This window comes from Molothrus ater, chromosome Z, assembly GCF_012460135.2.
Source record: "Molothrus ater isolate BHLD 08-10-18 breed brown headed cowbird chromosome Z, BPBGC_Mater_1.1, whole genome shotgun sequence".
In the NCBI taxonomy this organism is placed as follows: Eukaryota; Metazoa; Chordata; class Aves; order Passeriformes; family Icteridae; genus Molothrus; species Molothrus ater.
The window spans coordinates 23541790-23663685 of NC_050511.2; the positions used below are offsets into that span (position 1 = coordinate 23541790).

Consider the following 121896-nt stretch of genomic DNA (forward strand, 5'->3'; position numbering starts at 1 on the left):
TGCTGTGCTCCAAATCAGAACTTTCCTCTGGTATTCACTCTTACAATTTGCTGAATTAAGGCTACTCCTGTGGCTACAGCTCTTCAGGATGATATGCAGAAGTTGGCCAGCAAAAGGAGGACCACAGGCCTAGCCTTACACATATAGGAAAAATTTATATAAATATTATCGATGACATTTACATTCCCATGCCAGTTCTACTCCTGGAGAATAAAGTGTTGCAATAAGTCCGGAGATGGGTAGTGATGCAATCATTCTCCCAGTTTCTTGCTATTAATATATGTCTCTTACTCATTTTTAAAGATAGAGTAAATGAGAGTACTGAATATAAATGGCCTTTGTAAGTCATTGAGGTCAGTGAAGCATGTCATTGTTTGCAACTTGAATTCCATGAAAGCACTGGCTAGCTGAGAGGCACACTATATCCTTTTTTTTCCCTCATAAATAAAACCCACAAACAATATTCAGTATGTTTAATGATAATTATAAAATAATACTGTGTACAATGAGTTTCCAAAGCCAGAACTAGTTGTGAGTGCTTAATAATGTGACCTTATAGTGTCATCTTTAGCGTACGTGATGCCTATATGCCAGCAATGTATAAATTATTTCTCTGGCTGTACGTTAGCAAACATTTGATTATGATTTATTTTGGGGTTCTCTGAAAGATGAAGTAAGTTCTTTAATATTAGCATTACTAATGATTTTAATGAGGCATTAAAATGTTGCAGTATTGTAGGAACATTTTTCTTTTTTAATATTATTTCATTAATAGTTTACATGAATGTTAATGTTAAATTGATTATGGAACCTGAAAGAATAATCCACAAAATGTCAAAGTGCCATTAGCACAGTGAAAGAGCCCTCCAAAGGCAGGGATCTAGTAAGAGCTAATGAGATATCTCTGTACCACATAACACTGAAGCAGCTTTTTCTAAAATTAAGTCTGAAAATTAGGTTTTAATATCCTTCACTTTGGGACTCTCCAGACATTTGAGCGACTGAGTGTTCAGCCTCATGCACACAAAAAGACAGATCAGGATTGGGCCCAGAAACTCCCTGAGAATTTGGTCTTATGCATGTAAGACCCAGTTAAAAATTTCAAAAATTCAATGGTGAAAATATTAAGAAGAAGAAAAAGGTGTTTCACAGGATGCGATGACTGCATTATCCATCTATTGACAGCTCTGCAGAGAGGATCGTCCATAGGAACCTAGGGTTCACATGCATTATATACTGTACCTGTCAGTACATAATGTTAATTTGTTGTAAATTGTTAATTTGGACAAGAAAGAGCATATTGAACTCTTTCTGTAAGTTTTGCAAAACAAGTTTTTAGATAATACCCAATTTTCTCAAAATACCAGAGGGCAGGTGTATTCAGAGAAACACTTGGAAATATGCTGCATTAGTAAGCCTAAATGGCAGTAGGGAAGAAAGAGGGCTGGTAAAGGCTCTGACACACACATGTGAGATTCTCTACTGATTCACAAATTTAGGAGGTAAGAATATTTCAGGAGTCTTGTTCCACAGCAGCTCTGCCTTAAACAACTGGCACTTATGCAGCAGATGAACCAAGGTCTCACTGACCTTCACAGCTTTATAGGAAAAAGTTAATGTAAAGGTGAAGCATTCTCAAATAATGTCATTTACATGTTAGGTAAATCCACGCTCTCACATGCTGTGGATATAGGTCTTGAATTTCCAATGATAGTTTTATTGTGGCTGGGGCAAAAAGCATTTACATCTTAGATCTGTTATCTTCTTATATTATAAGAAGTGAAAAGGTGAACTGAGTAATTTCATTGTTCTCCCCTAACTTAGTTCCATGCTAGGGAATATATGAGTATCTAGGGATATTAATTTGTGTAAAACCATCATGTGCACAGCAAAGCAAATATTGTCTTTTAAGTATGACCATCAATACACATGCCTGCCTGCAGTCTCCCATCAGCCTGTCAGCAGCTATGATATTCCACCCCAGATCTTGACTACTGATGTCCAAGCCTTTCTTGCAGCAGCATTTCCAGAATCCCAATTTTACCACCAGGACAAGCCTTGTCCCAGCACCGTTTAAAGAGACATGTCCAGAAATTTGGGTGTCGGGTTCTTGGGACGATGGGGACAGCCCCAGGGCAAGGTGCAAGGTGCAGGGGAGGTGGCACTTGTGTCTTCGCAACTGAGATCCAGACTTTGGCCTGGACACAACACAACAGCGCACTTCAATGTACTTGAACTGCATCCTAAGCCCTCCACTCATGTCAGACAAGACTGTATTGAGGTACTGAACTTTTTGGGTGTCTGAGTTTCTGCAGAGGGAGGAATGCAGTGGTGTGGGGTTGCCAGACACTGGCTCCCTTACGGGTGGTGGAGGGAGCTGTGTGCTGAGCTGCAATCTGGATGTAGGCAGGGGGCCAGCCTGGCAGCTCTGGGCAGTGTATGATTTGACAGCTCCAGGTGTCCCTCTCAAGGTCTTCCAAACCACCACAGTGCTCAAATGAATCCCAGGCAACAGCAGGTGCTGGAGGGGGAGCCCTGTTCTCCACAGCCTAGAACTGTATACTGTGTCACCCACGTCCCTCCAAGTCACCTCCCTCTGAGCCAAGGCTCAGGCTGAAGACCAAGAAAGAGTTCAGCCCTAGGTGGGACTGCTAGCCTCCCACTCTTGTCTGGGTAAGGCTTTTTTGTGGTCTGATAATGGCAATTAATTAGCCCAAAAAGACCTTTACAAATAGAATTTCTCAGTCACAGATGAGGAAACTGAGGCTCGGTAGCCTATAGCCTGATCCTTCTTGGTGTCTGACTGTCAAAACCAGTGAAAGTACATTCATGGGCTAAATGAGAGGATTGTGGGTCCTCTCCTATGGGTCTTCCCCTATAGAAAAAACTCACAGAGTACTCATTACTGCTGGAAAAAAAGAAGGGCTTGGAGAAAATTATAATAAATTCCTGTATAACAAAATTCTAGAGTGGATGTTGCTCCCTCTACTTTTCCCATAAAAACTCCCTGGTTGATTTAATAATTTATATACTCATAATACATTAATTCAATATCATAGCTTTGCTTGGTTTTTGGGGTTTTTTTTTTTCATAAGCAAGGAAAATGGTTTGAAAAATTACCTGAATAATTTTGTTTTGCTATGGCATTTTTTTACCCCTTTGGCCAGAAAATTGTTTTAATGGTTTTACCCAGGACATATACTGAAGTCAGCAAAGCTTGTCCTGAGCATCATTCCACAGTCAAAGTGCTCCCAGGTTACAATTACCCCTTGCTACTCCATGGGGCAATGGGCAGCAAAAGGCTGTTTTGAGTAGTCTTGAGAATACCCTTAGCTGTCAAGGGGAGGAACAGGGAAGCAGTGGCCTCTTCCTTTCATCTCCCACCTTATAAATTAGTGATGGCAACCTTACTGATTAAACCAACAACTTTAAAAAGCAGTTAAGTAGTTAAAACCTAGATAATTTTCCAATTATAAGGAGAGAGGTGATCAGCTGAGAGAGAGAGACAGTTCTGGCTTGTAAGCAGAATTCCTCATTCCACCTAAAGTCCATGCATCGCTCTTAATTTTGATTTCACTCAGGATTCCTTTGCAGAATCTTATGGTATGATCTTGTTCATTATACTTAAGAGGGCATGCATTTATTATTCCATTTGTTTATGTTATCTGAATATTCTAGCTTGTATCCAGTATGTGGAAACTACAGTGGAGCTCCCCAGGAAGTCCTGAGTAAGAAGAACATTTTTCCTGTTAAGACCTATTTTGTTAAAAATAAACTATAAGATTAATATGAGACTAAGTGAGTAAGTAAGTAAGTAAATAAATAAATTAATAAAATTATGAGACTTGCATTATTCCTTATAAGGGGGATGATGAAGCAAATCTGATACCCTTTCCCCACACTCATAGTCAAAGAAGCCTCCATCAGTAGGAGATTTTTCCTATGTGGATAGCATTGCCTTGGCCCTTCATCAATTCCTAACTTCAGTGAATTAGCAAAGAGTTAACCTGGAATCCTTTGCCATTTGCAATCCAGTGTGCTGGTTTCCTGAGAGGGAGAGCTCAGGGTGAATTCATTTTCAGCTGAATATGTCATTAAGGAACAGGATTTATTAATGACTTATTAATGCAGACAGAGTCAAACTGAACTCTGGTACAAATCCTCTGGTATTCAAAGGAAATAATTGCTCATGAGGATATGGGCTGTATAGAGCTAGTTCCTGTCTTCAGATGTGGATATATAGGCAATATTAAGTATGCTGTTTAATACGGTACACTTATACTCATTACCACTCAGAATAACAAAAACTTCCCATTTTACAGTGACATTTATTTACTGCTGAACATCAGCCCAGGTGAAAGAACTCCCATTCATTCCTGTATATAATCTCAGGTTCTGTCATTCACATGTAGAAAACTCAGCTCTCTATTTAGCACAGTGTTGGTGAAAGATAGACATTTACAGGGCCCCTCTGCCCTTGAGCTGTTCCATTAGTGCATGGAAAGCACCTTGCAGCCTGTGACAAGCGCAGCAGATCGGCACTAAATCAAAAATCAGTGCCAGCCAGGGATCTAAGCCACCATGAAGGTCACAGCCATCAGCTGCATGCCATCTCAATCCAAACAAAACACACTGGATACAGGGGGATTTTCACTACTCACAATAGGAGACAAACACATCATGTTAGAGTAATCTCCTGATAGCAGCAAAATGGGTAACTGACCTTTTAAATACTTTTGAGTATTTAATAAAAGTTTGAAGACAGGGAAAAGAAGTATTGGTAATTTTTTGGGTGCTTTTTGTAGTGTAACTGAAACATTGGCTCTGTGCCACAGCAACCCAAAATATTAACAAAGAATTTCTTTCCCAGAGCTGGGAGAGCTCATATGTATTAACAAGCTCATGAATTAATACCCTCTATTATTTTACCCCTAAATAGATTCTCCCTATTCTAGTTAATGTAAAGAAACTTATTCAAGTAACCTTAAACAGTGGATTAATCTGAAAGAGATTTAAGTGAGGATAGAATTGTACACAGCATCTTTGCTGAAATTGTGACCTAAATGTCCAGAACTGCATACTCTAACAGCAGCACAAAGCTAAATGAACAGAAATTAGAGGGATTGTACATTAAGGCGTTTAAATAGGGCAGTCAAGACATGATCTACTGACAAAGTTGAAAGGAGATGAGGGGACAGTAGGGTATAAACTGGCCAAGCCGTGTGCCATCTCTCAGCCACATTGGGTGTCTAGCCATGCTACCTACGAGCACCCGAACTATGGGTGTGTACAGGCTCATCTTCCTGCTGGGCTCTGTGCAGGAGATGCCTGTGTCACACACAGCTCTCCTTCCCTTCACAGAAAGTGGAGGTGTTGAAAATAAGTTCCCACTACAAGAGTCCTTAGGATCAAAAAGCCAGAGAGGGAGGAACAGAAGTGAAAGATAAAAAAAGACATAGTTTCTTCCCCTATGTCCACCAGTGGCTGATCTCCCTGCCCAGCCCCAGACCTGGAGTTAGGAGTGTTCTCTCATCTCACAGACACCTGATTGCAGGGGTACTGGGTTGACTCACAGAGGACTGAGCACACAGGCTCCTTCTGCTAGTTTCCCCTGGGTTCATTGAGAACTCGGAAAAAAATGAGAATTTGGGAGTTTAATTCCAGCATCAGTACAATCAGTCCCAGGTGATTTTGCACCTTCTCTTGGGACAAATTTTGGAGTAGACCCCCCGAGGTGAACCTTAGATAAAATTGCCTTCCATTTCCTAGGTCTCTTCCCTCAGACTTTGCTCAAGAGGAGCCATTCTTACTCCCCCAAGATCATGATGTGCTCTGATTCATGGAGTGCAATGATTCATGATTCATTTTCCCAGCTCTAGAGTGACTAATGTTCTCCATCCAGAAAGAAAAGAATTCAACTGAGCCCGTGAGTTTGTATTTGTGTGGAGGACAGAATGTCCTCCTTCCCTTTCTTCACTATACTAAACGGCAAAGGCCACGTGCAACTGCATGAGAGGAAAACAAGGCTCATTGGAAATAAAATAACCTGAAGGGGGAAGGTAAAACTGCTTCCCTTTGGAGATCTCCACCTCCTGCTTTGAGAAGGACCATTCCTGTTAGAGATATAAGACAAAAGGAAGGGCTCTGAATGGGTAGTATAGAAATAACATTTATGTAATCTACCTGAAAAGATCTATTGAAGTGTCAAAGCTTATTTTAGCTATGGTATCCAGGCTCTGTCAGACTAATTGGCTGCATCATTAATTATACAGAAAGCTTATTTAAATAAGATACAAACCAATGCACTGGGTCAGGCTATGGGTTAATCAGTGCCCAGCAGTGGATACATTTTCTTATAAGAGTGTAAGAAGCAGGGCACATACAGAAGTAATCCCCTCCATACCACACTTCCATGGCTCATGAACTGTCATGTTTTAATACCACCAACAGACCTACCTTTCAATGACACTGCCTATTCCTTTCTTGACTATTGTAATGTATATTCCTAAATAAAGATGAAAGACTTGCCAACTTGTTTTTGGGACATGAAGTTTTTCTTTGAGGAGAATATTTGTAAACATGAATAGCAGGTTTACAATTTTTTTTTTTTGTATTGCTGTTCTAAATACTCATTTTGCTATTAAAAAACCATGCATATCCTTGCACATGTGACTGCTTCATAGAAAATTTTATACAGTTTATGTGCATCTTGGTTTTGTGCTAAAATTACACCTGTATACTTGCACACACAAACACAAGAGCACCACAACATATTGCAGGGTATTCCTACTATCAGGTGCCAACTGAAGGCAGTATTTGAAAGCCAGGTGCTAAGAGGCCCTTGCGAAGAGAAGGAAACCCGACAGAGCTTTCTCCCAGCCGGAGAAGTTTTCCGCGAACGCTGAAAGAAAAAAAAAGCAAAACCCCAGCCCTAAAGATGCCTTGGAAATGTGCGTTGTGGGCGGCTGCCATCTACTGGCACCGGGGACGAGCCCGCGGTGGGGGACTAGCCCTCGCCTCCGTTTCCCTCCTTTCAGCAGACACCCAGGTTCAGAATTTTGTCTTCCTTGTGCCCGAGCTTTCTGTATATCCATGGACACATCTAAGTGGCCTTATTTTATTTAAATTCCCCTTAATGGCAGTTTTGTATACTCTTAAGTAAGGGAAGTGCTTGAAAAGGACTCAGCATCAAGTGTCCTTTCTCCTTTTCCCTTTTTTTTCTTTTTCTTTTTCTTTTTCTTTTTCTTTTTCTTTTTCTTTTTCTTTTTCTTTTTCTTTTTCTTTTTCTTTTTCTTTTTCTTTTTCTTTTTCTTTTTCTTTTTCTTTTTCTTTCTTTTAGTTAATAAAGTTTTTGTATTCATCAATCATCAGGAGTCAGCCTGGGAGTGTGCTCTGTTTAAATGCTCTGGCTTTTCACTTAATGTATCCCATCTGTTTCTGAAATAAATTGCAATAATCCGTGTTTAATGTTAATCAATGTATTACTAAATATGCAAATTATATTAAAAGACGTGGTTTGAAAAAGCTTTCATTTGTAAATATGGTAGCTGAAAACAGGAAGCATATCTAAAAGCCATTTAGATACAGTAGCCTAACTCTAACAGTGTGGCTGATTTATAAAGCGGTTTGCAAGTTGATCTTTCTCCCACAAGGGGATATGTAAAACTGTTGCATATCAGATTTTGTTAACATCTGATGGGTTACTGCTAACAGTGTAAAGGCCTAATATTCACAACCATGTCTCTTATTTAAATTAAAGCAATCTTATTCCAGCTTTCTAATTTTTGTGCTCATCCTAACATATGAATTTACATGAAGAGTTTATGAATCACAGTGAAAGCAATTTGAACAAGCTTTTCAATCAGTGTTACATCTTACTGCCTGATTTAGATAATTCATTGTCTAAGGGGCTCTTCTGGCCTCTCATTCTCCGTTCCAGGGGGCTCAGTCTATGAAGCTGGCTGTCCCTGTTGGTGTGGCCACAGTCCCTCCCCTCCAGTGCACCACTTTGCAGGAGGGTCCTGTGCAGGGAGGACCCTTGTGGTGCTGCTCCCATCAGCAGTGTGGCTCTGCACCCCAGCTCACAGAGGTCCTGTGGCATTTCTTGTGCCACTGTGTTAGTAGACATGGAGGGTCATTTATACTTGTTGACTTTCCATGGAGCAGTGGAAAAGCATGTGCAAAAACACTATAAGCAGGACATGACTCCTGAATCATGGCACTGATCAGGAAAGAAAGTACTAGTGAGCAGTGTTGGAGAGAATATCCATCTAGGAAGATAAAAGCTGAGACATTCTGCAAACAGAGGTGGCTCTTTGTGTTCTCAACCCAAGGTTATCCACTGCCCCTCTTGCCTCTTCTTTACTTTGTTTTTTTGTTCACACTCCTGCTACCCTCTGGATGGATTGCATGATGTAACCAACTCCTATGCATGATGGAGCAGCCCTACCTGGAGGACCCAGGTACCACGGGCAAGGGTGGGTAGAAGAGGAAGCTGTGACAACTGCAGCAGTTGCTCATGATGAAGTGGAGGGGAAGCCCAGGTGGTGAAGAAAATGCAAACTATCTTTTGAGATAGGGTGCCTTGGCTGACAGTGTTTTCTCAAGTGTGTGTTTAGCTTGACAACACCCCTTTCTTTTCCCATGCTGGGTTATGGAATATCCTTGATGCTTCAGGATGTAAAGCAAGCTCTAAACAGAATTATTTCAAAGAAAGTTTACCCCTTGCCCTGGAGAAGGTCAAGGTGGTTTGTGGTTTGCTTGACAGGTGGTTAGTGGTTTGTTTTTCTTTTATATTCTTCTTTTATTTCTTTTTCCTATTGCAGCTTCCTGTGAAGCATCCAGTGAAATTTACTGAAATGTACCAGAGTAGAAGGATCAGGAAACTAACCTATGACTAAACTTATCTGGGCTCAATGGGGATTTCTTGGGTCCTTACATATTTGCTCTAATTTACACACCTTTGGAAAATGGGCCAAAATTTTAGAATAAAAAAGACCAAATATGGGACAGTTTTGACTGTGCCTCTTTCAAGTGACCATTTGATTACATATTAAACCAGATGGCTTTGCCACCGTTTCCATGAGAAGTTGAACTAAGTTTTACTCTAACATCTTGGATATCCTGAAACTCAGACCTGGTCTATATGTGTGAGCAAACCTCCCAAGAGCTAAAAGTGGGAGCAAGGTTAGTAGCAGGGAGCTACCCTGTAAACTGAAACTGCTGAATTCCTCATGGGTCTATTTGTGATCAGTGCCAGAGTTCAATAGCCCTGGAATACCACCTATCAGCCAAAGTGGGGGAGAAAGTGTGAACACTACTGAGGCACTATCATGCATTTACATTCAAACATATGCAAACATTTCCTTTTTTGCCATATAAACTTAATAAAACTGTTTAGTGAATTCAAAATGTGAAAAAGAAATAAAACTCCCTCTTTTACCCTGGAGATGAGATAGGAGGGACAAGGTTACAAGCAACGTTTCATGAAGATGTAAGACTGTAACAGCTATTGTTAAGTACTATACTTGTCTTCATAGCATGGATCTCTGAGGGAAGGCTAAGTTGATGAACTAATTGAGATTCTCCTGTTGGTTCCTCGTGTGTGGTGCTTGGGGGATTGCTAACACAGGTCTAGGTACTCCCAAAGGCACCGTGGGTAAGGTGATACAGCACCCTTCAGCACCCTCCAGCCTCCTCTTGATGGCTGGAGGCTCTGTGTGAGCTTATCCCAGGAGGCATTTTTCACTGCCACAACCCCTGGAATTGAGTCCCCACTTGAGGATCTGACGTAGCAGCTTGGTTTGACTTCTCCTTTGCAAAGTCATGCTCTTCCCTCATGTCACAAAGCCCTAGTTTTGCCCTCAGCATTCTGGGGTTTTTGGTGATGGCACTGTGTTTGGTGACTGAGATTGCCCTTATGAAATGTTTTTAATCTCATCTAGTCAAATCAAAAAGTGAAAGTAGCAACAAGGTCTGGAGTGAAGATTCTGATTCATAGAGGATTTATTGACAGTACCTTTGAAAGTGCTGTTTAATATGCAAGGTAAACAAATTTAAAATCCCAGCTTGTGGTACAAGGGCATTCACAAATTAGAAATGACCCCGTGCCTGCCATGAGAGTGCTAATGATGTGAAAGCTGAAAGGAAGTGAATCCTCTTGGGAGAAGAGAGTGGGTCAGAGGGGCTTTTGTAATCTACCAATCTGTTTGGCTTTGACAGGCTCTTTGTCTAACATGGGAGATGACGAGAGGAGCTGAGGCACCTGGCAAAGATGGGAATGTCTGCCTACAAGCATTATGTGTTTTTCATTTTGTCTTCACTCAGTTTTTGGTATCTCTTGGCTGCCTGAGTCCAGGGAAAACACTTCCCCTTGCCGGCAGCTAAGGGGAGAAAGCAGCGGGAGCCTCAGTCACTGTCAGGGAGTATGACACAATGTGAGGCTCAAATCACAGACTCAGTAACTTTGTTCTGTTTCACACCTGTTCTCAGCCCAAGGTTACCCACTTGGGTAACCTTGGGCTGAGAAAATCACAAAAATTGTCTCTAATCCAGACTGAGAAAGCAAAAAGGTATCCACTATACCCACTATACCCCGAGGCCACATCTCACTCACAGGCTGAGTGGACACTGGAGTGCAGGTGGCAGCAGTGCTGGTATCAGCTGCAGCGCTGGTATCAGCTGCAGCAACTCATGGGTGTGGTCTGAAGGCAGAGTTGATCTCCACAACGACCATGGCTAGGAACCAGTCTTTTCTGCACACACTGACCCTTAGGAGCTCTAGAATCTTGCATAAGGAAGCAGAGCTCTGTCTCCAAGGCTGTATACACAATTTTCCTTGACTCTATGAAGATTCTGAGTGAAGTTTGAGGCCCACTAAAATGAAAACAACAACAACAACAAAACCCCAACCAAACAAAAAACCCTAAAACAAACAAACAAACAAACAAAATCCATGTCATCTCCTTCAGATAATCCTAAAATGGATATCCGGCTGCATACACAGGAGGATATGCACGGAAATCCAGATGGGTATCTTTGGCTATGAAGAAAAAAAAACCTTTTCTGTTGAGAGATATCTTTTCTTCAGCTTAAATAAGTGATTTTTGAACAGAATGCGTCACTCAGAATTATAATAATGTGTGATTTAATCTGCTGTTTGCTTGGCTCTAGTTGCTCAGTATGAGCAGCTGGATTTACTTCAGCCCTGAGCTGTAAGCTGTGAACTTCCACCCAGATATGTTGGAACAGAGTTGGTTTGCTTGCTAGCTGGTACAGTGTTGTGTTTTACCTTTAGTTAGGGAAGAATATTAATAACACACTGATGTTTAGCTGTTGCAAAGTGGTTTTTGTCCCTAAGTCTAGGCCTTTTTTCATTCCTATGTCCTGACTGATTAGTGCACAAGAAACACAAACCAGAAGACAAGGAGGCTGCAGGCATCAGCTGAATCTACAGTTCAACATGATAAGAGCAGTAACAGCCTGACTATGGGGAGACAGAGAAAGAATCCAATAAGGTGTTAGAAGATCCCAGCCCAAAAATCACCATTGGACTTGAAATCACATGAAGAGTGCGTGAGGGCAGGTGCATAAATCATGGGGGTCTAATTGCCCAGAGGTTTTTTGCTTCTGGGTCAGCTTAAGCTGATCTCTTGCTGTATCACTCTATTAAAATATAGATTTTTATAAATCTGACACCTTAGATTCTGCTGCAGAAAACCCAAGACAGACCCTGAAGAAGGAAGTGCACCTGAGAATGAGTGTATGTGCAAGCATTTGGAAGGGAGCCCATCAGCCCCACTGAGAACAGACTCCAGTCCTAGCCAGGAAGGCCTGAGTGGTGTGTGTGACGCTCCTTGAATGGTGAGAGAATTCTTGGGCTGTGGCTTCTCCTTTAATAATCTCATCCTTTTCCTTTACATCTCTTGAATTCTCACTTGAGTCCAGAATTGATGATACAGTACCATTTGGATATAATCACAGCTACAAGGAAAAAGGGGGTGGTGGTTCCAAGCCCATATTCACAAAAAAGCACTTGCAGAAATGGTCATGCTATTTATTCAACAGTCAAGTCTGTTTTTAAAAGCCGGTGCCGGGGAAGACCTGAATGGCAGTGTAGCAAGCTGCCTGATTAGTGGCACAGCTGCTTCAGCTGCTTTGGAAGTTTACACATTTCAAAAGCTGTTCCTCATTTTTGGCTGTTTAGAACCCCTTGAGTTGTGTTTCCCAGAGGCAGTGAGCACTGGCAGATGTAGGAAGCCTTCCTTTGGTGACCAGCACTCAGCACTTCTGAAAATGGACCTTAATCCTGGCACTCCATACCAAAAGACCCCAAAGTGTGGTCATTCAGATGAAAAGTATGAGATTTATTCTTCAAAGGTCCTCTGGCATTTAGACCCTAGGTAGTTCTTGATGGGAAATGTGTTTAATGTGTCTCCAGATGAGAAGAGCAAGAGACCAAAGATTTCCCTTTTTCAACTCTTGACAGAGTGAGTCCTTGCCAATTTTGTCTCATCTCCACCGTTGCCCAGTTCTTACTCAGGAGGTTATCCTTGAGCCTGCCATTCTCAACACTGCTGGGTCATGGCACCGCAACATTTTTATCTATTCAAGAGCACTGGCTCCTTCTCCATCATTTTTGAAAGTACTCAGGGACAGGAGAGGAGCAATGGATGTAGTGTTTCCCCATTCCCTCACATAAGGCAGGAGCTGTTAATCCCTGGGCAGAAACATATATTTTTTGTCCCCTAATTTTTTCAGACATGCTGAGGCTGCCTACCTGGTGGTTTCTTGTAAGAAGCAGCTCTTGCCTGTGAAAAGCAATAACTGGGATTTTTTTCTCTTCAACTGAATGCTGAATGACAAAATGCTAAAACCATCTGTCCTCAAAGTCTACATTTCAGTCATATCAGAAATTTCAGTTTTTACTTATGTAGGTTTCCTCAAGTACAATCCTCTCTCAAAATTACACATGGTCTCTGGTAGAATCCTCTGATTCTTTATTTAATGAAGATGAGTAGTGAGAGAAGGTGAGACTATGCCACAGATTTTGTAGTCTCACAAGTCTGTGAACCAAAGATGAGGCATGAACGGGTTTGCAACCTCACACTAGTATAATAAGGAGGTCAGGAAGGAGACCCCAGATACCGAGGTGGAGAGCAAGATTATGTCTGGGAAGGAAGGAAAAAGAACAGTTCAGAAGCACAGAAAAATACATAGGAATACTTGGATTTTCACTTTGCTGACTTGTCTGGGAATGAACAGATTACCTATTGAAATCTGGCATAAAAATACATACCATGATCCTTGTCTTTGGATGAGAGAGTCAGAAAAAAATTCAAGATGTTTTTAAACATTTTTAAACAGTGAGGTGAATCAAGCCCTGAAGTGGCTGGACAACATGTGTGCCAGATTCAGTCGTGTGAAATCCCTACACGGAGAACATCTGCCTTTATGAAGATATGCTGCAGCTTGTGTGGAAGCTTCCCATAGAAATGGTTGGGTGAAGTGTTTTGATTTGTGTTACATGGAAGATATGACTTACCAAACAAAGTACGTAGCTTTTTCTGGCTTATTTATTTCTGAAGTCACTGACTTGTTTGGAAGAATGCCTGGGAGAAAAGAAGAGAAAATGTTTAGAAAGGTCTGAAAGCTTATTAAAATGCCTCTCAAGCCAGGATACAGCAGAGACAATGCACTACTCAAGAAAGCCATATTGAAAAAGAAGAGATAACCTTGCCAAATGTTGGTATCAACACAGCCTCTCCTATTCTAAGAGGAGGAGGAGACAGGAAGTGTAGTGTAATTTTGAGTCAGAGAATTGTTAAGTCAGAGAATCCAATTCTCCTGAAATTCATGTTGCTTTTACACCAGCTTGTTCTGTTGACAAAGGTTCCCACTATCATTAGTCACCCATTTGAACAGCTTTTGTGCCCCTTTTTTACCCTTTTTGTAATGAAAAGTATAAGAGAACAGGCTCTTGTGAATCATTTACACACTTAACGGAAGATTGCAGGTCTCACCTAAATTTTCTTGTAATCTAGATGCAGCATTTGCTTGTACTTGCTCTGGAAAACAACCACAGCAAGTTTCATCAGGAAGGAGGCAAGGACAGCCACACAGCAACAGGACGAATGACACAGCTGGTTAGCTGACAGTCACACACTCAATGCAACATCATCCAGACTCTTCTGTCACAAAATTAGCCCGAGAACAGCATTTCTAAGTTTCCAACTGTACACTGTGCAGGGATTTAAGAGATCAAAGCCAAAGAAAATGGGGACCTCTCCTGACTGAACCTTACACATTACTTCAAGGGGGAATTTGTATGAAAAGGCAGCAAAGAATATGGCCTATAATACCAGTGCCTTCTTGCAGCATTTCAGTAGCTTCATACAGAGAAGGGAGTCAGAATTGGAAAATCATTATACTTATTGACACAGTATAAATTAACATAGTAATCTTTTTTAACCATGGTATGCATAGAAAGGAACTTTTCCTAGCTAATCTTCTAAATCATGATGGCTCATCAATTATAATTTTTGTTTTAACTTATTATGTAAACTTGGATGAGATTTTATTGCAAACTTTGCAGACTGAAATGTGAAAGAAAAAAACCCTCAATATCTGGTGCTCATATTCAGTGTATTTCAGTGTATTTCTTAACTGGAGGCTGGACTTTGCAGTCAGACCATACTTTGTCTTTCATGACTGAGCCTTTACTCCTTCAGATATTTAGTTGCCTAATTCCCAGTAAGTTACTTGGAATAAATTATTAAAATAATATGTGCAAGGATTTGGCTTTATTCTGTTAATCTGAGCAGGAAGATTTCTCTTCAATCACAGAAAGGGCATGAAATCTATTTATCCAGTTATGCGGCCCACAGTGTTCAGGCAACACTTCTACACACAGACTTGCCTTTTAATATTTTGGTGAAAAAATTTAGTGATAATTCAGACAGTGTACATAGCAAATGTGATGGAAAAATTTTGCTAGATTGGATCTTGTTAAATGCATGTTGAAATTTCCCTATTACCACCACGCTCAGTTCAGAGATCAGAGCAAGGTATGGGTATCTTTGATACCCATCTAATTATATGTCCCTGCTAGGTATTTAATGGCCTTCTGCCAGCCTCGTGCATGATGATGGGAACACAGGAAGGGATTTTCCAGGACTTCTGTCCATATAGGGCCTTTCTGAGGCTGCCTGTGTGCCATTGTGCAGCTCCAGAAGAGCTTCTCTGACCTAAACCTTGCTTTGGACTAAAAACCCTTCCCAATTCCCAGCCTCCTCTGCTGTCTCTATGATACACAAAGGAGTGCTGTTGTCCCCTTTTCACTTATGTTTGGTTGAGCTGAATTTCTGGTGTCATATGATATGATGAGCCTTGAGGTTAAGGCGGCTGCTCTGTTCTCGTGCGTGGGCGTGAATTGGTGTTCTCTGAGTGGAGAACCAGACTTCAGCTGACATGGTGCATCAGGTCTTGTCTAGCATCCTGTATGCTGGTCCTTATAAATCTGTACTAGCAGTATCTCACCATTGTAGCAGCAGAGATTAGCTGTACATTTGCATCACACTGCCAGTGTACTCATATGGCCACAAACTAAGTGTCACCCCCAAGAGAATCAAAAAATCAACAGTAGAGGACATTCAACAGCTTCTTCTTTGGCAAGGTAAGAAGTTACCCATCCTCTCATTGTGATTACTTAATGTGCTGTAGGTATTGAAGATATTTTGCTGTAGCTGCCAGAGTATTCACTACAGCTAAGACAGTGAGGCTTCTTCCATTTTGGACCTCTTTGCTACATGTATAAAACTTTACTGTTTAACTTATGTTTCCTTTACTGTATAGCTGTCAGGCTATACTTTATCTCTCAAGAGGAATTTTTTTTTGTAAGGGCAAAGGATTCTCTCAAGCATTTTCTGAATTAGGGAAGAAGAGAATACCCTGTGATAAATTTCAGACTTACTATAAAGGGGACAGGGGGCTAAAATTTTATGTTTATCCATAGTACTTAAGCATATTAATAACTAAATATTGCTAGAAAACTTAGGATGAAAAAATGTGTTTGACGAATGTGAAAATAACTAAACAGAAATGTATAATGTGCATAGTGCAAGACAGCTAGCTCAAAGGGTTACTCATAAGCCTTTGTGAACAAACATACACGACTTTGTTTCAAAATCCATTTAAACTGAAGAAGTTTTACATTTGTCCAGTCCAAAGCCCAGAGATACCACCTGCAAGAGTTTGCTACAAATTAAGGCTTGGTCCTTATACTGAAAAATATACAGGAATGACTTTTCAGAAGGATTGTTGAGAGCTTTAGGACTGAAACACAATAAAGACAGATGAAGTTTGAATTTCAAACATTCCGTCTGTGCCTTCTGGCTACTTAGAGTCTTACAGTGTGGCAGCAATTTGGGTTTTTCTGCTTTAGGAACTGTGATTGATGATACTCTGACTTAGTGACTCCTCCCACTCTGAAAGATATTCAGGGCAGCGTGTAGGTCGATTTTTATTTATGACCTAATACATACCAATATATTTTAAGCAGTAATTTAAATTAGCTCCATTTGCTTTATTAAATATGATTACTGTGTATTTGTGCTCCATATCCCACCGGAATCCTAAAGAGGGACAAAGATTCCTTTTGCCCAAGCGTTGCACAAATACAAGTTAAACTGGTCTGCCTTTCAAAGAGGTTGCAATCCAAATATCAGCAGAGGTTGCAAAGAGCTGCAGGTGGGGCAGCCCATGGTGCACATGACTAGGTGACAGTTTTGGTCAGAGCTGTAAGGACATCTTGCAGCACATCAGCCCTGTGGTTTCTAAGGAAGTTGTGGGTTTTGTTGCAGAGAAAAGTTGGAAGAAAGAATTTTAGGGGTGATTGTGAAGTTTTTTTTGTGGGCACTCCTCCACATGTACCAGACAGTATGGAAGAAAGCACATAAGTATTCACTAGCAGAGTAAGATCTGGGTGTGAGAGAGTTGAAAGGGAATAAATACTGTGAAAGCAACACTAGACCCAGCTTTGAACTGAGAACCTGGTGGGGAAAGAAATGCTTCAGCAGGGAGCAACTCAGCTGAGGAGTTGTGTGAGGTAGTCTAAATAAATCTCTGTGGGAGCCATCCTGCCTGTAGTGAATGAGGGACCTCAAGAAGGACCATCAGCACCCTTGGTACATAAACAGGGTGCCTAAGGTACAAGGTACAAGCCTTTGCCTACTTGGTACTCCTGGAAAGAAATAGAAATCCAACCAGAATCACACTGGGTTCATGCAGTCATAATATTGAATTCTGCCTGGATTTCATTGTAACTCAGCATCAGTTAACATCCATGTGTTGTAAGGTATTAGTCACAATTGGATTTATGATTTTCTCATAAATTTGTTGCAAAGTGTTTTACTGCAATTGTGATTTTCAAAATTCAAATGGTATTTTTTATTGAATAGCTGTTGCAGGACATCATCATGTTACGAACCTTAGTATCTCAAATATAGTATAATTTACATCATTCCATCAAATCAGATTTCAAGCTGGGTTTGAGGCTACTGCATTTGAATCTACAAAACATGTACAAATTGGAAACCTCAAAAAACAACAAAAAAAGGATCAGCTTATGGCTTTAATTTCTTTGTTCAAATCTACCATGAGGGTGAAGAAAATTTCTTTTTAAACAAAAGAATCAGATCCACTCCTTATGAAAACAAATGATTTAGAAAAACAAGGTTAGAATGCCACCTGGGGGCTTATATTGCCATCACACTCCACTTTAGATAAGAGCAGCATGCAATTTGTATTGTGAGATAAAAAAAAAATGTTCACTCCATTTTCTTCACAAAGTACAGTCAGACTTTGAGGAATTCATGCAGGTGTTATTCCATTTTATGGCACTTGCTTCCTTAGACCTTCAGCAAGAGCATAATACAAGAAATAGGCACTGAAGAGGCAAACCAATTTGCTTTGTGAAGAGAAACACAGCATTATGCACTGTAAGAGGTAATCTATTTTTCACAGATAAATGTAAACCAAACGCAAGAAACACAAAAATAAGTTTATTTATTGACAACACATATAAAAGACTAGATTACATCAGATGGAGGCGACAGTTTGTGGAGGCAGAAAAGGGATTGTTCAAGCACAGATAACTGCAACATCAAAGTACTAAAAACGGAAATACACAGACAATAACTTTAATCTGTTAAAATAGTGTTAAAAATAAGACTTTCCTCGACTTTATTTTCATGGATTGGGCCAGAATGATGAAAATGGGAGCTGATAAGAATCTTTGTATCTTTGTCAGAAATTACAACTTAACACAAATGAAGGTTGTCAGTATGTAGCTAGGATAGCATCCCCACACTACTAGGTATTCATCTGCATTTTTGGTGAACTTTTCTCAATCTGACCAGACAGGAGAAATTAATACACATTTCACACACTTAGATGTTAAATCTAAGGCCAAGGGGAGAAAGGAGATTTTCTTAATTATTTAATCAAGTCACCATTTAGTTTTCCCTTGGCCAGAAGCAGTGTGATACCCTTCCTCAATTCTCTCCAGTCTGCTGAAATTCTCCATGAAGGGGTGGACAGGAGCACTGCACAACTTTGGCTTGTATGATGAGCTGCATCACAGTCCTAAGACTCTGAAGCACTCAAGTACCTGTTGATTCCTCCTTCCGTCTAGTGAGCTGTTCTAGGGTCAAGGATTTGGGAACTTGAGTGTCCCTGTGGACCGGGAAGGATGCCGATATTTAGGGGCTGAGTTACTTGCGTTTGGGTCATTGACCCATCATGGGTCATTTGATCAATGGAGAAAAAAGACACCATCCAAAGGTGACCCCATATAATTGGGCAACATGTGAATTTCTGCTGCAGCTTCAAGGGTAGCTGAAGCCATTGACTAGAAGGGGTGACAAAGCCTTTTCTTGCAGCCACAAAAATCTAGAAAAATACAAAACTATTTATTTTAATTACAAAACAAAACTATTTATTCTAATCTGAACCCATACATTTATTTGGCCTGTAAGCAACTCCAGAATTTCATGATGGAAGCAGTTGAATCTTTCGTCAAGGTACAACATTTCTCTCAGACACAACACCATCGCTGGAGCTGCAGAAATCCCCTTAGGATAAATGGGGTCAAGTTAATTACCACCTTTGGTTGGACTTCCATTCCCTCAGAAGTTCCCGGAATTTAGATTCAGGCTCACCTAAATCAAGCTAATGTCCTTAGGCCAGGTCTCGTGCAGCTGGGATTCAGCCAAGAGGAGGAACTCAATGTGTTCAGGTGGTATTGCTGGTTGATCTCCTACCCTTCTCCTAAACCTCTAAATGCTGGTGATTAGTTGGAAGATAGGTAGTCATGTGACAAAATGGATTGAATCCTGCAAGGAATGCCATGAGGGTGCTCTGGTGGCACACTGCCTATCTAAAACAGTGCCCTTGAACTAGCAGGAGACACAAGGTCCATTTTTTCTCAGCACTTTTAATCACCTTCAGTCACAAAGTGAACTGGTTAGACAGCATGACCTTAAGTACCAGAAAAATGCAAATGATACTAATCTGTGTTATCCTCCATCATCCAGGGCCACGCTGCACTTCTAACAGGTGAGCGCAGAATTGAAATGGATAATTTCTCTGTAAGAATAACAGATCTCTGAACTTCTGTATCACTCACCTGAGCTGGGACTGCAAAGTTAGCCGTTTCCTAAGGGGGTGTATTTAACCACCACTGAATACAAGGAACAGCAGCATGGATTTTTAAGACATATATACTGGTTGTGGAGGACTGTAGCGTATGCTGTCCATTGAAATAGCATCTGTTGGCTGCTTCTAACTCTGTTTCTTTAATATGTAAAGTGCTTTGACTGTATTCGATCTTGACAGGGTGTGAAATCTTTGCATGCACTTTTCAACTGATCTATTTATTAGACATAAAGGAAAATACTGTGTGGATTAGGCATGAATTTTGAAACTGAATCACAATTATATCTCAAAGTTATATGGTCTGATTTAAAGAACTCACCTTTAAAATAATGTTTTCTAGTACTTCCTTTGTAAAAATCCCTCCAAGTAATTCTTAGAGTAAGGCTGATTGTAAATTGTTCACCTGTTCCTAGGAACTTTATCCAATGAATAAAATCTACAGAAAAATTTGAACTGTGTAACTTGAGGAAACCGTAATAGGCTTCAGCAGTTTATAAGACACATACAAATAATGTGACATACTGGAAATGTTAGTTAATTGAGCAAGAGATAACCTAGTTACACTTTCTATGCCTAGTCACTACTGCAGAGGCCACTGGAGCAAGTAAAAAGGGAAGCTATTGTACTAGAAGGTGGGAAGAAAAAGTATTCTTCTATTTAGATACTAAGGCCTGGGGACAAGAAATGTCACATTGGTGGAAAGTGTGCTCTTGTAATCACATGTGCTGCACATTTCCTGCAGTGAGCGTTATCCTCCAACACTCCATCATTTTTGCATAGTTTAAGAGCCTGAGCACAATCCTTTGCCAATGGTTGAGAGCAACAAGCCAAAAATTGCAGAAAACACTGCATCTTGGCCTAGCAAATGCAATGCTGTGATCAACTGCACTCTTTACCTAGGCACCACAACAAACACAGCACCTGTACCAACCACACTGGGAAACTGAGAAGTTTCTTCTTCTTCCTGGAAGTGTACAATACATCAAAAGCTTGAAATGGTTACAACAAAACTGTTTTTTTAAGATTGCAAGAAGAATTCAGAAAAGAACTGTACAGAAATTTATACAACATACAAAGGCAGAGAAATGGAAAATGGAGAAAAATTCTGGAAGCAGACAGAATTGTTAGTTTAAGGAAGGAATAAAAAGATGCTCAGAAGCAGAATTCTGAAGTAATTTCTAATTAAAGAGACAAAAAGCACTCTCCTGAAGTCCATCTGCAGTGGGTTGACCCTGGCTGGATGCCAGGTGCCCATCAAGCTGCTTTCTCACTCCCCTTCTCAGCTGGACAGGGGAGAGAAAGTATGACAACAATCTCATGGGTCAGGATAAGGACGTGGAGACATCAGCCACCATACACCATCAAGAGTAAACAGACTTGACTTGGGAAAAATTTAATTTAATTTCTTGTCAATCAAATCAGAGTAAGTAGGATAATTAGAAGTAAGGGAAAAACATTTTAGAACACCTTCTCTCCGTGTCTTCCTTCTTTCTGGGCTCAACTTTACTCAAAAATTGTCTTCCTCCTGCAGATGCACAGGAGGATGGTGGAAGGAGGTTGTGGTCAATTCATCTCAGTGGTCATATAGATCATAAAACTGTAAGTAGTGTCATGCTGCGCAGTCATTCCTTCCAATAAATAAAATGTGACAAAATGACTCAACACTTGCCAGTTTGGAGAATATACCAAATTATTTAGGGACACTGCCAGGGACCAGATTGCTGATGACAAAACTGCTGATTACCATGGAAACCCTGGCAGGTGTATCCACATGCACCAAGTAATTCCACTGGCTGTGCCCTTAGCCTGCAGGAACTGCATCTCTAAGATCGAAGTCAGCATGACTGAACTGAAATGAAAAAGCAGAAGTCTGCTAAAGTTTGTTTGCTAAACAACTACTTTAAGAGTGGTTTATGACTGTTATCAACTTCAGCTGGTTACAAAGCTGCAAGGAGATCACAGCAGTTAACAAATGGCAAAACTCAGGTTACACACCACAGATATTTGTTGAACTTATGTTACTTCTGTATCATTTCATCCTCACATCCCATGCTTTATACACACAGATTGGTCAATAGCAGATGTTCAGGAGGGGTGGAACACCTCTCCTGTGAAGAAAGGCTAAAAATATTGAGATTGTTGAGCCTGGAGAAGAGAAAGCTCTGAGTCAACCCTCTGGTGGCCTTCTAGTTCCTAAAGGGAGCCCGCAAGAAACATGGAGAGGATCTTTTTATAAGGGCATGAAGTGACAGGACCAGAGGGGAATGCCTTTGAATTGATAGAGGGCAGATTTAGATTGGGTATTAGGAAGGAATTCTTTACTGTGAGGTTGCCACAACACAGGTTGCCCAGAGAAGTTGTGGATGCCCCACCCCAGGAGTGTTCAAGGCCAGGCTGGATGGGGATTTGAGCAACCTGGTCTGGTGGAAGATGGTCCTGCCCGTGGTAGAGAAGTTGGAACTAGATGAACCCTAAGGTCCCGTCCAACCCAAACCACTCAATGATTCTGTGATTTAGAAAAGCACCATAATCTCCTTCCCTATGGGAAATCTCAGGCATTGTCTGGAGTTATCTGAAAAAATGTTGGCAAAAAGCCACCAGGGCAAGTGACCTGTGTATATTCAGATGCTGAGAGCGGTGCCTGTTGGACACATCTGTACACCTCCACGGTTTCTTGTGTCTGCTCAAGAACAGGGTTTGTGTGGCCTTTTGGGAAGGGTTTTGTGATTTTGCCACACATTCATCTAAAACTCAAAAGTCTTCCAAGATTAATGCATCACCTCATCAATGCCTATAGCTGTCTAAAGAGTGTGAAGGGGATGGATCCAGGCTCTTCCTAGCGGTGCCAAGCAGTAGAACAAGGGGCAATGGGCAGACACGGATGCCCAGGAAGTTCTGCCTGAACATGAGGAAGAACTTTATTGTGCAGTGACTGAGCACTGGAACAGATTGCCCAGTGACGGTGTAGAGTCTCCCTCCCTGGGGATACTCAAGAGCTGCCTGGACAAAATCCTGTGCCGTGTGCTCTGGGATGACCCTCCTGAGCAGGGAGGTTGGACCAGTGACCGACTCTGGTCCCTTCCAACCCGACCCATCCCGGCGCTCTGGGATTCCGTGAAGGGCAGCAGAGGAGCAGGACAGTGAATAAGGTGAGTTTACACATGTTTGTTTCATTCTGTCAGAAGCATCACATACCTCAGCGAAGGAGGATGGAAACAGCCCCAGCCAAGGGAAATCTGTTACTTAGAAAATATTTTGGCGCTCATTCCGCTTCAAGAAACAGTTTACGACCGTCACAACAAAATGGCAATAAGATAACTGTAATGTGGTAATACGCAATATGGTAATATGGCAAAAGGTAATAGCATAAATCTTCTCTGACGTCGGAAGACAGCGAGGTAAAAGGCCAGTAAATATTTCACTTGCCCGCCGTACGAGGCCGCGCAGTAACACCGGCGCGATCCTCGCGGCGCACCGCTCGGTCATCGACTGCTCCGGCCGCGCCCGGCCCCGCCCGCCGGCGGGCGGGTGTCCGCGCGGAGCTCGATTGAGCAGCCTGTCCCTCAGCTGCCGCCCCGCCGGTGCCGCAGGAGGGCCCGGACGCGGCCCTGGGTCCGGTCTCCATGCTGCGCTGGCTGATCGGCGGCGGCCGGGAGCCGCAGGGCTTGGCCGAGGTGAGACGGCTCCCTGCGGAGCCCTGCGCTTGGGGCTGGTGATGCCGTGAGGTCGGGATGCGCTGGGTTATGGCCTTTCCCGCTGGGTGCGTCTTGGCCCCGGGATGAGCCGTGCTCCGGGCCGGGTCTCGGCCTGCGAGGTAATCGGACTGATAGAACGGATTACGAGCGTCCTCGAAGAGAAACAGGGGAGCTGGGAAAGCACAGAGGCGAACCTCAAGGCCTGCGACTAGGTCTGGGCACTTCAGTTCAAGGAGGACATTGAGGTGCTGGAACGTGTCGGGAGAAGGGGAACAGAGATGGTGCCGGGTTTGGACCACAGGTCCTGTGTGGAGTAGTTGAGGGAGCTCCGTTGGTTTTATCTTGGGGACAAGGAGGCTCAGGGGAGATCTTGTCGCTCTCTCCAGCTACCTGAAAAGAGAGGGTAGCCCTGGGAGTTGGTGTCTTGTCCCAAGCAACCCGTGACAGGATGAGGACACAGTCTCAAGCCGCACAAGGGGAGATCCAGGCTGAGCATCAGAAATAATTTCTTCACAGAAAGAGTGATTGGATGTTGGAATGGAGTGCTCAGGGAGGTAGTGGAATCACCATCCTTCGAGGTGTTTAAAGACTGGACGTGGCACTCAGTGCCGTGGTCTCATTGACAGGGTGGTGTTTATCATAGGCTGGGCTCGTTCTCAGGCGTCTTTTCAAACCTAATTGATTCTGTGAACAGCAGAACAATCGAGCTAAGCTCCTGCTTTGTGGGAGTTTGGTGTGTAGCTTTCGTGCAGTTCTTGCAAGTCCTGCTTTCAGGACTCTGAGGTCGATAATGTAAGTTATAGGCAGTAAGTTGTTATTTATGTGTCACAGTAGTTTGTAGTAGTTTACCAGCATTTGTTCTTAGTACGTCATCCATTAAATATGCTTTGTTGTGGAGTGTACTATACACTGACATCCTTGCTGCTGCTCAGATTAAGAGTAATGTTACTGGATTAGACGGAGAAATTTCTGCAATTTTCGTGTCTCTAAGAGTCTGCTGAAGTTCTCAGCATGGATTTAACAAGAGTTAATTAAAAGTATTGCTGCACTCCATGCACTTAGTGCTTTTGTAATCTAGGCATGTATGAGGAAATAATTGTTTTTCATTTACTGCTCATGAGCAAGTTATGCCAATATTATGCTTGACTTTAAGGGTCAGTACTTAATTTGGGTCTGCACCAGGTTGGAATGATGATGTGTGGAAATACCTCTGACTTTTGTCATCAGTCAAAATGCCAGTTGGATTGCAGTCACATTTGCAGGTTTGCGTGCAGTTGTTTTTAGAAGGAGGATAGGGAAATACGATGCAGTTTTCTAAGATGTGCTAGAAAACCGCATTATTGTGTGTCCCTCTCCAAAGTTTGACTTCAGCTTTGGTTTATATACTGTGATTTAATAAAGCATGAGCATAAATCAAGGTGTGGCCCGCTTCTTCCATTCTGCCATTAATGCCTTGGTTAAATCCAATCCAGGGGACTTTTGTTCTCATTGTTTTGCTCTCACAGAGTTGTGGAACAATAGTACTAATTTTGCTTCTCAGCTGAAAATCTGAAGAACAAGTATTCCTGAGGGTTAGTCCCTAGACTTTTCCACCCTGCATGGTGTAATATTGTTTCATTTAATAATCTTCATCACCATTAATTCTTCAATAGGTAAGAAAGCCCACAGCAGTGTGTGGGCTGTGGACTTAAGGTGCTTGTTTCCTGTGCTGTGACTTCAGGCAGATGTGTTAGAGTGGCGTTGCACTGGGTGAATAGAGGGATCCTCTGGCAAAGCTGTCCTCAGTTTGTGAAATGGAAATTTCTCCTTACTTGTTTCTTTTTTTTTTTTTTTTTTTTATCTGTGGAATCAGAATCTCTTCAGTTGGTGGCCAGCCATGGTGTTATCTTAGTCATGGTGGCTCTGTGGTGGGAGCACTTCAGTGCAGGATCATCGTGGTCTATAGGAGCTAATCTGTCATGCTCTATGATCCATACATCAGTATTCCTGTGTACTCTTGTATCTGTGTTTTTCATGAATAGCTTTTGAAAATCCCACTTTTTAAATGCTTCACATCTTGGGAAGTTTTTAGGTTGAGATGAATTTTTTTTTTCCCTGATTACTGTAATGTTGCTTGCAGGTCATGCATAAAAGTATGCATGTTGGGAATAGATTCCATTAACATCAGTATCCAGATTTTACCTCCAGAAATTTGGTGTTGGTACAGGAGAATCCAGTTAGTAGTTTGTATAATAAAATAGATTTCTTCAGAGAAAGAACATTAATGTAACCCAACACTTGGGTAAATATTAATGAAGATCTGAAGAGAGCACAACTTGTTGTATGACATTTCTGGGGAAAAAGATGTTATTTTGTTCTCATATATAAGTACCTTACCAGCCCTGTACCTTTCAGTATTCACAGGCATTGTTAGAATTAAGATTAGACATATTGTTCAAAAGAAATAACATCATCTTGTATTGAATAGGAAGCAACATCAGACTGTAAAATTGGGATGTTAATGATACAAATTCTGAGTTTTTCAGAATGGTGTTAAAATTGTTTTCTGAATGTATGTTTTCTGATTGTAGTATTGGTATACTGAAATTTCCTTAGGATTTTTAGAACTCTAATTTTTTTAAAGGAGTGGTTTTGATTAGCTTATAATGAATGAACTCCAAGTTATTTAATTTGTTATTACAGCCATGCAGATTCTACTTGCATTATCTTAAAGGGGAGCTGCTGTTCTCATGTGATTGCACAAAATGAGGAACAGTTGCTTCATGAATTGCATCAGGTAGCACAAAAGCAATATAAAATCACAAGAGCTTCATTTAAAAATTAAAAACTCTTCATTTTAAAAATAACAACAGGTTTCTTTCCATCCATATTTATTAACTATGTTGTTCTTAGTTCCTGAGGAATAATATCGTAGTACCAATATCAAAGTAATAGAAAATAATTTATTAATCCTGCAAGAAAAAGTTCAAGTTTCTGAGGATGACATGTTTGTCTTTCATGTGTCATGTGATGGATATTGCACAGTGTTCTGTAGTTGCTGTTTTTACAATGTACATTCTGTTGAAGTTCTCAAAGAAAGGACAATCTTGGAAATAGTATGATGTTGACTGTTGTTTAAAATAAATCTAGAAGGGAGAGAGTCCTGTCACTATTTAGATGGTTAAAGAAAAAGTCTGGCAAGTTGTTTCAGAATGTTTCAGATCTTAATTACAAAAAGGTTGTCTTGAAATAAAATGACGATTGAGATTGGCAGAACTATTCTGCCTTAAAAATGCAGCTCTATGCAGTATTTTATTGACCCTACCTAGTGATCAGCTTGCTCCAAGTGATCGATTGTTCTTTTAATTAATAGTCTAGTTGGGGGTAATTGCAGATGCTGTTCTATAAAATGATTAATCATTCTCTATATTTTTTTAAGCAGTTTGCTGTGGTATTTTGTGAATAGAGTACCAGTGGGTGATTTACGTATTATGCAACAAAACAGCATTTGTTCTTGTTTGTTTTAAATATGTTCTCTTTATATAGGATTTTAACATTGAACAGTAGATGAAAGATATGAGAGGTTCACAGCCATCCCATAAGAGGTGTAATTTAATGACAGACTGAATGTATGGTGAATTGAGTCATGAAGCTGGCTTCACATGACAGCTTATAACTGAGCTGGTTTTCATCTCACTGTATCAGCAATTAAATCGGTACAGAATGTTTTTGTTGAGAAGAAAATGCTATATTGTAATTTAAAATACATTCTATAGAAAGCTATTATTTATATGAAATAACAGGAAATTATATTTTATTATGATTTTCATTAAAGCAAAATGGTATTTCAGAAACTTTACACATGGGTCTGTATGTAGACTGTTAGACATTACAAAGACCTGATGAAAATAATTATGTTAGTACAAAATAAATTTACTTCCTTTTTTATGAATTTTAGAAATCCTCTGTACAGACAATTGGTGAAGAGCAAATACAGAATCCTTACACGGAGCTCCTTGTGTTGAAAGGTCATCAAGATATAGTACGATTTCTAGTGCAAATAGATGATTTCAGGTATGAAATGCCATTTCAAATTGTTTCACAGTGTCCTTGGCAATATGTTTGTAAAAATGTAGTAACATTTTAATCCTGTGTTTTTACTTTTGGGGGTGAGAGCTTGAAAAACTGGTGTTAAGTCAAGGGATGAATACTCCCTTCCTATGTTACTGTATCTTTTGGCTTCTCTTTTAAGTCAAACTTTAATGAGAAAATAATGATCATTATGTTATGTTTCTCAGTACAGATTCATTTGTTGTAAGAATTGCCTTTAGCTAATTCATCTGTTCTTTTTCAGTCTATTCCTGGTCTGAGTGCTGCCTTCTGTACATGCATAGATTCTTACAGAACAATATGCAGTCTGCTGCTGTTCTGACAGGATGCATGTGTCCTGTGTTTCTGAATTGAGGATAGCTGTTGTTTTACCTTCTGGTTCTACGAAAGAATGTAATAGACTCCTACAGATGTGCTGTAGAATTGGACATGACATCTTCAACAATGGGTGTTGCTTTTCCTTTCTTTCTGATCTTTTGTTGCACTTCTTTTGATGCTATAGTGCTAAATTCACTTGAGCTTTGGTTAATGCATTTTTTTTAGCTTTGCAAGATTTAAAGTTTTAGCTACTTTATTCAGAATGACTGCTTAGCAAAAGTCACTGTATGCCCGACCTCTGCGTTACGTGTCTCTTCCAGTTTGATCTGGTTCAACTTGCTATATTTCTTTGAAACTGATAGTTCCTTTGTTTCTCTCCTTCAGGTTTCAGCTATATGCACCTTTCTGTATATTTCCTAACAATCTCTATCTGTAACTTCTGAAGACTGAGTTATCTATCTTCTGAGGACAGAGTTATCTAAAAACTGGAAAACTGGTTAAGAAGATGAAATAATTGTATTTACCTTTGTAACTTAGGAAGTGTGACTGAGAGTATGAATTATGATAGTTGGACATTACAAACTAGTTTCTATTCTAGTTTTTTCTAAATTTACCTTGCATGTTCTTTAATTTAACATAATTCTATGAGAGAAGGATTCATTTTCTGCTTTAAAAGTAAGGTTGCGGAGTCTTAATTCAGTCATAAAATGTAGTGACTCTTAACTGATGTGGAGAATTAAATAGAAAATGTTAGTGACTAAGAACATAAGTAATAGGCAAGATTAGCTCTGTTAAGGAGATGTAGTAATTTATATCTTTTACCGATTAGATATACAGAAGGGAAATTCTAATATAGTCATCAATACACTGCATGAAGTTAACATGGCCTAGAGTTTGTTTTATATCCTATAGGTGTTTTGTGATGGAAGATTCTGAAGATTCTCTTCCTCCCCATGCACATTGATTGGAAGAGACCTTGCTAGTGGTCTCTTCCAGTTCAGAAATGCCCACAGAATCTTATTTTCTAATATTATATATATCTATATATATACATAAATAAAATTTCACAGAAGACTCCATGGAGGATTTTTAGCTTGCCAGTTTTTATTTTTAAATGTTATATATATATATAAATGCATGTAACTTTCCTGAATATATATATATATATAGTCAGGAAAGTTACATGCATTTTTATAACATTTATTTTTCTGTGTAGTAGTCCACCAGAAGATTCATATAAAAATGGAAGAATCTTCTGTGGTTTCTTCAGTCTTTTTTTTCCCCAGACAACTTAGTAAAATAACCCTTTATCAAAGTACGTTTTTCTCAAATGTAAACTGAATATGTGTAATTCATCTTTGTAGAAACACCACAGTATTCTTAGCTTGCACATGCAGTCTTATAAAAAGAAGTCTTTTTCCATTTTGGGCTTTGTTATTTGGTGGCAGGTAAATTACTAAAGCTAAAATAATGATAATCATTGTAAAACTAAAGCCTTAGTGGTGATGTTTAAGATAGGTTGTGAAATAGTATATGGATAATGAGCGAATTGTGTAGCTGGTTAGTATTCTGAGAGTTTGAGGAGTTTAATAGAGTTGTTTCAGTTGTTACTGGCAGTAATTCTAAATTTTATTTATCAAGAATATATTTTCTATATTGTTAAACACATGATAATATTTTTCACTTAATTCTTTTCCGTAAGACTACTATTGTTACTCAAGCTTCTGAAATGTTTTTGTTTAGTTTCTGCAGCTATTCCATTGTGAGCTTTTTGTCAACTATTGTAAGCCAAGTTTCACGCTTCAGGTCTTTAGATAATATCATCTTAGTGAGAATTTTACAGAAGGATTTTCTTGTTTTCTCAGTGGCTCAGCTAAAACCAGTGAGTGGAAAATTTTCTCATATTGGTTTTTGAAGATACTAAATAAATCCTCTATGAATGTAACAGAAAGCTGGTTGGTTTTTTGGGGTTTTTTCTTCTTTGCTCTTGTACTTTTTAAACATGAAGTAAGGCTCATATTGATTGGAAGATCACTAAAGAAGGCTAAGTCTCAGCAAGAGTCTTCCAAAAACTGGACTGAGGTAAAATTGCAAGTAATACTCTAGCCTTTGACACATTAAATTAAACAGAGTTCATAACACATTTTAAGAATAGATTTTTTTTTGATCATTTGACCATTCTTTGCTCCTTCAGGAAACAGACAAGGTTATAGATGATGGTGATCATGACTGAAAAAGACCGAGGTGACCCATGAAGACATTTTATAACACTATTGGAATTCTTAAGTCTTGTTCTTATATTAGGTATATGTTGATAATCACCTATTTAAATACACTATTTCAGTTTAGAAACTGTAATTAGGATTTCAAATACATGTTTTTTCTTTAAAGACTGAATCTGATATATCTTGTAAATATTTTTACTTCTGTAAGTATTTACTGCTTTTCCATTACATTATGCTATAATGAAGTTTTCAGTTTGTTATGGTTCTTTGTTTGGTTTGGTTTTTTTCCAGGTTTGCATCTGCAGGAGATGATGGAATCATATTTCTGTGGAATGCTCAGGTTAGCTGTCTTTTTTAGGGGTGGCTTGTCTGCTCTGGACAGGGTAGATGTTGTAGAGAAGAGGTGGAAATGTCTAGGAGCAAAAAAAGCAGAATAAATAAGGATTGCTGCAGAGCTACTGTTTGAAAATGTTTTTCTGTTTAAAAGCAGAAGTGTGAAGTTGTGATTTTAGTTACTCTTTGAAAGTATGTTCTGTGTTTGCTGTAAATGCTGAAATGCTGACTAGTAACTCAACAAATATGTAGCAAGATCCCAAACTTGCCAGGATTTTTATATACATTTAAGATTTAAATACATTTCAGTGACTCTATTAGTAATTCCTCTTTAGTATGACTGATTAATGGAGAGCTATCACAAAATTGTATTTAAAAGATTCCAAAGTCAGTAGGAATGAAACATTTCACGCCATGCATGAACATGCCCTTAATTGCTTGCTGTGATAAAAAAATCTTCTTACAACTTTTGAAAACCTTAATAAGACATTAGTTTTATCATACAAATAGTGCTCTGTAAGTGTGACACCTGCTGTTTTGCTCTACTGCTCTGTTTCTCTGTATCGTTGACAGCACTGCAGAGACAGTTACTGCAGAGAACCGATGAGCATTAGACCTAGGTTAGGGAAGTCTAGTATATGAGTTACATTGCTTAGCAAGAAGTATGAAGGTTCTGCAATGTATCAGTCATTCAATTGAGGAAGAAAAAATAACAGACTTAAAATATTCTTTTAAATATAAATAAGAATTGTTGCAGAGCTACTAATTCTGAAAAATTTCTGTGACATTTATAATGGTCAGAAGGAGAGACTTGAAACTTTTGAGCAGTTTCTGCTAGTGCTTTGCTGGTTTTGAAAGCTTTTTATAATTCTATAATTTGTAAAAGTAAAGGGATTTTAGTATTAAAACCCACATGTGTGAATTTATATGCACAGTATTCTGAGCAGCTTGTAAACATAAAACTCATTTGGATATCCAGCTTTATGAACTGAGTTCCATTTTCTATTTCTGTGGGAATTCTATTGTGTTTGTTAAAGCAAATCTTTGCACTTTTAATTTAAAACATTAATCCACATTTGTCAAGAAGTTTGCAGTTAAAATTACCCTGTATTTTAGCTGTATTTTTGAAATGCCAATTTGTTTCTGCTTGTTTGTTTGTAGGGTTTTTCCATTTACTTAAAATGTTAGTAGAAATAGCTGTAGTTGTCTAAAGCACCCACTTGAATCTATAGACAATGAGCATAGTAAGTAAATCTGGCAGGAGGTTGGCCATAAATGTATGTCAGGTTTTTCCAATAGTTCAAAAAAAATTCATTTTCAATTAAGGGTTTGTCAACAAATCTGAATTGGTGTAGGATTTATTAAGAAGGATGATTAGCCAATATTTGCCTTAAAAGTAAATGAGTTTAATACAGAATTGTGTTCTTAAGGGCTTTTAGAGGTTTTTTACTCAGAGAATAATTTCCATTATGTACTACTTCTTTAAACTTACTCATAGTGTGTTATTTCATTTAAGATCTTGAACAGTACTGAAGGTAGTAAGTAGAAAATCCTTACATTTCTTAAGAAAGGGCAGTTTTAAACTCACAGTAATTCTTGCTTTAAAAAGTAATTTAATACCTATATTTTCTGCTATTGTAGGCATTTTCCTATTTTAACCTTAGTTTTCCATGATTTTATTTTTCAGACTGGAGAAAAACTTCATGAACTTCATGGCCACACACACAAAATTACAGCTATAGCACCGTTTTCTTCATCAGATGTTGCTGAAGAAAAAACTAACTTGATTATAACAGCATCAGCTGATAGAACAGTTATTGTATCCTTTGATCTGGAGAGAATTTAAAATTCTATGGACTTTTTGTGGCTTTTACTTCTAAAGATAGCACTGACACAGGCTACAGCCCATCTCAAACTTTAAGGCTACCCATACCCACTAGGTGTAATTGGATTACACAGGGGTTTCACTAGTTATTGTTCACATGTAGATACATCCCTTGCCACAAAAAAAATGAATCCATAACAGGCCTTTTATGAATATAAATATTTGGCCTTTATGAATATATAATTTAGGCCAAATACTGAGAAGACTGTCAGGGTTTGGGAGACTGAGTCTGCATACCTCTCTCCTAATCTGTCATTTAGTTACCAAAACAGCATTTTCATTTATGATACATAGAAACCTTTCAGTTTCCTTAATGAATAAAGACAGGTTTGGGACTGCACTAGTGGCAGACAGGTTCAAAAAGTGTCATGTTTCCAGTCCACTGTAAAGGTACTGAAGAATGAATCCCTATGAATGTCCGTTGTTTTGTTTTATACATTAAGCTATTATGTCTGGATCATGGGTCATGTGGGCAGGTTTGTTAGAATGAAAGGCATTGCTTTATTTAAGAATAGGTACATAATGGCTGAGAAGTGGGCATAATTCTTAATTTGGTTTTGGATCTCTTAATACCTCAGTTTTCTTTTTGAGAGGAGGTAGATCAAAGGTAGTGGTGTGACTTGGTTTTATTACTGTGTTGGAAAAGGCAGCCTACAACATTTAAAGTTTTTGCACTGTTGATGAAAAATTTAACATATTAGTGTGTAATGAAATATGTATTTCTCAGAGACCTTGATACTGTATTTCGTAGTACTTACAGATTTATCTAACTAAAGCTCATGATCATTTCACTGAAAAATTCCCTGAAGAACTTTTGCAGGAGACATATATCTGGTTTTTGTTCTGCAGTGTTTGACAGTTCTTCAAAGACTGAATGTATGGTTGTCTGGAGGGAGTGATCTATGTGTTTGGAACCAAAAATTAGATCTCTTGTGTAAGACCAGTCATCTTACTGATGCAGGTAAAAATGGAAATTACTCATTATAGTTGTTAAAGTGCAAGTAAAATTGATCTGTATAATGATGCAAAACCAACTTGGCAAATTCATTTTAATTCTAATGATAACATTATGTATTAGAGCCACTCTTTATTTCTTTAAATGTCAAATTTAATAGTTTCTGAACTAAGACCTCTTTTAATGTTCTGTGCTGTGTGAATTTTAGAATATCTCAGATCTCAGTAACTAGTACAGTACATTGTCTTGAACTACAGGGCTAGAGCTCAGATACTGATTCATGTGTTTGCTGTAACATGTACCAGATCCTTTGACTGGCTTTTTGTCTGATTGAGTGGGAGTTTTATTATATTTCTAGAGTGAAAATTTGTAATAGCAGGACAGTAAAGACTATTTTTTTTATTGTTAAGAATCAATACTTTTGATGTAGAAAATGCATGTTTCGATAGGAATATAATAATCAGAAATCCCTGTCAATCATGCTTTTCTGTTAGTGAACTTCTATATTATCTGTCCATGTGAAGAAAATTTTTCATGTTATTGCTGTACTTTACCAAGATGCTTACGAAGCTGTGAATCACATTCAAAGGTGGAACTGATATTGGCCTTATTTTTGTCATAGAATAAAGTACTGGTAGGCAAAGCCTCCTAAGTCCTTGAGGGTATTAATAGTTCTTTTGGTTCAATGTGAAATATCATGCTAAATACCAGTTGGACTGTGGTGCTTAGTATGGACTACTGTTGAAACTTTGGTACAAGGAATCAACAGAATGTGTGGCATGGGCCCTCTCTTCTGTCCTAATCTCTGACTTCCTTTGTGGGGAAAGAGGTTGCTTATTCCTTGAGGAATTTTCCTCTAATGGTGCTTTGTCAGAGGGTGGGGAAATTTTGTGCAGGATGAAAACAGATGATAGCAAGCTGGGCATTTTATCATATGCTTTATTCTTCTTTGTCTTGCTCTGCACGTTATTTTAGAATTGTGCACACTTGAGATAGTATCAGTATCTGATTTTGGTAGTGCCTGTGTTTAGAGCTGCAATAATTGTCATGGTGTTTTTAATACTGTCCAGGATTAGAACACAAATATCTTAATTGTATGTAAAATAAAAAGATCATTTAATTTCAGCTTCACCACAATTTTGATGTTCAGAATTCTGCTTGATTCAGACCAAAACTCCCGACCTTACCTCTGTTTGAGATAAACTATTCATGTCTGATGTCATTTAACTTAAGTCAGTAGACTTTGGTTTTGATAAGTGGAAAGCAGATTGTTAAGAATTTTATTAATAAATAGCAGTTTGTTGTGTTTTCTTTTCCCCCTTTTTTCAAAGGCATCAGTGCTTTGGTTGAATTGCCCAAAAATTGTGTTGCAGCAGCAGTTGGCAAAGAGCTAAGTGAGTATCTTGCATTTTCCAGTGTTCATGCTCTTCCATAAGAGCTGCTTATCAGAGATATGTTTGAAGACCACTCTGCTGAAATTTTATAGGAAAAGTAAATGGTATTAGGGTGTAGTCAGCAATGTTTTTTCTTTGACCATTGACAAAGAGGACATTATACTAATCTTACTCAAGAATTTTTGGAAATATGCATCATATACAAAACAAAATGTTTCTGTATTTAGAATTATAGAATTACTAAGATTGGGAAAGACCTCCAAGATCATTGAGTCTAAGGTTTGACCAGTTACCACCATGTCAACTACCATAGAACTAAGTACCATCTCCAGTCATTTCTTAGACACCTTCAGGGGTGCTGACTGCTCCACATCCCTGGGCAACCCATTCCAATGTCTAATTATTCTTGCAGTGAAGAGATTCTTCCTGATGTCCAACCTGAACCTCCCCTTGAATAGCTTGAGGCCACTTCCTTTTCTCCTGTGACTTGTGGCCTGTGGGAAGAGGCCAATGCCCACTTTGGCATGACCTCCTCTCAGGTAGTTGTAGGAAGTGGTAAGGCCTCCTTTTACTCCATGCTAAACAACCCAAGCTCTCTTCTCATAAGACTTGTACCCCAGACTCTTCACCAACTCTGTTGGTGTTCTGTGAACAGACTCCAGCACCTCAATATCTTTCTTGACATGAGGGACCCAGAACTGAGCACAGAACTTGAGGTGTCGCCTGAAGTGGTTGTTGTGGCCTCACCAGTGTGGAGTACAAGGGGACAGTTGCTGCCCTGGTCCTGCTGGCCACACTGTTGCTGATGCAGGCCAGGATGCCACTGGCCTTCTTGGCCACCTTGGCACCCACTGGCTCACGTTGGTCAAGCAGGACCTGCCTTTCTTAAACCCATCCTGTCTGAGCCTGATTCCCTGGTTGTCCTGTATGTGCTGTGTGATTACACTCAAGATAATTTGTTTCATCACTTTACCTGGCACTGGCGTTAGGCTGACAGGCCTGTGGTTCCTTCAGTCCTCCTACAACCAGGCATGTAGATGGGCATCACATTAGCCAACCTCTATTTGACTGGGACCTTCCTGATAAATGACAGAGATTGGCTTGGTGAGCTCTTCTGTCAGCTCCCTCAGTGTTAGTGCCACCTGTCCAGATCTGATTATGGCAATTGACATTTGTTCTTCTGGAGAAGGTCTGGAATTGCTTATCTGAGTTGTCAAGATATTCAGATTCTCTAGAGCTTCCTTATCCTGGGATCTGAAGTATGAGGTATTGATGATCTCTAACTATCCAAGGCTATAATGAGTAGCTTTATAGTACCCTTGAGATAGAAAAGAAATTCCAAGACCGATTAAAATAAAGTCTTAATTTCTGACAATATTGGTTGCTTTACTAGAGGATATTAATATTAATTGTTTTTGAATGTTATTGTTTCACATAGATGAGTCCTCAAGAAAACATATTTCACTTGTACTAACTTATCCATAAAGGTGTCTGATACTTTTCACTTCTGGTGTTGACCAATTCTCTGAATTTCAGAGTTACTAGGCTGAAGTGTTTTATCCTATATTTGCTGAGGCCTTAATGGTAACACTGAAGTAAGGGCTTCCTGTTTTTTGATTATAAGTGGCTCTTATATGGTCTCACAATGTTTAATTTGTGTCTCTAAAAATGTTGTTTTATTTAAACATAGCTCCATATTATTCCAAATGAAAAAGCTTATTTAGACAATTTTTCTATCTTTGAAGTTATTTTTAGGCTGAGTGCTTCTAACAATGGGTATGAAGGTTGGAATATTCTTGAAGTAAAGCGCCTTGTTGAACATCAGGATAACATTTCATCATTAGTCAGTGTTAATGGTAAGAATAATTTTATAATATTACTGGTTTTGTTAGTTACCAGTGGGATATTTCACCCATGGAGTTTTTATTTGAACTAAAGTTTTAACTGGAGTGAAACTTAGTAACTAGTGGATGTACCTTTTTGTGTAGCTGCAAAGGTAGTGATGTGACAAAGTACACTTTCTTTATGGATTAACAATTAAATGAAACCAGATGAGTTGTAATGTAGAAGAGTCAATGTCATTGATGGAAATGGAACTCTTGGTCTTTCTATTGTGGAAGTTAAAAATGCTACTTTTTTTGTCTTGTTCCTTCTTATTCTTAAAATGGGATATGCAATGCCATATCCCTTGCAGCTGTAGTCCTAAGGTAACTGGAGATTCTGAGTGTGCAGATGTGAGCCTGCATGTAGAGCCTCTATAGAGAGGGTCTGGAAGCTGATATGATCTATGCTGCTCATTAGGGTAATACTGAAATAATACCTGAAATTCTATCTGCTCTGCTGCAAGCATCAGCCCTTTCTACTCTTCTTCTTCCCTTTTTTTTTTTTTTTTTTTTTTTTTTTTTTTTTTTTTTTGTTTGTTTGTTTGTTTTTTGTTTGGTTTTTTTTTTTTTTTTTTTTTTTTATGGAGCAACCCCACAGCCAGGAAAAGGTATTACTGGTGGGATAGAGAGTGTTTATTTATCCTTGGCTGTATCTCTGTCTGCCTGGCTGGCACAAAGAGGTTGTGTTACAGAGGTAACAACAGGCTGGAAAAAAGAAAACTTGGGTTCTATGGTACATGTTTCTGAGCTTAACTGTTGCCATTATTTTCTTCTTTTTGATTATGAAAGGCAAGCAGTGTTTGGCTTAAAAAGACAAGATGCTACCTGCATTAAGTACTGTTGTAGAAGTTCCTTTCCATGTGTGATAAAGTCATGAGCAGTTACTTCAATATTGCCATTAACTCATTCATTTAATTTGTGGTCAGTATTTCTATTTAGGGCAAAGATGTACTTTGTTGTGTCTGGGGGATGTTGGGGGATGCTTCCCCAAGGAATAGAAGGGCTTTTTATGTAGAAATGAAGTTCAAATATTTGTACACACTTCTGGTGGTGTTCCTTGCCTTTGCAACTCTGTGCTGTGCTCTGTGGCCAGTGAATGTTCTTCTTCCTAATTCTAATTTTACATGAGCACTTGTCTGAGCTATGTTAGGTAATTTGATGAGTATTTACTCAAAGAGAGAGGTTTTTGTCCAGTCAGTTATGCACTGCACAGTGTACATAGCTTTATACATAAATGGGCTGTCTTTCTAGGGTTGTAGCTTTGTGTGAAATTTATTTTTTTAATATCATGTGATTTCTATGTGTGTTTTTTTTCCCCTTCAGATTTGACTTTTGTGACAGGTTCTCATATAGGTGAGTTAATAGTTTGGGATTCGCTTGACTGGACAAAGCAGGCATCTGAGTGCAACTTCTGGGACTCCTCTGTCCATCCAGATGTACAACCAGAAATAAAGTTATCCCAAAGCCCACATGAAACTTCAGTTCAACACTTAACATCTGATGAGGAGGTAAAAAGCTTCAGAGTAAATTGCTTTAAGTAAGCTAGGATGATCTTACCACAGAAGACTGAGTGGTTTATATTTTCAGTTTCCTTGTTATAATATGAGAGACTTTTTTTAAATGTGCACAGCTATTTTTTATGGTCAGTGGTTTTTATATAAAATATTTGCTGTTGACCTATATGAAGGGTTTAATATGTTGATGGTATGGAAACTAACATAATGGACTGTCACAACAGCATTTCTTTTTGACTAATAAAGATTTATTACTTGTTTAAACTACCACTAGAGAAAAGTAAAAATGGGTGTGTGTTTTGATGGCATCATCTTTTGTAGTCCAGCTTCTGGAAATACAGTTTTCCCAGTAATCCACCTGTTTGAGCAGTTACAGCTGAGGTTACTGTGAGAATACTATGGGGTACTATTTAAGAGTAGGCGTATGTCTATGCTTAATAGTAAATCAGTATTCCTCTTTCTGTTCAGGGGGACTATACAGAATTGTATACTCAAATGTTTCCAAGATCCTGTCTACTATAGTCATGCTTTAGAGATAAATTCTTGGTCAGAATACTCAGAACTCAGTTATCATACAGCAAACACTAAAAATACTCAGGTTGATATTTAATTTTGTGAAATGTTACCAACATTTCACAAAATTAAATGTGGCAAAATAAAAGATCTTTCAATGTTGAGGTACTCTGGGATTTTGTTTGGGGCATTGTAGGTCTGTTATTGAGAATGATTAAGAAAGAGATTCTTGGAAATGGATTCAGATATATAAGCTGTAAAAACATAAAAGCTGTGGAAAAGCCTGAATATAGGGTAAGGACCAAACAGTCACCTGACACATTTGCCTCTTTCTGAATAGAACTTTCCTAAAACACTGGAGTGAGAAATACTGTGAGAAGTTGGGGGGCCAAAAAAGATTTGGCTGCCCTTAAAGGTGGGATAAACAGTGTTTTTTTTTGTTAATGCTTATTTCTACAATGAGCCAAAAATGGATTTTATTTAGGACAAGTTCTGTAATTTAGCTTCAGAACACTTAGATTCCATGCTTGAAAGCTACATATGATGTGTTTTAAGGGAGTAGGAAAGAATTTGAGGAAGGACAGAAGTTTTCAAAACATTCAGTGTGGAATCTGGGGCTGCTGTCTTCCATTCATGAGACTGAACTAAATAAATAGGTGTGATTTTTTTTTTTTAAATTGTGAGAGTTTTGAATGATGGGAAGAAAAGGTAGTTCTAGTATTACATACCAGAATAGGAGGTGCTTTTAAGGTAGTGCTGTCTTTATTGTAAAGCTCCTCAAGGAGCTTAAAGTGTGGTGCAGAAATGTATTTGTCTAACATATTATTTTGTAATGTGCTATCTCAAAGCAGACCACTGCTTTTCATGTTAAAAAATAGCATAAAATATATGTTTTCTCTGTCTTCCAGACTTGGTAGTTAGGTAGTTGGAGAAGATACACTTGTCTAGTTTGACACTGGGATTGTAGGCAAAACATGATTCAGAAACAAATGGGATGGTAAAGGTTTTCAAAACTAGGAAACAGTGCTGAGGAGTACATCTGCTGTCCTGGTATGTGTGTTTAGCTTGCCTGTTAATAGAACTGTACAATTTATGCTTTGTATGTTTTATTTTCTTGGATTTTGAGTTGACCAGGATTTTGCCAGGGCTTGTGAAAAAAGAATAGTGCTCCATGAAGAGCATCTTTTGCAAAGCTCTAAGATTGTATGGCTCAAGTTGGAAGAGATATGTGGAAAGCCATTGCATTTGAACCTTATGCAAAACTAAGATAAGGGGCTTAGTGGTTTGTTTTTTGTCTTGATTTCCTATTGGTGGTATCAGAAATCTGTTCAGCTTCAGTGCTCCCACAACAGATACATGTAAGGGGGAAAAAAAAGAATAAAAACCTGAACAAAGAGTTTTGAACAATGTCAAAACATTGATGAATATATACAGGAAACTTTAGTCAAAAGACCCTAGGCTACGAGTTGTACAAAATGTTGACAGACATGTAGTGTGAATTGTATATCAGATATTAATGTTTGGGTTGTGTAAAAGAAGCTGGCTGTTCAGGGAAATGTTCCTGAACACTGTCATCTAAACAAGGCATGTTCAAAACTGCAAATATGTACTGAATGGAAACCTTTTGCACTCTTCTGGTACTGAATACTAATCATGTGTACATACACAGGATTGTACACTTGTCCTTTTTAAGTTCATCAAAAGACATGAAGCAGTCCAGTTCCAAAGATCTGTAAACTGTTTCTGGTGTCTTAGGGTCATGATGGTTATGAGATGGAATGCCTGCAATCTTTTGAAGAAGAGCATTGAATGCAAAATGGAGTATTGTGTAATGCTTTGCTATGAGAGAGTTCCTTTTCTGAATTCATTAGAGTTCAAATGCTTGAGTAAGGTCTCTTTATCCATCTCTGTCTTCAGTTAAGAGTAATAGTAGTTTTTCTTGATAAAACAAGGGCTTTTCAAAACATGGGACAATATTTTACTGTAAGAACATGAGCATTTAATTACAGAAGTGTATTGATTGGTTGGTATCTTTAGTTTCTGCTTAGACTCTGAAGAACAGGATAAAAATACAGACATAAAATTACTGCTTAGAATATAGGATTATATCCCACATTTGCTTTTAAAAAATCCATCTCTTTTTATAACTTGCTAATTTCATATGTTTGGGATAAAGCAATAACATGAGGATAGAAACAAGCTAGGTCATAGTATCATTGGAAATCCATTATATGCAAGGTGATCCTTCAGTATCTGATTCTGTAAGTTGTTCTATTGAATTTTCTTTCCAGTGTGTGTTTGCTGCTGTTGGGAAAGGCATATACGTATATAATCTTCAAATGAAGCGTGTGATTGCCTGCCAGAGAACTGCTCATGACTCCTCTGTGCTGCACATTGAGAAGCTTCCAAACAGGTACAAAAAACATAGTACATTTTGTTAATGCAATAAAGAAAAGCAAAACCTGGAAGAGTGACTAGAGACAGACTGCAAAGCTACATTGGATTTCTAGGGCAGGGACTTGATTTTCAGTTTGAGCTGCTTTTATTAGGTAGAACTTGTTGATCTAATTTTGGAAAATTTGTCATTGTAATTCAGTGGGAAAACCTATATTCCATTATGGCTGGTACACAGGCTGAAAATATCTCAGCTATTTTCAAAATCAGATTTGATGAAGCACTTTTGTTTGTATTGTGAAAATATAGCTTAATGGCATTTTGCTAATAGAAAGCAAAGGCATATAGCATATATTTTTCATTAAATATTTTATAACACTTGAAATGTTTTAACAAAAAATAATAACTTGCAGTTTTTGTTTCTTAGTGCAGTTTCTAGTTTGAACTTTTGACAGCCAACTTGGACAAGTTGCTGCATATATATGTATATGCTGTAATATATTATAGATAATAGTATTAGATCCCATTATGTGCTTGTTCAATGGGGCAAAATCTGCCAGAAGATAAAAACTGAGGCCTTGGTCTTGTAACTGCATGTATGCTAAGCTGTTCTAAATGTGTAATGAAACAGAGTACCTTTCCTTTCATTATTTTTCTGTAAGAAAAATAGGGCTTTGCTTAATGAAAGTAAACTTACAGAAACCAGTTAGAGGAACTGTGTTTGCAGAGTCTAGACTGGTTGTGTTTTGGTTTACATAGTGGCATGGTTTTAATACGGAGTTGAAAAGGTTTATTTTTTTCCACTTATTCTAAATATCTGTTATACTTTGTTCTGCTACTAATGAATTTTATTTTCTGTGGAACATCTGTACACCCTGCTACATTTAAGAGTTCTAGTAAACTTGTATAGAACCTGAGGCACTTACTGTCTCTTTCATAGAGGCATGACAAGGTGATTTGCACAGGTAAGTATCCATGCTAGTGTTGCTTACCAACTGTTTTTACAGGCAGCTGATCTCCTGTTCAGAAGATGGCAGTGTGCGCATTTGGGAACTCAGAGAAAAGCAGCAGCTGCCAGCTGAACCAGTTCCGACAGGTTTGCTAGTAGTGGGGAGTGAAAGGAACATTTAAAAACTCAGTATTCACCATATAGGAATAGAGAGGCTTTCAGGCTTTGTAAAGAGAGATAATGTCTTGTGTTTAACCAACTGATTACAGGTGTGGGAGGGAAACTGAAGAGAGTGTAGGTGTTCAAGTACTCCCAAGATCTGATATGGGATGATAGAAGATCCAGTTGAAGCAATTCTGTGCCATAAAGCTTACTTAAAATTTACAGTTGTATGAGCCAGTTAAAAAAAAAAAAAAAAAGAACTGACAAACCTTGATCCTTTCCTCCTTGTACCAAACAGTATTGAATTCTATACCGTACAAGAGTAGGGAGCTTATGATGAAAGCTTGCAGATAAGCAGCTGGCAGCAAAAAAAAAAGTGTTTTCCACATCTCCTCTTTGAACTTAGAATTATATTGGGACATAGTTTGGAGCTGTATCCAAACTCACATACTGCCTCTGGGCACTGCGGTCCTCAGAGCTAGTTGATTGTGTTACAGGGAGCATTTTCCCCAAGTAAAGACATCCACAGAATCACAGAATGGATAAGGTTGAAAGGTTCTACAGTGAGTCATGTGGTCCAGCCTCCCTACTCAAACAGGGTGATCCTGGAGCACATGGCACAGGATTGTGTCCAGATGGTTTTAGAGTATTCCCAGTGAGGGAGACTCCACAACCTCTGGGCAACCTGTTCCAGTGTTCAGTCATCCACACAGTAAAGAAGTTCTTCCTCTTATTCAGGTGGAACTTCCTGTGCATCAGTGTCTGCCCATTGCCTCTTGTCCTACTACTCAGCGCCTCTGAGAAGAGCCTGGTCCATAGTCTTGTTACCTCTCTTCAGATACTGTTAGACATTGATGAGCCTCTCAAGGCTGATCAAGCTCAGTGTCCTCAGCCTATCCAGATGCTCCAGTCCTCTCATTATTTTTGCAGCCTTCTGCTTGACCTGCTTGCTTGTCCTGAGGAGTCCAGAACTGGACACAGCACTCCTGGGGAGACCTTGCTAGGGCTGAGTACAGGGGCAGGATTATCTTCCATGACCTGCAATGCTCTTCGTAATGCCCCCCAGGATACCATTGGCATTCTTGGTCACAAGGACACACTGCTGGCTCATGGACAGCTTCTTGTCCACCAGGTTCTTCTCCACAGGACCCCCAGGTTCTTTTCCTCAGAGCTGCTCCCCAGCAGGTCAGCCCCAGGTACCTGAGGCTGTTTCTCCCCAGGTGCAGGATCCTTCATTTGCCTTTGTTGACTTTCAGATGGCTCTTCTCTGCCCATCTCTCCAACCTGCCAAAGTCCTTCTGAAGGGCTGCACAGCACTCCAGAGCGCTGGCCATTCCTCCCAGCATTGTGTTCTCAATGAATTTGCTGAGGAGACACATTCCACCTTTTACAAGTCAAGAATGAAGTTCTGTATTAAACAGTTAAACAGTTCTGTATTAAACCTTGGAGGACTCTGCCAGTGACAGGGCTCCAACTGTGCCACTGATTTTGAGCCACTGGGATCTGTTGTTTAGCCAGTTCTTGATCCACATCACTGTCTACTCATCCAGCCCACATCCCTGAGTTTGTCTATGAGGATGTTCTGGGAGACAGTGTTGAAATCCCTGCTGAAGTCAAGTAGACAATATCCACTCCTTTCCCATCATCCATCCAAGTAATTGCTTCATTGTAGAAGGCAAATAGGTCAGTCAAACATGGCTTACCTTTATTGAAACTGCTGCCTGTTCCTGATCACCATCTTGTCATCCATGTAGATAGAGATGGTCTCCAGAATTAAGTGCTCCATCACTTTCCCAGGGATTGAGGTGAGGCTGACAGGCTGGTAGTTTCTCTTTTGAAGACCAGGGTGACATTTGCTTGCTTCCAGTCCTCAGCACCTCTCCCAGTCTCCGTGACCTTTTAAAGATGATCATGAGGAGCCTTGCAGTGGTGTCCACCAGCTCTCTGAGCACTCGTGGATGCATCCACTCAGGGCCCATGGACTTGGAAATGTCAGGTTTGCCTAGATGGCTTCTAACCTAATCCTCCTTGACCAAGGGAAAGTCTTCCTTCCTGGTCTTGTCACTGAAGACTGAAGCGAAGTACAGTACCTGACTTCTCTGCATTCTGGTCTACAGGGTCCCTCCCTCCATTTAGGAACAGGCCTACATTATCCTTAGTTTTCATTTTGTTCTTGATGTATTTGAAGAAGCCCTTGTTGTTGTCTTTGACACCCTTGGCCAGTTTTAATTCCAGATGGGTCTTGGCCTTCCTTGTCTCATTTTTACTTACTCTTACAGCCTCTCTTTTTCAACTTGCCTGACCCTGCTTCCATCTCCTGTGTATTTCCTGCTTATGCTTGAGTAATGACAGTTCCTTTGTAGTACTTGCAACTCTTTGGCCAAGCTCCCCTGCACACTGGCAGTTGGGATCTTCGACAGGTGCTCTGGACAGTATGGTTCGTATCAAGGACTGGGAACAGTAACACAGTTGCTCTTCTGTAGGAATTTTTTGATTCAATATGTGAATAATTTTCCTGGTGTATCTTGTTTACCTAGCTGTTCATCTCTTGTTGGTAACTTTTGAAAATGTATTTTTGCTGCCTAGGTTGATTTAGAAACACATCTTCAGGAATATTCCATCTTCAGCATTGCTGGTGACAGGCTGATCTACATAGTGACAAGGGGTGTTTGGTTTCACATTATAAATTTATAACTTCTATGAATTAAGATGTTTGGAAAAAACCTTAGGGAGATACTGCTATTGATTTGCACTCTTTTTATTTTAGGGATCCCCTGAGAAGCTGTTCATCTCACCAGTTATCTCCCTTGAACCAGGACCATGATTTAGCGCAATTCTAGTTTTATGTGCTGATAGGGCTGAGGGAAGGATTGGGAATAAAGTCTGAACTGTGTTGTCAACAGAACCCAACCTTCTTACTTGTGTCAATACTATTACACAGTTCTGGGGCTGTGGCTGTGTTCTTTTGTGCAATCTAAATGGAACATGTGAAGTACTATCTTTACACTCCACATTTGCTGATAGGTTTTGCTGAAGGAAGGAGGCAATGAGCCAGCACTTAGATGCTGTAGTGCAGAACATACAGAGGAGAGATTGGTGCCTCATTTTTGTGCTCTTTGCACAAGTAAGAATTTAAGTGGGCAGAGCAAAGATAAACACCTGCATAAACTTGTCCTGCACCTACCTTTGCTGTTCAGTTCATTCTTTTAGGAAGTCTTTGTATTTGTTCCTAAATCTGTATATTGTCTCATCCAGGTGTGTAATTCAGCATGTTTTTTAAATTACATTAAGTGGGACAAGTAGCTATGTTTCCTTCTTCCCTCAAGATGAATAATCCAGATGCTAAAGAGCTGCACAGTACAGTGCTTTTGTCTTTGCCATACAGAGTGTTCAGCTTTTAGATTTTATATGGCTTTTGTAGTTCTCTCTTTAGCTAGAAGAAATAAATTGTATTTGTGATTTTTATCAAAATAAGAGATTTTTTTTCCCCTCTCAGGGTTTTTCAACATGTGGGGATTTGGAAGGACAAACAAGCAGGCAAACCAAGCTGCTAAGAAGATGCAGGAGAATACACCTGTGTATTTCTTGGAGCTGGTTGGTGATTTGATTGGTCATTCATCAGCTGTGCAGGTAGGTCAGCTTTAGTAAGAATGAGAAAAAGTGGATGTTAGTAAGTAACATAAATTTGACAGTGTTTTTTGAGCTGTAACTTTTGACTGTCTGGCTCTGGAGGCTAGGAGCACATTTTGTGGTATCTTTAGTGCAGTGTGAAAATACTCAGTATACACACTGACTTAATATTCTAATGACAACTTGCTCACTGATGCCTGAGGACTGTGTTTGCACATAAATGCTAGAGATAATCTCACAGAGTATTTGCTTCATTTAGAGACTGCAGGCAATACAGCTGGGAACGTGTACATGACCCAGACTTCATCTGAAGTTCACAATCTAAAGAAGGGCTTCTACAAAAAAAACTGAAACCAAAACACACAGAGTTATTTCTTAGCCCTCTGTGCTGTGAGCATTAAGGAGGTCTTTTAACTTAAGCAGTACTACCAGTATTGTTCCATGCTTCTGTCTGCCTAAAATAGTGAGTGTTCATTTTAAATGGCATTTTCCCTCCACACTTTCCTGTCACAAGGTATTGAAGTAACAAAGCACTTCGTTACAGTGGACTTTTACGTATGTTCTTGGCAAGAGCAGGGAGAAGGGCAGCCAGAAGGGGATAGCGTGGTTCTGGAGTAGCTTTGCTCACAGGCATTCATGAGGCAGACTGGATTTCAGACTGCTGCTGCTAAAACCTGAAAGCTTTTCTTTAATAGCTAAGGTGAACCTTTCTGCTAAAGGGATTTCTTCAAGGCTCTCTTTCCCTTTCTGCCATCTTTCTTTTGAAAAACTGTTGAAGGGGGGGTCTTAACCACTTGTAAAGTTGCTCTCTAAGCAAGAGGGCATAGTGTGTAATTCAGCAAGAGAAACAAAGAAGGTGAGAGGCATACATTGGGTCTTGGCTGAGATGCAGAGCAAAGGAGTAATGGAGATGATGGTGGATGTGATTTCCTGCAATGTTCTACATATGGAAAATTTTGAATGGATTTTTTAAACTCTGGGAATATGGGAGCTGTTGAGGAAGAAAATGTCGAGTAGTGATGAAATGTGATGGCCAAGATGAGGACTTGGCAGACTGTGTCTGCTGGAACCCTGTAGCTAAGGGAGCTTTCCCAGGGCAGGTAGGTTTTGGCCTGAATGCTTCCCCTAGACAGATCCCTTTTACAAACTGCAGAATTAGGGCATTGTGAGTATGCGATAGTGACATCACTGGTTCCATTGGCTGTCTTGTTGGACTGCAGTTAGTGGTTAATTTTAGGCAGTCTTGTGATGATCTCAGAAGTCAGGGGTTAACTCATGATTTGTTAGCTCCATTGGTCTTGCAAAATCCTTCCTCTGGTGCTGTACTTCCCTCCAGTAATATGTTTCTTGCTTGTTTGACTTCCTCTGTGTGACTAGGCATGTGTCTGTCACAGCTGTTTGTCCTTTGATCTTTCCAGGCCTGCTGCTAACTCTGTGTTGTAGGGGGGAGGGGGGACAGTGTACCCAGTGAACAGAACACTTCTGTTCCCAAGAAACCAGATCAGAGTTTGTGCAAGTCGTTCACTCTTCTACTGCTGACTTGAAACAAGTTTCTTCAGAATTCTGTCCTTTAACTTACCTATCTGTAAGGCTTTTTTTAGATGGAGGTCTTTCAGTATGAAGTGACTAATGAGTTTATTTCTGTGTAGCAGTTTTATGGCATCTCTAACATACAGTATGTAATTTTGTATTCCCATTTAAAAGCAGAGCCATTTCAGATACATATGTTTGTTTAATCCAGCTATACACTAAATAAATAAAGCAGTTGACCATCTTATGCAAGCGTCGTGGTAATAATAGTTGTTTCATTGCAGATGTTCCTGTACTTTGGTGAACTGGGATTGGCTACATGCTCTGCTGACCACCTCATTATTTTGTGGAAGGATGGTGAACGAGAATCTAGCCTCCGCAGTTTAACACTATTTAAAAAATTGGCACAAAACGGTGATTTGCAGCTCAAACTTTAAATTGTTTGAATACAGGCTGTATATATGTAAACTGGATGTGTTTTAAATATGAGTGTAAAGAATCTGGGAGTCTGACTTCTAGTAGGGCTTACACTTAATGTCATGTGTTATATTGGGACTTCTCTTAGTTGCTACTCTTATCAAAGGGGGATGTTGCATTTTGTTATGCTTTGTCAGCAGAAATGGTGTTCTCTTGAAAGACTGAAGGTAATGATGACTCATTAAATATTTTCTAATATTATTCCAAATGTTTAAAATTTTCATGGGTGAATGTCAAAATTAAGACTTGTGAAATACAGTAGATGGATCATAATTAAAGCAGTTGAGGGCATCCACAATGCTATATGCAGGAAGAAGGCACGGGAAGAAATCTGCAGCTTCCTGTTCTAATTTATTTCTAGAAGCTAAACTTTCCTCATTGATGGCTCAGATTTGTGTGTATACAGAAAGCCCTGAAAGAAAGCATTCTCAAATAGAAATTTTGCACTTTTGGTTAATATCCTTGCACCAATGGTAAGAAAAAAAAAAAAAAAGGTAGGTAATGCCAGTTTCTCAGGTTCTAATTTTTGGCAAACTGAGGTACACAGAAGCTGTTTACTAGTAGTAGCTGCAGTTTTACTTGGATTAGCCTATGTTACTGGACTTCATACAGCATTACTATTACACCATTACCAAGTTTAGCATGCAGTGTGAGTAGTTTAGCTTAGTCTTTCCATAGTGCATTCATCAAATTAAATTGTATCTAATAAAAAGCATTTGCCTTACCATGAATTTTCAGAATCCTTTCTTAAGCAGTAGGAGTTGATATTTCAATAGTAGTGAAACTGTGTTTTGCCATATGAATACTAAATTCTCAAGTCTGACTGCTGAGAAACCTGCACCAAGTTTGTAAGGTAAATAGTATTTCAGGGTTAAAAAAATAAGTAGCTAAGTGCACAGATACTAAGAGTCTGTAATAACAGCAGCTAAACAGGAGTAGGGAAAGAAAAGCAAACTAAAACAAAGTTCAAACCCCAGCAACAAAAACACAAAAGCAAAAAAGGAATCAACACACAAACAAGTAAATAATCCCCTCTCCCCCCTCCCCGCCAACAACAACAAAAAACAAACTGAAAAATGAAACAGTTAAACCAGAACTGATACAAAGATGGCATGAGGGAGAACAAGATAATGAGTGGTACATTACCATTTGAACAGAGAAGAGCTAGGGAAAAGGGAAAGTTTGGGAACTTAGTGGTCATAAAACTATGTAGAAGAGGGTGCTACTATCCTCAGGTCTACTCAGGAGATACAGCACTTAAATGGTGTGGGAATAAGTCTTGTGCAACTTTTCAGTGCCATCTCTTCCCTTTGAATCAGTGAGAATTGTTTTCAGTACAGGAGACTACATGTCTGTAATTCCAGACTTCAGATACAGTGGTTGCAGTAACTGCGATTAAGACAAAGGGCTAAGCAGATTCTCGCAAGAGCAAAAGGAGGAAGCTCCTAACTTCCTAGGAGAAACCAAAGAGGCTTTTAGACTTGCTACCCTCAGCAGCAGCGGGCTCTTTCCTTTCTCCTACCACCGAGAAGCCCGCCTTTGCCTCTTGAGTCTTGTTATGAGACTGTAATCTTCTCTGGAATGCAGGGCAGAGGGGCAGCAAGATTTTGAGTTGTAATTTTTCTCTACCTTAGTCAGGCTGTACAGCTAATCTTACTTGAGTATAGACCTCAAAATTACATATTTCAAAACCACAAAACAGATGTAAGAATTGTTAAATTACCATCTCCTTTCAATTCAGGGAGGTTAAATCCTGAATTGTGTTAAAGTTTGAGCTGCATGTTCTTTGCTAAGGCTGGCTATTCTGTTGACTCATGTAGGGAAGGCATTTGGATTACAGCTGAGGATAACATCCCTTTGTGTGTATGGTATTAAACTTGAGAGAGGAAAGCATGTTAAGTTTACATTGCTTCAGCTTGTCTTCTTCAGCAGATGATGCATTTTTGGCTTACCCAGGAGAAGCTGGGGAGATAAAATGTCTCTTTGGATCTTTTTTGTTGTTTTAATTGCAAAATAACTATTTGGTTGTATATAGTGCTTGTGTGTACACACTGTTATGACACCTTTACAGTGAAAGCTTATGAAACGGAGGTTTTTTGGAGAGCCTCCTGTTACCATCAGTTATAACTAGAGAGAAGGAAGGTCATATTTTTATTATGTCTTCTTATAGCATGAGAACAGCTATTTCCTTTTTATTTGACTGCCGTTAAGTGAATACCTGGTAGAGAAACAGACCTTTTTAACTGTACAGTTCTGGTCACAAAATTCGCTATGCATTTTACAGGGATGTAATTCAGCTTTAAATAGTCCTACATGCAGGTATAAATATTTATATTTATCAAAAGTGCCATTGTTCTCAGATACACTCCATTGGCAGTAGATCTCCGAAGGGTCTCTTCTTTTAAAGATGGTTGACTTAAAAGTACTGAGTTCTTTGTTTTACAGATGAACTTTGAGTGTAACAAGAGAATAAATGAGAATTTGTCACCTGCTGTTGGGAGCTGCAGAGAGCAGAATTATGCTGACCTGATGAGACTTTTTACATCTAACTGATGCCCTAAATATTTTTCCATCTTGCAGTAACACTGAACTCCACATGTTCACATCATGGAAGTAAATATCTTTGTCAGACCTACTCTTAATACTTCTACAACTCTGAGGTGGCTGTTTTTACATCTGTGCACTGACAGCAGCATGAAACAAGCAGCTCTTAGTAAACTGGACTAGTCTAGGAGATCTGACACAGCTGGCAGATTATGAGTAATCTGTGCTGACTTATTTTGCTATTAAAGAGGACCGATATCCACACAATTTTTTTCTTTTATTTATTTTTAAAAATTTTTTTCTTTAATCTGACTGTGGGAAGAAACACAAGATCCTGCAACAAATATATTGATTCTGTATTAATGTCTTGGCCTCAGTTCTGGTTCACAAGTAGAACTTTATTTTTTTGATGCCTTCCACTGTTGACATTTTGGTCTGTGTGACAGAAGTTTGACAAAAATTATGAATTAAATGTTTTACATGGATATGGTCTTACAACGTTGCTATATTTAACAAATTAAATTAACAAAGCTTAGATCTTGGGAAATTCTTTCTTCTAATGCAAGCTGCAGTGAATGTTCAGTTCAGAATAGTTAAGGTACAACCACTAAGAGCACTAGTTCTAAATAAAGAAATGGCAAAAGCAAACAGTATACAGTATTAAAAAAGAGGTTCAAGGTCTCTGAATAAAAATCCACTGAAGAATGTTGCCATAGATAATAGGAAAGAATGAATAACCATGCTTCACCAGAAACACCATTCTTCAAATATACACAATGCGGCATTTTAATACACAGCAACCTGCCTTGGCTATGACAAAAGTAAGGATCTGTTACAATTCTAACAAAAATATAGCTTCTATACATTCTTCTGCACATACATTTTATGAATGTTGCCTTTTGTTTCAGAACTTCGTACAAAACATACAAAAAAGGTTGGCACATATGTAAGCTACCTGCAATAAACAGCATTGTCACTATTCTTCCATAGCAATCTATGCTGTTTGCTTTTTTTCCCCTTTTCTTTTACCCAGTTTGATTTTTGATACAGCACAGGGTAGGTGGACTGCTTCTTTAACTGCAGCCACAGCTTTGACAGTCTTGCTTGCAGCCTGGAGTGCACAGTGTTAAAAATCAGCAGTTCTGCCAGTATTTATTTACTGAATAGTCTGAGAATAGTCTAAAATTTAAACTCATGTTCTGCATGTGATTAAAATGAGATGTACAAAAATACACATTTGTGCTTTAAAAGCCTTAGCATAAATTTCATATCTTGGAACTAATGAAGAACTATATTTGATTTCCAACTGATATACATATTTCTTACATCACAAAACCAATCAGCATTTTATTAGGAAGATAAAGCAGTACAAATTATAATGCTTTTATAAATTATAGCCTGGAAACTTCTTTTAAAAAGTGATAGGTTCATCCTAGAAGTAGCACAATAAATGAGCTTGACATAAAATTTAGATCAGTTTAATAAATTGATGACCATGTTTACAAACACCGTTTTTATAAAAAAGTATGGTGATCAAGTGCCACAGTAGTTTTTTGTGTAAAATTTGATGAAAACTTTTGTGATAATATCTGCAAGATGGCAGGGAACCATGTGGATGGCACTGCCTAGACAGAACATGCTTATTTTCCTGTATTATATGATCAGTTTTAGAGAACATTGACTCCTACCAAGATTTTATATAGAAAAGAAAGAACGGGTGGTGCTCTGAGAGAGTCTCTGTATTAAGAAGGTGTTTTAAAAGGTGTCATGTTTGGGTTTTTTATGTATCTAATTTACTAAAATTTACTTGTTTTGCTGTGCATGTTCTCTTTAGAAGTATGGTTCACAGAGCTGAAGAACATTGACAGAATTGGAACAAATTTATGCTAGATAAGTGGCAAGTTTCTGTCCTTATTTGTTAGGCTGTTCTTACTCTCTTGGTGACTAGATTACCCCCCTCTCTGAAAAACAGTTGTGTGAAGTGTTAGTGAATACAGTTGTATCAACTACAAGATTCAGCAAGTGCATATTCAGTATTAGAAACTAGTTTTAGAAGTACATTTTCTGCCACAAAATATTTTTTCTGAAGAGCACTTAGTCATCTGTGGTTTATATAGCCTCTAAAAACATTTTTCTGTAGAATTCATAGAAGCTTAAAAATGAGTAAAATATTTCCTTCTTGTCATGCAGTCTTAATTTCACTGGAAAAGCAACATTAATCCCCTTTGTAGCCAAGAGTTTTTGTAAGTGATTCACAGTGAAACTGGTAGAGCAAGAGGTCTGGTTTTCTTGACTGAGTATCAGTTGTTGTTTTCTGATGGGAGCCTGAGACTCTTGCACTTCAAATCATCCAGTGTTTTCCAGTGTTTGTAGTTATTAGCCAAGTGTTGCATCAAAACTGGCAGATGTGCAAATGCTGAAAGAATAGGAAAAAGAGTTTTACCATGTTTATAGAATGGGTAGAAGAACAGCCCAGCCTGATCTGAAATTTGCATTCTCCTACTCTCTTTTGTTCTTCCAATTCCTTAAAGTAATACTAAGAGGGGAAAGATTTTTTTGTGTGTGTGTGATTCTCTTTCAAGAAAATCCCTTTCCAAATGCATGGTGACTTCATTAAATTATGCTAACATGCAGCCATTGGTGGTCTTAAAATCTGCAACTCAGAAGAAATACAGTGCTAAAGGAAAAAAAACACATAGATTAAAAAAAGCTTAATTATAAGCCATTACTCCTTCTCTACATAGATTGCCTGGTAAGTGCACAGCTTCATTGTGTGCAGTGAAACAGACTTCAGTGTCATGATTGCACAATATCTTGTGTTGTACTGCTTATATATAGGTACAGCCTCTGAAAAAAGTGGATGCAAGGCCACCTTGATATTAGTAATTTTGGACTGTAGGAATCTCTGAATCTCTGTGTCAGAGGAAAGAAGAAAAATCAGTACTTACCATCCCATGCATCAAACATATCTGTTATAAAATAATCAATGAAGGAAATCTGGGACTTGGGGATGCTGCAGGTGTTTCTATCAAATACTGGCATTACAACAGGCAGGCCCTGTCTCTTCTCTTCATCAGTCTAAGAAGACAAAACTCCAGTTAGCAAGTAGAGCTTTGCTGACTTCTGTGCTGGAATAGCAGGGGTCAAGGAATTAGATTAATTGCAATAGGAGATTTGAGACAAGCCTTAGAACCTTAGTTTCATGTGTGTTATTTTGTCTGGAACAGGAACTGAAATCAACATCTCTTCCCTTTCACAAGTACTCTTCTTTACTGCAGTCCTGTGATTGCACTTAGCTCCAACAGGACAGAATGCTGTAATCTGGTGATTAGGGTACACCAGGTAAACATATGGAAAATGGAGCTGTAGAGTCCTTTAGCAGAGAACAGGTTTGATCTCTCATTTTTCCACATCTGCAGTGGGTGTTACAAACCATTTGTCTTTTAAGTAAGAAGAGATTGTTGCTGGTGCTACTTCCTCTGCTTGTATCATGTTATCAGGTGAATGAAAGTATAGGTATGCCCTTTAACTCTGTCCCCAACTGGAAGAGGCCTGGTTTTCTTGCACCCACTGTGGTGGAGGATCAGATCACCTCAGCAGTTTCTTAGAATGTAATTTGGAAAACATCCCCTTTTAAGTAGCACAGGCAACATTTAAAACAGGAATTGGCAGCAGAGCAGTCTCCAAAATTAGCAGAGGTGAATAAACAGGAGAACAACTCTCTCAATCTCACATTGCTGCAAGCAGGCTAGTGCTTAATTTGGGCAATTTAAAACTAATTTATGATACCTTGACTGCTAGGGAGATATAAGTGATCTTTGATCTTTCTTAGGACATGACAAAATTTAGTCACTATGATTAAAATGAAATTCAGACATGTTTCAGGTAGTAGCTACAATTTTCTTTCAGGAGTAACTGTCACACTGTGCGAATATGAAGGGTAGGCCTGCCCACTTTTTTTCCTCTCCACTCATAGCTGTTATTTCCACACCATTACTGGGAAATAAAAGCTAAGATTTTATCAGTTGTTAATTAAAGAGGTAAAAGAGTGTTTCAGGAAGCTGGTTGCATTTCTGGCAGAAAAATTGAATGTGAAGAAAGAAAGATGAGCTTCCAGTACTGTCTGGACACATCCCATGTGATAAGTATTTACACTGCCCACATGCCTGCACTACTTTTCTGCCTACTGTGATAGTAGTTCAGGTTCCACTTTAGAAGAGAAAGGGCAATCCCAATAGTTCAGCTGAGGCATTGATCTTCTGGGAAGGTATTGGGACAAGAAGCTAGAGTGCTGACCATCTTGAATTTCAGCCAATTTACTTGAATAGGACTAATCAAATCATTTTGGTCAGATCGTGAAAGTGTAAAACCTCCTTTCCACCCTTCTGGACAACAAGCTTCATGATAAGCAAACTAGCAAACTGCTTGGAGTGAATTCTTCTGCATGAAATTGAGGGGCCAGTTCTGACTGCAAACAAAAAACATACATCTGGACTTTGTGGTGACACTATAGGCAGATCCTATGTGGAACAGCAGATCAGCCAATGTGCACTTCTTTATATAATGTAATAGTTAAGTCATAAAAATATACATACCTGTGCAAAGTACTCCTCTGAAATCCTACCTGCCCATTCGATACACAGCTCTAGGGGGCGACATGGATTTGCTACATCTGCACATTTAATCATCATGCGCTTGATCAGTGTCTGGTTGTCTGGAAAATTCTTTATGTTGGTTGTGCATTCAGTGTTGCTGCCTTCATTCTGTAAAGGAGAGTTAGTTATAGGGGCCATGCCCTGCTAGCAGGACCGAGGGCATCATTATCAGCTCTACCAGACTTAGGCACTAAGCAGGCACCCAGTCTACTGCCTTACAGTTTCATGCAGAGCACCAAGAACATGGAGAAGAAGGTGATGTCTGAGAACTGCTGCCTTGCTAAGTAAGTAATGATAATCCAAATACATACTACAGTTGTGGTCATTCTCAAAATTAGTATCAAAGTTTGTGAAATAAAGTGCCACAGGCTCTTTATCAGGTAGGATGTTACCTTTGCATTCCAGCCTGGTCCTCTTGGGGATGCATCCCTTGATAGAGGACGCATCTCATGAGAGGGGATGCATTCACCAACTGTAAGCTCACAAACAATCCTCACTTCTGAATGTTTAAATGTAGGGATGGTGATGGTAGGGGACTGCTTCACTTAGGGGAGTTTCTGGAGTTAGATTTTTATTCCTAAATGAGAATACTGAGGCAGGCACAGGGGGCTGAATTAACTGTCACAACTATTTCTTTTACACACAGAAAAGCAGGTCTCTGACATTCAGTTCCAGAATGTTTCCAAGTGGAACTGCTTTCTTTGTCTCAGATTTTGAACCTTCAACCTGGAATAATCTTTGATCTCAGTTCCTGGTGAGGGTGAAATCCTACATAATCTATGAGATTAACAGTAGGAAATCACAGGAGCAGCAGATTGACTGCAGAAATTCTCTGCTTGCTAGACAGTAAAATACCAAACTTCTTACTGACTGCTCTGGAGACCAGGTGGTGGCGACAAGGTATTGTTCCCAGTCTGCTATGGCATCATATTCTGGGTCTTGGGCAGTTTAGAAAGGCACAGGTAAATTATGGACTAATGAAAGGCCTCCACCTCTGCTCACATTAATGCTATTCTCAAAATAATATATTTGTGGGGTTTTGGCCTCCCTTCACTGCTAAATTCAACTCTTGAGTCAAAAACTGAATGTAAGTACTTTTTGCCACCACAACTAAATATCTTTGTGGCTTACGGGGAACTATTTTGCTGTGACTTTTGCCAATTCAGGCATTAATCTTCTAACTTTATGTTTAGCAGTTAATCCTTTTTCAGCATGGGTAGCCCAGCAAAGATCTGTCAAGTATCTGTCAAGTATCAAGATCTGTCTGTATCTTAACTGCTGTTCAAGACCAAAACCAGAAAGAGCCACAGCTAACAGTAAAGAACAGAACAACCTAATACTGAGGGAAAAGAAGAAGTCTGTAGCACAAGTGGTTCTGTCCTTCACGTTTATTGTGAGATAAGTTCAGCAGCAGTGGTTTCCAGCTCATGTTGTGGGAGAGTGGAGCTTAGCAGTCCCTAGAAGCAGGTAATTTCAGATGCCAGAATGCTGTCTTTAAAGTTGTAAACGGTACCCACAACAGTCTACAGTACAAAGTCCTATTTTGGATAGCTAACAAAAGATAGTTCTATTTGGTTTTAGCATTGCTGACCTTCAGTTTTGTCTGACTTTTTTTTTTCATGTTTTGAACAAAGCATTATATTCACTAAGGTGCATTAAGATAGTCTTTCCTCAGCTAACAGATAGTTTCCTCAGATAGTCTTTCTCCAGGTGCCCTGGAGAACCTGGTCAGGTCTTAGGTGCTCAGCCTTGAGAGGCACTAAGGGAAGGTAAGGAGGGGATGGGAAACTCAGAGACAGCTAATTAAATAAACCCTGGTGGAGCATGAGAGTTGTAACTGTTATGCAAAAAGGCCTGGACATCTCTTGGTACAATTTGGAATGGAGAGGTCTCAGGACGTTATTCCTCAGGGCTTGAAGGCTCCAGATTACACAGAGACAAAACTGTTCAGGAGGTTCTTCAGTTACATCCCTAGGCTCAGACAAATCCCACTGTTTGGGGACAGGACCATAGGAACAGGTGCCAACCTGCACAGAATTTTCCATGTGAAACAACATCCACTCATATATTTCCTGAATACAAGATAGCTTTTAACATAAGGCTTATAAAATGAAGTGTTTAAATGAACTAAGAGCAGAAAAGAGAAAAAGCATATTTTTTCACACTTTGCTATGTGAGGCCACAAATCCATTTGTGTCATTTGGGCATTGCCATAATGCAAATTAATGCAAAGTGAATGAAAATGATACTTAAGGTTGTCTGGAAAGAACCTCACTGAAATGCCTGAAGGCATAAAGTCCTGCAAGCACTTACGTGTGGGCTGCTCTCCTCAGATGCCATAGGCTTGTTGATACTGTTCACAAATTTGTTCACATGCTCAAAGTGCTTTGTCATCTCTGTTGCCAAAACCATATCAATAATGACCTGTCGCAATGTCCGGTAGCGATTTCTAGGAAAGAAAAAGAGTTCTTGCTCATGAACTTGCCAGACAGAGCTCTGCCCTTTCCTTATCCCTACCCACATAGTGCTACAAAACACTGCTCAGGGACTCAGCCACAAGCTGGCACCTTCAGAGTTAGGAACAGTCTAAGGATGGAGGAATGTACAAGATCATGCCTCTCCAAGTTCCCCCCTGCTCTGTTATTTTTACCTAATGAAAATCCTGAGAAGTCAGCAACAATTTACATCTCAGTTTCATAATGCTGTAAGACTAAGATAACTTCTCCAGGAATGGCACCAATGTATCCATGTATGTTCTGCTGGATGTTAGTGTTAGCTTGGAACACAAATCTCAGGTTTTTCAATTATCTCTTTGGGGTCAGGCTCTTTCCCTTTCAGAGCTCTTTCTCTCTCACCTTGTCCCTATAAAAGCTGGAGTCATGCAGTGGGAACACCTGGGCTACTTGCATGCCCAGCCAACCACAGGGAGCTTCCAGCTCTCCCAGAGTTTCATGTCCTCTGCCACCACCATTTCAATTCCACATGAATGTAGTAATGCTACTACACAATACTTACACAATAATGCTACAAGGGATGCATAGAACCTTGTGCAGACACAACAAGCAGCATCTAGCTGCTGTTGTGTAAAACATATCCCAAAAAGGTAGTGCCCAGGCTCCTTCAAGGAAAAGGCAGTGAGCAAAGATGCAGCCTTGAGGCTGTTAACTGGACCAAGTTAATGGAATGCATAAAAGATTATTAAACATCTCTCTAAGCTTCCAATAATTACAAGTTGGAAGACAGAGCTGGTGAGGGGGAGATGAAAACCTTTTTATAAATCATGTCTATATAGGATTCCAGAAGAGGTTAAATTTTATTATCTGTATTTAAACTATGCATTCTTGTTTAGAAGGTACACTCTCAATTTGCCCCAAACTGCCAAATAAGCAGTCCACACATGGACACTGCCCTTGTCCAGCAGACACACCTATCAATATTCTTGAAAATGTTGTATTTGCTGTCTTTTGTTGTAAGCTGAAATGCCAGTGCTGTGTGATGACTCTCTAATACAGCTGTGTCATTGTAAAGGACAGCTAATTCACTGCCTGCATTGCACAGGAAAGAGTTGGTCCGTCCAGGATGGTCTACATCATGAATGGTGGCAGCAATTAATGCAGCTACCTCATCTAGATGGTCCAGACTTCCCTATAGGAAGAGAGAAAAATTACAATGTGGCACAAAATTACAATAAATATTTTCTGATAACTTCCAGGTACCCACAATTACACAAATGTAAACTTAAGCACGCAAGCTACCTCCTTGCAGTCATTTTCCATTCACTGTGCCTACAGATTACCTCCCACAAAATTTCCACTCCTACCCTTATCCAAATATGCTTTCTTTAATGAAGCTTTTTACACTGCTGTCACCTGAGCAGTATCTTTGCATAGAACTCTTCACTGGATAGATGACCTAGTGGTTTCCTTCCACTTTGTATGCTTGCCTGAATGTATCTTTATTGACTCTACTTCACACACTTTATGTTTTAGCACAGGATAGGATAGATTGTTTCACTTGGAAGTAACCTACATGATCATTGGCCAAACTGCCTGACCACTTCAGGACTGAACAAAAGTTAAAGCATGTTATTATGGCCATTGTCCAAATGCTGCTTAAGCACTGACAGGTGCGGGGCATTAGCCACCTCTCTGGGAAGCCTGTTCCAGTATTTAACCACTTAGTAAATAAATGTTTCCTAATGTCTACTCTGAACCTCCCCTGGCACAGCCTTGAATCTTTCTCACATGTCCACATGTCCTGTAGCTGAGTACCAGGAAGAATAACTCACACCTTCCTCTCCAAAGCAAAGCTGTTGCAAAGCTTTTGCGAAGCTTTATTAAGAGCTATTACCTACAGCCAGTTAACATGAGAAAGAAAAGAGCCAGGTTCCCTCCCCACCTCCATCATTGCTATTTAAAAATGTAAATTTGTATAAACAGACTTTAGAGAAACTGTGTGGGCCTGCTTGCATCACAGGAAGACTTCAAGGACAGAGAGAGTTTATGAAGCCAGGACCATTATTTAAACATCTGTCTTCTGGATGACACACATAAAATGCCAAACACGCTGAAATCCTAACCCAAAGAACTCCTAGGTGATGGCTCTACCTTAACTCTCTCCTTCCCGAGAAAGAAGGCAGTAGCATGCAGGACATCTGCCGCATGTGTGGAGTTGTGGTATGAGTTGGAGGAATGGTAGTTGGCTTCAATGACCTGCAGCCATGCCCGCAGTGTTGCTTCTGAACAGTTTAAAAACTCAGAGACCCCAAAACGGGCAAAAACTTTTAAGCCCAAATACACTAATGGCCTGAAAAACAAAAGAAGAAAAAAGCACTGCTGTAAAATAGGAACTTGTGGTGTTCTAAAAGTGATGCATTGAACAAAGAAACCAAGACTTTTAAGAGGGGTGGGTAAAGTTTAAGTTTTTAAGTTGCATATCTATCACCTCTAAAAAGCTGGGCCAAGGTTACAAGTGATTGCATCTATCATCCTTTCAGACATTATTTTAATGTTTTGCAGAAATTGTACTATTCCATTAGAGTTTCAAGAATTCCTGTGGCTTCAGAAAAAACATCTTAAAACCCTTTTTTTTTGTGTTTATTTTGTGTATCTGTCAATCAAACAAAATTCCATTAATTTTTTTCCTGAGGAGAAAAAGCAGACTTTGAGCATGAATGACATGAGCACATGCCAAAGGCTAAAAAGTCCTAAGCCAAAAAAGAGGTCAAATTTCAATTGTAAAGTGCTCTGTGGGTGTGGGTATGGGTGTTTGTACAATGCTGGGAATCCCATGTGTGAAACAGTAAACAGAGTACAACCTCTACTCTGTTTGATTCTTAAATCCAAATCCACTCTGGGTTGTCTTTTACTCTGTGTTGCCTGTGAGAGAGTCCTATTCATCAGTTACATTTTTCCCTCCTGCAAGATGTCCTACAGAGCCTGTGAGCTGAGAAAGGCATAACCAAACCCCAACATCTGCAGATTAAAACCAGGCAAATGCAATTTTCCAAAATGGCTATTTTATGCAAAGAGAGTACATAAGAACGGGTAGTCTGTTTGATTCTTTGCATCTTGGAATGAAAGCAACTTTTCTGTCTGGATGACGTGCTTATTTTTGCGGTCTGCATGACCTCAAAACTACTGACGTCTGTTTTCATTATAAGCTTCAAAATCCTAGTTGTTGATCCTATCACTGGTTTATCCTCCATCCCATTTTTTTATCCCTATAATCAAAAGCTGCAGTTGCCTTAGATCTTCCCAAATTGTGGGATGATTTAGGTGAGGAAGGGGAGAGGTTTGCTTTTTCCAGCAGGACCATTTGCACATGAGCAAGAAAAAGGGCCATCTGGAGGGCATCTGGCATGTGGCAACATCAGACTACATTGAACAGTGTCACTGGGACAGAGTGGATCTGTGTCAAGCAAGACAGCTCTCACAGATTTGCTGTGTCTTGCTGCGTTTTTTCCAGAGCTACAGCTCCTCAACAAAATTTCTCTGGGCACCCAGGGAAAGGAGTCCAATACCTTTTATTTGTAACAGCCTCCAACTCAAAAATATTGAAGTCCCAACTTTCCTCGTTATCTAGGAGCTGTGCAATACAGGGTGGAACATCATTGATGGTGTTTGGCACTGGAAGGTGAGTATGGCTCAGGTTCGTATCTGTTGAAATGGAATTTGGGAATTAACACATTTCTAGGTTATTCCCTCTACACTACCACAGCCCCTCTTCAGAATTCCATTTAGAAAGCAACTCTTTTTCAAGAAAAACAACTTTTTTTCCTTACATGAAAAAGTCTGTAAATGCCTATAATAGAAAGGTTTATTACAGAGCATTTGAACATAAACCAGATCAGTGGACATTTCTTTGAGTGACAATTTGGTTTTTTGCTAACATTTTGAAATGCATTATTTTAATTGTTTGAGCCTGTTTCAACACCAAATTTGAGGCAGCCTGGCACTTCTGCTGCAGTCATTTAGACAGCCATTTCCACAGACATATATTCCACTGCAAATTAGCCTGAAGCTGTATGTTAGCAGTACTAACAAAAGAAGTCACACGTGCAAAGGGAAGTTTAAAATGGTGGCTTACTCTTAGAAAACACATACTCATTTCCAGACAGTCTTCTCAAGCCATCCTGAAAAAGAAAGCCAGTTTATCTTAGTTTTTTTGTATCACTAGTTTCAAAAACACCACATGCATTTTAGGTACTATTCCTGGGTACTAAAAGCAGTGCTCTTATTGCAGCACTATAGCATAATCCTGGTTTTAGGGTCTTTCAAAAAAAAACATGAAAGGATCCCTGGAACACTGGTATGAGATCTCCAGAAAAGATATTAAATACACAGTGTATTGCCCACCTTGACCCTCTCATTGGCACCTCCATCATTCAAATCAGTCATTATAATTTATTTTTCATTTTCTTTATATTATTTTGATGGGGATTAGCTCAGTGTCTATTAAAAATGAGTAAATCCATGACAAAATTTTGATAGTTTGTCTCTTCCTGCTGCTGCAGGACCAAAATTAGAGCTTGATTAAAGCAACCTCAATGATACACTGGACTAACTATAGAGCAATCCCTCTAATCCCATATAAGCTTCTAGAGTTTCTATAAAGTATCTCCTTCAGTATCTTCTGAGAGATTGGATATAGTTTCTGGTGGCAAGTCTATTCACCGGTATCTGAGGATGAATGTGCACAGTGGACTGAAATGTGGCCATAGCTTACTACATCTTGCAGTACTGCTAGTAAAGAGGCCAAAATGCTTAACTGAAATGGTGATGAATTACAAGTTCCCTTCCCATTGCTTGGGAAATTTTAGCACAGCGAAGCAGTGAATTGTGATGTAGGACACTGATCCAGCAGTTTTGTCTTTACTAATTTTACTCACGTTCATCAGACCTCCAACAAGATCACTTGTGTGAGGATCTTCATCTTTGGTACCTAACTGAGGGGAATAAAGTTCTGTTGTCCGCAGGATTTCCAGAACTCTGTCCAACGCCTCTGCTACTGTGATCGGGCTGTTTTCCTGGGCAGCGTTAATTATGTTAATAACCTGAAGGCAGATTAAGGAGGCAGGCAAAGAAAAGTGAATGGCACCTTTTTCTTATTACAAAATTTTTATTCTTGTCTCGATTATGCTAATTCTCATCAAATGCAATGTAACTCCCCACAACCCTTGAAGTACAACTCTGAAAATGTAAATTTGTGCTCAGATTTCCTGGTATCCGTCTGCTATTTTTAACTGGCAAACTCCTGGGAAGTGGAAGTAGAACGGTGTGAAATAGTTACCAGTGAGTGGACCAAAAACCAGCAATGTCCTGGTACTTCAGCATATCCAGGTCTGCTCTGAAACAAATTATTCAATCCCTGAAGGAAAATCCAAACAAACTCATGGATGTGACTCGGATATGCTGATATTATACCATGATATTCTTGTAGAAGTCAAAGGCAGAGAGCAGAAGGTACTGGACTGTAGGAGAAGAGGATGGCTCTTTGAAACCCACACTGTGCCTCAGCCACAATCTGGAAATACAGCAGTGACTGCTCCTGGCTCTGCCAAGAATGAAGGGAAGAAAGTCCCAGTGCTGTCTTCTCCAGGAGCCAGAGGCTGCTGCACAGCCACTACAAGCCTCCCGGTGGGCATGACTGAGGATTAGGAAAAGGAAAGAAGCCAGTTGCTCTTACAGTCACAGTGGTGCTGGGAAGAGCAAGCTTGATGATAGCAAGAAAAGATAGGGAGAGAGGAAAAAATTATTTGAAAGTGGAAGATACCTGACACCCTGGTGTGTTACAAGTGACTGTGCAGCTGATTTGTGACAGCCAATTGTGACACACAATTTGTGCAGCAGAGTGAAGAAAGGTTGCAGAAACTGGGGGAGACAGAAGATGGTGCAGATGCTCCCTCTTCTGCAGGGTATCTTATAAATATCAATAGTGAGAGCAAAGGTGAGACTGGAAGAACATCCTCCTACTCACACATGACCCAACAGAGCAGTGTCCCCTTCCTGCCAGAAGCCATGCATGTAGCAGGGCATTCTTCTCTCCTTAATATTCTTCCTTATGACTAGCATTTGGAATGCCATGATGAAATGTAGAAAGTGCTAATAAAAACAAATTACTTATATTACTCTGTTAAATACAAACTGCAGGAAGCCTCTGTCTTTCCAGAAACTACATACTTCCTATGAGTGCAACTCGAAACTCTAGAGTTTGTGGAAAAGTCAGTGCTCAGGACTCACCTTTGTGATAGGAGCTTCTATTGTCATAGAATGAATCCGTGCCATTGAGGAGTAGCGTCGGGTCTGTAAACTTGGAGCTGCCATTAAAGAGCCATAGAGTGTGAATCAGATGACAGCATTTAAAGAGTGCAGAAGGCTGGGGCACAGCACAATGAAATACAGCCTTGTGTTCCATTTCTCCTGTATCTTTCCCGCTGCAAGTTCTTCATTGTTTCATTTCTTGTACTGTTGTCTGCCTCCTTGGCAGCCACCCCTCATTTTTGCTGTCAGATTTTCCATCCATCCTTCACTTCGGAATGGAGTTGTACTTACACTTCCTGCCCTTTGATGCAATGCATCTCTGTCAGACATGGCTTCTCCTTTAAGTCTGTGTGTGTCCCTCATCTTGGTGGTATGGTTGCTCTAAAGAAAACCCTTCCTGCTCCCCACAAGCAGTGCTTCTCTCGCTACACACAGGGGCAGAAAGAAATCCCCTCCACCATTGTTCCACCCCAGTAAGCAGTCACAAATGGGGTCAGAAGTACTGCTCTCAAGTAACCAGCAGCAATAGGCTCCTTCATGTTAAACATGAATAAACCGAAATATGTGTTTAGGAGCACAAACTGCAGTTTTCTAAGAGAGGTGGCATTAATGCTTCACCACACACTCTTTTAATAAGCTGCTTCTGTCCCTTGGCACAGTCACTCCTCCTCCCTGTGAAGGCATCCAGGACTGTCATGCATTGTAAGCAATGCTGGTACTTATGCTGGGATACTGCTTTGCAAATCAGAAAGAAATTTTACAGGAGTTATAAAAAAAATGGAGTAATCTCTGTTTAACCAGCTGTGAATCTGTCTGGTTATTCTTTTGTTCTGCAGTTTTATTGCCCAAGCCAAGTCTGTTCTTTATTTATTTATAAATATATATTCATGTATATTTACAGTATTGTACATACAGTTTGCTTTCTTACCATCACTACTTTGAGATGTTATTGACTTAACATCAACTGAGTCTTTCCTTCTGTTCTTGCACGTGTAAGAACCAGATTCTGTAAGTACAAAACAAAAGCTTTAAAAATGTATCAAGTAAAGCCTCTACAAAATATCCATCTAGAATTTTGGAAATTTAATTAAGTGATTTTAACAATCTCACACAACTGGGGGAAATACTGCAATTTCTGCACATCAGAACAAGGAACTTGGTGTCTATCAATTTAAAGCAACTTGTCTCAAGTCACCTGGCAGGGTCTTTTGCAAGGAAGTCAAGATGCCTTATGGAACAGAAGTCTTGCTTCACCTAACTTTAGCTCCCTAAAAGCAGCAGTCTTGCAGGCTGCCACCATGTAAGGTTTTCAGAGATTCTGCTTCAGGAGAGATGTCTCAGGCAGGTGGGCTGAACCCCTTGTGTGTGTTCTTTTTGCTCTGCTCTGACCACTGAACAAGCCTGAGTTTAACTGCCTAAAACTTTAGCCAATTGAGAAGAGTCTCATCTTACTCTACACTTAAAGCCAAAGCATAGTTCAGACTCCGACAGCTTTTCCTTTTATTTGCAATAAATATTTGCACCCTGTGTTTAAGGAAAATCTAATGTGCTGAAAATTCTTAAACAATCCATTTAGTTCTTCTGAATATTAGTTACGCAATAAACTTATTCTTGAAACGGCTGTTTGCTAAAGCCAGAGAAATTATCACATCCAGTCAAATTCAAAAGCTGGATGAAATGACAGGAAGGAGTTTAAAAAACAATAAATCTGGTAAAATTTCATTTTTCTACAATACATTAAAGTCTGCACTCTCCCTTATGTTTTAAAACAGCAACTATGCTGTTTCCAAGAGTGGAAAGTGGTGATAGTACCTATTCTCAAGGTATCTGAAATGCCACTCAAGGATCAGAGACCCTAGCAGGCCTTCAAAAGCTAATAAAAGCATTTGAAGAGTCAAAAGTATGATTTTGATATTCTTAACATAAAGATGAATTTTCATTATAATGTCACAAGACAGGATGTATGCAGCCTCTCTTTAGCAAAATAAAATGTTAACATACAATTCTCCAGAATTAAAAATTCATCCATCCTAAATTACTGAAATAGTTTCTGTCTTAATTCTTTTTTTCTACCACAGACAGTTTGGGTCTTCTTTGTTGTAGTCTGAACTGGAGAAATGGAAAGCATTTTCCTCTGTTGACACCTAAGAGCAGGGCATAGCTAATGCATGTTAAATAATTTTATTTATTCTTTCACTAACGTTTGGATGACTTTATCATAAGGCACTTCAGTGGGAGCAAGCATTTACACATAAACATAGCTATGAGTGGCTATAGCTGACAAAACAACTCTCCTTGTGTTAAATACCAACTAGCAAGTCAAATACTTTCCTAGTGCCACCCAAAGAGTCACAGGTGCGTAAAAGCTACTCTCTGCCGTACTGTGGTTTCATCTGTAAATATTTAAATGCCTACGTAAAATTTTTTTCTTTACCTGGTGAGCAGAAACTCTTATCATCCAGGTTGTTACAAATTTCACACCACTGCAAACAGCATGATACACACGGATTACTCTTCTATGCTCGTCACATATCGGTATATGCCCATGGCTCTGAAATGTTATTCTTGGAGCACAGCCATGGACTGCAGGGAAGGATAAACTACATCACATGCTCTGAGACTGCCTACTTTCACTGCAATGTTGTCATCAATGTGGTGTCATAGCATGGGGCTTCCCAGTCTTGCTGAAATCTGTCACAATAATGAGCAAACTGAAAACATTAGCAAGCTAATATAAATATGTTAGTAACAAGTGTCCTGCTTAATTAATGGGCTTCCTCACCTTCCTGTTTGCAGGACAGAAACAGCAAGAAGAAAATCTGCTTTTGTTGCAGGGATACAGGAGCAAATGGTCTAATATACTGTGGATCAGTTCTGGCAGCAGTAATGGGAACGAGGACAGCCAATTTAATATTGTCTTTTCTTCCCCCTGCCCATTGCTATTTGGCATCACAAAGCTCTCAGACGTTTGTATGTATTCTTGGGCTCCTTGAAAGAGCATGGGATGTCAAGCAGTCATGTCCCATGCTCTTAATATGTTACATCCTCCTCCCATGTGAAAACCAGAAGCTGCCTGAAACTGAACAGCAACATTGTCTTACCTTTCATAGCAGGAAAGGTGTCAGGTGCCAGAAGGTAACATGGCATGAGAACCTTTTCACTCATAATTATAAGACATGAGTCTGGCTGAGACCACTAGAGTCACAAGCTTAAAACTGGCCTTACGTACTTCCTTCTTCAGGGAAAAGGGGTATTCCAAACCCTACATAGCATTGGAGGAAGGAATTATTCCCTCATGCTCCACACTTCTAGTCAAAACCTCTCTGCAAAACTCAAGGAGGGCTGGAGTGCGCTGTCTGTGAGTAAGTACACCTACCTAAGACACAAGACAAGGGTTGCAGACATCCTGTAGCAACTCTGTGCTGACTGGAACTGAGTTGCTCAGGCCTGGACACCTCAGAGACAACTGTCTTAGCCTGTGCTGGGGCCAAACCAATGGCCTGCTCACAGGTCCTAAACTTGGACACACTGTGGCAGGTGTGCTGGCACAAATCAGCACATTCCACATTTCAAACACAAAGAGGTGCCAAGGTACACCAGCCACAGGATCAAACACTGAACTTCAAATGCACAGCAAGAGGTCTGCACAGGAGACTCATTTATAGATGATTACAAGTCCAATTCATGGTGTAGTATCAGAGGCAGCTGGCATCTGTCCTTGGCCATCAGCTCTGACCACTGACCGGACAGGGGGAAGACACAACAATTCATTCCAGCAGAGAACCCTGACACAGCCCCCAGCACAGAGGAATGTAGAGGTAAAGGGTAATACTCTAACCTGACTGGGAATTGTCTCCAGTGTACTTATCCTCACGGTGACTCTTGGAGAGCTGGAGATAAGAGTAAAATATATATGTAAGAAAAAAGAATACAAAAAACTTTAAACAGGCTGCATTCAACACTGTCCATATTCAGCATTTTCCATTCAGCTATCTAAAAAAATTGTTTGGCAAAAACTCTTCTTCAGGTGTAATTAGATGTAGAGAAATAATATGAAAGCAAACAGATAGGTCCTGCAGAAAATCACAGATACAAGTGCTTTTATGTACTGAATTCCTGTTTCATGCTTGTGTTTACAAGAGAACTGATACTCATTTAGGTAGTGTTTTAAGTGCAAATTGCATATGAACCTGAAAGAATAAAATAAAACCTACAACATTATTTTTTGTCCTTTAAACATATTTTTCTTAAAACTATTGAAGCTAATTTTGAATGCATCCTTTCATGGATAACTGATAAACTGGACTTCAAAAAACTCAGTTTTAAAAACTGTTCTCCAGGAAATAAGGGGTAGAGGTAGTTGTTGTTCATCAGACCTTTATTTTCAAGTAGTTTTTAATCATTCTCATGAATGAATAATTAAGCATGAAATCTTAATTCTTTGTTCTTCTGAAACATTTTAGGTATCTCCAACAGTAGATTTCAAGCTTTCTTAGAATTTAGATAGGATATTTCCATATATTAAAATTTACAGCTATTGCTTGGTCTGCAGTAACACAGATTAAATGTTCCTCTGCTTTTTCATTCTTCTCAAAAACAAAAGTACTGTCCAGTTCATGACAGTTTAATACCTGCTAATCACCTCACCCCTTTCCTTTGTTATGTGATTACAAGAAAGTGTTTTGCTGTTGATAGGAAAGCAGACCAGAAATGGCAGTTCCTCAAGTCTTGAAAATTGGTGTGTGATGTATATAAGTATAGCTAACGGAGTCACAGAGAAAGACTAGAAATAATGCTTACTAGGAATAATGCTTACTTTTTTACTGCAGTCACTAGAGAAGATACACATACCCTCTTACTTCAGATGAATAATTGTCAGTGCTTGACACTGTAATTACAAATTATTCAGTACACATAATATTTAGGAGTCCATTACTATCATATGGTGACTGGTTGCTCTGACCAAATCCACCATCTGCCTGTAGTAAAGCACTAGATTACATGGAAGCATGAAATCCATGGTTGCAACCTGTCAGTTAAAAGGAGAGTATGACAAGGTTGTACTTGTGTGCTTTTACTGGTCTCTATCAGTTTGTGACTGTGCATGCTGCAAGGTCCTCATGGGGATTATTCAGGAAAGAAAGGAAAAGAATGACACAAATTCTCTTTTCTGTAATTCTGTCATTCTTGCACACCTTTGGTTTCTTCCTTTCTGCTGTGGGGGGGAGAGACAGAGGGTGAAAGGAGAAGAGAAGAAAATGGAAATTGCCTTCTTTCAAAATTCAGGCATGGCTTTTTGTAACGAATTTAAAAAAAAAACAAGAAAGGGAAACCCTTTGCTCGTGCTCCATATAATTCTTGTTCAGGGGAGTGTAAGAACTGACTCTTCATCCGAAAAAATTTCAAAAGTTTGAACACCTTTCTTGTAGCCATGTAGAAACTCTCAAGAGAAATAAACTCATCCAAACAGAGTAAGGTTAAGGAAATCTCATCAAATATGGTACAGTGACAAAAGGCATCTGAACTGCTTGTTCTGGCCTCATCCTGGAGCTTCTTTCAAAGGCAATGGATATATCTCTTTCTACTGCACAACTGGCAGAAACATAGGCACAGTCCTCCAAGTGCTTTACTAAAAAAATAAACCACGTTTCTGTCCTGAATACTTCTCTTCCCCTTCTGCAGGCATGTCCTGAAAGAGCCATGTAAGGTAAGTTATGAGGGCAGTTACACAGTTAATCTTGGGTCAATATGTTCTTGAAAGAAACAACACCTCTCTTGTAAATTTATGAATGTGAAAACACTGGACTCTATCCTGCCAGGTCTCAAATTGACAATGGCAGCATTAATAATTACCTAGGCTCAGCACACGGGAATAGTCACATGAAAGTCAATCCTCATTCATAAATCTTCACTGTAAGAATGCTTAATGCTCTTTTAGGTATTTTTTTTCCATGCATAAATTTAACATGCTGAGTGTTTCTGTGTGATAAATCTGGCATGGAAATTGAGAAGGTCTCTGATATCCCTTACAGAGGATGTTGGTAAAAAACACATATACTTTTTAAGGTGGAAATGTGTAATGGTGTAATGATGTAAGGATGTTTTGAAATCAACATATACTGTCTGAATGCTGAGATCAAGATGTTTAAAATTATATTGATTTAGTGAAACATTAGACATTTGACATCAAAATTTTAACTATGACAACTTTTACTGCTCTGTAACTTAAGTATATATTTAATTTGATTTCTTTTTATCCTTCAATAAAGATTTATCTGTAGCTTGAAAAGGAGCCCAATTTTTTTACTCTAAGGAAAAGTTCTACTGCTGCAAATATTAAAGCATGGATATTAGGAAAACTGCATTGTCCAGGATCTCCTACAGGCATGAGATATTTCTGTGACAGAAGTGAAACAACAATTGCATAGTTCTATCAAACACACCTTATTTTTTTCTCAAGGGACCTAAAATCTCCACAGACCATACTTTCTGTTAGGCTGCGGTCTTTAACATTTGTGGCAGACCTCTGTATCTGTGGAGAACCTTTTGAAGGCCATATTCCCTGGGATCACCAAATGTGTAAATCTTCCAGGTCTATAGTGCTTAATTTATTAGTAGCTTCTCATGAACCAGTATTAAAAAGACAGGAATGGATGATACTTTCCAGCAGTACAGGAGAAGATGAATGTTGCTGTGGACACAAGTCCTTGTTTCCTAATTTCCCTTTTTCTCACTAATAAGGAGAGGCTTATGGGGCACATGAAGTTCAAGGGCAGCATGGGCTGCAGCAATCATGAAGGAGTATAAGATCCTCCTCGGGGCATTGATGAGGGCACACAGTAAACTCACTACCATGGACCTCAGGAGAACAGACTTGGGCCTCTTCAGGAACCTGCTTGGTAGAGTGCCATGGAATAAGGCCCTGGAGGGAAGATGGGCCCAAGAAACCTGGTTAATATTCAAGGATCACCTCTTCCAAGTTCAGGAATGATGCTTCACAACAAAGAGAAGTCAGAAAAATGCCAGAAGGCCTGTGTGGATGAACAATGAACTTGCTGACAAACTCAAACAAAAGAAGGATGCCTACAGAGCATGGAAACAAGGACTGGTAGCCTGGGAATAATACAGAGAATTTTTGACGAGCCAGGGATCATGTTAGGAAAGCTAAAGCCTGATAGAATTAAATCTGGCCAGGGACATAAAGGACAGCAAGAAAAGCTTCTATAGGTACCTTGGTGAATTAAAGAAAGATTAGGGAAAATGTGGTCCCTCTCTGGAAGGAAACAGGAGATGTGGTTACTATGGGACACATAGAAGGCTGAGGTACTCTCTGACTCTTTTGCCTTGGTCTTCACTGGCAAGTGTTCCAGCTACATGTATTTCCCTAGTCACAGGAGGTAAAGGCAGGGACTGGGAAAATGAAAACCACCCATTGTAGGAGAGATCAGGTTTGGGAACATCCAAGGAACTTGAAGGTGCACGAGATCACAGGACCTGATCAGCATTGTGAGTCCTGAAGGACTTGGTGGAGGAAGTGGCTAAGCAGCTGTCTATCAGATTTGGGAAGTCATAGCAGTCCAGTGAAGTTTCCAGGAAATGGAGAAATTTACTTAACTGTCATTTCTAAAGATTAGAAAAGAAAAAGGAAAACCAAGGGAATGACAGGCCAGTCTCACCTCTGTGCCCTGCAATCCATGGAGCAGATTCCACTGGAAATTATGCTAAGGCATATGGAAAATAAGAAGATAATTGCTGACAACAAGCACAGCTTCACTAAGGGCAAATCATGCCTGACATATTTGGTGGCCTCCTTCCCTGGGTGGATAAGGGAATGTCATCTAAGTGAACCTGTGCAAAGCATTTGATGCTTCCTTGCATGCCCTTGACTCTACAGTGGAGAGCCCTGGATTTGACAGGTGGGTAAGGAATTGCCTGAATGCTCCTGCTTGAAAGAGTTGTGGCCAGTGGCCAGGAGTCTGGGTGGAGAGGAGTGCCGAGTGGTGCTCCTTGGGGCTCTGCACTAGGGCCAGGGTTACTCACATCTCTGTCAGGGACACAGCCAGTGGGACCAGGTGCACCATCAGCAGGCTGGCTGATGACACCCAGCTTTGCAATGTCACAGCTGCCTGAGGGGCCACAGCACCACTGGAGGGGCCTCCAGCATAAGACATGAACCTGCAGGAGCAGATCCAGAGAAGGGCCACAGAACTGACCAGAGAGCTGTAGCACCTCTCTTATGTGAAAAGGATGAGAGAGTTGGGGTTGTTCCGTTTGCAGAAAAGAAGGTAATGGGAAGTCTCTTAGCACCTTCCAATTACTAAAGGGACCTACAAGAAAATAAAGAAAATTTTACAGGGGTGTATGGTGATAGCACAAGAGGCAATGGTTTTAAACTGAAAGAGAGTAAGTTTCAACTAGCTATCAGGAAGAAATTCTTTACTGAGGGTGGTGAGACACTGGAACATGTTCCCCAGAGGAGCTGTGGATGCCCTGTCCCTGGAAATTCAAGGCCAGCTTGGGTGGGGCTCTGAACAACCTATTCTAGTGGAAGGTGATCCTGCCTGTGACAAGGGGATTGAAACCAGGTGATCTTTAAGGTGCCTTTCCAGTCAAATCAATCTATGATTGCATGATTCTTACTGGTATAAGCAGTGCAATCTACAGGGCAAAGAAGGACAAAAAAAATTACTTTTTTCTTATATTCCTACTGCTATTTTTTACATATGAGTACAAGTTCGTAATACTTATTATCTTGGATTAAGAGTATCATATATACACCTTTCTGTACCAGTCTTTCAGCTGTGTGTATAATATAGAAAAAGCCGTTAGATTATGTCTTACTTGCAAATCAACATCAAAACAGTTATAAATGAAACAACAGTTATGAGGTTTAAACAATGAATTAAAAATATATGCAACTTTATCACTGCTTTTATAAAACTCTGTTGCACTCTAGCCTGAGCATTTTGAAATATCCTGTGACTGTAAATGATATTTTGCTGCTAATACTAAAACACATGTTTTAGTTCAAAGATGAAAGTCAGTATAAAATACTATGAATCTTATTTTTCAATGATAGACATGCAAATTTCTTCCAAGAATTATGCAGAGTTCTCCTTGATTTGTTACTACCTACCTCCACAAAAACTTGTGCAAGGAGGATGGTTTCAACAGTCAAATGCTACCCCCTATGAAATTCTTTTAGAAGTAGTGGTTTTCCAGTAATGTGTTAATATTCAGTATTATTCTATGGAAGAAAGGGCAACTAGACATACTAGTGACTTTCTAAATACTTTTCATGCCTAAGTGTCTTTACCCACATTACAGATAAAAGCACATAAAAAAATTCTAAATAAAACAAGATACATAACCCCTCTCCTAAATGACATGGAAACATATCCTATGTACAGAGCATGTGCTTGGTCTAAAATGTTTCCAGCCACTCTCTGTCTCACCCCTTGAGACCACATGCCAAAGACAGGCTTCATTCCTTTGCTCACAAAACTCTAGACTTCTTTACTCAACATGGCACTTACTAGAGTATTTCTGGAGCAAAGTATGTGATACGATCATTTACCTCAGACACCAACCATCAGAGGGAGGAAGCGAGGAGAAGATGACAGCAAACAGCTCCCCACACCACCAGGTTTCTTGCAGGGGCAGCTGGTGTAGATTTGTGTCTGGACTGCAGAGTCCCAGCTCTGCCACTGCTGCTGGTTTACTGGGGTCGTGGCTTGAGTTGCACCCTTCCACAGCACCTGTTCTGGCAGGTGTGTGAAGCCTCAGGGCCAGCATGAGGGCTGCACTTCATAAAAGTACCACACTTATCAAACCTTGGGGCCACTGAGCACGGATCATTAGTTGGTGTAAGTACAGCAGATCAGACTGGCAAGAGCAGCCCTACAAAACAGGCCCTGAACTCCCTTTGAACTGTAATCTGTATTGCTCCACCGTATCATGGACTCAACTGTCAGGTCCATGCTCCAGAAAATGAAAGATGGTCTTCCTCAGGAGTCCTACAAACAGAGACTAATGCATACAAATGTTGAAATTTTGTTGCTTGCTCCAACAATCAGTGAGAATCTCATTGACAATATAGGTCACATCTTCTTGGAAAAATTTATAAGCCAAAAAATATCAGTTCACTAAAAGCTATGAAAATTATCACATGAAAGAAATACAATACCTGTTTGTTGTTTTCATTGGTACAATGTAGTCTTTTGAGGGACACAAAGTGTCTTATTTTCCTAACAACAGAAATTATCACTTGTTACTCCATCACATCATAAAAGACAGAAGTGAATTGATATGTTACTATTTTCTAAAGGAGAGATCTCTAAGCCCTCAGGAAAACAGATACCAAGCCCAACACCAGCAAGACAACTGGGTGACAAGCAGTCCTTCAGCGTGACATTGAGGTTTTTGTTGCAGGACACCTGATACTTCTGTTGGTCCAGGAATTCTCCTGCAAATCTGGGAGCAGAATTTGGCAACGTGTCTGTTCTAAACTGCGAAGGTGGGAACACGTACAAGCACATACACAAACACGGGGGTTTCCCAGTTGCTAAATACATGGAGGTTCATGTCCAACTTACAGATGCAGAAAGCAGAGAGAAGGCCCTAAAACCCAGAAAGCAATTATGTTCTGGACAAGTTAGTTACCCTCCTTGACCAACCACAGGTGTTATCTTCACGTGCTGCTGGATACTATCTCCTGATTTCCTTCTTGCATAGTAAACTCCTTGCCATTCCTAAAGAAACACACAAAACAAAGACAGCATCTGAGCATACATAGCTGGCAGTCAAATATTTGTTTATTACTGCATAGTTCTTATGTACTAAATAATTATTTTTATTTCATAGTTTTATTTTCTAAAATTGTATAAAATTAATGTACTCTCAAGTATAACAGAGAGAGTGAGCAGCAACTATTCACCCAATGGAGAGCAACATCCTAAACTAACATAAGGAGAGTATAATTGTGTTCCTCTTGGGAGAAGGTATTTTTTACAAGGAACTTTACAATTTTTACAAGGAACTTTAGGTATCATCTACTTAAAGAGGTGACAAACATTTTTGCTAGGTGCCACCATAAGGAGCAGTGACTGCAACACATCCAGACGATATCCTCTGGCACCAGCAGAAATAAGCCCAAACACCATTCAGCTTTGAAGTTGTCAGTTGCCATGCGATATATATACTAAACTTCAAAAATCCTTGATCTAAACATGTCCTTCAACTAACCTCAAAGAGGAAATATCTTAAGGAGGGAACTACCTGGCAGCAGGGTTGGATGAAGCTGGAGAATGGGTAGAAGATACCTTTGAGCAGACAGTGCTAGCTGCAGGGCAGCCCATATAAATGAGGAGGAGCACAGCAGGAGTGGCCTGTAGGTATTGCTAATGAACCAAGGTGGACCTGCAGACAGTGACTCACAAAGCTCAGATCATTGCTGGACGTGACTCAAAGGTTCAAGAACTCCCCAAAGGTCTTGAAGCAGAACGTGAGACAGGGAAGGGCAAGAGGTATTTCTACAACCCAGGGGAGATGGGATAAGAGTGTTGCATGTATTAGGGGAACATATTGCCAGGCCCATCGCCTCAAGGACAGGAGTTCACAGGGCATTGCAGACATTCTAACTGCAGTTATTAGGAAAGCAATTGGCACCCCACTGGGTGCCAATACATTTTGGTGCTTTAAGTATGCAGTCAGCAAGGTTCTGCGGTTTGACAGAAGTTAGACATTTTAGTTGGATGATTCAGCCACCTGAGAGACTGACTGAGGGACAAACTGTTACATTGCATCTAAGAAAAGCTCCATGGGCTCTAAGCAAAACAGAAACACAGAAAACATTCTGATACTGATCTTAAGCAAATCAGCAGGAGTTCAGTCAGATCCTAAAAGCAAAGCTTTTAGTCACTTGTCAGTGGCATGGTCTGTGTTGTGCTTAGACATCTGAGAAACACAATTCTAGTCTTATATGTGTACTCACGAAGAATACATCTAGTGTTCTTAAACCTACAGCAATAAAACCAAATCAGAATAGAACTCTATAGTGATTTCACAAGAGTTTGTCATATTTTCTTACTTTTCCTTTTTTAATAAATGTGTTTATGTTGTCCAAAAGATCTGCAGAGTTTTTATCACTTTTAGGTAGTTCAGTAAGCTCCTTGCCAATAAGTTCTCCCTTGCAGTACCCCATCATCCGTTCAAAGGCTGGATTAACATACTGCCAAAACAAAGGTACGTTAGGACAATATTAAAAAAAAAACTTATTTAAAAACTAGTAAGTTATATATAAGTATCAAAGTGTGAAAAGTTATATGCTAAAGCCACAACCACACATCCCTACAATTCAGTGATTCTCATATAAAAATACTATGTAATGGTGAAACATTTTATTCAAGTCAGAGAAGGCAATATGTAATCTATCAGAAGGCACAGAAAGAGAATTAATGCAGGTTTTACCAGAAACAACATTACCGAAAACTATAATTTCAATGAAGTTACAGAAGGAAAAGTCTTATAAATTCAGCAGGCATCAGTGTGCAGCAATCAGAAATTAAGCAGTTCATTGCACAAGACATTGTAATGGGCAACAAAACTAAAATATTGATATAGAACAGGAACTACTGACCCAAGATGTCTTTGGGGTCCCTCTTTTCAAATTCTATAAAATAGTTAACATTTCCCCCCCTACCTGAATGACATGATCTTCACTGGTTATTTCTACAGCTTCCTGACAATGGTCTAATGCTGTAAACACTGCATTACAAGCCCTGCAAGTAGCAAATGATTAGCACATTAGTTTTACCATTAGAACATTTTGTTCACTATAAATACATGATTAAATTGTACTTATTGATAGATGAACCACAAAATAGCAGTTGTTTTGACTAGACCATGCCACAATCTTTATTATGACTTTTTCAGAACAGCCAGCCTCAGACATCCTTGTTGTTAACGTGCTTTTACTGCAGATTACGTTGTAAATGTGCTCACAGGTGCTGCAGCATCTTAAGAGTATTTTTGTATCTACACACATGCTCTGAACAGCAGGAATGAACAATTAGCAGTAAAAATAATACATTACTATTACATCAGAAAGTTCTGTGATCATTAAAGATTGGAAGCACAAAAATCATGACAGCACATATAGACAAAGTTTTAGTACAGCAAGTAGGTTGGCACTATCAAAGAAACTGTCATACAACACAGTTAAAGGAAACAATTTGACCCATCTCAAAGTTCTAATAAAAAAAATACCAATTTTCCTTCTTCCAAGTAATAATGCAGTGACTTGATTTCCATACATCCTCATCTTTCAGGACCCAGATGATCTTTGTTGCCTATTTTTTTCAGGGCTATCCTTGAACTAATGCAGGAAAACAAAAGCCTTACCTTCTTGGTACAGAATTCAAATTGCTTAAATTATGACTTACACAGGATGGCATTAACATTAATATAGGCTTTTAATACTAGGGAAAAATGTATATCTCATAGAATCATAGGATGATTTGGGTTGGAAGGGACATGAAGATCATGTAGTTCCAAGACCTACCATGGCCCAGAAGAGTGAGAACTGGAAGAAACAACTTAGTCATACTTGCTTTGATAGATGTCAGTGCCTTGTCTTTGATTTGGTCTGAAGACAAACTAATTATCTTCTATATGACTCTCATTTCAGGGAACTAAAATGCACCATGCATAAATATTCCTGTACACAGTTATTACCTAAAAGAAACCTCTTGCTTCCAGGCTGCATAGCAGGGTTTGAATTAGTACAACTGACTAAAGAATTAAGAAATACAGGACATTACTACTTCTGCTTATTGTGGAAGTAACTCAAAACAAAATAGGATACACAAAGAGACATACGCGGAAACACAGACATGCAACCATGTGAATGAAGATTTGTGGGAAAAAAGTATTTTGTGCAGAAGATGACAGAAGTGTTTCTGCTCATATAATAAAAGGAGCTTGGAGTGTAATTTTATATGTGATTTTCTAGCAATTCAAGCTGGTTCCCAAGTGTGATTTTGTGCTGTGTGAAGGAACTAATTTGTCTCAGTGATAGATGCCTGTCTGGTACATCAGCTGCTAAAAATGTAATTACAGAGACTTTCTGTAAGAAAACACACAGATATGTCTGCACTATTCAAGCCTTAGTATTTCCATTTGATCTGACAAGCAAGCCAGCAAAATTACAAGTTTAAATGGCCCATATCCCCTTTAATTAGCACACAGATGTCCAACCAAGTTTCAAACCAGAACCAGCTATGTGGAAAAGGGGAGTCTGTGCTAGGAATGGAAAGCCACTTCTGACCACTGACATGACCTCATTTACTTCTCTCTGGGGCTGGTGCTACTTTTTCATTACATTTCTCTTGTGTCTGAACACATGACATATCCTGAGTTTAATTCTATCAACTAACTTTCTGCATTCTCTTCCCTTTCACTTTTACAAAGCTGTATAGAAGACTCCCAGATCATCAACTAGCAGCACAGATGTGCAGTGCAGCACTCTTTTCCCCCCTTATGAAATGAAAAAAAAGTTATACCTGAATGCCATAACCAGTATCAGTTCTGATGAGTTTTTAATGGCATTTCTCTAATAAGACAGAGGTAAGGGGAAGACATTCTTGCTGAGTTTTAGAAAACAGCTATTAAAATTGTGTAAACCAAAATCCAATTTTTTTCCCTGGAATTCTCTTGTCATTGCAGTTTGTGCGCATGAATATGCAATCACTGAAAATGTAAAGTCACTTTGGTATCAGTTTGCAAAGAAATCTTAGAAAAAATCAACTTGTGAAACAGAGACACTGAAACCTGTAAAAAAGTGATAGTATTTCTGTAGATGGAACTCAAATTAATTTATACCACAGAGAGAACAGCCCTTTCTCTGCATTTCTTTCCTATTGTTTCATATGGTTGCATTGCAAAAATATCTACGTGCATGCAAAAGCACCTATATTAAATACAAAATTAGTCACATTAAGGAAAAAGTGCATGTGGGAATGCACTCAATAACATATAAAACTGTGCTCAGTGACATATAAAACTGTGCTCCTGGCCTGCCAAGTCTTGGCCAAGCAAGAAAATAAAAACTCAGAGCTGAATCAACATTGCATTCAGTTCAAGCCTCCTAATATGAAAGCTCAGACACACGAGATCAAGGATGACTTTATAAAGTTTTACCATCATATAAAATCACAGCTCCCACCTACACTGACCAAGATTTCTCAGGGTACCAGTTACTAAGGCACTGAGTTTGTCCTTTACAAAAACACAGAAGGAAGAAATATAAAAGAATAGCGTATTAGTTAACATACAGATGCAAGGTACACAAATGCTTAGCTGGGAAGAAGCAGAAAGTAACATGATGCAATTGTTTAGACCAAGAAGTTGATGTTTGCAGTTTCTCACACCTCTACATACCGTAATTTGAACTGAGATCGCACTTCCCCACGTTCTATTTGAACCAGTTCATTGTAACAAGCAGTTACGCTGCTGTTCTCCATGAATTGCTGGAAGACAAATCAAGAGTGCATGAAATAGGCTGGAATAGTTTTAAACTGTTATTTCTGTTTCTGCATCTAAAACTTTAACTTTTTAAAGAAAGCTGGCATGAGGCCAGCAAAGGCCCACAAGGGTGATAAAGCACCTCTGCTGTGAGATGGGCCAAGAGAGCTGGGACTTTTCAGCCTGGAAAGGAGAACGCTGAAGTGGAGAATATATCAAGGCATATAAACGTCTGAAGGGAGACTGTAAGAAGACAGAGCCAGCCAGCTTCTTTCCAGTGATGCCCAGTGACAGGACCAGAGGCAATTGGCACAAACAGAAACAAAGGAGTTTCAGGGAGCCTGAACATCAGGCAACACTTTTTTTTTTACTGGGAGGGTGACCTGGGCACAGGTTACCCAGAGAGGTTGCAGAATCTCCATCACTGGAGATGTTGAAAAACTGTGTGGCATGGTCCTAAACTACTTGAGCAGGGAGGTTGGGCAAGATGACCTCTAGAGGTTCCTTCCAACCTCAACCATACTTTCTTTTCTGGTAGAAAAAAGTTTTTATTGTACCTTTTGTGTTGTGAATAATAACCTTTCCCTTGGGAATGAGTTTCTAGTTTTTAAGACTATACAAATATCTAAATACAAAGCAAGTATAAAAATGCTAATTCCTTTGCTAGATTTTCCCGTTTGGTTTTAGCAACCCACCAAATACTCCAAAAAAAACCCCCCCCCACAGTCTCACACAAAACCAGTATTGCCTTGATGTTTTATTTTGAACGTCTATCCTTAATTCAGAATGGAAATGGAAAACCTTAGAGACATAAAACATACATGCTAAAAAAAAAAGAAAGAAAAATATATTTGGCATTTGTTTCCAAGCAAATATTGAAGCTAAAGCTTCCAAAAGTCAAGCAACTTTGCTTCTCAAGTAATCTCACTGAGCTGTCACTGTGAATTCAGGACACAAAGTAAGAAGCATCTGACCGCAGTGAAAAAAACTTTTACTCCAGATAGGAGAGAATGTTCTCTGTTAGGTCTAAAAGGTCTTGTGCTTGGTCCTGCTGAAATCAGAAATTTTATGTTGCTACAAAAGAAGTATATTCTCTGAGTTCAGTTAAAGTTTATTATCAATCACATGCACTGAGTTATCATAGGAAATGCCCTGTGTTGTCACTAGTTCTCACAGCACAGCTGCATGCGCAGTCCAGAGGAGCATGCAAACCACCAAAGAATAGCTTTCAAGAAATCTGTGCTTCTGTCCTGTGTGAAAAACTGTGTTTTGGACACCAGTGGCTCAATTCCAAGTTGTGAGTAAAATATAACAAAAGTAACATTAAAAACAACTGTTGGCATGGGTCTGTTCTACTCTTTAATGTTGACATCTTAAAATATTTCTGTAACTTTTACCTCCCATGCTACAGAACACACGGGAAAACAAAAGGTACCACAAAAAGTTGGCAGAAACAAAGCAAACAATGTTGTGGTTTTGTGTATCAAACAGCCTGCTAACAAACTTCTCTTCTAAAGCAGTGTAGACTAAGATTTTCAGGTTTTGGGTACTCTTTTAAATATTCAAATACATTTGAGCTAAATTTAAAAGAATGAGAACAACTCTCAATAATATAAAATTTATCTACGATGGCAACCTATTTTATGAAATAGACTTACTAGATTATGCTAAGGGTCTTTATAAACTGAATTTTATAGTAGCGTGTTTTACTGAAAAAATTTAAGCACTGCTGTTCAATGACAAAATTCTTGGCACAAATCCTTTGCTAAGAAACAAGAACTGCAGCTTATCAAAGTGCTAACCATGCTCTTAACTGTTGTATAGTCTTCTGCAGATCTAAAGAATCACTTTATCTAAGTTTATAGTGCTGATGCTGGTCATTCGCTGGCTGACTCAAAACTGAGAAATCAACTGAGACATGAAAATAGCAGGAAGCATTTCTTTTTCTAATCTGTACTTCTAATGTGACACAAGAATAAGAAGATTTCTGAACTTGCAGATATTAGAAGACAGACAAAACACTTTATTTTTAAAAAGTTTCATATTTATGCAGTACATTTTAAGTAACATATAGTTTTAAATTATTTCTTACTCCATTATAATGGGATTCCACTGTTGTTCTATGCAGAACTTAGTACAAGCCACAGGAATTATAAACTAGCAGCAATGCATTCTTCTTTTTGCTTAGCAATAAGAATTCATTTTAATATTAAATACTCCTTTTATTCCAATCTAGTAAGTTTTAATAGTATCTGGTCAATGAGAATCAACATTTGTTTAGGAAAAGAGGTTCAAAATACAAGACAAGGTTGTAATTCAGTAACTGCAAACATTAAGATCTCCTGTTTGCTGATTTAAATCATAGCTAAAAATCAGTCAGGAAGCTAAATTGCTTATTCAAATTAGCCCATCCTAAGTAGGCCACCACTATTAGGTTTATGAGGCTGAGAGGAAAAAAAAAAGCATAATTCATGTCCTGGATTAGCAACAGCATTAATACACAAACACAAGAGTTGGTAATGATATAGAGGGAAAATCAGATGTAATAAAATGAACTTTCTTAAGAAGAAGGAGGAAAAACCAGAAATAAGTCAGCATAAAAAAAAATATGATTTAAACAGATTGCAATTTTCCAAAAATAAATTTAATTTTTGCTGGTGAGGAAGAGACAAGACCCTGCAAATACCACCTCTCTGTTTGAAGAGAGGCATTTTTAAATCTTTGTGTGGTAATGCATTTAGTCCCCTGATCCCCATCCAAGCAAAAATAATTCCTATGTCCACCCCACAGCAAAAAAGAAACTGTCACATCAGATGTATTTTAAAATCTTGAAAATAATTCCAATAGGCAATTATTACATTATTCAAGCCCTCTGATAAATGTGGGACAGCAAGAGAGAGTAGCACAGCTGTCAGGTGCAAAAAGATTCTTTTTTCCAAGGCAGAGAGTTTCACTGAGCCATGTCTCACAGCCACAGAGTCTCCTCTGACTTTACTCAGTACTACACCTACAGTTTTAATCTAGCTTACAAAACACATTGCCCTACATTGTGTTCAAATGAAACAGTAGAGCTGAGAAGTAATAAACTTCTCTTTGAAAAATATTTAAGCCAGAGAGAGAGACAGAGAGAGAGAGAGACAGAGAGAGAGAGAGAAACGACATTAATAAAACACTGGCATTCTTGGGCTGACCTTTCTCTCAGACTAATATTTCCAATTTTCAGAGCATCTAAGTGCTTTAGAAATGCTTTGGTCCCACAATACTCTTGCAGTACAGGCAAGATCTTATACCTCTATTTTTGGGAGATCATCTGAAAATGTTAATTCTGGTTCATGTTCTGCTGTATAAACAAACTTAGGCTGAATGTCAATTTGCTAAGACACTGGACTCAGCATGAACATAGGAGAATGAAATTTTTGCCTGGGTTAATTCCATCTCTTCTCCAATTTTCCTTACTACAGTTAATTTTCCTAAATATGTATATTTTAAAGAAAATTTATACAGTTAATTCTAACTAATTCTCCAGATGTGCTTCTTATACCTAAGTACACATCCTTCCTTATGAATGGCTAACTTAAAAAATGCAGCTGGTTTATTTTAGAACAACATAACATTAATATCCAAAGCCACTCACACAAATGTTGGGAGAGGGTAAGCAACCTAGATTTTCAGAGCTGAGAACTCCTGCCTTTCTGCTCTCTCCGACAAAGCTCTTTGAGGAACAGTATGAACAGTTATCTTCCCTTCTGTTTCTGGTACAGGAGTGTCTCTAACTCTGTACTGAGAAAAATTTGTGCAAACCAACATTTCAGACATTACAGGGGGAAAAAATCTTCACAAGCTGGACCAGGTTTGTAGTCCCTTTAGAAGAGAAACCCTAGCAGCCTGAGACACATGGAGGGGTCTGGGTGACGAGTCAGCATGCTGGGATGTGTTAATCAGAGCCTCCCACCCCTGTTTCTTAGTGCAGTCATAAAACACACCCGCTACCCAGCCAGACCACAAGAAGGTAATGTCAGTACAGCTGCTATTCTGAAAGGACTACCTAGATCACAGAGCTTTTTGTTTCATATGCTTCTGGAATACTCCTGAAAGGAAAACTAAATCAACTGCCACTGGTTTCTTATCAATAAATTTCTAACAGAAGAGGATGTGTACTTTTCAATTTGAGGAAGCAGAAGTGTTTGTAATTTATGAAGCTACTATGTTTTCTATATTACATAGGCAATTTATACATACCCTATCAAAGCCTGCATCAAGAAGGGGGAGAACAGAAGTCTCTTCTTGGTCAGCAGATCTACAAAACAAAATCACACAACCACAGAATTATTCAGGTTGGAAATGACTGTTAGATCATCGAGTCCAACCTCTAAACCAGCAGTGCTAAGCACTGAACAGCAGTGAACCACTTCCCAAGTGTCACATCCACACATCTTTTAAATACCTGCAGGCATGGTGATTCCACTGTACTGGGTAGCTTGGGTTGCAATGCTTGCAACCCTTTCAGGGAAGAAAATTTTCCAAATGCCCAATCTAAACTTCTCTTAGCACAACCTGAGGCCATTTCCTATGGTCAGATCCCTTGATACTTTGGAGAAAAAACGGACCCCACCTGGTATGGAGAGTATATCCTCCTTTCAGGTACTTGTAGAGAGAAACAAAGTCTCCCTGAGGCTCCTTTTCTCAAGGCTAGACACCTCCAGCTCCCTCAGTCACTCCACACTCCTCAGGACTCATGCTCCAGATGCTTCACCACCTCCACTGCCTTTCTCTGGACTCACTCCAGCACCTCAACATACTTCCTGTTGTGAGGGGCCCAGAGCTGGACACAAGATTTGAGGTGTTGTCTCAGCAGTGCCCAGCACAGGGGGCCAATCCCTGCCCTGGCCCTGCTGGCCACAGCATTGCTGATCCAGGCCAGGATGCCATTGGCCTTCTTGGCCACCTGGGCACAGCCTGGCTCATGTTCAGCTGCTGTCACCAGCACCCCCAGGTCCTTTCCAGCCACTCTGCCCCAGCCTGTGGAGCTGCCTGGGGTTGTTGTGACCCAAGGGCAGGATCCAGCACTGGGCCTTGTTGAACCTCACACCACTGGCCTGGGCCCATGGTCCAGCCTGTCCAGATCCCTCTGCAGAGCCTTCCTGCCCTCCAGCAGATCAGCACTCCCACCCAGCTTGGTGTCACCTGCAAACTGATTGAGGGTGCACTCAATCCCTTGTCCAGGTCATTGATACAGATATTAAGCAGGGCTGGTATATTATTTACTATAAGGGGACATAACAGTTGAGGATTAGATGGCATGAATCTAACATAGTGCTCTAAACATAATGAACTCAGTGAGAAGAGTTTTTCCTTAAATACATACAAAAAATCTTACTATTATAGAAGCTGGTGCTATAGTCTTCTATTACAGGTATTTGCAGCTTCTATACAACTTGATAATTACTCCTACAGCAAACCTGACTGACAGATTCTCCAGAGAAGTCCCGTATCTCTCTACACACAGAAGGGGATTGCAAGAAAAAGTACAAAGAAGATAAAAAAGACATTCTGTGATATCTTATGAGAAATAATCTAAAAAAATATTATTAACATAAAGGTATTTGCTAAGTTGTAAAATCTTGTTCAGCAGCAAATTTAATTGATTTTCAAATCTTGGTAGTAATAGTTCTCCTTCCACTCTATTTCCTAATATGCTAATTGATTTAGGAAATGAAAATGGTAATGGATTCAGTAGTATGTAGGAGTTCTAACAAGGGTATTTGAAGATATTTGATAAATATATATTTAAGTCAGTAAGAATTCTTCCTAAATGCATGGGTTATGAATTACCAAATAAGGGTTTAAGGACAACATTCTGGTGAATTTAGCATCAGCTGGATTGAAGTTTGCCCCATCACCCAGTTCAATAAACAACAATTTGTTATTTCTCTACTTATTTCCTTTAGAAAGTAATACGCACCTTTCTAGTTTGGATTTGTATTTTCCTTTCCTCTTAGAAATAACACATATCTGTCTGGCTTTCTTACTATAAAACCCATCATGAGGTGACAGGAAAATACTAGTCAGTACTAAAGGAAAGATGTTGAACACTCAAATAAAACATCGAACATCACTAGACCATTTCAGATGAAAAATACTACATTTACTCTGTAAAATTTGCTAGTAAGATACTTTCTGTTATTAAATAACTGTTATAGACTAGGTAACTGTTCTTATAAAGTAAAATTAAAATCTTTCACAAACCAGTAATACTTACGTGCGTGGAACCACAGCAAGTATTACAGTATGCTCTGATATCTCTGTGGCACGAATAGACCTGAGGAAACAAAAATTTCTCAGTTACACTGAATGCTTTCTCAATATTGCTCTGAGTACCTCCACTGAAAATATAAATGAAAGTCAGGACTGAAAGACACCACTGAGGCTAGACAATATGATTGTTCACTGCCAAACTTAACTATCCTCATTTAGACAAACCATTTTCATTTTGGCACCATATTTCTCATTTTGCTCTATGGAGGTAAGAAGGCAAAAGCTCCAAAACCTCAGTGGACAAACATCACTTTTCAGACCTACTCTTATGACCTAGCAAAGGTTTCCCCTGTGTATTCAGCTTATCTGGGGCAGACTGCCCTGAATGCGTGAGTCGAGAAAGGTCAGTACATGCAAAGTATCTTCAACGCCCTTGACTAATTTATACAAGAATCTCTACCCCCTCTCAGATTTACCACTGTCCTTCTAGACATTGCGAAATTTTGTTTAGAGGGTGGGAAGTGCTATCAAGGCATGAAAGTAAGAAAAGTGGGCATAGCAAATTACAAAAGACTACAGTTCATTAAATACTGCATAAACAAAATTTTACCATGTTGCATATTATTGAGAAAACAAAAAAGATATGACCAGCTATCAGAAGAACACTCTGTGTTTTACTGGCTAATGATAAGCTTTTTTTCACTCATATTACACTGCTCTGAATAAACAATCTTTATGTTTATCTGTTGGTCTTTTGGAAGAAAGACCAGCACAAATATTTGAGCATTAAAATGCCCCTTGTCATAAACATGGCAAGTTTCAGCTCATGGCAGACTAGAAGCACAGTATGGTGCAAATGGTATGCTTCAGCTGAAACCACGTATTTTAGCAAAGGATCCCAATACTGAACACTTGTAATCTTAAAGCATCTTAGGTACAACCATGTGGACTAGAAGAGTGATGCAAACTTTTGCGAAGAACTGGCAGTGCCTGACCTTGTGCACAACATTCACACAAACAAACACATTCCTTTGAAGTCTGCAGCTTCAGATTTTGATGCAGCAGTAAGCCAGGAAAGAAGCAGCACCCACAGCAGAGAATGGTTTCACAACAGCTTTGGCTTATGCTCTGATAGAAACCCCATGACTTAAAGATAATTCTACAGTTCAGCTTTGGCATAATGTAGTTTTTATATTGTTGTAGATGTGTGCAAACCTCCTGGCCTCAGTCCCCAAGCTTCCATTCCACTGCAATTTTAGGTGTTCATTTTTTGTTTGTTGTTTTTATTTTTTTCCCTATTTTTTCAAATTAGGAGTTTGGTTTCAATTTAGGAGGTTTGGTTTCATACAATGTATTTCAAAGCTTAAGAGAAGCATAAGGTGCTTTAGGTTACCTGCAGATATCTTCTGCATCAAAATACTTGGAGTTCCTGTGATCTATAACAATTATTTCCTGGTGCTTATCCAGGAAACATTCAAGTGCTGATTCCAGAGTCCAGGCAACATTGCACCTGTATCCTGCTCTGTCACAAGCCCACCAGAAACCATTGCTTTGGTTGTCTTCTTTTGCAAAGATTAGCAAAACCTGCAGAGGATGGAAAACAGCAGCACCACATTAAGCACATAAAGTAGTCTTCTGCATGGAGCAAGTATTGACAAATAATTCTGCCCCTTGGAAGATTTTAAGTCTGCTTTAAAAGTGGGAAGCTTGAACCACAGGTTGTAAAACAAACAATGCAGTACTACACCTTTCTTAACGGATACCACAGTTATCAATAATCAATAGTTAACAACAGTTAACTATATAGTTAATGGTTTTAAACAAGGACTGTTTAAAAGTTTAGGACAAAACTAGCTTGCCACATGATGATTTTTTCCTAGCTCCTGTTCCAATTCAATCAGCAACCAACCATCAAACATCATTGCCACTCTTGTCTCATCCGAGCTACACACACTTTTGATAGTAAGGAACTGTCTGAAATGCAGCTGCCTTAATTACCTCTTATCATCCCTGAAGACATGGGCAAACAATAACAAAGTTTTATCTGTTCTGTCTTCTTTAATCACAAAAAGTGGTGTTAACCAATATTATTTCAAAGCTGAAAAGAGCAACAGGCAAGAAGGTATGTAGAGGAGGAAAAATATTCAAATGTGAGAATTTTTTACCCAATAAATTGTGCCAAACTGTCCCTAAGCTTATAAAGTAGTTTAGACAATTTCAACTGAACACTTAAGGAACTGCTCACACAAGATCAGGTAGGAAGTGTACAGAGGTGCCACTCTGAAGATCAAGGAGATGCTGTAGGAAGCCTGTTTGCAAGCTGAAACACAGAATAGAAGCTGAAAACAGCTGTATTTCTGTGCCTCTCATGTAAAAAGAAGTGTTTTTCAGAAAGAATAAATTTTTCATCCTTGCCCCATAACACACAATTTATCAGTGTCCATTTATTAATCTAAGTCATGCAGACATTCCCCATTACAGTTGCACGTATTTACCATAGCGACTGATAACTATCCGTGCTACCCTGTGTCAGACGAAGAACAGGGCTAATTTAGTGCAAATACGCTGTGAAAAAGAAGGCCTCAAAAAGTCAAAACTTTATCCACAGCTATTAAAATTGCACAAAAAGTCAGCAGCCAGAGATTAGTCATGTATAAAGCAAAATCCTGTTCATTTCACATATAAAAGTCATCCCCTGACTTTACTGAAACAACGTGCTCAAGAAAAATATGCAAAATTTTGCTCCAAATGCCTGTAGGAAAGGCCAATAACCTTTATCCACCTTGCTTTATGCAGCTGTGGTGTCAGCACATGAATTTCAGCACGATCAGTCTAGAAGCTAGAAAAGGTGACAATAGCATTCTTCTTATCTTTAGCTGCCTGGATTGTTGAATTCTAAACAATAAAAAAATCAATCATTGTTACTGTGACAGTCAGAGTTTCATTAAACAATGGAAGAAAATTATATGCTCACAATTTCTGTAAATATTAAGAAGGTAAAAGTTTCAATGTATTGGAAGGTTTTTGATTGCAGTTATCAATAAGCAGATTTGGTTTACTGACACTTAACATCCAAGGTAACTGTTGTCACTCTTTTTAATCCCTGAGGTTTTTTTTCCAGCCATCAAAGAGTTGGAAAGCAGTGACCTGGCCGAGCTGCAGATTTTCTACTTCCTGAGTGAAGTCCCTACTCTGATACAATCTTCTGTTTGGTTCCAACTGCCATTAGTTTTATTTTGTTCCTAGTTTGAAATGTTATGGGGAAAGAAAATTTGAGGGGGGCAGGGGTGGCGCGTTTTTTGATATCTTCCTTCTCTCAGCACTCCCAGTTTGGAAATAAAGGATGGTAAAATGCAATAATTTATCATCTTTAAAATAATGGAGCTTAATTAAACCATACAATCTCTCCCTGGTAACTGATTATCAGTGCACAAATCCTTCTGAGAATATTAATTTTAAAAGTGGTTTAAGGTATTAGTACTACACTTTCTCATTAACATTTGTATGGAGCTTACTATAAATCATCAAAACACAATATAACTGGAAGTATATTTGAACAATGCTGTCAAAGTCAAGGCAAAAATGTAATAATCCATATAAACAACATGATCAAGGAATTCAATCTGTGTTCCATGCCAAAAAAACTTCATGTAGTTTTTTTTTTGTTGCATGATTTGCAATGTTACTGTAAAAAGATAACTTTACTCATTGTTGCCCTAATTTAGGAATACCATGGACATTCTCTGTAGAGGCCTTTCTAATTTTGGTGATGTACTGAAATTTTTACTCTAAGTATTTGCTTGACATGACTATTGCACATCTAGTTCCCAGTTTATTATACAAATACAAAAAATGGACAGAAATTTGCTTCAAAGATTTTGAAATACAAGAAACATCAGCTGAGGATAAACAAGCTACCAAAAGGAGAAAGAAAATTACAGCAACTTAAGAAGCTATTTAATAATTTTCAAATCATCATATCCTAGCAAGAGACTTCCAGATTGGAAAAGACATAGTATCTCTGAATAAAGTTACAGAGATACCCATTATAATGGTTTGAGGGAACAGCGAAATGCTGTGCATCATCTTGCTTCATTTGCAGCTCATCAGGGAAGATCACAGTGTCAACGCTGTGAAAGAGATGATGGCAAATAAATGTCCTAAAAGGTGAGAAAATGCAGCATTTGAATAGGAACACTGAAACACTTATGAGCAAACATTTCTGCAAGAGGATCCAGCACCTTTTTATGTGCACTATTGTTTATAAAAACCACATCTCCAGTGTCCCCTGGAGAAAGCACATTTTTGTGTACTTTCAGCATGGTCATTTCTGAAATCAAATAATTCCTATTTACAAGCCTTGGTACAAAGTTGAGGCAATTGTGCAATGTGTATATGGGATATTTTGAGGGTTGGAGCTAGCTGGTTTGCTTTGGACTCTTCCCTTTGCCTCTTAAGGCCAGGAGCACCTGGGTCACAATTCTGTACAAATGAAACCCAATTTTTACTCTGACATATATGGTCATGAAGTCCAGTGAGGAACTTATTAAATGGTTTTATGGCAGGTCACAAGCACAAGTGAGGTCACTTCTCAGACAAAAAATATGTGCCATTTTGAGGTTGGAACAGGTGTCCCATAACAGCATAAAACACAGCAGAATAAAATGAAGTTGGCTAAGAAAAGCCTCAGTGGCAATTGTTTTAACAAATGGAACTTAACTTGTCAGGCAATTGTAAACATGATTAATCATCCACAAACAGACATTTAAAATGTGATATTCAGTAGCTGTTTGCAATGCACAGAGAAACACATAATTGTATTGTCAAGATGGAATAAAAGATTAGCACACATTTTTTAATGTGGGGATGTGTGCATTACTTGCCAAATTATCTGAGGTAATGTGGCTTTTTACACAAGGTGGGTTTACATAAAATGTTTTACTTAACTGTAAATAAGTTAATGTATGGCAACATCTTTAAGGAAAATTCTTCAGTTAATGATTTTACTGAATCATTTCTGCCTAAAACAGATTATTTTCTTACACAGATTTTCAGTTGTGAAATGTAAAGACAAAATAACACCCCCATCTGAAAAGATACCAAGAAGAATGTCAATTTTTGAAAACAACAAAAATCCAACTTTGCCTTGGGGAAATCAAATTTCTATGAAGTAATATCCTCACAAAAGCACTGAGAGTATTTGTAGTTGCTAAATATCTTCTGGATAATCTTTCTGAAGATGAACATGATCTAAAAATATTTTTCTGTGAAAAGTTACACATTTCTATGTTAAAATTCCCTACAAAACTGAAGGTTGTTCTGCTGTTGAAGTCACTACTCCTCAGTCTTATTAGAATATAAACAAGTAATTTCATCAGATTGAGTAATCATTGAGATTACATTCATAAAGTCATTCATATGGCTTTACATTCAAGACTGAATGTAAAGCCATAAAAATGTAAAGCTTTATGATGCTTTCCTTCCACACATAGGTTTTTCACAGAAAGGGTGCTTGGTGACTAAATGTGTCTGTATTTTACAGAATTAACCAACCCATAAATTAATTCAGATTAATTATGTATCACTAAAACAATGTTAAAGGCTAAAAGGCTATTTAATTTCCTATAATCCGAGCGTTCCAACATCTACTAAAAGCTAAAAAAAATAACACTTGGCATCTGATAGTATCACAGGAACAAAATGTACAGAAAATGAAGCATGTATGGATAAGAGCTGTTGCTCCTTAGCTGAATTTGAACCTGTCTTCTTGGAGGACATTTCTTGAATTGGTGGTCTGTAAAACATAGTTCTCTGTCCTGTTACAGTTCTCTATCCTGTTGTGCAAAACCCAGCAAAACTGAACATGTACCTAAATTTCATGAAGGTCTCTGCTGTGGTATAGCAAAACTGAACAGGTTTTAATATCCATTGAGGCAGCTCTTTCCCTGGTTGATGCACATACACTCACACTCATACTGGTAGGACAGATACAAGCAATGAGGGGATGTTAGTGGAAATCTAAGGGTCTTATTTACTGAGTTAATTTACTTGTAAATCTTCTCAAGCAATCAGATACACAAAACACACATTATCCCTCTCACAGTCCTTGTACAAGTGAAATTAAAATATTATAGTTAACTAAAGAGTTTGAACCTTAACTTTTTCATCTATCAATACTGAATTGGCTCTCTCAGAAACTGAAGGAGCATCTTACCTGAATTGGGTATTGTGTCAGTCTCATGGACCCAACTTGTACTTCTGCAGTTGAAGCCTGCTAAAGAAATACAGATTTTTTTTTCATTGTCATTCTTAAGAAGGCAGCATTTTACATACAAGAATTAAAGGTCAAACAGAACCATGAAAGATGCTAAAAAGCACACTGGCATATGAATAGCAGCCTTAATTTCATTACTATGAAGTGCATCTCACATGATAATCTTTACCAAATTCCTATTTTTTTTTACTTGCCTGTAAGTTAAAAATGCTAAGGTTTAAAAGAAGGAAGTAAGAAACACACACTTTCTTTTCTCTGTTTCCCCAACAGAGTACCTAGGTTACACAGAAGGACTTTTTTTTGCTGGAGACTAGAAAGCTATTTATCTCCAGCCAAAAGTTATTCATTAGAATGTAATATAGAACTTTTTTTAAAGGTCTTGTGACATATTCTAAATAATAATGTTTTAGTGGGATTGATGGTGAAAGAAGTGACTTTTGAGAAAAGGGAACTTTTTTGGGTTGTAGATTGAAAGTTGTTTTCCTGAACCATAGCCTTCAGTTTTCAGGTAAAAATATCACTACCATGTGAGCCATGACATTTTCAGAAGATATGATAGCACACCATAATTTAAACCTGCTGCAAGAAAGCCAGTACATGTGGGCTGAGGCCGCTTTGTTTGTTGTACTTCTTAGGAACTGGACTACGTTAATACTTTTCGTGTCTTGATACATTTCAGTACACTTCTCCTGTACACCACTGATTTGTTTCACTTCAAACCATTAGCTACAGAAGGTTGTTAAGCAACAGAACAATACATATGCCCTCACGCAGGTGCACATACTTAATGAGAAGAGTCTTTAAACCCTTAAAATGTTCGTGCATATGGAGAATTAGCTGCAAGTTACCAACCTCCGAAAGGGCAGACTCCTTGCTTTCGTGACCACCAGTTACCCCAGGTGCCCCAGGTGTAGATGCGTTTAAGCAATCCTGCAAGACATGTAATCTGACCAAAACCCTAATTGTAGGCAGATTCCCAAGGCCATTCCCTGACACATGGGAATGCTGGAGCCTTATTTCTGTGGCATTTTTCTCTGTGGTGCTCATTAGTCTGAGCCTTTTATACAGGCAATACTTAATCCTTTAAAAATGTATTTTTCAAAGGAATGTGTATAAACATTTAAAACAGATGAAGTTCCCGGTATTCTACTCTTTTCTTTAGAGAATACAATGCAGTGTTAAGCATTAACAGCCTGGCCTGCACGTGAGACAATGGCATTATGTATAGCTACAACTGACACTTTGGACTTTCATGCACCAGTGCGCATCGATTCTTCTCAGCCCGACAACCTACGTCAGAAAGTGGTAACGGGCAGTACTCCAAAAGATTAAACTACAAAGCCTGCCACTGTTTTCCAAAGCAAAAACTGCCCCCAATATAAGTGTAGTTAACCTCTCCTTTTCTCACAGAAAAGCTTCACTTCCCACTTGAGCTCCTGTGTAGCTGAATGTAGCTTAGTGCCAGTAAGCATATCTGAACAGAAATGGAAGTTAGCACCCATCATCAACCATGAGTTAAGAGTAAGTTATAGAAACAGTTCTCTGAAAGCTCACAGCTCCTATTCCCCCCAACCAAAAGAGAAAAACAGTACATCCAAACTCCAATGATACTCAATAAAAAACTCTTAAATAAAAATTTTATTATCATACACTTTGATTAAAAAAAAAGTCTCAAAGTGATCTCATTAGACAAATCTGTAAGACTACACAACAGACTTCAGTCAGTCTCAGAGCAAAAGCGTGTTTTTTGACAATACATAGCTCAAATTGTCTCAGAAGGTGTGAATCAAAAGCGTGAGATTCTTCAACAAAAGAAGTCACCAGTACAAAAGAAGAATACAGACACATCCATGTATGTTTGGAAACAGATATTTATTTTATTTTCTACTTACTAATGCCAGGGAAATATCAGGGAACTCACATTGTAAATGAATGCCTTCCACTTTCTACTGCTTCAGAAGATATCCAGAGTTAGTCACTCTGTATTGTCAAAAATGGAATACATGTGTCCAAGACACAGATCAATGCAGGCAAGTCTATCAAGTCCTTTACAGAGATTACTTTATATAGATTAGCCACTTTTCTTATCCTGTTTATTTTAAAACAACAGCAACAAAATAATCCACTCACTCAGACTCTGACTCAAGAGTTTTTCTCCCGGCTGTTTCTGTGTCAGCCCCATGAATGAATAGAAAACACTTGAATAGAAGGACAAAAAAATCAGGGTCTTTCTCTTCCTCCCTTCCTTCCAGATTCAGGGTGCTCCTAACAGCAGGAAAGTTAGGTGAAAATTAGAAAATCAGAGACTCCTGATGTTGGTGAACATGTCCCTGTCCTGCTCAGTGCAGACTTAATGGGGTCAGAACCATGGAGGGATGCAGAATAGGTGCTGTTCTACCTGAAAGATTGCTATGTATTGTCTTTGAGTTCCTAAAATGCTCAACTTCATTACTTATACAATGCACAGAAACAGATGGGACAAATTAAGGTTGGTAATGAACCTGAATATGGGAAGGATAAATAAACCTTCTCATTAGATATAGCAAAAACTATGTCTGATGTCCTCCTTTCTGGTCTTTAAGTTCTGAGTCTTGTTTCACAACCTGAATCAGACCCTTCGATTTATATGCCCAAACTGCTGTAGGTATAAGTGACTGACTCACTTTTCTCTGTCAAACTCAGCTAAAGGAGGCAGCAAAAATAAAGACATGTATGCCTGGCCTTCACAAATGCCCTACAGATCTCTCACTTGCCTGAAGGAACTAATTCCACATTTTCTGAACTCCCAGAAGAATCTGACCATGTGGACATTGCGTATTAGTGATACCATGACCATACCTCTGTTCATTTCCTCACTTAAGTGAATAGCACATTGCTGATGATTTCCAATTTAAATAAAGCTCTCATTATTTGACTGACTGCCAGGAAGGACTGCTAATAGATCTGCAACCTAAATCAATTAGTGTAGTAGCTCATAACAGACTTTTCTGGTAAAACATGCAGAGACAAGCCTGATTCCAAAGAGGCCAGTGAGAAACCCCTAATTTCAGTGAACGGAGGAACAGACGCTGTATTGAAACCAAAGAAATAACCACCTAGAAATAATAAAAGCATAAAACCAGTGAAAAAAAAAAGTTTGTTTTAACATTTTTAACTGCCCAATATTATTTTCAGTATCATTGTAATCTCCTAAGCATTCTCCCCAGGAATCAGCTATGAAACAAATAATTAGACAAAGCCAATAGCACTTTCTTAGCTCTTATGCTTTTGTGCAAACCAGCGATCACCAATTAGCTTACTATCATAGCAGTGCCATTAAGCAAAACGCATTACTGCTTCATTGAATTTTCACCTTTCTAAGTCACCAGTACAAAAGTCTTTACCCCAATATGGCAGCAAACTTACAGCCCATGCAGTTTATGAATCATCAATAATTACCAATAGACCACTGTAATTAGTGTAGACTAATTAGTACAACAAAATCTTCTTGCATAATTCTGTGCTGCTTCAGAGCTGCAACAGAGCAGCTGCTTCAGAGCAACAACAGCAGCTAGAGCCAACCAAGCAGTGAAGCAAAGGTGTTGGTGAATTCAGCCTCCTGAAAAGGCTCAGGATGGATGCGCCAGTTGAGAAGCAACATACAGATGCCAAGGTCCCTTTGGACACCCTTTTGCCCTGAAGGCTTCCTGCCCTCTTCCCTTTCCCTTTCATTAGTGCACCCCTTCATTCAGCTTTGTAGTGTTTTCAGACATCTGTCTCTTTGGTTTTGCAAGCCAGTAATAGGAATCTCTTTTTGACCCAGCTTTCACCTCAGCCTTGTTCTCCCCTGGCTGCATCTTTGCCAGGGCTGTTTTGCACTTCCCTCCAGCTCAGTTTCTTCTATCCACACTGCTGATGAAGACTGTGGGTCAACCTATTCCTTGACTATTACTATTTTCATGTTTGATTGTACCACTATTTTCAATCTCAAGTCCCTTGGCTTTTTTTTTTTTTCCTGGCCAAACTGCAGTCCACAACCACGTATGACTTCAACCCTGGCCTTAGTCTTGCATGAATTCCCTTACAAGACACAGGGCCAAGAGCTGTTGTCCAACACCTTTGGCCTGGAGCTGGTGTCCTGCACTTCTGCCTGCTACAGCACACCAGACAAGGGTGCCCAGCTCCCCTTCCGCTGTTCAGCAAAGCTACACTCCTCTGTTCTTCCCCATTTTTTCTTTGTCTTGTCTTCCTTAATAGAACAATATCACAATCTTTCTTCTCTTTTAGTTTTTTTCACTTCTGGTCCATCCAACTCCACAGTCATTTTTGTATACTTTAACACTCGGCCACTCTTTCTCTGTTTGGAGTCTCTCCCTCTTTCTTTGTCAGCCTCTGACCTGTTTAGCAATTTGTGTTTATAAAGAAGGAGCAGATTTATAGGAGAAAACTGGAGAGCTCTTTTCACCTCTGAGTCTAAAAACCCCTAAATGATAATTTGGCAAAGGCTGAGAGACTAAGTAGGATGAATCACTCCTACAGTACATACTCCTACTGCTGGAGCTTGGTCCTGAGCTAGATGGTTTTGTGGTCTGACCTCCCCAGCTTTTTTAGACATCATCTTTCCCTGCCTCACACATTTGACTGACTCTTTATCCTCTCCACCCACTAGGACAGCTACTGTCCCAGTAACTACAGCAACTCTCTTTCAGGAAAGACGGCTCTCTTCCACCTTGTTGTCAAATTCTGTTGGGTTTTGTAGTTGTTGTTTCTACTTCTTTTTCCCTGTCAGATTCTCCTTGCTGTGGTTTCCAGTTGACTTTTACATCTGCTTGCTGAGCTGCTGGTCCCCTTCATTTTCCTCAGCCCCACTAGAGGGCTGCCAACTCACTCTGCTCCATGAGCTGCTCCCCTCTTGCCAGCCGACTGCCACTTTTCCACAGAGTCCAGAGGAGCATTAGATGGTTGGTTAGCTCAACTCTGAAGTTAATGCAAGGTCATGCTATTTTATTTTCTGAAAACAATGATCAAACACACATACTACTTAGAAGAAATAAAGTTTTATCACTGCTGGTTCAGCCACTGCAGTCTTTGCAAGCACTCCTAAAAGAAGTCTGACCTTTGAGATGCATAGGTAAAAAATACACACATGCATTTGGAAGTGGTGGCCTGCTAACAACATTTGTGACAACACACACTGAGGCATGCAGCATAAAAATATTACATCCACAGGCAACGCATGGGACCCCAAATCACCAAAACCTGTAGGTTTGGCAGGGTCAAGGGTAGCATTCACAAACCTGCATCTGGTTCTTTTGCCTCTCAAAACCAAGCAGAATTGGGTTGAGGCCATATCAATACCCCCAGTTAAAGCTATGTCATGCACACAAGAGAATTAGACATTTACAAGGGTGCAGAACAAGTCAAGAGGAAGAAGAGCTCTTCCTTCCATGACGACTTTCACCTCTGGGTGATGAAATTCAGCTCCTGTTGCATACTCTCAACCATGACCTTTGAGCTCCTTTTCTGCAGCGACCTGTGTCTGAAAGGGAGCATTAGACCCTAACTTTCTTTCCCACCTCCTTCTTCCCTACCAATCTTGCCTTCACCTGGAGGGAGAGCACTAATTTAGCAGTGAAGCATTTTACACCAAGCATGGCTAGGCATAGAATATCTCATATCAGATGAGCCCACTGCAGTCCCTGCATCTCTCCTGTGCTCCTAATACCAGCCTGCCTGGGTTCCTAAGAGGACCTGCCATAGAGATGCCTCTCTCTGCAAACTATGTGTTCTTCAGTGTGAGCCATATGACAAGATTCATATCTTTTTAGAGATAAGATGGTCACCAGTTCTGGAGATAAGCAGAAGCCTTCATAAAAACTTCAAAGTAAGGATCAAATGCTTCAATCAAAAATTGAACTTCTGTGAATTACACAGTTGATAATATAATGAATGGCTAAGTTGGTTGGTTTTTTTTTGTGTTTTGTTCTCAAACTCTGCTTCTCCTTTGCACAAACTCCTTTTGTGCAATGCTGAGAAGTTTTGTCTCAGAATCACCTTCAGGAACAGATATTAAGATTTCTTTCTTCCTTCATTCTCATTCCTCTCTATATGGTTTCCTGGCTTGTGTTTCCAATAATAAATTAGAAAAATAAATAGTCAAAACCACAGATCTGTTTCTTCTCTATTTCTCACTCCCTTTTTCGTCCCCAGGAGATGTCATCCATTTTTAAGCAACTAGAGTGAGTAGTGCTCATATAATCTTCCTGTTTCAATTTAAAATCAGTTTCAAGGGAAGAAAAGCAAACTAGGGGGATGCAGGTAAACCTCTGAAAGACATGGGGAAGAGAGAAGGAAACAAAAGGCAGTTAACACCAACAGGTCACAAGTAGTGGATTACCCAAAGGGAAACAAAAATTGAGAAATTAATATCAGTGTCCATTGATACAGATTTTAGATGACTTCAACAAGCAAGCTGACACTTGTAAAATAATCCTGTGAGGTTTAAGATAATAAATGTGTATCTGATATAAAATGATAATTGAAGAAAGAATATTATTTTAGGACTTTTTACATTCTGTTCACAGTTTGGTAGCAGCTTCCTTGTGAATACATTATCATAATAGGACAATAGAACAAACAAGCAGAAAAGACACTAGCTCAGCCATTATGGTGCTACATTTGGCATACAAACTACCATTGTTGAGCAGTCCTCAATTCTGCTCACAGCAGCAGCTACTCTGAGACCTTTCAAGGCTGCAAAAGACTCAGAAACTCTCTATCCATAGAGGGTAGTCCACATCCCATTTATTCCTATAATTTGCAGATTAGGGCATTCAACAGCATCTGGAAGCAGTCATGCAGTTTGTACACACAATTTCTCACCATGCAGATTTTTCTTACATGGATTCAAGGATCATGATCTACTATTAGGATCACTACCAAAATTCTTGGTATCAACATAGAATAAATTTGGTATTCGAGATACAGTTGGTTGAACACATTGGGGTAGGATGATCCTTAATAAAATCCAAAAAGGAGATTTCTAAACACATCCCCATTTCTAAAAAAACCTGTGAGGAACAATCAAAAGAATCAGTCAAACCACGTAATCTTGGTCCAACATCCTGTCTTCACAAGTGGCCAAAAGCAGATGCAAAACTGGAAAATGCAAAAGCAGGACAAACACAGGGTGACATTGTCCCTTACACCCCTTAACCTTGTTGTTTATAGCTTGTCTTAGCTTATGCTTTTCTGCTCACAAAGCAGCAGGACATGTAAATTAAGATCATCCTTTTCTTCACTGGCCATGTAGAGTGTCTCAAAACTCACAGCACTGGGTAGTCTCCTCCCCTTCCCCCAGATATTGGGAGCATGAATCAGAAGAAGGGTTTTGGTAAGGGCTTGAGATGTTCACTGAAACTCCAATGAATAAAGAATCACAAAACTTTTGTCGTGAAGGGACCCCTGAAGGCAATCTAGTCCCTTCAAGTGGTGCTGTTGCAATGCATGATTAGGTCAGCCATGGCTTTACCTATCCCTTGTCATCATGGCTGCTGCTCAGCAATCACATTCCAGCCTGTACTGATAATACAGGAAGTAAAATCCATTTTTTGGACAAGTGCTTTAATTTCCAAACTACTATGTTAGATTTTTGGAAGGAAAAACAACTATAGAATGCATCAAGCTTATTTTGTATACTTTTGACTTTATCAACAGAAGTTTCTCTAAGAGTATACTTATTTTGTTAGCGCACAAATTTCACTTCACTGAATATGCTTGGCAAGTAAGTTATGTTAATGCCCTTGCAATGTGAAGAGGTGAAGGGAAAACAAACTTTTACAAACATCTGTCAAATGAACAGAGTATGTCCAGACTTATGGATCTTGGCATGGTGAGATTTCTTTCTGTAAATCCATCTGTCATTACTGTTCATTCTCAACTTCGCAGAAGCATGAGTCACACACATTACTGGGGAATCCGATCAAATTTCTTTACCTTGGGGAAAAGCACACCAACTGAGACTGAGCTGTTTAAAAATACATGCACTGGTGCCTGGGAGAGAGCAAAATCCAAGATTATAGATACAGAGAGATATAGAAGTTAATTGTATTTTCATCTTTGTATGTTGAGGTAGTCAAAAAAGCAACCAGTTTGAGGATAGGAACAAAGATCCAAACAAAAAACCTTATACTACCATGTAAATTTATGGTGAACCAACACTTTCAATGTTGTACATAATCTTTTGCTTTCCTTGAGATAAATTAATGAAAACTAGAAAAATTTAAGCAACAGGAATAATAATGAAATTTCAAGATATCTTAGGCTGCTTCCTCTAGGAAGAGAGCTTCCTAAGGAACTGAACAGGTATCTATGAAATCAGGAGCAGCTAGAGCAGAATGAAGAATGACTCACCAAGAGCATTCCCAATACGAGAAATTTGATGCTTGCACTTAGAGCAGGCCACTGGAAGGGGCATTGTTAAAAGAGCAGTTGAACAAAACTTACCAAAGGTAGGCCCCTGTACTGCTGCAGAAGACATCAGTAGGGACGTAAACTCAACTGGCAGGCCCTTCAGTTATAAGTTAAGAGAGGCCCAGGGAGTGATCCCTCTCCATCTGCCCTCTTTTCTCTCTGTTGCCTGAGGCTCCTTACACTTGCCCAAGACAAGATAACAGGCAGTCAGGCTTATGGTTTAATACAGTAGATCAATTCTTGGGCATGGCTATTAAAAATGATACAAAAACACCAATAAGTGAGTTTTGATACTGGATATTTCAGGTAATACAATCATAGAAATATGAACAGAAACAGCTAGAACATAATTTGCAGGAAGAGATTAGCTAAATAGTCATAATAGTCTTCCATCACCTCTTGGCCTAGGTAAATACTCATAACTTGTGACTCATACTGCTAGTCTGCAATCAAAGAATCATTTTAAAGTGCAAAATTTACTTTGCCTTCCAAACACTGATTAAGAAAAAGCATCTGGAGGTTATCTGCATACACCTGAATTACCTCCTCAATTAACGTTCCTCTTCCAGTAGTAGATAGCCTGAAAAATGTAGTTGTCTTGGCTTCCACTGTTTAGAATAAACTAGCATTTTACTGAAACTAAACAAAATCACTAAGATCATGCACCTCAACAGTCTGAGAGCAGTCAGAAGCAGCACCTGAAATCCTTGGTGTGCAAGTACACATGTAGGTAATTGTGGACTCTATTACAAATGTTAAAAGGGAAAAAAAACATTCGACTCAAGGCATGTGCTGTGGTGTCATGGTTGGACACTGGCCAAATGCCAGGCACCCACAAAAACCTCTCACTCACCCTTCCCTGCTACAGCTGGACAGAAAAGAGAAAATTTCATGAAGGCTTCATGAGTTGAGATAAGGACTGGGAGAAAACACTCCAAGAGCAAAATAGTCTAAAATTAAATTTATTGAGTTTATTACTAACAGAATTAGAGGAGGATAATAAGAAGTAAAACCAAGCCCTTAAAGAGCACCTTTTTCCCCCAACCCCTCCCTCCTTGGAGCACAGGGAGACAGGGCGTGGGGATTTTGGTCAGTTCATCACCCGAGGTTTTCTTCTGCTGCTCAGGGGGAGGAATCCTGCCCCAGTGAGGCCGTGGGGTCCCTCCCACAGGACACAGCCCCCTGTGAACTTTCCCAGCATGGTTCCAATCTCATGAGCAGCAGTCCTCCCAAACTGCTGAGAGTCCCTCCCACGGGCACAGTCCTCCCAAAACCGCTGTGGGATGGTCACTTTTCCACGGGGTGCAGTCCTCCAAGGACAAGGCTGCTCCAGCCTGGAAGCAGGGCCCTCTCTCTCCATAGAGTCTCCCATTGGACACAGCCTCCTCCAGGCATCCACCTGCTCCAGCATGGGCAGCTGGTGAATCTCTGCATCCCCCATGGATCCCCATGGGCTGCAGGGGCACAGCTGCTTCACCATGGTCTGCACCATGGTCTGCACCATGGCCTGCAGAGGAATCTCAGCTCCAGTGCCTGGAGCACCTCCTGCCCCTCCTTCTGCACTGGCATTGGAGTCTCCTTGTTGTTTCCCTCACACAGTCTCACCTCCTCCTCTTCTCTGGGTAGAAAAAATTGTGCCCACTTTGTTTTGTTTTTCTTCTTAAATATGTTATCACAGAGACATTACCAACATCTCTAACTGGTCCAGGCTTGGCCAGCAGCATGTCCATCCTCAGAGCCACCAGGGATTGGTTCTGCCAGACATGGTGGAAGCTTCTCACAGAAGGCACCTCTGTGGCTCCCCTGCTACCAAAAACCAGGCTGTGCAAAACCAACACGTGGTTTTGTTCTACCATTTTTCCAACACTATTCACTGTAGATACTGCTAGCTTCCAACACCAGCCCTAGGCTGCAGTGGTTACCAGGCTGCTTCTTCAGAGATGTATGATGGATGTCACCATCAGAGGGTTGGCTTTCTATTACCCCCTATTACTTCTTGTCTTGGGTGGGCCTTGCTTGAATGAATTTTTTCCTGGTTCAAAGAGGTCTGTTCCTATCTTCTTTTACCAGCTCCTGAAAGCCACCTACATACTATCTCAGCCTAAAACCTCTATAAAACATTATATTCCTCTTGCTGGAACAAAGAAGAAAAAAAGCCAAAAAAAACCCAACAAAACCCCGAACAAGCATGTTCTGATGAGAGTGAGTCATTTATTGAAGTTTTCTGAATTGTCTTGCAGTTAGGAAAAAAAAAACAAACTCAGCATTGAACTTTGATCTACATTTTACAAAAAAACCAAAATAAACTCCAGTAAAGAACAGGGCATTGTGCATAAAGGACAGATACATGTCCTTTGAAAACATAATGTTCTCTCCTCCCTGGTCCTTCACACTGTCAGACAGCATTTGTTTTGCAGCGCTTCTGTCTTGACTGTTGAGTTTGGGAGCAGGCAGTAGAAAACAACTAGTTTGGCTTCTGATTAAAACTTTAGCATCCACAAGATATGTCTTAGAATTATGCCTAGGAACTCTATTGAAAATATCCCCAAACCTCCACAAAAATACAAAACCCAACAACACTCCAAACTGCAAATTCACAGTACAAACATCAATAAAAATTGAACCTTCCCAAGTTTATAGGATAACAGACATCTATGGACACTTTCCCCATTACAGTCTAACATTGACCTTAAAATCCAAAACCAGCATTTAAATATATGTCAAAATTAACTATTTTGCCATTGACCCTTTAGTTAGAAATCCACAAATAGAATTATTCTCAGAGCAGACCCTACCATCTCAAGTATCATGAGTGATGCTGTCTCCTGTAACAAAGCCTCCAGCTTAGCACTGTCTGTTATTGTGAAACTACAAATTATCAACATGAAAGTCTGTGCCATGTCTCACACTAAAAATTGTGTAGATAATGAAAATCAAAGCCAAATTCTCATCAAAATAAACAGCTCCAAGGCTCTTACGCTGACTGAATAATTCATGATCACATTTAATTCAGTTCAAATTTCTATTCTAGTTTTGACAAAGCCGCTGCAGCAAATCCAGACAGCAGCAGTCATGTCTCAAATACTCCAAGACTGATATCCAGATATCACACTCTGTGATATGCACAGTGCCTTGCCCACTTGTGAGTCATCAAACTAAGCCACAATAGACTGGGTCACCCAAACCCAGCATTTCCACCCTCTCTGTTTTGTCGTTCAAGACTAAAGTGTTTACAAAGGTTGTCTCACCAATTTTACAATTCTCAAAGACAAAAGACTTTTCTAATAGGGCACATGGGCTGATTACCCAAACAGAGATGTTTGGCTACCCAAACAGAGATGAAGAGTGAGGAAGAGTAGAAGGAGTATTTGTACAAGGTAGGTATAAGTGACATACATGAAGTGGTAGAGACAAGGGAAGTTCTGACTCAGAGGAACAGAGAAGCAAGTGTTAGATGCACCTGAAGAATTTATACCTCACAGAAACAAGAAATACTCTGATGAAACTTAGTTACCCAGTCTTACAAACTTGAATGCAGTCATGAAAATTTGACTGCTATTATTCTATTAATATAAAGGCAGGTAGGACAAGCATCTGATTTTAGGATTTAACTTTTGCATATAGCTGCAATCCAAATAAGCTCTGCAAAAGCACGGAAAGAAGGCATATAATAGACCTTCACCTGGTCTGCTGAACCAGTGCAAATTATTACTTACACAATAAGCAATAATAATTTTGGTATTACTTACCACTACTTACACAGCGTGTGCGGGTGAAATTAAAAGTTTTCCGGAAAAGCATTTTTTTGGACATTTTGTTCCAGTCTTACCAAAGAGAAGCGCCATTAAATTAAGTGCCATGGTTCAGACCCAGCATTACAAAACTCATGCAAATGCTCTACAGAGACCTCTTACTGCTACTCCAGTTTTTAGGTACTGACATCTCTTTGAACACAATATAGTCATTTTTCTCCACCATTAGGATTGTCCATTATGAGGATGTAATTATGCAACTTACTACCAACACATTACTGAGAAGATTAAAAAAAATTGTACACACAGGGAAGCACGACCCTCTTGCAAATGTCTTGCCAATCAATTTTCTCCCATGGCTTCTGCACGTCCACAGCATGAACTTCCACCCTTAAGAATCAAAAGCAGAAGTTCTGCCTGCTGTGTACAATGTTAACTGACAAATTTTCTCTCCCAAAGAAGAGTTGCAATTGCCTAGTTTCAATGCACCTTATACTGCGGAAGTTGAACCCAGCTCAGCAATTCTTTAATTCTATTTTATGAGCAAGATTTCTGGAGACAAGAAGGGCTTCTTGTACAGTTAAAGGCAGCATAGTCCAAACGTTCAGGACTTCACTGAATTAAGCCCTTACTAAGCAACAGGAGCCATATACCTGCCATGAACTGTGGAAGAGTATCAATCTCCTCTTCAAGAGATCACATGGACATTAAAATCCTGACACTTTCCAACCACCTTTATTAAAAAATCCAGCCCCTGAAAGCCATAAAATATTTTAGTTTCAATTCACAGACAAACATGTGCACCATCACAGATTTTATAAGGCATGATGTCTTCACTTCAGTGGATTAGACCCTGTATCATGGACAACTCCAATGAATAACGGCTTATGTGTAAATTATTCACACTGTTACACTACAGTCCATGAGATTACAACAGAAAAAGCTATTGCTGAGTTTTCTGTTTTATATCTCTCTCATATATCTCTTGATTTTACAGCTGTCTTTGGAGGCACTCTGTAGGGAAATAAGTTGTATTCCCTGTTAATATTGTACTTATTACAAGTGCATGTCACAAGACAGGAAACAGTAACTTCTGTAAGTTTCTTACTGGGTCCCATCTAGTTTTCAAAGAAGTTAAGAAATATTTGATTGTCATAAACTGAGGGAAAGGAGATGCCAAGCGATCAGCTAAAGAGGTCTGGGCACTCAGGCCACTTGTACTACTCTGTGTCACTCTGCAACAGAGTTCTATGGTAGAACAAAAATATTGAGATATATTGAACAAAAGATGCAATAGAATATAATTTTATAAAACATATGGGGTCACTCTAAAATGAGTGCAGATAAAACCATATTTAAATATTTATAAAAATATATATTAAAAACCATATAAAATCATACATTCTCAAGAGAAAGAAATATAATAAACTAGTCCTGTTCAAGACTGCTGAAAAGGGTTTGTTGGAATGCCATAGGCAAAGCTATTAAAAAAAATGGAGAAAAAAACCAACTGCAAGATAGGTAGGGTAGCAGAGAGCCTTGACTGCAAGAGTCATAGAAATTAGGTGAAATTCAAACAATACAAAGAGCTATGTTGCTATCTGTTAGAAGTTTCTTAGCTGAGTACAATAGAAAATGCAGACATGACAGCTTAGGACTCGCATCAGTAAATCAGAGACCAGAAATAAACTTTTTCAAGGCTTTGATGAAACTGAAAAAGATACAGGAGGTGGCTTCCAACAATTGCAAGGGCCAGCTCTCTGACCCAAGCGTCCAGAAATTACATTTTACTTCACATAGCAAGTTGCTGTTAAAGATCAAATGCTCTCCCAAAAGCAAATAAGAGACTTTGGGCTGGGAGACCTTCTCCTCTGTAATAAAATGTCTGTAATTGTTACAGTCAAAGAACATAAAACGTTCATTTCTGGGCACACACAGAACACTCTCACTTGCTCACTAGTCCCACCTGTAGAAACCCTGTGATGAATTTGGTAATGCAGATTGCTGGATCCTCACACTGACTAACAAAAGAGCACCACATACCTTTTCAGTTATGGTATTGCAAATATATCATTACTATCCCTTACAGAATTTAGACCTCAAGTCTTCAGATCCATATAAAATTACTAAAACAATGAATTTTCACATTTGCAGTTCTTGGAGAAATCCCATTTTACCCCTCAATGGCATGGACCTAACCAACTGCTCCAAATTTTGCTGCCAGACATGTGTCATAACCACCCCAGGGTTATTTTAGACTTCTGGGTGCAATGACCCTGAGAAAAAAAGTTAAGTCAAATGAGTGCTCTGGTTTTCCCAGTCGAGCTGGATGGTTCTACTTGTGTCCCTAAATATTTTGCTAGGTCAGGCTTCAATGAAGATCAGGATTGTAAAGACATAACAGTTGCAGAGGGTCATATCAAGCCACCAAACTAACATCATATCTCTGAGAATGGTCAACACAGGATAAGTTGTACCAGACCAGCATAAGCACATGTGACACCTCCCACATCCATTCCCTACTGAAGGCCTTAGACATTTCCAAAACACACAGGAGTAATTTTTTACTTATTAATCCTCCCAAAAAAAGCTCTTTTACTTATTTTTGTACTGTTGCTGGGAACTCATGCTATGTGCACCATGGAACACTACCTCCTTTTTTATATATAGCTGAGAAGCACAGCACAGCCTGACATGTTCTGTAATTTGCAGTCATTATGTTTTTCATGGAGACCACCACGTAACAGATACAGATTATTCAGAAAACTGCCATTAAAAATAAGCAAAGACATTTTTAAGTCCTCTAGGTAGATATAGCTGTATTTTCAGAGGTGGTGTGAATCAACATACCCTGAATCCACAGTAGGTCTGAGACAACAGCTCTGATAGTCCTAAAGGCAATTTTACAGTCAGCATGGTGGACTAACCATGCAGAGAGATCTGTTCTGAAATAGGAATTTGCCTTGTGTACTCTAAAAAATAAGTGGCCTTGACACACCACTGCAGTAGGTATGAATCTGCAGTAGGTCAGAGACAACAGCTCTGATAGACTTAAAGGCAATTTTACAGTCAGCATGGTGTACTTACCATGCCGAGAGGTCTGTTCTGAGATGGGGATTTGCCTTGTGTACTCCAGAGGACAAGAGGAGGTCTCAGGAAAAGAGCCCCCACAAAAGTTAGCAGAAAGATGAGAAAGAAGGTGAGAAGTAATTTTGCAAGTCATGAGAACTATGGAGAGTTTATAGAAGCATGCACTGCACACCCATTTCAGCATCAATTTTTATGAAAAGAGGTACTGAATACAAACAAAATGCTGAGAAAATGCCATTTCCCCATAAAAGTCTGAAGTGCTGGCCTATCCTTAATATTTCATGTTATCAAAGTTTCTTGTGTTTCAATTCCCCTTGCAGCTTCTAGCAGAGACACACATACATTTGCAGATACAGTTTGTCCCATAAAAGTTTAAATGAAATGCCTTTGTATTAACTGGCTTTTTAATATTTCACTTCATTGAAAACACCCCAAAAATATACTATGTCATTAAAAATGAAAATTAAAAGTCATTCTCTAATCTTGCATTTTAATTTCAATCATGATGTATGCAGAGATTTTTTTTAATTATTCAGTCACTTTTACCACATTCAAAATATGATTGCCTCAAAACACTTACTAGGAGTAAGCTAAGAAATATATATTTGGAAGTCTACAAAGGCAAGCTAAAGGCAAGGCTAGGCACAGTTCCCATCTTTTTGGGGAGTGGGATCTTCATCTGTGCCTTGAAACTACCCTACCAGCCAAGGGAGTTTGCTCCCACTTGGTCACACTGAGACAACCTCTGTGGTGTTGCAGGAATCCTCATCCCAAAGCAGAAACTGTCTCCTCAGTGTTCTCTGGGGAGGCAAAAGCCACGGCATGAAAGGCACTGGGCCATCTCAGAGCCTGGGGCACTGAAATTACAAACTTTTCCTATATCAGATCATGAAAGAGATTACCCTACTTCTGCATATAATAAAATACAATAATTTTGTCATTATTGATCATGTTACCACATTGGGAAAATGAAGAAGCCTTACCTATGCTTACAGCAAATAAGAACTATTCCTGCATTTCTCATGCATACCGGTTACTTTGAATTTTCTTTGTTACATGAGACACTTGCCAAAAAGTGCAGTATTTACAAAGGTTTAGACACAGGTTTGCACAGTCTTTACACACGTTCAAGTAACTAGATTATACTGTGAACACAGTAATTTCACTGGTACCCACGACAAATTATTCTATTTTCATGGAAGACTAGTGAAGAGGCTGTGACTGTACAAATAGGATAAATACATTCTAATTTGAAAATATTTATAAGCATGTTTTACTACTAAACACTGATTCTGAGAAAGAAACAGCTGCAAGAGTGCCCATCTTATTTAAGATGGCTTGGTTTAATGATTTTCTATGTTACTCCTGACAGGTAGAGTTGCAGTTGTTCCTACCTGAGATTATTACTTCTCACTGAAATGTGTACAGTATGAAACAGCACAGCAGTCTTCATGAATTTATATGTACAGCAGAACATACACGACCCACTGTCATACACTGTACCCTTCAGTTGCTGCCAGCAATAACAGGAAAGCATTTCATCCATGTGCTGCCTCGTGTGACTAGGTTCTCCAGGAAAAGAAACATAATGACAACAGAACCAGCAACAGCCTACTCATCTACCTTGCTTAGTTTCTTTTGACAGATTTGGGATCAGAAGCAAATAAGAAACCATATTTATTTAAAGATTGATTGCTAAATTCTTCACCTTAGTGCTCCATTTAATCTCTTTCTTCAAAAGGGAATGAACTTCCATTTCAGCATGTGCTCACTGAACACATCTGCAAGTATTAAACACACAGTGGAGCCAAAACAGTAACTACATACAAGATGTTATGGCTGATGGTGAGATGAGTAAATAATCACTCATTTTATTTTTCACCCTGAATATTGATCTAACAGTGCAACCTCTACCCAAGGTGTGAAATACATCATCACAAAAAGTTAAAAAAAAAAACCCCATGTCCATTACCAAGCAAAGAGGAAGAGCAGCAAGCACTGCAATTCCATTTGGGAGACACTGGGCCTTTTTAGATCTGATCTAGCTGCTCAATGCCACCTACCCTTATAATAGTGTCACACCACCCTTATAATAGTGGCAGAGCTGAGGTGCTTATGCATTTGTTGAGGTGCCCTAGTACAAGAGTGGCTAAGTCTCAGCAAGAGCTGTAAGGTCTCAGTCCTATGCTTCCAACCTCAGAAAGGAACATCACTGGGCTATTAGTTAGGTGTAGTCAGCTGCTGAAGCGTGTATCCATCCTGACAGTGTGCATTCTGCAGCTGATGTTGCAGCTATCATTAGCACTCAAGCTTTAGTAACCTGAAGTTGGTTTAAAACTACTGTGGGTATCTCTATGGTAACATGCCTTTGGACCTCCGCACTGCAGCATGAAGTGAAGTTAGCAGTACCAGACAGGGAGAAAATTTTCAGCTGGATCCTCCCAGCTAATAGAAGATATTAATGTATTAGAAATAAGGCCTTTTGAAGAAGCTGTAAATCAGGTGAACGTTTTTATCAGAGTATAACCAGAATCTCAAACTGACTATAGTAAGTTCTAATTTATGAATAAATGAAACATTTTTCCCAGAATTTTGTGGTTGAAATATTTCTCTCGTTGAAGCAAAATTTTCAAATAAACAGAAAATCCAATTCTTACTAACTTCCCATTAGCATACAAGTCAGTTGCTGAGTGAATTTTTAAGAAGGCAAGCAGGAAAAATTTGAAAGGAGATTAGAGAAGATGTACAGAAGGCTCTTCCCTGTTTTACACTTAATTCTGTGACAGGCAGCATGAAGGTACTTTTTTCTGTCATACATTTATGCTATGATTTTTTCCTGTCCATGGCATGCATATTGATAGTAAAAAAGAAGATATACCTGTATTGTCAGATACTAATCACTTTAGTCAATACTTGGAATAGACAAAGAACAGAGTGAGGAAGAATGACTTCAGAGTGAGGAAGAATGACTGAAGATACTTGGCAGCTGGTAGAAGCAGGCTGTGAACTGTGACCAAAAAGAACAAAGAAATTCACACATTTAAATGTATCCTGCTTTGATCCCATTTTCAGTAAGGGCAATACCTCTGCAATCATTCGAAAGGGCAAGGAGAGGGGCAATAAAATAAATAAAATTTATTTTGGGAATAAAGTCAATGAAAACTGGAGGAAAGATGCCAGCAGATGGCACACCCAACCTGCAGACAAGAATGCAGCAAGTATATGTACAAACATATAAAAAATCTCCTATTGTTCAAAGAAGGCAAACTATCCTCTTCTTATGTGATCACTTCCTCAGTGATCCTATGCTGAAAGAACAGGTGAAAACCAAAAATCCTGTGGCAGGGAGAGTGGCAGATCAATGAAAGAAAGCACTGCTGACATCTCCAAGTGATGCATATCTTGTAGCTGCACCAATGCCTGGCCACTACCTCCCTCACCTACCAAGAAATGTTGAACAGTTATCAGGGGGAGTTAGAAAAAAGCCAATTGGAGCAGCAGCACAGCCCAACTACAGTTAAAATAGCTAAGGGCTGTGTAGGAGGTATAATGCCAGCTATTTTGATCACTGTTAGCCCTTTAGCCACAAGAGAATGTATTGCAGCCCAGACATTTATTCCTATTGAATTAAAAATAAAATGTGGGGAAATTTTCTGAAAATCTGAATAGCCTTTTGCCCACTGCCTATCTAAAAAAAGCCAGATCATCATCTCACTGATGTCAGTGTTCTTTCCAGATGCAAGATTTGCATTCTAACATATGGAGTCGCGACTTCTGAATTTGTACTGCTGGACTATATGTATGCATTTCACATTTCTACGCTGGAGCTGGAAGTGCAAAATGGCACCAAGTTTTAATGTTGCATCATTAAACATTGTTTTGTACAGTAAACACTGTATTTTAAGCTCATTCATTAGATTTTGAAATAAAATGCTTCTCTTTCCTTCAGTGGTAGGAAATGATACACAAAAAATTCAGATGATTAAAGTTCATCCTTTGATGGGCAATCATGTGCATCAGCCAAGTAGGAAAACACTATTCTCTGACAAGAATTCACATGTGAGCTACAGAAATACAGCACCTTTTTCAGTATAAAACTATCTACAGGTCTGTGGATATTTGCAACTAAATGAAAAATAACAATAAAGCAAACGTGAAAGGATGGCCTTGAAGGAGTTACTTCCAGCACAGCAGATTTTTCAAATCTAAGGTGAGGTCGCAGATGTCTTATAGCTCCAAAGGGGCAAAAAAATGCTTCATCTAAAAATAGCCTCTTGTATAAATGCAGTGGAACCCATGAAAAAGATTCCCTTCTTTGAAGACAGTTCATTACTGAACTCTTTGAACTGTACGGATAGTCCCTAAGCCACTAAAATGCCAGAGGGCCAAGAGGGATCTGTATGTGCATCAGCTGTTCTTATGTATCTGCAACCAGACACCCATTCTGGTTGACTGTAATACTCATCAGTCCCACTAGTTTTTCTCATCTCAATAATTTTATATTTCACTTTCATAAACCTGAAAGAAAAAGTCTGACATCTCTACCACCAGGATGCACAAAATATAACTTAAAATTATGACATTTAAAATATATTGTCTTTAAGACTTGCACAACTCTTGTCTTGAGTGTGAGCCTTAAATAAATCTATCAAACACATAGTTTTTAACCCACTAATGGTGTGAGAAAAAAAAAACCAGTTCTGTTGCTCAGTTCAATCTCACCTAAAGGACTAGAGTAGTAAAAGCTCTGTCACACAGAACCAAAAAAAATCCCAGAATGTATCAAAGAAACTGTTGCTCCAAACAAAATGACACCATTTATACAGTTACATTTGAAAGAAAAAAAAACCAAAACCCATTAAGTTTAAATAATTCCCATGCACCAGACTCACAGAGCTAACACATTGTGTGAATTCTGTCCTAATTGGGATGGCAATACAGAAGTCCCTGCTGACATTTAACAAAGTTATCACAGAAGTTATGCTAAAACCAGTTATATCAGTAGTATCACCGTATTGGAACAATTATGATTCTTAGTGTTACTTGTTTTGCTTTGGTGTTATTTTGTTGTTGTAATTTTGGTTTTGGGGAGAATATCTTTGCCTCTCTTTTGTCAAAACTTCTTTCAGAAAGCAGGTGGTTAGTGATCTTCAGTTTGTCTAGACTAATATTAGGTACTTCTTTCTTGCTTTCAAATGTTTGACTATAAGATGCAGAAGGAGTCTTCTGCTACTGTGATGGGCTCATTAATAAAACAGAGACAAGCACAGACTAACAAGTGGCTTTAAGCAGCAGTGGGTACAGTTTTGTACACAGATCATCTAGGCAATTCCTGTTGCAGCAGCATTGAGTGGTAAAGATATGTTTTTGTTGTGCAGCTCTAAGATTTGGACAGAAATCTCTAGATTCAGATATCACATCTGCTCAAGACTCAAAGCATCAAAGAATCCAGTGCCACCAAGAAAAGACTTTTATTTCCCCCCAAAACACCTCTCTACCTACATGTCCCTTAAGCTCCATTCCCTTTGGTATGTCTCTGCCCTGAACTCCTCCAGCCCATAACACAGGACCCATCCACAACCACCCCAGCTTAGCTAGATTGATCATTTTTTTACTACTTGAACCATGATATCTCACCTGCTTAGTCCATCTCAGATCTTCACTTCAACCATCTCTTCTCTAACCACCCACCACACCATCATAGTACTCCAGCTGACCTTTTTGACAAAAGTAGCCAAAGATTTCCCAGGTTTCCACCAGCACCCTGTGGCTGCCATCCAGAGCTCCAAGGGGAAGGAGAGCTGTCCAGCAGCTGCAGATCAGTACACCATGACCATGAGAATGCAAGAAATCTTAACTTTTTTGTCTTGCTATCCTAGCCTACACATTGCAATTTGAGGTAAAATGCAGCAGTCTGAAACAAGGCCATGGCAAAGGTGTTTAGGCCACAGCAAAGGTGTTTGACACAGCAGTTACTGACTTCTTCCATGAGCCACAGCACTGCTTAGAACATTAACACAGACCTAAACGTTTAACACATGTGAATGGATTTATTCTGGAATGTAATATAACCACCCTTTCTGAAATCTTGTGATTTTTCACAATATAGACAGTTGTTTAAGAAAGATTTGTCTTTAGCACAAGGAGGAAGTAATGATTCATCAGGCAGGACTGTTTAGGATGCATGGATTTCAGGGAAGCAATCTTAAAAGCGAGAGAAAGAGAAAGCGACAACAGCCAACAGTCCAGTGAGAAGAGTACTCACGTGAGAGGACCTTTTTATAAACTTTCAAAACAGAGACTTGAGCTTGGGTGTCTATCCAGAAAACACCTGAGTCATCACATTAACACCTATTCTGGGGTCTCAGAAGAAATTTGATTAACTTTGGAAAAGAACACACACAAGAAGCTAAACCTAATTTTCTCTCTCCTTTTCTAAAAGAGGTTTCTTGATTTTCGGGCTAGCACAATGGTTTGATAAATTGCATTTCATAATGGACATGATAACTGCAGGGGAACAATGATCATTGACAACATTCAAGTCCACAGTGCCCTCAGATAGCCTTCTAAGTCTGCAGCAGGGGAGGAGGAAAGCCTCTCTCACTGTTCTTCTAGAAAAATGGCTAACCTAAGAGAAAAGGGAAAATTGACTGCTGGAAGTAGCTCCCAAGCTAACACCAGAGACCTCATGTTCAATTCCACATTCAATTACACTGATTTTTTTTTACAACACTAAAAGGTATACCACCTGTAACTATATCACTATTTGATGAAAACATGCATATAACAAGATAGGAATCAGACCTCACTCTTCCAAATATAAACAAATTAATTGTAATTAAATCTGACAGGCTGCAGCTCTATATGAAAACTGACTGTGAGCAGTTTCTCCTAGGCTTACAAACAGATGTTGAATAGCTTGATTTTTACTACCTATATTGCTTTAAAACTCTCTTCTGTCCATTTCATCAGTGGATGTTACTGACCCTACTGATGCAGAGTCTCTCAAATATCCATTGTTCCTTTGGAATTCTTATTTAAATGTGGTTTAATAATATCTATACACACATTCACACCTGGCTGTATTGTCTGTGAATTCTGTGTACTGGAATCCAGGTGGCCCAGATCTCTGCAATTCCGGCTCTATTTTTCCATGCCATGAAACCAACTGCACTGGTCCAGTTTTCCCATCCTTTTGGACCAAATGCTGCCTCCTCAGATGCAATCTGAATCCAGGGTAAAAGGTCAATTAATTGTAAATCTACATCAAAATTAGACATGCATTTTCAAAGTGAATAACTCATGTTATTAAGAGTTTAATATTGAGACAGTTTCTGAAGTAGCACCATTTAGATGCGGGGTTTCTCAGCATAAATCTGCACTCTACCCTTTCTACATCCAAGATATGAAATATTTGGCATTGGATAGCCAAGTCAAAGATTTACAGGGTAGAGATATACATGGATTTTTAAAAACTATTCTCCAGAGTACCTTGCTATTCAAAGAGTCAGAGGTAATACAAAGGAACATCATGTCTCTAATGCATTTTGTTCTTTTACAGCTGACAACAAGGGTGAGAAAGACATTTATAAATAATTGGATGCGGAAGGATGGGGCTGTGGTTAACACAAGTGGCTGAACTGAAAGGGAAAAATAAAGTTCACTGTCAAATGGACTAATGGTCTTCTCAAGTGAAGAAAGTTACCTGGAGTAGACACTGCCACCAAAAAACTGTACAGAACATCACCTTAACTCAGAATTAACAATGTATTTTTGCACAGAACTTCTTCCTCACATAGAGAGAAAGGTGACTCAAGCTTCATAAGCCAAAAGCACTGGTGTTTTGGGGGAGCTGTGGAAGCTCCTGCACAATGAGCTCATTCTACTTTATGGTCTGTGAGACTGCCCCAGAAAAGATGCCCTCAAAAAAGCAAGGGGACAGCCAGGTGTTGTGTTGCTGCCCTACAGTAAGGTGACTGCTGGTGACTTTCTGGGCTAGAAATGCACCTACTGATCTGTGCCAGAGGGAGACAGTACTACACAAGAGATCATCAGGAGGCAGTTAGCTGTAAGCTCACGCCCTCAACCACTTCAAACACACAGGCTGCTCTTCACTATCTCTGTACTTTGGTCTTTACATAAGTAAATGTGATTGCTGATTTCCTTAAGCTATAATCCTGGGTTTGAAAAGACTCACCAAAAAAAGGTAAATGCTGCTGCATCATAAAACACTTCACATGTTATTTTCTAGCAGCCATACAGGTACATCCAGTGTTCACTAAAGGCACTTTTAGAAAAGTTACATGGACAATAGAGAAAATTTTGAAAGATTCACACCAAGCTCTTCAGAAGATAAAACCTCAGTCTCATTCTGCGCATATCAAACAGTAAAAGGGCAAAACAGATGCTGCTAATGGTCAGTTTAACACCACTTGGTATTTTGGGCACTGAAAGGCAAAGTCTTAAAATAAATTTTTACTGAAGGACTTAGAGAGGTCCTGGACCTGTTGAGTTCTAATGATGAAACTGTTGAGGCTCATTGTTCTCTTACAAGCCTTCGGCAATTCTCTTTTCTCATACATGTGTGTGCGCACGCACGTGTGCTCATTTTATATTTAGTGATATAAATGGATATCATCCAGAGCAATTTTGGAAGTCCAGAATGTTGTGTGACTCAATGTGAAGTTATTAATCAGGCTTCTCTTTGCCAGGTGGTTTAATATTTTCTGAAGAAATGGTTTTATCTGTTTTGTAACAGTTCTTCTGTCAAGCATTGCTTAAGAGCATAACAACAGTGCTTGCCAAAGTTCACCTGCATCATTTGAAGGAGGAATGGAAAGGTCAGATACAGATCAGCAAAAGTCCTTTTACTGTATTCATTTAAGATACCTGGGCTTAGTCACAGAATAACACCTCTATACTAGTACTTTTCTTTAGGGTAAGAGCTATTCAGGCCAGCACCTCTCAGAGAACAGTTAGCCTAAAATAACAAGGTCCTGCATTGTAATATATTTCAACAGTTTTTGGCCTGCTCAATTTTTTTATGCCAACTCTGCAGTACTCAGCTATGTTCAAGAGGTGCCTTATGTCTCAGGTGTCCTACTGAGTTGTGAAATGAACCTTCATCACACTAAGTTACAGAGTTGGGTGGTTTATTTTCTAGGTTTACACTACATCTGGTGTGTTCCTCATGCCACAGAACTTACTACTAGCCAGTTAAACCGTAGTACACCTCAAACAAAACCAGAAGTGCAAGAAGTACCCTCACTTTTCTTATACATGGTACTGCTTGAAAGACAATTGTATTTGAAATCAAGGCAATACCTATGACTATATTTACACATGACCTATGAACTTGATGCAACTCTCTCAGTGGCTGGATTTCTTGATGTTCTCCAATTTGTATTTGGCAGCTGCAGTCTTAGAATTATTCCCCACATAAAAACAAGACAAAACAAAACAAGCAAAACTAAAACCAAACCAAACCAACAAACAAACAAACAAACAACAACAACCCCCCCCCCAAAAAAAAACAAACAAAAAACACCTAACCAAAAAAAACACTGACATTTTGAAGAGAAGGATATGTCCCATATGTCCCAACACTTCCACCTTGGAACTTAACACAGCCAACACTGGTAAGAAATACTGTCCCATTGTATTTTTGCTTATTTCTGAGCTTTTCTTGCTACAGAAAAGCCTGAAAATGGTCAAATTCTACTGCTACTGTGACTGATCAAGAGAGGCTCATAAACAAGTCTTTCTTTTCTACAGAGAAGATAGCATAAGAAGAACCAAATCATTACACCTGCTGTTCTTGTAATTTCAAGAAGAAAAATATGATAAAGTAATCAATGGAAGTCTGCAAGTTGTTTGCAGGGTTTTTTCCATCTAGCTAATATGTTAGCAACATGAGCTTTGAAACTTGTCTGTTGCTGTAAAGTTTTGTTAATGCTGAAGTCTCAAGATATCAAGAAAATCAGAACTTTTCACAACTTCTGCTTAAGACTTGGCCATCATTAAAAGATGTAAACATATATAAGGGATTTACATTTGCAAATCCCCAAGGAAGTGTCAAAAAGACTGTTTACTTCTTGCTAAACAGGTGGTACTGCTGCACTTCAGAACCAGCAGTAACTGAGCAATTGGTCAAGCAGCCATTTTACAGTCAGCATCTTCTCAGCTCATTGTTATGCTTTCGTGATGGAAGCTAAATGCCTTGTATTTTTATAGAAAGCTGATGGAACATTTGAGATATTAATACTCTTTCTTTTCATTACATTGTTTTGCTTTGTTAAGGAGGGTACAAAGGGAAGGAATGGCTGGTTTTTTTCAATTGAGTGCTTCTGCCCAAGTACTTTAAGAACAGAGTGTATGGCTGAGCACCAGAAACTGTGGGTCCTCTCCCAAATCAACCTGTAACAAGTCCACTTGAGATCTTTGTCAGGCAACCTGTAGATAATTGTTTACCAGGCTTTCAAGATCAAAAGAAACACACCTACCCACCAAAATTGCTGACCGGTTACTCATAAACAGTGTCAGTGGATGGGACCAACACCTCTCAATTCTCTGAACAATTCATAACTTTTCATTAAGGAAAGAAGAAGAAAAGAAAAAAAAACAAAAAATTATCTTTTGTAACACTGACCTCACACCAAATGAATACAGATAAATACTTTGAAAGTAAGGTTTAGATAAGCCATGTATTTTAAGTGACATTGGATCATTTTTTCTTTGGTTGGCTTTTATTTTTTATTTGAACTGAATAGGGTTGAAATTATTACAGGTTGATTTATTTTAAGGCTAGTTTCATACTATCGTGTGGATGAGTTTTAAAACATTGTATAAAAAGCAGGATCAAATGTAAAGTGCAATACTTGATTGTGTAAACAACTAAAGAGCAGTTTAGAACACAAAATGAAGGCACACCAAGCAACATGGTGTCTTTTGAAACCAAGACACATAGTTTGAGTGTTTTGAGCAGTTACAGAACAGATATATATACATTTTATTATATAATAGTGCTAATAGTTAGTATATTGCTTTTGTCTTCTAATTCACTTAGATGAGATTTTGTGGTGGTTTAACCCCAGATGGCAACTAAGCCCCAGGCAGCTGCTCATTCACTCAATCACCCAGAGGATGGGGAAGGAATCTGAGGAGTGAAATTGAAATAACTCATGAATTTGACACTTTATTAGGTAAAGTAAAAGGTGCACACATGAGCAAAGCAAAACAAGGAATTAAGTCATCATTTCCCATGGGTAGGCAGGTGTAAAGCCATCCCCAGGAGAGCAGGGCCCATCATGTGCAGGGACTACTTGGGAGGACAAACACCATCAATCCAAATGTCCCCTGTGCCTTCCTCCTTCTTTCCCCAAGTGTGATGCCATATGGTATGGAATATCCAATATTGCTAATGCATGCAACCAAGCACTACAGCAGTTAAAACCAAGTGGTATTTCTAGACACTCTTTCCATATCAAAATAAATTATATTATTCTTCACTTTTGAGCTTTTATGGAAATAAATATTGTTATCATGTACTACTGCAGGAACATGTTTCCACACTTTTCCACTTATAATCTGTCAAGTATAGTATACTATTTTGCCTGTATGATAGTTCTGTAATAACCCAACCCTGTTGTAGTCAATACTTTAGTGCGATGTACAAAATTACGCCAGGACTGGCAGTAAGAATGGCAGCTCTAACTCAACTAAAAAAAAAACAAAAACAAATTACAGATCCTAATTCTTTTAAGAATGAAAATATTTCTACTATATAATTGAAATAATTGTTAAATAACTTCAAAAACCCCAGACGCCTAACAAACTCATAATTTGTAAAAAGAAGTGAAGCTATCAAAAATAATCACAAATCTGAACCACAGAATCATTTAGGTTGGAAAAGACTGAATATGGCACTTAGTGCCATGGGCTAGTTGACGAGGTGATGTTAAGTCATAGGTTGGGCTTGATGATCTCAAAAGTCTTTTCCAACCTAGTTAATGCTGTGATTCTGTGAACAGACATCCAAGTTCAAATCCAATCTTTGACCAATCACCACTGTATCACTACGGCACAGAGTGCCACATCCAGTCGTTTCTTGAACAATTCCAGGGATGATGACTTTATCACTTTCCTGGCCAGTCACTCCCAATGCTTGACAATCCTTTGTGTGAAGAAATTCTTCCTGATGTACCACCTGAACCTTCCCTGGAGCAGTTTGAGGCTGTTTCCTCTCATCCTGTATCTTGTTGCCTGGAAGAAGATACCAACCCCCACCTGGCTGCACACTCCTTTCAGTTGTAGAGAGTGGGAAGGTTCCCCCTGAGCTTTCTTTTCTTCAGTCTTCTCTCTCACGCCCAGCTCCCTCAGCTGTTCCACAGCTCTGTTTCCCTTCCCTAGACTCACTCTAGCACCTCAATGCCTTGTAGTGAAGAGCCCAGAGCTAGACACAGGATTCCAGGTGTGGCCTCACCTTTTCTGAGTACAGGGGGCCAATCCCTGCCCTGGCCCTGCTGGCCACAGCATTGCTGATCCAGGCCAGGATGCCATTGGCTTTCTTGGCCACCTGGGCACAGCCTGGCTCATGTTCAGCTGCTGTCACCAGCACCCCCAGGTCCTTTCCAGCCACTCTGCCCCAGCCTGTGCAGCTGCCTGGGCTTGCTGTGACCCAAGGGCAGGACCCAGCACTGGGCCTTGTGGAACCCACCAACATTACAATACCGATCAGAAAGTTCAAACCATCTGAAATACATGCAGTTTAAATAACTAGAAAGTTGGGAAATATATTTGTTTATAACAGCATGTAATGTAATAATATATAGTAAACAACTATTGAGAACCAAGTTATGACTCTAAAAAAACTTTTTTTTTCCAATTCTTCCTATTTTCTTTTCAATTCTCAACTTAATTGTAAAAGTGTTTTGATTTTGTTCTCCTCTTAACAGGAGAAAAAAGAAATCATATTAAAAAAAGAAATCATGTTTTGTCTGAAGTATTGCACTCTGACTAGTAAAAAAAAATAAAAATCTATAAATCCAAGAAATACAAGAATTGTTTTACTCCAGCTATGCTTGAATTTTGTCCCAGTTGTTGATAATGCAGGCTCCTCATCTGAGTGAGTAAAACAGTAAACATGACTGCAGACAATTCTACAATTTTCTCAGCACTTGAACTAACAAACTGACAATGGGCCATGGGGGTGTTGGGTTTTTTTCTGTGATTTCTCCCACTTATGTTTTCCTTAAGTTTTCCTAATATGTCTGATTTTTTAAATAATTAAGGAACATTTTATAACTTTGGAATTTCTTACTGATATTCTAACAAAATACTAGGATTACTTTGTGACATGATATCCTGCTTTCTTAGTAAAACAGAAAAGTAACCTAAGATGCAGCTAAGATCATGACACCGGTTTTGATTTTTGTTTGGTTTTTTTTGGTTTTTTTGTTTGTTTGTTTGGTTGGTTGGTTGGGGTTTTTTTGGTTTTTTTGGTTTGGTTTTTTTTTGTTTGTTTTTTATTTATAAACTTTGGAAGGAGGCAACAAAACAAATTTTAATTTCTAGAAGACTTTCAGGGAAGTTACTTACTCTGATATTAAAAAAAAACCAAACAACCCACAAACCAAACAAACCTCATGGAAAAAAAAATCCAGCGCAATGATCTCTTTGCAAGTGCTAAACTTAAGTGAAGACGTTGACAGGCAGGTTGCAGCAGTGCCTGCTTTAGCCACTGAGAGGGGGACCAAGTCTTCCAGGTACCCTACAGACACAGCCCCCGCCCGCTCCTCAAGGAGCATCTCCACAGCCCTAAAGCAGCAAGGTGCATCAGCGTACGTGTGCAGATCATAGTGGTTCGGTTCTCAGCCGAACACCCACGCCTAGAAGCAACAGTTCATTTTAACAGATACGGCGGGAAGAAAAAGGGATGAAGTAAATAAAGCTAGCACTAAGTACTCTCTGCCATCAGCCACAGAGCTCAAAACAAGCCCTTTCCCCGCTCGCTGGGTGTGCGTGGCCGATCCCAGCACAGGGCGCCCCGGAGCCGCACCAAGGCTGTGGTTCGGGGCGGAGAAAGGCTGAGAGAGCCTGAGGGGCCCGGCGGCTGCTGCTCCCCCCGGCGAGCTCCAGGCGAGGCGGCCCCCCCGCAGCAGTGCCAGCCCGGCCCGGCCCGGCCGCCGCAGCTGCGGTGAGTCAGTGGGCACTAGGGCACCGCTCCTGCCAGCTGCATCCCGCCCGCCGAGCATCCTCCGGCGGGGGAGGCGCTGGGTCCGCACACCGTCCTCCCTCTGCCGCGGCCGGCGGGGACCCGCACCGGGACCGCCGGAAATCCCTCCGGAGCGGCGACCTCTTACCTTGGCACTGGAGCTGCTGGTCTGGGTGTCCGCCTCGACGCTGCAGCAGTGGGGCGTCCTGGACCGGGCGGAGGCGCCGCCGGACTCCCTGCGCTCCTTGCGGCGGGGGCCGGCGGAGGGCGGCGGCTGTCGGCTCTGGTAGGCGAGGACGGAGGGGATGGAGTCGGCCGCGTCTGTCTTAACGAAGAGGCCGTGCAGGGTGGTGGTGCCCTGCGAGATCGTGGTGGTCTGGTGGGGGGAGTTGGACTCCTCCGAGTCCCGGCAGTATATCACACCGCTATGCGAGACGTGAATGCTGGGTGCGCAGCCCATCCCTTCCCTTCCCAGCCACCCCGCCCCGCTGCACCGCCGCTCCGCTCCGCTCCCACCTGCCGCCCGCCCGGGATGCGGGGCCGCCGCCCCTGCGCCGCGCACCCCGCGCCGCCGGCACCGGCGCCTCCCCCCGCCGGTGGCGCTGCCCCGGCCACTCCCGCCCCTGCGGCGCCTCCCCGTCACCCCGCCCGCTCCCCGCGCTGCCTCTGGGGTCCCCAGATCTGCTAAGCCCCTTCCCCTCTTCGGCAGCGTCTTAGGGA

At 39.5% G+C, this 121896-nt stretch overlaps 2 protein-coding genes across 3 annotated transcripts; one reads left to right on the plus strand and one right to left on the minus strand.

The window, feature by feature from the left end:
- Window positions 1–23292: 23292 nt before the first annotated feature.
- WDR41 (WD repeat domain 41) lies at window positions 23293–48390 on the plus strand. The gene is made up of 13 exons (XM_036403787.1): window positions 23293–23387; window positions 27346–27461; window positions 30332–30380; window positions 32061–32192; window positions 32586–32648; window positions 33108–33219; window positions 34545–34607; window positions 36353–36463; window positions 37814–37998; window positions 40809–40930; window positions 41919–42007; window positions 45519–45652; window positions 47467–48390. The coding sequence occupies exons 1-13, from the start codon at window positions 23337–23339 to the stop codon at window positions 47617–47619; spliced, it is 1380 nt and encodes a 459-aa protein (XP_036259680.1). The 5' UTR covers window positions 23293–23336; the 3' UTR covers window positions 47620–48390.
- Window positions 48391–50580: 2190 nt separating this feature from the next.
- On the minus strand, window positions 50581–121636 carry PDE8B (phosphodiesterase 8B). 2 transcript variants are annotated; one of them, XM_036403786.2, is made up of 22 exons: window positions 121325–121636; window positions 91612–91668; window positions 86791–86981; window positions 85402–85461; window positions 83382–83439; window positions 79059–79147; window positions 76321–76399; window positions 75709–75849; window positions 74283–74371; window positions 73807–73867; window positions 67459–67510; window positions 64549–64626; window positions 63600–63676; window positions 62249–62413; window positions 61447–61492; window positions 60881–61016; window positions 59466–59664; window positions 58286–58503; window positions 57172–57307; window positions 54799–54966; window positions 53152–53281; window positions 50581–52619 (listed from the first exon to the last, which is right to left on the minus strand). In XM_036403786.2, the coding sequence occupies exons 1-22, from the start codon at window positions 121634–121636 to the stop codon at window positions 52504–52506; spliced, it is 2658 nt and encodes an 885-aa protein (XP_036259679.1). In that variant the 3' UTR covers window positions 50581–52503. The 2 variants fall into 2 exon arrangements, with proteins under 2 accessions (XP_036259679.1, XP_036259678.1); XM_036403785.2 differs by having other exon boundaries at window positions 91612–91671.
- Window positions 121637–121896: the final 260 nt, after the last annotated feature.

Coding starts and splice junctions, on each gene's coding strand:
- WDR41 (XM_036403787.1), top strand. CDS start 23,337: ATGCTGCGCTGGCTGATCGGCGGCGGCCGGGAGCCGCAGGGCTTGGCC. Junction 27,462..30,331: donor GTGCAAATAGATGATTTCAG/GTATGAAATGCC, acceptor GTTTTTTTCCAG/GTTTGCATCTGCAGGAGATG. Junction 45,653..47,466: donor GTCATTCATCAGCTGTGCAG/GTAGGTCAGCTT, acceptor GTTTCATTGCAG/ATGTTCCTGTACTTTGGTGA.
- PDE8B (XM_036403785.2), bottom strand. CDS start 121,636: ATGGGCTGCGCACCCAGCATTCACGTCTCGCATAGCGGTGTGATATAC. Junction 76,400..79,058: donor CGATCTCAGTTCAAATTACG/GTATGTAGAGGT, acceptor TGCTACTTGCAG/GGCTTGTAATGCAGTGTTTA. Junction 73,868..74,282: donor CCTGTGGTTGGTCAAGGAGG/GTAACTAACTTG, acceptor TTCTGTTGTTAG/GAAAATAAGACACTTTGTGT.